General features: G+C 47.0%; 3 protein-coding genes across 4 annotated transcripts in view; 2 read left to right on the forward strand and 1 right to left on the reverse strand.

The window, feature by feature from the left end:
• Positions 1 to 51,861: 51,861 nt before the first annotated feature.
• On the forward strand, positions 51,862 to 82,695 carry LOC118794524 (somatostatin receptor type 5-like). Its single transcript, XM_036552782.1, has 4 exons — positions 51,862 to 51,928; positions 70,369 to 70,410; positions 70,552 to 70,599; positions 81,620 to 82,695. Exons 1-4 carry the CDS (start codon positions 51,862 to 51,864, stop codon positions 82,693 to 82,695), a joined length of 1,233 nt encoding a protein of 410 aa, XP_036408675.1.
• A 10,557-nt stretch (positions 82,696 to 93,252) lies between these two features.
• Positions 93,253 to 98,809, forward strand: LOC118795029 (somatostatin receptor type 2-like). Its single transcript, XM_036553369.1, has 2 exons — positions 93,253 to 93,836; positions 97,605 to 98,809. The coding sequence occupies exon 2, from the start codon at positions 97,659 to 97,661 to the stop codon at positions 98,781 to 98,783; it is 1,125 nt and encodes a 374-aa protein (XP_036409262.1). The 5' UTR covers positions 93,253 to 93,836; positions 97,605 to 97,658; the 3' UTR covers positions 98,784 to 98,809.
• Positions 98,810 to 109,991: 11,182 nt separating this feature from the next.
• LOC118794354 (ubiquitin carboxyl-terminal hydrolase 22) overlaps positions 109,992 to 144,179 on the reverse strand; it is a 39,224-nt gene continuing 5,036 nt past the window's right edge. For both annotated transcript variants that reach the window (XM_036552591.1, XM_036552590.1), the window contains 12 exons: positions 125,867 to 125,999; positions 120,610 to 120,723; positions 120,176 to 120,277; positions 118,500 to 118,666; positions 116,754 to 116,901; positions 116,401 to 116,506; positions 115,400 to 115,558; positions 113,928 to 114,054; positions 112,708 to 112,799; positions 111,241 to 111,303; positions 110,352 to 110,501; positions 109,992 to 110,260 (listed from right to left, as the gene is read on the reverse strand). In XM_036552591.1, coding sequence (XP_036408484.1) covers positions 110,218 to 110,260; positions 110,352 to 110,501; positions 111,241 to 111,303; positions 112,708 to 112,799; positions 113,928 to 114,054; positions 115,400 to 115,558; positions 116,401 to 116,506; positions 116,754 to 116,901; positions 118,500 to 118,666; positions 120,176 to 120,277; positions 120,610 to 120,723; positions 125,867 to 125,999 — 1,404 coding nt within the window. In that variant the 3' untranslated portion in view covers positions 109,992 to 110,217. The remainder of the gene's footprint in view (positions 110,261 to 110,351; positions 110,502 to 111,240; positions 111,304 to 112,707; positions 112,800 to 113,927; positions 114,055 to 115,399; positions 115,559 to 116,400; positions 116,507 to 116,753; positions 116,902 to 118,499; positions 118,667 to 120,175; positions 120,278 to 120,609; positions 120,724 to 125,866; positions 126,000 to 144,179) is intronic.

The following is a 144,179-nucleotide window of genomic DNA, read 5'->3' on the forward strand; positions in this document are numbered from 1 at the left end:
TCCGGATTAATCTGAGACCTTATTACAACAAAGTAATAAAGTCTCTTTAGATGACTCTGCAGTGACTTTATATTTGTATTTTTTAATGAATGAATGAATAAATAAATACAAAATGAATAATAAGTAAATGAATAGCACTTTTCTTTATGATGACACGGTGGTTTTGACTTAAAGCCCCACTTAGCCTTTTGAGCTGAATCAGTCCCCAGACTGCTTGAATTAGCCTAACTCACCTCCATCATCTCCACTATTTCTCCACCATTTCCCACTTAGCTTCTGACCCCTCTGTGACCTCCTGACCCCACATGAACCTACAGTGCCCGGGACAAACAAAAACACTCATAACTCATCAAAGGCAACGGAAGCGAGGTAGATAACTGCCTACGGCGAATGCACCAGGATCAATAAAATAATAATTCCACTGTATCTGATGACTGAGAGGAATAAGCAGGCAAGGATTTTTCCTGAGAACTGTGCCGTAGCGACGGAGGCCGCACTGCACTGAGCTGAATGCTGATGCCACAAACTGAACGCTAACCGACACAATATTCAGAATTCACTGACTGTTTCCATGTGGGACCTGGATATTTGTTTTAGTTTCAGTGCAATAAAAGACACTGTCAGAAATTGCATGGACTGCATTAATAAGGACAGTCGCTCTAAAGAAATTACCCCTGACACTCAGTCAAAACCACCAGCTCATCTTAAGGGAAAGTGTCACTCAATCAGAAAACAAAACAAACCTTTATCAGATTAATACAGCACTGCAATGTAATATAATTGCAATAATATTTTATTTACTATTCTGTACACACAGAAAAGAGGAGACAAAACAAGACAGATATGATTAAAGATCATATCCATGTACAAGGTGAGGGAAGGAACCCAAAAAAGGGCTTGGGATGATCAGGGAATTTTTTTTTTTTTTTGTGCAATTTTTGCTAGAATGAGCTGACGGTTTTGACAGCCAGCCAGGCCGTCAGAGGGTACAGTTACCATGAAATGGGAGCATAGAGATCACCCATCTGTGCAGCTACAAGTTCACAGAAGAGACTCCCGTGGAACTGGGTGGAACTGTATTGTGACAAAACAGAACCCGTGCACTTCTGGTCACGTGACCCGCTCCACAACCAATCCTGAACTCAGCATTTATTCATTAGTTCATAATCACAGGATTAATCTAGGTATAACTGGAGAGAAATGGCTGTTTGAAATATCTGTCTATATGAAACGAAATGCCAAAGTAAATGTTCATCTATATGTAACTTCATGCCAAGTGAATTATCCCTCTACTGTGCATGTAACTCATCCCCTGAATATGTAATCCCCATTGAGATGTAAATGTAATTTAATACCAGAGTGAAATATCTGGCCATGTGAAACTGAATGCCCTAGGAAATATCCATCTATATGTAATTTAATGCCAAATGAATCATCTCTCTGTATGTAACTTAACCCCTGAACTCATAATGTAATTTAATACCCAAGTAAAAGTATGTCTATATGTAATGGAACACCTAAGTAAATATTTACTGTTACTTAATACCCGCATGAATCATTCATCTATATGTAACTGAATGCCTAAGTGAGTTATTTATCTTTCTATATGCAACATAAGATCTGAGCGGAGTGTTTAGCTGTAAATGTAATCTAATAGTTTAATGCACTCGTTATCTCTGCCAGCTAGCTTGTACCTTGTCTGGCCAACCACTGAAACCTGGTCATGCAGCACTAGTAACATTGTAGACTCCTTATGGTTTTTGGCTTGTGGTGTACTCTGCCTCATTTGTAAGTCGCTTTGGATACAAGCGTCTGCCAAATGAGTAAATGTAAATGTAAATGTAATCAGAACAGCCTGTGGGCACCTACTGTAGATAGTCACTAGGTGGGGTAACACGGCAGTGAACTGAGGAGTCCTGACTTATATAAGCCCTACCTATGGACTAAGCCAAGGATGTCCCATGGCATACTGCCAGCTACAATGAGCTAATGGCTTAGCCCAGACAGAAACATGTGATGCCTGGGCTATCGGGCTCAGCCTGGGCTCACAATGAGTGCCTTTACTAGCTGAGCCACTCAGGACCCGTGTGTTTATGCATGTGTAACTTATCTCCTGAACACCTTATCTCCTGAACACCTTATCTACTGAACACCTCATCTGCCTGAACACAGAGTTTATGCATCAGCGCAAAGTTTACGTCTAGAATAACGATATCTATGTTTGCATAACAAATAAACACATGTTGGCTTATGCGTGTGAAACGGTCCCTTCATAAGCACTAGCCTCCCCGCACATGCACTGAAACTGAAATGTATTTTTACACGTCCAGTTAGGAAAAACACACCTAACCTGTCATGCAGTCAATCAATCAGAGCAACTCCTTGAATAAAAAAAACAAAAAAAAAACAAAAACAGACCAGTTCAGAGCTCCTTGGAGGTCTGGGAACAGGAAGCATATGGCCGGTCTTATTTTAGCCCAGCCTTTATAAGTAAGGAGTGAGGGACGAGGATTCGCAGCAGTGTCTCGTCGAAATAAACAGGGCCCTCGCAGATGTCTACCCCCTTGGACAATGGTTGCCGGGCAACGCTAGGGACCCCACGCTGAGCCTTGTGTTCAAACAGTTATGACTCATAAACTCTTATGTAAAGTGCTCATTGGAGGAGTCTTGTGCTCACTGGTAACAGAGTCTAAGGATCGCTCATGCACAGCGTCATCCATGTTGGACCCTACAGATAGGTGTGTGTGTGTGTGTGCGTGTGTTTTTTTTTAATCTGACGAGAGGTGAGGGAAACCATTTGCCATCTGCCCCCGCAGCCCAACCCTGTTAAATCTTACACACAATAAACAGATTTATCCAGGAATAATGGAGTCGTATTCGCATGTGCAAATGATGTACAGTATATGCTTTGTCGTGAATTTTTATCATCATCATCATCCAATCCAAAAGCCTTTGGGGTAACATTTTCGCACATCATCCTCATATAAGAGTGAACACGAGGAACCCTTCCTGAAGAAATTCACAAACTTTATTTTTAAATTCTCTCTTTGTTTTGAAAGGACTTGTCCTTTCCTTTATGATAACTTTGTGGCTTTGACTGAATCCCGGGGCTCTGAGTTCTGTGACTGCGAGCTCTCGTACCTGCCTTCATCCTCTCCCCTCTTCCAGGAATCGCACGTGCAGTACTGCCTGACCCTTCCTCGCTCTTACATTCTCAGGACGATTCATAATTCAGTTCTCGGAAAAACGAGAGAACAAACCGTATCAGCGGATGATCAGAAATATATGTCAGGCGGCAAGGTGAATCTGCCGGTGAGGGCCAGCCAGGGCAGGTGTGGGAGATAATGGCTGACAGTTATGTTAATTACTGGCACCACAGTTCTGTCGGTTTGAGTGGGGGCACTGATGATAAATAGCGGAGCCTGGGAACAGAGAGAGAGAGTTCATCCGCTTACAGTGCGTAGGAAAGGCAGCTGATAGTGAGTTCACTGATAATACTGTATATCCACGTGTTGGGGACCGTTCTACTCGTTTTGTAATTTCGGTCTTTATTTTTCAGTTTTGTTGGTGCGTTTCTGTAATCACAGAATCAGACCCTTCTGCTGTCTGTAACAAATGAGGACGCAGAGAAAAGGGGCTGCCTGAGTTACCTCACCTGTGGGCAGGAGGTGGTGTGTATGGCGGTGGAGGGAAAGTGGAACCAAGACAGAAGTGAAGACAGGTCAGCCCTGAGGGAGAGGAGACTTGTGGTTCCAGTGAGGAAACATTGTGAGATGCTTTTTCTTTTTTTTGGCAGAACTGAGACTGCCACGAGGAGCCCTAAAGCATCATCTTCTGTGTCTTTTGTGTCTGCATGTGTGTGTGTGTGTGGGGGGGGGGGGGAGGGGGGGGAGGGGGTCTGGGGTTCAAGTTGTGGAGGGTGTGGCCCCTGGGGCTAGCTTGCTACCAATGCTAAAGGTAGAAAGACTGTAGTAACTCAACTGCTGAGCTTGCAGTGTGTGTGTGTGTGTGTGTGTGTGTGTGCGTGTGCGTGTGCGTGTGCGTGTGCGTGTGTGCGCGCGCGCGCGTGTGTATGTGAAATACCTTTGAAGGGGGCATTGAGTGCTGGTATGAGTGTACAATGTTTTGCGGGTGTGTGCATGCGTGTATAGACACACTTTCCTGCAGCAGGGGGCTATTGTAGACATTTCATTTTATGTCATATTGACAAACATCTTATGGACAGCCTGACTGCTGATTGCTTTTATTGTTATAAGTGGAACGGATTAGCCAGAGAGGGTTTTGGTGAATGAAGCTTTGAGAGAGTACACACTGATGTGAGAATGCAGAAACTGATTACAACTCATAGTGAAATTGTCCTGTATTGTTATCACATTCTGCAATTCAGCAGCGACGTAACCATAACCACTATCCTTCCACTGGTAGAATGTGTAATGATTTTGCTTGTCAGACGCACTACACCAGTGATTGTGGTCATGCGGCAGCAGGGGTAAATATTGCTCGCTGCGATGACTGTGATTTCCTCCGAGTCATTTCCCCCTAAGAACGTTCTCAGAGTGCAAATAGCATGGCGCATTTTACTCTGACTCCCGCAAGAGTTCAACAGTGGCATGCAGTCCACGTGGCTCTGCCTGTTATTACTGAATCTTAAGCCTGGCATCTCCGATAAACACCCTCTGTAATCGGAGATTGCTTTCACTCTTTTCGACAAATAGTCATCGCAAATGACTACTCCCCGTTTTACCTCTATCCGGTTCCACCCGAAAAAGCTCTTCGCTTGCCGTAATATTCTTGAAGCTGTACAGCAATTTCTCTGCAGAGTGATACCATGATTTTCTTACATATAGTCAAAATCCACGAATTCGTTTCAAACAAGTATCCGCCGGGGTCAGGATACAACCACACAGTGTCCTGTGAATAAAAAGTTTGAGAAATAGGCTCCTGACTGATGTATTGAACAACAGGGTTCCCGAGACAAGCTGAGACGGACGCACAGTCACCACACTATCTGTCTGGGACGGTTGGCATGCTTTGGACTCTGAGGGGTTGATAGAGATGCAGGATTGCATCTTGATTCCCTCTGCATTGATCTCTCTGGTTGCCAGCTTCATGGATGAGCGCTCCCATCTTCACAGTCAGCCGGTCCTGATCAGTCTGATGAACATCACTGACAGCTTCCTGTTGGCACAGTGGTCACATGACCTACCCACCAGCATCTACTCACTGCAGGACCAATGAATTAACCATGCGGAGAGGGGGAATTTGATCTAATCCCTATGGATCTATCCACTTGACTTGGAGCCACCAAGCCAAGCATGTGTTACATTACATTACATTATGGTCATTTAGCAGACATTCTTACCCAAAGCACTCTTACCCAAATGTTATCCATTTTTACAGCTGGATATTTATTTAAAGTCCTGCTCCTTACCCCTATCCCACACTGCCACCCTTGTTGGTTATTTCTCATACATTACACAAGCTTGGTAATCACTGAAACCTATATAAAGAGCTGACATATCTTAAAAGAAAAGATACACCAGTTCAAAAATGGAAAAAAAAAAACATGAACAATCATTTCTGAAACTGAGGTCTGGAGGGTTGGTTGGGGGGTCGGGAACTTAAAAAGAGGAAAGAGGAAGATGAAGAAAAAGAAGGTAATTCTCAGGATGTATTTCTGTCATGGTATGTAGTATGTGAGGCAGTCACCAAAGCTCTGCCATAAAAGCAATCAATGCTACAGCATGCAACAGATTCCCCCCGGGACCAATGGATGTAGAGAGTAGCATTCAGAATTCAGGTCCTGACAGCTGGCATTTGAAACGTGAGTCTGTGGACTGAGGTCTGGAGGGGATGCGCAGAGCCTGTTTATTTCCAACTCGTTTACGTCCTGATTCCTCCCCTCCTCGCAGAACATCACATATAGATGGATTCGGTCCGAGCCTCTGTGTGTTCATATACGTCTCCTCTCTTCCCTCATACCGAGATCAGCCGGACAATTTAAGGTTTAAGGGGATTACATCTGAGCCCCCTTACGAGTGCCCGTCTCTCGTTTCTAAACCAATATCCAGCGTAACAGGCAAGCGGAATCTCACTTTCGACAACCTGCCCCAGGGGGCTGTCAATCAAAATGGTGGTTTTCGCATGCCACGGAGCGACCCTCGCTCGCTGTAATGAACTACATTGAGATGTACTGCTGAGTAGCGTACACCCCCGCTCCCTCCTCCTACACCCCGCTCCCTCCTCCTACACCCCCGCCCCCGCCCCCACCTCCTACACCCCCACCCCCTCCTCCTTCACCCCCGCCCCCACCTCCTACACCCCCGCCCCTCCTCCTTCACCCCCGCCCCCACCTCCTACACCCCCTCTCCCTCCTCCTTCACCCCCGCGCCCTCCTCCTTCACCCCCGCCCCTCCTCCTACACCCCTGTTAGACAGATACATTTTCCAGAAAATCATTTTAAAAAATATTTTTGGATACTTTCTAAAATATGAGATAGTAAACACTTTTTGGTCACTGCATGGACCAAATACAGAAAATATATATGTAAAAATATAAAAATTATGGAAAATAGTAAAAATAAAGAAAAACACTTATATGAGTAAGTGTGTCCAAGTTTTTGACTGGTACTGTATGCAAGCAGGGACAATTATTTCTCTCAATCAGCAGACTGATTTAACTGATTTAACTGAAATGACTGAATTACTGACTTACTGGGTTAATAGCTGATCACCATATAGCGGAGAAACAGGGGACTAGACATCAAGAACCCGTTGCTGAGGGAAGTGAATCCCTTGTGTAGTATAATATACATCACATGCACCTGATTATTTCCTCTAGCAGAAGCACAGTTGCTCTCAGGCACCTCAGGAATGGAAACAGAATTTAGAAAAGGTGCATCCTCTCGCTAAAGTCGCCTGCCAATGGGAACATTAGACAGGAGATGGGGCGCGCGGTTCGCCTCGTTCATTAGGGACGTCCACAGACACCTCCCGCCCCCCTTCCCTCCCTTTCAGCGGAGATCCGTTCGAGCAGGGAAAACAAATAAACACATAGGCTGCCGAGGGGATAATTATGTCATCCACGATGTTATTAGCGGCTTTGGGAGAAAATCCATTTAACTCGCAGCTGTGCCGTGACGGGCAGGATAAAAAAAAAAAAAAGATCTTGCCACACATCAAGAGCCACACTGTGGAGAGAGTGCTCCAACTGATGTCCACAGTGTTTTTGAGCTGAAATCGCTGCTAAACGATTAACAGCCTCACAATTGAAGCCGAGGCACTCAGTGGGCACAAAGGAACTATCCGGATGCATCTGTGCTGAAGAGGCCGCGCTAAAACGGTACAATAATGACAGGGTCATCGATGAGATTACCGTCTAATTTGATCACTCTGTGATAGAAAGCACAAATGACAATATTTCTGCACTATTCTCTGTGGTACAGTCTGGTAGCCTTACCACCAAATTTACCAATTTAACTCCCCCAAAAAGACTACAGGGTTTTCAGATATTACACCCAGGATAACTGGGTTCAAGAGCAAGCACTTGAAAATGCCTTTGACGTAACAGATTCTTGCTGCAGTCCAACGCAAGGCTTTCCCTGGGGTCCATTGTGAAATGCTGATGGACTTTTTCCAGATAACCTCTAATTAATTGAAATGAATTAGGTGTAACTGTTAGATACAAAGTGCCAGTGAAGTGACAGTTGTGCAGGACATGGCTGCCAGCCTTTCCCAGTGCGATCGGGTGCCTGCGAATCATCCTCCCACTGAAAGCCTGGTGGAAGGACGGCGAGCCAAAACCAGCAGGACAGCTGCTAATGACAGTCTGACGTGCCCGTTGCGGTCCGCAGCGCTACACTGATCTGTCGATGTAATGCTGACCTTCTTATCTATTGACTGGGACTTGAAAAGCACAACAAAGATTACAGTCCAAAAGCATCGGGTCATTTTTATCAGAGAGAGGAGAATATGCCGCTGCAGCACACCAGCAGAATCAATATTCCCTGCGGTGTGAGTGTGTGTCCTGTGCGACTCTGTGTGTGTGTGTGTGTGTGCCTTTATGTGCGTGTGTGTGTGACTGTGTGTGCGTGTGTGCCCACGTGTGTGCATGAGTGGATTTTATGTGGACGTGCATGTGTTTGTGTGCATGTGTATGTATATGTGCATTTACCTGTGCATGTTTGTGTTTATGTGTCTTTGTGTGTGTTCGAATGTGTTTGCATGTGCGCCTGTGTATGTGTGTGTATGTGTGTGTGTGTGTGTGTGTGCGCGTGCACGTGTGTGTGTGTGTGTGTGTGTGTGTGTGTGTATGTGTGCGCGTGCGCACGTGTGTGTGTGCGCACGTGTGTGTGTGTGTGTGTGTGTGTGCATGTATATGTGTGTGTGTGCATGTGTATGTGCGTGTGTGTGGGCATGTTCATATACAGACTCATTCAGTGGAGACAGTAAGTAGAGCCCTTCTGCTCAAGCTGTGTGTTCTGGGCTACAGAAAACACCGCACTGCAGGGTGTTACACAGGCCTCAAGCACTTAGCTTCAGACCTGGTTAGCTTTGCATTTCAGCAGTTTGGCACTCCAGTCTGCCGTCAACTTTTAATATATAGAACTCTATGTCACTCTCTCTCACACACACACACGCCTACACGCAACCCCTGCTGCTGGTGAAATTTCTATGCTTTTACCTCAGAACTGTGAGATGGTAAATAAAGGAGCAAAATCAGAAGGCACACACTTTGCTTGGAGTTTCATTTCTTTCATCTCCCAAAATATTTCCCTGATAATCTTTTGTGTGTCTCAGAGAGTATGCAGTTTGGTTGACTTTTGTAGGAATGCTTAGTGCCAACCCCCCCCAACCACCCACCCACACAACACCCCCACGTGTGCACACACCCACGCATGCACACACCCCCACATACACCACCACCCACCCACACACACACACACACACACACACACACACACACGCACACACACACACATATACACACACACACACAAACACCTCCTGCATCATCTATAATGATCAAACCTCCTACAAATAATCTGATGGAAAAAAACCTTGTGCTGGAAATACCCCCACTGTGTTTTGAGTTTCGAGAACAGTTTCATGTAATCCCCCATTTCGAAGTGGCAACAGCCGCGGAGAAACAAAACATAGGCGGTCACGAAAAGAGCTTACTATGGCAAACAAAAGCTTGCTAGGAGATAAGTTCCCCCTAATCCCCAGGCTGCTGGCTGTGGTTATCCCCCACTGGGAATGGTTGTGACACGGCGCTGTATATGTGTGTGTGTGTGTGTGTGTGTGTGTGTGTGTATGTCTATATATGTGTGTGTGTGTGTTGTTTACCCCTCCCCCAGGTCTCTGTGAAGCCTCTCACCTGAGTCAGAGAGCGAGTCTGAACGGCACTCCTCTGAAACAGCCTTCCTTGTGTCTGAGATCAAGACCACCCCTGCAACGTTCCTGTTGCATTGCTAAACTGTTGTGATAATGCTGTGTGTTGATTGTGGGGGGGGGGGGGGGGTCTACAGGTAGCTAATGACAAAGAGGTATCAGCTACATGGCCTTTTCGATGCAAACTGCATCGGTTTCCACCTGTGCCAGTGCAACAATTGACTCCACATTCCAGGACATTCCGGGAAACGCAGTGTGGCAGCACACCTCTGTCTGCACCCCTCACACACTGCGTACCTCACATTGGCCAAGTATGTTAGCACACACAAGGAATTTGGTTCTGGCCGTTGGTGTCTCTCAGCACTACAGATACAGGTATACAGATATACATACTAACACACCGCTATTTCAAGGGGACATAAATGGAACTAGTGAAGAATAAGTTCCATACTGACATGAAGAAGTATTATTTTACACAAAGAGTTATCAATACAAGGAATAGATTGCCAGGGCATGTAGTTGACACTGAGACCATTGCTGTGTTGAAGTCCAGACTTGATGCAGTTTTGGATTCTCTTTAATTGAAATGGCGAGTGTAGTTGGGCCCAATGGCCTGTTTTCGTCACAATATGTTCATATGTTCTTATGTTCAGCCTGGCCAAATAAACCTCAGCTTTCTCTAGTTTCCTGACAGAGTGGGACTATAGCAGTAAGGTTGCTCATGGTTACAGTCTAATTGACAAGTGTCAGTATTTTGAAGTGAGAGGTGATCAGGTGCCAGTTGATAGGATCTCCAAATCTCACAGGAAGGTCAGTCCCATCAACATGGTTTGGTCTTTGGAGACACTGTCCTTCTCCACCCATGGCAACGTATCACAGCTTACCCTCCTATGACTGTGCTACATCTCCTCAGAATGCCCCCCCCCACTCCCCACCCCAGTTGCACAGAGTGGGGTCGGAGACGCGGCGCTCATCAAATGCCGTCTGGCTCCTGGATGACAGTGCGTCGCCATCCTTCCTTTCACTTTCAACACCTGTCAATGGCCAACCCACCAGCGGCCTGAATGAATAACAGCAGAACCTTGTACCCCCCCACCCCCACCCACCCGGTCCCCTCCGTCTGCATTCAGCCTCGCCTCCTAATGAGGACCCGAGCTCCTCGGACTGCGGCGTGCTGTACGGACGGCCGCGGCCACAATGGGCCCCTTCGCCGCCTTCCGAAAGGAAACCGCCGGGTGAAAATGAAGGGCCCCTTTCACCGCCAACAACAATGCCGAAAACGCGCTCAGCTCCCTTTGATGTGTCCGAAAAGGACCCTGGCTGCATCACTGCCGCCGGCACGCACCCCGAGGTGGGGGGGGGGGGGGTGTCTGTCATTACGACAGGCGCATTTCAGCTCCCCCCAGACTCCTGCTTCATTTAATCCCAGAATTCAGTGGGAGCGCGGAGGGCGCCACATAATTGCAGACAGGGCAGCGGGATGCTCAATTCACCGGACCCCCGAGTCCAAAAATAGAAAGTTTTTTTTTTTCAGGTTGGATGCATAATGCACATGGTAAAAAAAATAAATTAATAAATAAAAACATGCCACAATTTTGGATTTCAGAAAACTAGCACTTTCGTCTGTGCTACATTGCTGCATCTGTGAGTTAACACCCTCTGATATGCTGCTGGCTGGGAGACAGGGGAATTTTGGAAATCTCTTAATGAACTGAGCAGACTGAAATCCTTTCCATTACAGATTTTATCCCGAGGCACTTAAAATGTGTCGCCCCTCTTGTTTCAATAGAAAAATGTTTTTTTTTTTTAATCCATACACACCCAATAAAAATGTACAATCAATACTAATTTGTGAGCAGTTGAAAAAAATGCATGCATTGGCAGGATTTGAAACTGTAGTGGGATTTGACGCAAACCACTGTGAATCACCAGCTGGGATGTGAGCATGAAGTGTAATATGAAGTGAATATTAACATGGCTCTGACAACCACAGCAACACATAAGAATATTTATAATTATTATATATTTATGGGTCACATCAACCTCTTTTCACTCTCTACCTTTGGCCAGAGCTTGGCTCTTTGCCTGCATAGGGAACAGAAAGCCTTGCACTGCATACTGCAAGAGCTGCAGCTGAACCCGTATGAACATGGTAGGGGAGCACAGGTAATCATGTTAAAAAAGAGAAGTTATCTTAGAGCACTGATTCTCAATCCTGCTCCTGGGGGCCCCCTGCTCTGCACGTTTTCCATCTTTCCCTGCTCTATCTACCTGACTGAACTCATCAGTGGCACTTTTGACTAGCTGAGCACACTTGATTTAATCACTAATTTCAATCAGGTGTGTTTGGAGTAAGGACAGATAGAAGATATGTAGGACAGGGGGGGCTCCAGGAGTAGGATTGAGAAACACTGTCTTAGAGAGACTGTAGATTGATGTTGTCTTAATGTTAGAGGTACTGGGATACATTGATGCTCCCTGAAAAAGAACAGATGGGGAGAGAGAGAAAAATTATGGTTTGAAATGGCAGCTGCAATGTGCCTGCCCTACGCTAAAGGAGGGTAAAAGTATTAAAAAAAAATTCCACAGACTCCTCAAAGTTTATTTTATACCACAACAGTCTTTTGCAATACAAACCGCAAAAATCACAATACTTTTATTTGTCACTTAACAATGAAATCTGCACTTCCGTTCATCTTAGTGGACCAGTAAACGTTTATGTGTACAGTCCATGATCTTACATGTCTGGAACAAAGGAGAGGTAAGAATCTTACAGATTATTCCTCAGGAGCCAATTAGCACCAACGTGTTCGCGTCTTTACCTTTTCGCAAGTAAAATTACCCAATCGTGAACAAACTCAGCCCTGGGATTATCCAATCACAGGATGGGACTGACTCTCCTTTTATCCAATCAGTGTGAACGGAATGATGAGGGCTGAGGGCTAGTGCTGGGAAGTGAGCTCTTGCTACTGACAGAAGCTATGCTAATAATAGCAAGCATGCTGCTATTGTTTCAACAGATTCCGGACCTTTTGGGGTCAGGGCTCACCTTGATGACATCACCTTTCATCACTGACAGTTGACAGTTTTATGCAGTCATTTTTTATGCTTTTTTCCCCTTAATGGAACCCATATTTAGGAATCACTGATTGTATACAGTAGGAGGCTCACCTCACCGTGGCAACCAACTTTTCACACAATTCAACCAGTGCACTACAGAAAAGTGGGTGCACAGTCATTGGCGGACTGGTGCCACTCCTCTGAAGTCACTTCCTGTCCCCACACCCAGTGAGCACAGATGGCAAACGACACAGGAATGGAGGAGGGGGATTTGATGTCCCCCAGTATAACTTCCTAATAATCGCCAGCTAAACCCAGCCCACTCCTGCTCTCCTGTGGCTCAACAATTTTGTTGATCTTTTGATCCTTCGTTTGGAATTTTGATCAGCGGTACCCGAGTTACAGGGTAACGGCGAGGATGGGAAGGTGAGGTTTCATTAGATCCCAGAACAGGCTGAGCTGTCTGTCACGTGTTATCCATGATTTCAAACAATCACGGCGTTCGCGCTATAGACAGCCAAGTGTCAGAGGCCTCACTCTCTCAATCACTGGATAAAACTATACAACAAATAAATACAGTCGCCTTAAGCACAACCCTGACAGTATAAAGAGACATATTATTGTGTGTATATTTTTGTGCAGGCATGGCTGATGAAGCCTAGAGAACTGGACACAGTGTTCTCTGGGTATTCTGCTGAATACACATGCCTCCCTCCGCTGGTGTCTGATTCAACAGCAGCAGCAAAACAAGCAGTTGATACAGACAGGATGTCAGAAATGTGAGATGGTTTCAGATGGGGGGGGTAGAGGTGAGGGGGGGCACATTAGGTGAGGGACATAGTTTCTCTCATTTTAGATGTAATTACTCCACGGAATGTCAGGCAAATTGATCATGCCAGCGTGGAGTAATCCTAATTGCGTGCCGAAGCTTGGATCTTTGCCGGGTCTGGTGGCGCACGCTCTTAATTGAATATGTTCTGAGTCTCTGAGGCAAAGCCTGGACGGGAGCTCAAGAGATGGACCTGGTCACACTGAAACCTCAGATTGCTCTCCTGAAGATTAGCATATCAATCCCAGGCTGTTATACAGCTTGTTTTCTGTCACATGGTCGGGGCTCATCAAGTGATGAGTGGAGAGTCGTGACTTTACCCAGTTCAGAAGAGGCAGGAGACCCAACCCCAGACCAGCACACCAGCACCAGGGACACGTTTACATGATGGAAATACATGCACGCACGTACACGCACGCACACATACACGAACACGCACACGCGCGCACACACACACACACACACACGCATGCACGCAGATACACACACACATACACAAACACGCATGCACGCACACACACACACACGTGCGCACACACACACACACACACATGCCACACGCGCGCATGCATCCACATCCACTTACCTGCTGCATGACCCTTTCCTCACCTGCACTCAGCACTGTCCAACAGAAATGGATAATAAAACATATTCAAAGCGAATAATAAAGCCTATTCAAACTAAACCGAAAAAATAATAATAGCTTAAAGCTATTTCTTTTATTTCAAGCATAATGTTATGACACAGCGGCTAATCAATATGCACTGCTCTGCATTGCCTAAACAATGCAGGCTTACAGCAGAGAGGGATTACGCGCTAGTGCGCTGGATCGTGATTGTCTGATCTGGATCATGAAATAAGCATTAATTACCGCGAGTGCTAATAACAGTTTTCAGCACATGCTAAGACAACACGCGCAGCGGCGATCGCTGGCTGCTTTCGGGGTCACGTTGCGAACCCTTACGCCGCCATAATTACAGCTTTTATGTCATGTTTAGAAACCAGATGAAATGACTATTAGAGGTTTCGCGATTTCGTTGTGACGGCAGGCGCGGTGATAATTACCGCTTTGAAGCTGTGAAGAGACAACACAGGCAGTGAAACGGTAGTCGCGGCATTCTTCCGTTCGCGCTGCTTACAGTTCTCATTATCTTTGAATCGTTTCGTCTGTATTATCGAACCGACCGGAATTCTCAAGCGTCATCTTTGATACGGGAACAGTGGAAACCTCTCTGAGTCAGACAAACCCTGACACCCTTAAATCAATTTGTCCTTTGAAATGCAATATTTGTTCCTTCTGTTCTTTTTTGTAATATGCTTACTGCCGCTTTCTTGTAGAATATATTTATCTGAGCTTTCCGAGCAAAATGAAAAAAGGCACATGAAATGAAATTATGTAAAAAGTAAAAAACAAGCAAGCCAAAAAAAAAAAAAACACAAAGAAAAGAAAGCATGAGGAGCAGGTGTATAAATAATAGAGGGGAGCTGCTTATCTCAGCTACAAGATTAGGAAATGGTACATTTACCACCAGCCATTAGACTAGCAATAGCCATGAATTACCATCCCAAAGCAGCCATCTTGCAGCAGAGGCTTCTCTCCAGAGCTTTCTTCTGTAGCCATTTTATGTTTTAAAGATTATGTATTCTTTTATTTCTTTAAAAAAAACACACACACACACAACTGCCTCCTCAGAGCAGGGAAGTAATGAGTCGCTTTGATCAGCATCAGAATGGGCTATCAGGAGTATCCGTTAAAAGCCAGCTCCTGTCTTTATGACAAGACGGCCTCTTTGCCATGATGGCAGAGGAACAGAGAAAAACAACAGGTGATGACTTCAAATAAATACATAAAAATATACATACATACATACATACATACCTTCTTTTTCACACAGCTAACATGCACAATTCACCCACAACTCACTCACTGCAGCAAACCAGCTTCCTATAACTGCATACTGGATTGCTGTGTTGTACTGGATAGCATGCTGCTGCTCATATTCTACTTTTGACAGTTTTTACTTACTCCTGTTATGTGCCCATTTTGGATACCTGCATCATATCACAACAGCTCTGAGCGCTTGCCAGTATCAGGAGTTGGTTGTACCCCACCTATGATCCAGTGTTAAATGTAGCAAGTTCATCTGTGCTGCTGTCGCTGTGCCAGAGGAGGTCAACCTTTTTTTGTGTCAAAAGTCCACGTGCAAGGAGTTCCACTTTGGCTACACGAGAGATGATCCACCCTGCTGTTTCTTAGTCACTTTCCATTTCTTATAACGTAATTGAATATTTTTCTGGTGACTTCGTGTTGTTTATCCCATTTGCCTGGCCAATCAGGGCGCAAGGTCTGTGATAGAATCAAAGTATTCCACAAAGTCTATCAACGTGATGGATCTGTGTCCTGATACTGGATGCTCATATTGGGAAAAAGCATGGATGCTGTGTTTCTGTAGCTGTGAAAGAGCAGTGGCTTTTATCACGGGCCTGTAAAATGTATAAATAATGTAATTCCACAGCCCAGAAATAATCCAGACAAAAACATTAGGTTCTAACACAGTTCAGAGACACTGTGTGTGTGCGCGCGTGTGTGTGTGTGTGTGTGTGTGTGTGTGTGTGTGTGTGTGTGTGTGTGTGTGTGTGTGTGTGTGTGTGTGTGTGTGTGTGTGTGTGTGTGAGCGTGTGTGTGTGACTGCGTGTGAGTGTACCGGGTGTCTGAGTGTGCTCCTGACAAGAGGGAAACGTGTGCTTCACTCAAAAAGCTGCCGAAATTGTTGAGAACACAAGCCGTCACAGTTAGATCAACTTGCCTTTCATCTGTGGGTTTCCTAAACACAACAGAGATGAAACAGAATTTGTGAACTGTGTGCTAACACAGCGGCACAGACCGAGTGAACATCGCCTCCAGCCATGTGACAACTTCTAGGCACAAGTCTGCAGCAAATGTTATGCTGACACAGAGGTCAGACTCATTATCTCAGGCCCTGTATGAGCGAAACAGCTTGACACCGCAAAACTGATTGCAACAAGCAACATGTTCCATACATAAAGTCACTTCAAATCATTTTGGATCACAGTCCAATTCCTGATAACTGAATGAACTCAGTGGTTCAACAGGAGGACCCTGGTTGAAAAAAAAAGGCAGCCTAACCTGGCAGAATTAAAAACAGTTGTGTCCCATCACTTATGACTCAGGTCAATACAGCAAATGGTATGGCTCAAATTTAAAACAAAGTCTGAGTTGTAGGAGCTGAAGGGCTTGGCCTGCAACTCAGACAAGTGTCTTAGCTGGCTGAACCACCTAGGAGCCCCCCGTTACTATAATGTAGTCATTTTACATTTATATATCAGCGGGGTACGGAAATCCATCTCCTTTTAATTCTTTGATTTAATTTTAGAAATGAAACCCTGGAACATATGAGTATGTTGCTCCTAATGTGGCTGATTTATTGTAGATGTGTAACGAGATCAGCCTTATTAGATGGTCAATTGCCTGTAAAGATTGTTAATTCAACAAGACAGAGCTGCAATGTTCCTGTGGAGTCTGGCCCTTAGGAAAATCCCAAATGCATAAACAGAAAGTCTGTTGTTTCTAACAAGACTGATTTATAGTAGATATGTAATAAGATGAGCCTTATTAAAAAGTCAATTGCTCTAAAAGAAAGACAATACAAACAGACAGTGTTGCAATGCTCTTCTGGAGTCTGGCCCCTAAGGAAAATATGCAATGTATAAACAGACAGCCTATTTTCTATGAGCCATTCCAATCACAAAAAGCACAGTTTTCTGGATGTCTCCTTCACTTGCCGTCATCCTGAAGAAGAGCAATTTGCAAAGCAAACATTTCATTGGGAGTGATAAACAGCAACCCATGTGCCTTTAAAGCACTGCAAACAAAGCCTGTCTTCTCTGTTTGGGGACGCAAAGCCGTGACGGAGACACAGAGCACATGGAGGCAACACCGCAGCGCCAATATCAGCTCCTCCACTCCCATCTGTCCCTGCGGCCCCAACTCACGTCAACATATTCCCATCTACATGTGAAGGACATCAATCCGAGGGAAATCAATCATTTCATAACAGAATGGGTTGCGTGCGTGCGTGCGTGCGTGCGTGTGCGCGTGCGTGCGTGCGCGTGTGTGCGCGTGTGTGTGTGTGTGTGTGTGTTTATGTGTGCGCATATGTGTGTGTGTGTTCGGCAGGGAGGGGGGAGGGGGGGGTGATATCTGTATGTTACTTATCAGTAACACCCATTTATCACTGTGGGAGGAGCAATGCGTTGGGTAAATGAGGTCAGACCTACAGCTCTCTGATCCTAGCCCCATGAGGAGAATTGCTGCAGTCCCAGCTGTGTTTGTGCCTCACTAGCTAAGCTCCAAAATCTGATTTAAAAAAAATGAAATTATTTTAACATATATTGCACATTACACTAAATAAATTGATCATTGGCAATAGCATATTTTTCATTTCATGCATGTACGTGATGTACGTTTGCTATATTACTGATATTAAATGCATTCTACACGCATGCAGCAATAACTGATACATTTAAAAGTGTGTGCCATGTACTTTCTAACATTTATTTTAGCATCTACTACTGCAATATATATCAAAACAATGACAAGACAATGGCCAGATAAGGTGCATCACTGAGATCCCTCAGTTCAGGCATTACCCTGTAATTCAGCACGCATTTGAAAACCAAAGTAAAAATTACTTAGTTTTAGAATCCAGTCATTTGTGGGAGGATGCTACATGGGGCGACAGTAAATATCCAGCTGTATAAATGGATAACATTGTAACTGTAAGTCGCTCTGGGTAAGAGCGTCTGCTAAATGGCAATAATACTCAATAGTACATGCTACAGCTGTGACCGGACTCCTCAGAGTCTCCTGATCCAGAGTTCTACTGCAGGTGATTGCCAGGAGCAGATGTCAGGTGACTTTCTTCCTCTTTCTTTCTCCATCTCTCTTTCTCTCTACCCCTCTCTCTCTTCCTCCATCTCTCTCTCTCCCTCTCCCCCTCTCTCTCTCTCTTTGGATAGTAGGGCCCTAGCTGGGGAACTGAGCTAAACTGGGGCATGAGCATGGCAGGTTGGATACCTCCTGGCCTACTTAAATCTACAGATTAATCCCCGATCACAGCAGCTAGGCTGTGGGAGATCCGGGGATACTGTCCACCGACAGCTTGACCCACGAGTGATGATCCAATTTTGACCTCAAAAGATGCTGAAAGCTGCGCTTTCAAAAAGCAGGATATGATTTTAAAAAGTTGTACTGACCTGGTTTAACCAGTACGGAGCCGCACTAGAAAATTGTTCAACCCCTCCCATTTCCAGATGACTGCAGTCCTGGTTCAAGTGCTCTTCCCTAAACATGTGAGTGTTTATTGGAGAAGAAGCAAGAATCAGGCTATGGGCCCTCTATGTCCAGCATTGGATGCTCGCGTGGTCATTAAGGGCCACAGTGTCTGCAGGGATAATCAGGCTTGGCGTTAAGGGCCACAGCGTCTGCAGGGATAATCAGGCTTGGCGTTAAGGGCCACAGCGTCTGCAGGGATAATCAGGCTTGGCGTTAAGGGCCACAGCGTCTGCAGGGATAATCAGGCTTGGCGTTAAGGGCCACAGTGTCTGCAGGGCCATTCAGCTGTGGTCCTGGAGGGCCACATTGTCTGCACACTTTCATTCTTGCCAGCGACTCAACCACCTCAGGCAACTGTCTTGATCCAGCCAACGTAGCTACTCTCCCCCAATGGACCAATTGGATCGTACCTCTCCCCAGGCCAGGAAATGTGTGGCTCTGGTCAAGGGAATCATTTCAGCACGAAACCTACATTCCACAGTCCCATCTTCACGCTGAGCTTGTGAAGAAATGAATCCGCTGAGTTTTCATCACCACAAGCTTAACAGGGACTCGTAAGGAACACAAAACTGTCTGTACTCCAGCAGCATTCTCCTCAAGAATCCCCTGGGGGCTTCTATTCTGAGACTCTGCCTGACGCTGAAACACAGACAGGGGGGTGGGGGGTGGGGGGGGCACCTCTGAGATCAAAGCCACTGGAAGACCTCCCAGCCTATGGCTTTATAACTGTGGTAATTGTGACAGCCGTGATTTATGGAGCGGAACACTCGCCACCTCGGGTGGGGGGGTCTGCTCCTGCCGATAACACTGCAACACACAGCGTACCCCAAAACAAGCTAATTTTCTCCCAAGCAGTAGATGAAGAGTCTTTTTTTTCCAGCACACAATACCAGACATCATTTATCCCTAAAAGCGTTTGACCCTCCATCAACCGTATGACCCAATGATCACTCACTACTTTTAATGATACACCTCTCACCCCCTCACCCCTCTACCAAATCCCAGCCTCACGACCGAATCAAGCTGCCTGGGGGACCAGGTAGACAGACTCTTTGAATCTTGATTGGTTGTTTTAACCACAGGCATTTTCCATTGATGCTGTATCTAATGGATTGGTTCTATAATGGATAAATAACTTATTCACCTGCAGCTATTTCAGCAGTGGCAGCAAGCAACAATGATGGGAGACCCAGGCTTCATGATGGGTGGAGTTATCACTCACTGTCAATCACTGATTCATATAAACCAATAGCAAGGCTTTGGTCTTGATAGCTGAGCCCTATGGTTAGTCAGTGCTTCAGGGATGATGTATGATAGCTCCACCCATGTTTGGGTTCATGAACTTTCACTCATTATTACATGACATTATTGTCATTTAGCAGACGCTCTTATCCAGAGCGACTTACCAGGTTATAATTTTCACGTTATCCACTTATACAGATGTGGAAGACCCCGGCTTCAGAAAGTAAAAGTCCTACCATGTATTTGTTCTAGCCATTCACGGAACAAGGTGATTTCACTAATTAGCTCCTCTACCTGGCTGAAGATTTGTGCTAATTAAATTCAGTTGATGTAGTGCATGGGTGGAACAAATACGTGGCAGGACTTTTACTTTCTGAAGCCGGGGTTTTCCACCTCTGAACTTATACAGCTGGATATTTACTGAGACAATTCTGGGTTAAGCACCTTGTCCAAGGGTACAGCAGCAGTGCCCCAACAGGGAATTGACCTTTGGCAACCGTTTGGTTATGAGCCCTGCACCTTACCAGCATGCTACACTGCCGCCCCTCTCGTGTTAAAAAAAGGTGGAAACAAGGACAGATAAGGACCTAATAACTGTGGAGCAGTGGTGTACTGCCCTCAATCACAGGTTCAGACATCACAGCCCGCTAACAGCTGACCAGCCATGCAATTACTTGCTACTCTTGCTGTGGGCATTTGGCTTCCTAGATTTATAGATGGACCCTGAGATATGCTCTGTGCCTCTTGGATGTAGCAAATTCAGTTCCCGACAAGAGTCAGAGAATCTGCTTCTTGGATCCAATCAACATAGTCTGTGTATATATAATAAATGCAAGAGCTCTTTCTTAATGGAATTATTTGGGCGTATTTGGATGATCAGAGAACCGGCCAGAAAAATCAGTTATGCTTGAACATGCAGCTGTGTTAAAGTTTATTGCAAATGTTTAATGAATCCAGTACTGAGTGTCTGCAAATTGCAGGTCTGCCAATGCTTCAGCAATGTGTAAACCCCCTGAAAGACTCAAAGAGCAATTACCCTCTTCGATTGAATGATCCACCCAATCGAGTAAGAGGAGAATCTGTGAGCTGGTCTAACATGCCAAACAAGAAACAGTTGACTGAATATTTGTCAGTATGCAGTGTCTGGTAAGTAAAGAACTTTGTGTCAATCTGAAAAATAAATCAATACATAAATATATAATATACTCTTTCCATGAGGTGATCTAAGTAAGACAGAAAGCTTGCCACTTTGTTATCTGAGCCCAGCTGAACAAATCCTTTCTTCTGCAGTTTCCTTATTTCTTTCTAAAATAGTGCTCTCCTTTTCTCTCCCAGGCAAAGCGAATCACCATGACAACGGTGAATGAAAATATTGCGCATCCCTGCACACGAGGCGATGCCTGCATTTGTGGATGTAAGAGGAGTCGGGAAGGTTGAACGTATCGCATTCAAATAAAACCATCAATTAATTCATAACACCTCTTTGCCAACAGTGCCTCCCCATCTGTGCTCTGAATACGATCTGAAGTCTTCTCCATCATTTCTCATGGCCTATGAGTGATACAGTACAGCTAAGAGCATATGGAAGAAAAAGACTGAACTGTGAGTAGGTTTCATGACTTCTTGCCAGTCACACCATCTTCGGGCACAAACTCCTAATCCTGACCCTGGTGGTGGGTACTACATGTGACCCAAACTCGAAGCTATGGTGGGGAGATGTACTCTGGAGCTGAGGTGGGGTTTTGGGGGTCGAGTTAAAACTGGTTCCAAAGTCAGGGCATTGGTGTTGAGCCCAAAATCCAGCAAACCAAAGTGACTGAACCCCACTGAGCAAACGCCTGCCCTGAAAAGTGTATAAATGGATAACTGTAACATGTAACATGTAAAGCTGTAACCTTTGTAAGTTGCTCTGGGTAAAAGCGTCTACTAAAAGACAATAATGTAATCTAATGAAAGGCAGCTGAGGAGAATTAGAGCATTATTAGTCACTGTGGAGACGATAATAAAGAGTGCCATGCCATGACTGTCATGTCTCTGATCCCAAATCTGAGCACAATGCAGAAAGAATGTAAACAGTAAGCAGCCAGTGATTAATTTTCCCAAAGTAATTACCAGGGGAGGGAAAATGCAGCAACACGTTCATCAGGGCCACGCGCCTCATCTGTGGAGGGCATTGTGATGCAAATGGACCCTCCCGAAAGCTTCGGCTCATTAACAAATCGTCGGCCATTTATCGCACTTTCAGCGGGAGGCGCAAAAGGTCAGGGGTCGCGCTGGGGCGCACACCGAGACCGCTTCCCGTCCTGCTCTGGGGATGACATTTAAAGAACAAAATCCGGCGTGAATTAAGAGACCGGCGTGATGAAATGGGCCGGCACAATCTCCCACAACCCCCCCCCCCCCCCCCCCCGAAATCCCGGCCAGCTCGCAGTCCCTGCAGGCCGTGTGGCGGGACGACCACATTGCTATGCTAATGCATGCAGAGTGTTAATACAGCGCAGAGGTGGCACGTCCTTCTCTTCTTCTCTTCAGCTCTTCAAATAATAGCAGAATTATCAAGTACGGGCTGAAGACTCCTCAGATCCCACCTCTAGCAGAGGAACAGGAGGATATTTAACGCACCATTTCTGATAAAATACGTACCGCCCTCAGACACATGCCTTTTTAACAACAGAATGTCTCTTCCTCTTCTAACAGGTTTCGTACCACTCGTGCTTTTGAAATATCTTTCAAAAAATTCAAATTACTCTAACAGAAATACCAACACCTGTCTTCTTCCTAATGGTGCAATATCCAAGCACTATCAGCTACCTTAAAGTTTCATCCATCCACTGAACACCAGAGAAGTTTTGATTTATTTAAAATAACCTGCATGGCATTAATGTGTGCTCCACTTGGACAGCAGTTAAAATCAGCATTGTGGTGAGAGGCTGGGGCGGACCACAGCATTATGTAGTTTTTGTTCACCTGAAATGAAGATTCGAACGGCTCCTGAAAGGTGAATTTAACCAGAGCCAACTGCAATGTACTGCTCTAATGGACCTTAAAATTTCTCCTGATCCGTTACTATTAGGCAGAGACTCAGTGATAGAATTTTGACCAAAACCAAGGGTCCTCACTCCAGTGCAAACTGTGTGGACTACAGGTGATTCAATGGTCAGCCCAGAAATGTGCCTGGTCTGCTCTGCAAGTTGGGCACAAGGTGAACAGATGTGGCTCAAGTCCATTATTTCCAATCCCATAATTTCCTGAAGACTCTGGGTCATCTGCAAACACCTGCTGAACCAATCAGACAGTTGGAGGGTGTGGCTTATCAACCATTTGAGCTTCAGTGTGCAGCGACCATCCTTGCAAGGGAGCAACAGCAGGCTGTTATAAAAAAAAATCCCTCTTTAGCACAGACACTCAAACAGACATGGGCTTTGGTCACGGTTCTGCCTCAGGGCACCACGTACATGGGCTATACTGTTCACAGACCACCACTCACAAGCCTGGACTAGCCCACCCTACTGATTATCCCGTGCCATGACACATCTGTCTGGAAAGAGTCACGCCATTAGACCCACTTTACTCACTTATAATTCACACAAGGCCTCTGACTGGTGACAGTTCTGTCAGTCACACAACTTTGGGAAAGGACGAGGAAGAAGGTCAGAAAGGGGCTTTTTAAAATTATTTCTTCTGAATGCACAGAGAATGGCTCTGAAAGGTCTTCTCTCATAACCACATCACAAGCAACTAATGCCCTGAAACTTAGACAATAAACATACTCTTTATGATATAGTGGGCCGAACCAAAATAACCCAAACCATTTCCAGGCGGAATAATTATGCTGTTTATCTCTATAAAGCAAAATGTATGGAAATATTTCTGATTTTTAGATGATATCAAACATATGAAGAGCTGACGGTGGTACACAATGGAAACAAACAGACAGAGAGAACGGCACACAGCTAAACAGCACTCCTCTCCTCCTTTAATGATCCTTTCTTATTCTTATTCTCCTTCCTCCTCCTCTCTTCCTCATTCTTGTTTACTTCCTCCCCCCTTCCTGCAGGAGAAGTGTATTTGAAGTGGCCAGCAAATAAACACCAAACAGAAAAAAAAAATACTCTTATTAATAATATCCTAATTATAATCTCACTCACCATCGATCGTGAATGGTTTATTACCTCTTACCCAGTCCTTAAGGATCATATTTATTAGTCATGCTTGTAAATTACCACAAAATACTTGATTAGCTGTTTGAGGTTGTAATTGGCTTAGACTCATTCAGCTGTGTGGATTTTCTTTGCACTCGTAACGAGCACTGTGATTGGTCTAGATGCTCAACGGATTTGTCTGCTCCAATCATAGGCTGAGGTTAGTACAAATAAGAAAAGATGCAAGGCTTGCTGTAAGTATGAGTATGCAAGTGACGAATAATTAAAGGAAAGCGAGGGATTTTGATTCGTTTTATTGAATTAACAAGTGTATTTAATAAACCAACAAAGCAATTCATTCATAATTAACAAAGCAAATTAATGAAGCTGAAAACAGTTCTAAATCTCTACGCTCTTTCCCATTCACAGGCATGTCTCTGAAGGCAATAATTTGGAGGAACATTACAACCATAATCACGTACATCGCAACAAAGATGTCTATCATTTCAGCATGATTTGGTTTTGATATACAATTATCAACTCTAAAGCTAAAATACGCTACACCTAAAACAAATGGAACATTGGCAAATGATTCAGTGTGAAATTAATTTCTGAAGCTTCATTTCCAGAGACCTGAGTGGTCTGTCCCTCTGGGAGTCATCAAGCAGAACAGCTTTTTATACAAATATTCTAGTGTACCAGCACTGGATATTTGTGCATTTGAGTTTTTAATTATGGATCAAAACAGATCAGTGATGCGGCCCCCGCGTAGCTCAGTGGTTAAGGCACTCGCCTTAACCACAAGCCGAGCTTCAAGGCCTGAGTTTGTTCCCAGCTCTGTCATCAGCAAACGATGACCAGGAGCCCACAGTGACAGAATAAATCAGCTTTGTTCAGTCTGGGTATGGGTGGGTAGGTTGGCCAGGCTCCCCTTGTCTAACAGCTCTTGAGCACCCAGCAATTAGTCATGCACCTGCGAATTGCTCGGATGACGTCAGTGCTCGGGGGCGGAGTGCCTATCCTCCAATGAACTCCGCTGTACTTGGCTGTGTGACTTGCAAGGCGGTTGGCTGTGTGTGAAGGATTTGTGGGATTTTATTAGACTGTCACTGAGCACAGATGATGTTGTGGTGAAATGAACTAATATAGAATTGCCAGTTCCAAAATAGGTTTGCATGAATACCATTAATAATAATAATAATAATAATAATAATAATAATAATAATATGGATGGTTCAGTGCATCCCTACATTTTTCCAATACATTGCACCTGTGCTTCAACAGAAGCAGAAAGGTTAACTCAGAGAGCTAGACTGGCTGACATTGGTTCACAGAGCACAGAGATAATCTGTGAAGAAAGGGTTATGGTTAGCTGGGGTAGGGGATCAGGGGTCCTTAGGAGGTCATCACCTTGGGCGGAGGTGCATGGGCAACTCAGGATGTTTACTGCTTCTGAGAAGTGCGAATGAGGTGTACAAATCTGTTCCCATGGAAACGGACCACGGAGGAGACCACGGCCCGCAGTCTGGCCCCTCCGAAATGTGGAGAGAGAGAGGTTTCGTGACAGCTCTGATCCCATGCGGGCACGTTAGATTCAGACCCCAACAGTCATGGCAGACTCCATTTGCCAGCAGCCCGGTGGCAGATTGATATTTGTTTCACTGCCGGGACTCAGTATGAAGCCAGCATTATGTATTTCTACCCATCACAGACACATTCATCGGGATCAGACAGCCCGTGTGCCTGGTGTCATGTTGCGCTCCGAACATGATTTGGGAGGTTTCTGAAAAGTCTCTGCTGCTGCCTACCTATTCCCAAAACTGCTGGGGTGGTGCAGCTCCTCCCAGCACTCCTCACATATGAAGTCGTCAGCTTTTGCAAGCCCCCCCCCCCCCCCCCCCCCCCCCCAGAGAAGGCCTGTGACAGAATCGTACTGCGCCCCAGTTCCAGAGGAGGGACCACTGTTCAAAGGATTGCTGACAGGCGGGGACCACTGATGAGCCTAAAAAATAAATCAAGCAAAAATAAAATAAAATAAAAACTGGTGCAAGGACATCGCGGGACCTATCAATCATCCTGACCCAGTTCTCTCGAGACCCGTGGGGCGGCATCTCCCCGAGGCTGAGGCATGGAAAAGTGGGCGGGATCTCTTTTCGGAGCTGCCGCTCTTATCTCCCGCCCCTCCCGTCTGAGGCTGTCCCCACGGAGCTCGCCCCGCCGAGTCCCAAATCTTCAGCCTCAGCGCACCGCTCCAAAACTCCAAAGGAGGGGGAAGGGGGTCCCGAGTCCCTGCTGCCTGTGAGGACCAGGTCGTGATGCGAAAATGACAAACAACCTTCCAAACAGAGGAGGGGCAGAGCACAGAGACAGATCAGAGCAAGGCTGAATGGAAGGTTGCATATGTGGTAGACATTTACCAGCAGCAGGAACCAGGGATGCTTCCTTTCCATGACAAGCTCTGGTGTTACTCAAGCACTCATATAAAGATGAAATATTAATAGATTATGGGCAGCATTATAGCATAATGGTAAGGAGCAGGGCTCGTAACTAAAAGGTTGCTGGTTTGTTTCCCCGCAGGGGTATGGCTGCTGTACCTTAGGCAAGGTGCTTAACCCAGGATTGCCTCAGTAAATACCCAGCTGTGTAAATGGATCACATGTGAAAACTGTAACCTGTGTAAGTTTCTCTGGATAAAATCATCTGATGAATGACAAGAATGTAACCTAAAAAGAAAAACAGACGTGTAATCGTTAACATCCCGTACACACACTTTATCACCTCACCCTGAAGAAAAATGCAGAATCAGAGAAAAGTAGCAGAGCTCTGTCCCAGATTGAATAGAGACTGCAGATATTAGAGCTGTATTCAGCTCACAGGCACAGACATACCGGGCTGCCGATTTCTCATGGTAGCCTCTTTATCTGAAAGTTCCTCATGTTTCATTTTCTGAACCTGAAAAACGTATAAACCGATTCACCTGCACAGACATTTCAGGGAAGCAGTTGTCAGGTGAAGAGGTACTTTGGGCAACAGAGACTTCTGCTTCAGCTTCTGCTATCCCCTCTCTCTGTCTCCCTGCACTAAAGTACATCCTTTTCTCAATACCTACATCCTCTCATCCCTCGTGACCCAGAAATCAATAACTAGTCACCGTGCAAAAGATAATCCCAGTTCTGTAGGAGAAAAAAAGAAGAAGCAAGACCTTCCGCTGACTGTTTCCTTCAGCAGAGTATGCGTATTTGTATCCTCATACAAAAGAGTTTTTCATGGACCTGCGACACAAGCCCCCCCACACACACGTGTCACTTCGCATGCTAAATACACATCTGTTCTAAAAAGGGAGAGGAGTCCTGCTGAACACCACATGGAACCGAAGATGTTTGTTTGAATAAAGATCTGAGATCAGTGCCTCCTCCTTTTTTCTATGTGTCTCTTTCTCCTCTCCTCAGTATGTTTCAATGAGGAATTGAGAAAGAGATGCGAGGACTTGTTTCAACAGCAATGGAGTGTACCCCCTCTCTTTCTCACTCAATCCCCCTCTCTGTCCTCACACTCAATATCTTACTCTCCCTCTCTGAATCACTCTCTTTCTCCATCTCTCTTACCCTTTCAACCATTCTCTCCTCATTCATTCCACACTCTCTCTTTCCCTCTCTCACAAACAATAAGTATGTGAGTGTGTGTGTGTGTGTGAGAGGGAGAGAGAGAGAGAGAGAGAAATATAGAGACAAACCTCCACTCAGACAGGTGTTTGGGCTTTTGTTACATCAAAACCAATTAGTGTTCCATTCTCAGAACTGCAGGCTTGGGACCGAAGTGGGCTAAGTTATATTTACCATGAACGAGTCTCATCCCTGGCATTTAACTTTGCCCCCGCTCGCTAATTAGAATTGCTGAGCAATCCCAGCTTCCACCTGTGCTCCAGCTGAGGTATTCATTCACCGTCTATGAGTGTCATGCGGGCATTGACTTTAAAGAGAATCACAAAAGTCGACACAAACTTCCTCATTCGGCATCACGTCTGCCGCAGACTTAGCCAGCCTAAATGATCAGCCTTGTTAAACTGACAGGAAACTACTCTAGAACTCTAAACTTGCCATTTTGCATTTACATCAAGGTCAGAATGTCCTGTTCACAGCCCGTACAGTAGTTTTTCGGGGCTTTAGCAATACTTTGCCCACCTGCAGGCTGTCCAATTTTCACAGCAGGGCCGACCCTAATGCCTCCACAGCCATGCAGAAAGCATTGCTGGTCTAAAAAAAAAAAAAATAAACACCGACCATTTCCAAAAAAAAAAAAAGAACCCTGGAAGACCTCTCACTTTGAATGATAATCTAAACAGGTCTATTTCCAAGGGCTTCGCTGGGAGGAGAGATCTGAAAATGTATCCCGGAAAAAAATAAATTAGAATCGAAAATGAGACGTTTCTGGAATCCTCTGGAGTTGCAGCCCTTTGCAAGAGGGGTGAATTATCAAGGCGGTGGCGGCGGACCCATTCCGGATTCATTCCTTCATCTCCGGCCCACTTCATTGGGCTTGCAGGTGGGTGCCAGAGAAGAGGCAGCCCCCCCCCCCCCCCCCCCTTTCCCCTCTGTCAGCGTGGAACCAAAGGATTCGCGGCTGATAATTAAGGCATCAAACAGGAAATCAATATCCCTCGCCTGAGGGTTTAGCCCTTAATTACTGTAACCGTAAACAAGGTGATAAAATGCCAAGCACTCCATGAAAACATCGACATCATCAGGGCTTCTCGGCTTATCTAATTACCCAGCATGCAACGGGACCAGAGGGAGAGGCCTTGCCGTGTGTGACGGTCTCAAGATTCTATGGGGACCTTCCATAGCAGTGTTACTTGTGTGGGGCCCGCATTCTTACTGCTGGAATAATTGAAGCAACATTTGTCTTTAATTTTGACTCACAATTAAATTTGTTTTTTTCTTCTTTTTCTTAATAAGTAGGGCCATCACCAAAATTGATCTCCGTAGTCATGAAACCGCCCAAACTGAGTTTCCATTGAAAAACAGCAACACTTGCATTTAATTGTGACTCAGAGTTAAGGATGAATCTTGATTGAATCCAGGCCTGTTCGATTTCAATAACCTTTGACAAAGACTGTTCTCCACATGGGATGTGATGATGAAATAAAAATAGCAATCTCTGCCAACTCCATAGCCCTCCCGCTTATTAACTTTTGCTATGCTGCGCGATTGCGTTTCTGCATGGTTGAATGGGCTGAATCTTTGAGAGCTGCATACCAGATAAGGGCGCCGATGCCGTCCGTAGACCGTACCGCAGTGTGGAGTGCACTTGTCTCGCGTGCCGGAAATCTGTTCCTGTAATTGCAGTGTAGTCAACACAATCACCGCAACCTGTCTTTCTGATGACAGCATGATGATGTGCTTCAATCCTGGGGCAATTGAGTTTGCCTGCTGTCTCCTCCCCTCCCCCACCCATCCACCCACCCCTTAGCAAACTTCCAATATTCTTATTATGGTTCCATAACAGTAACCATCATCGCACCGCTGCAAAGGCAAAGTGGATTGCTAGCCCACCGCTGGTTCTGAGAGGGGTGCTCCTAAGTACACTCTGACCCCTATTTTCAGTCTCACCACAATGGCAAGAATAAGGCTTTAGATTTTCAAGATTCAAAGCTTGTGTACTTGTATAGAGACTCTTGAGAGAGCTGTAATCATGCAATTCAAGGTGTGAGAAAACGCTCACGGCTGCAGCACTATTCCTGGGTGTCCGATAGTGGCGTGTAGGGCTAATTCCATCGCCATGGATGGTTAAAATCACACAAGAAATGAGGAAAAAAATGAGAAGGAGAGGGAGAGAATAACAGAGTAATGAAGAATGACAGTGAGGTAGAAGGAGTGAGAAACCGAGAGAGAGAGAGAGAGAGAGAGAGAGAGAGCAAGAAAAAAAGAAGGAAAAATGGAAAGGGAGGATAGAGATATTGAAAGGGGATAAAGGGAGAGGAAAGAGGGAAAAGTAGGGCAAAAACAGGGGAGATAATAACCAGCAAAGAAAACAATATTAAATGAGTTAAGGATTTCTCATTTTCATTTTTCTCATCTCATTTTTTGTCAAATAAAGCTTAGTGAGATCCCACAGTTAACAACACTAATGGACTCCTTCGCGATGATTGGCATGGTGTGCTATTTGGTCAGACTTTATGCTTGCTCTTTAATTCCTGAAATGTATTAATTTTGGTTTCATTACATTTTCTTAACTCAACATTATTCAGACTTTCTGGCAGTGTACTCTACCACTGCATCACACAGCTGACCTAGTAATTAGCTGTTTAGCACATCATGCCGGGGGAAGTGCACTCTTCAAAGGCTAATTCTGGAAAAAAATCAAATAAAATTCAGACACATATTCTGAAATGTCATAACATGTCAGTCTTATATAAACCATGAATTATAACTTAAAGTAAAAAAGAATTCTGTGAGGAGCTGAAGTGCGTGTTACAGTCTGCAGGGATCTGTTCACCGCCTGTTTCTCGTGCTCATGAATGCCAAACTGGGAACCATGCATACACATCTTCAGCTGGTGCACAGTGGGACGAGAGCTTCGGAGCCGCGTGGAGTGACACTCCTGAAGTAAACATGGTGGAAAAAACACAGATCCGTACATGAGTTAATTAGCAAACAGCACTACAGGAAGTACCCGTGGCCTGTGCTTGTTTTTACAGGATCAAGCCGAGGCAGTGATGCATCATCAAATATGAAACGGATGACAGAGAAAAAAGAATGAAAAGTGATGAGAGGAGACATGAGCAGCAATAATGTTATATGATAACAGTGATTTTATGCACACAAGAACACACACACACACGCGCGCGCGCGCGCACGCACGCACACACACACACACACACACGCACGCGCACACACATACACACACACACTCACACACGGACACACACACACACACACACATACACATACACACTCTCACACACACACACACACACACACACGCGCACACACACACACAACCACACAACGCATGCATGGATGCGCACACACAGACACACACACACACCTACACACACGCACAAGCTCGAATGCAAGCACTCACACACACACACACACACAATCTTTGATATTTCAACCCTGAAATTAAGTGGGTAGCCTCAGTGTGCTGTTCCTCTTTCTATAGCAACTGTTGCACAAAGCCGGCCTGCAAACAGCACACGGTAATGATCGATGGGCCGGATCCTTGTTGCTAAATTGACGAAAGCAGGTTATTATTTGTAAGTTTGGCAGATCGATATGGAGCAGAAAGCACAGAGCGAGGAGATCAATCCTGTGTCAGCACAGTCTTGCTAGGCTGTATGGATGTAAGCAGGGTTGGGCTTACTGAGGATGTGGAGTTCTCACATGCAGCCCGTCAACACTCTTTCTCTTCCCTTAACTATAAGGTCATCGGCTCGAATATCAGCCAAGTAGATATTTACAAAACATTCCTCCAGCAAAAGAAGTCGTCCTCGGAGAAACATTACCCTGCATAGACACTTCTGTAATATGGACTACAGTTGCATTGGAAGGACAGAATTTGAAAGGTAACTAACTGAGGAGATTAATGTAACTGCAAGCATTAATTAAGAGTGGTGATGTTTATCAGCCTAAAGAGCAGTATATCCATGTGGAGAGAATTAAGGTGTGTGGCTATATGATGGACCAAAACCAGCCACTATTCAATCAGAATATACATAAAAATCATGAATTAGCTACATGTATTTAACAAGAAAACAGTGAAACAAAAAAATTTTCATGGAATAACTAAATCCATAAAGATATGGGAAAATGGCTGCACGGACTGCTCTCTCTGTGCACTCACATAGTGCTTATTACAATAACCACATAACGTCTGCAATGTGCCATCAGGTACATGCACACACACACACAGACACACCATGTACATGCGCACACACACCATACACCTACAACACACACATACTGATGCAGGACATGGGTACTTCACAGTTAGATGGTTCCTTTTATTTCCTTTTCCTTTAGAGATTCTGTGTGTGCACGTGTGTGTGCATGTGTGTGTGTGTGTGTGTGTGTGTATGTGTGTGAGCGCGTGCGTGCGTGTGTGTGCATTGAGGCGAGGGGTGGAGTATTTAACCTTTTCCATCCCGGGCGATGCATTTTGAGCAAATGTAGAGCGTGAGATCTGTATTTCCAATGCAGAAATGTAAGACATAAGAGACAAGAGATATAGGTAAGAGTTAAATAATACAGCACACATATATTTCCGTCAATTTATCAACATATCTACATATCTAACTCATTGTATTAATAGCAGTTAACTGTTGCCCACAGGAGATGACACAGATTGAATTCCCCCTGCCAGAGAGAGTGAGTGATTCACCTAATTACCGGCGCAGCCCTGCAGATTTCTGTATCCGCCCTCCTAACCGCCTGTGCTCCCGCGACTCGTCCCCCGAGACCACAGCTTCCTTACCGCGCGTCAGCGTGCCCCGTCCAGGCGGATAAATGATGGGCACGCAGCTCTCTCCGAACCCCCGCCGACCACACAGCCATGGCTGCCGGAGCATTTCCCCATTCAACAGCTTTGCTTATCACCGAAAATCAAGCTTACATTACATGAATTTAGCAGATGCTCTTATCCAAAGCGACTTACCTCAATTACAGCTGTTTACAATGTTGGATATTTACTGAGGCAATTGTGGGTTGAGTACCTTGCCCAAGGGTACAACAGCAGTGCGCCTGTGGGGAATCGAACTGGCAACCTTAAAGTTATAAGTCCTGCTTCTTAACCACTATGCTACACTGCAGCCCCCACATTACATTACATTACATTACATTACATGCATTCATCAGATACTCTTATCCAGAGCGACTTCCATCACAACAGAATGTAAGTGTATCCATTCAAATTTAAACGAGCAACAGTGTCAGACCAGGTTAACAACACTCCCAAACCAGTCAGTGTGAGCATAACACTATTCAGACCCTACCACAAGCTAACCTATGCATTCTGACAAAAAGCCAAGTGCACTATGACGAAAGCCAAGTATATCTTCTGGTTGTCATTTTCATAAACACACTTTCAATTCTGTTGAATAAAAAAAATGATTTGGACAGTTTTTTTTTCTCAATCTCAAGTTCTTCTTAATCTTCCTGTTTTCTCAGAAAAAAACAGCACAGGGAACTGTGAAGCGCTGTGCCGACAACCTGAATGTAAATGACGACAAGCGAGATAGAGATTGATTGATTGAATTGACTCGGGGCCGCGTGTAACTGTCAACTCGGCAAGGCTTCTGTCCTCTCATTTTCCAGCTCAGAAAAGAACAGCCTGACCCGGACTGCAGTCTTTTCACTGAGAAACACAGGGAGCTGAGAGGGAAGAGCGAGAGCATTTTAACTCATCCAGCCCTACACACCAGCCCGACCCCTGCGCTCAGCAGCAACTGGTCGCCCCGCTCCTTGCATGGTCAAGGCAGGAGGTGCTCGTTCTGCCAGCTTATTTATTGTAGCAAGGCATGTATATGGTGTAAGGATACACCAGTGCCCACTTATGAATCAATGCGCTAACCTGATTACAAACCCAGATGCATGCTACAGTGACAACTTTATTCTGTATTTTGACCCAAGCCATTTGCTCTGACCTTTGACCTCCTGCAGCTAAATTAAAAAGCAGCTGCTGTCAAATGCACACTCACAGTGGAATGAGTAATTTGCAAAAGGGGTCTGTATTGACCTCAGGGTCATATTAAATGCACAGGTCTGAATACTTTGCTTGTCCAAGATCTTGCTGAGCATTGATGTGTGCCTCTGATTGGCTAGGGACCACATGTCAATCACCTGACAGCCGCTGGTTAATTAATGAGGCCCAGATAGCACTTAAAATTGAGGAAAACTGCATCATAAGATAGGATAAAGTTAAAAGCAATAATTAATATGCTCCACTCATCACCACCTTCAGTAACCCCGGTAACACACAGCACTGACACTCTCAGTGTCTCCTTTTTTTTGATTGGTGAAAGCAAAATAACCATCCCTCCTTTCTGAAAATCACCTCTAGAGGCTAAAGCCTCTTAAGGCCTCGGATTGATTCAGCCGACACGGCTCTCGGCCCCAGCGAGATGACACTGGGATCACAGTGTAGAAACCAACGCATCATCATCATAGTCATCATCATCCGCTTCTTTCATGGCATCAGATCCAGCGAGGCGAGGGGTCCGACACAGAGAGCCACGCCGCATCGATCCGAAAGCCGGCGCTGGCGGAGATGGGCTTTCGTTTTGCTTCAACAATCCCAAACTGTCCCCGCGGCCCCCTCTGTGTCACCTGCTATTGATCTCATAACAGACACACACACACGTGTGTATATTACATGCGACCACACATAGGACACACTTGCACACACACACAAATGCACACACAATGCACTGATATACACATACACACTCACGCATAAGGCATGCACACACAAACACATAAGCTCACACGCTCACACACACACGTACACTCTTTGATTTCACCTCAGTCTCATGGTAAAACATCTCAATGCCCTTTTGATAATAATACAGTTAGAAAGCCTGACATACCAACCCAAAACCTCAGTGAGAGGGTAAAAAAGCAACAGCATTTAATGATAGCCCTCATCCTTGAAAACCACCTTTAGACTAGGTAGAGGCAGCCATATCTGTTCCAGCCTGCATCATCTGGATTTGACCCTGCCTTTTCCAATGCATAGTCTGCTATGCTTTTCCTGAACATGTCCCCTCCCCTTTCCCCCACAAATATTTGAAAGGATAATCAACAGTTCATACATTATACATTTTCTTTTTTTCTGTGTGTGTCAACCCTCAGCAAGGAAACTAAATGGGCACGCTATTACACAAGGCAATTTTCCCTTATCTTACCATCCATTTAATTAGACCGATCCATAAAAGATCCAATTAGTCTTTACAACACTGTTGACATGTCTGGCTGACTCCATAAATCGCAAGCGGGTTTAAAACGAAACTGTCACATTCTCTGCCCGTTTGTGAAATCACAGTCCCTCGGCTTCAGTACCTCTCAGGGCACTAGTCCCCAGCTGCATAAGCGTACCAGCCTGTCAGCCAAACATTAGCCTTTCGCTAAAAAAAGTGGAACAGTCTGGAACTGAGTCATAAGGAAATGATTTAGTGTCCAATACTGAGGCAGATGTTGTGTAGGGGCTTGATTTGGCGTCAGAGCAAAACCAATCAATTTCAAGGGGCTTCAAAGGCATCGCCGCCCCCTTGAAATTGTACATCCCATCTTTGAGGACAAGTCACAGTCACCAACAAGTGACCTGATGAGCGTGCATGTGATTGGACAAGGCTGCGAAAGGTTGACCAATCAGGGGGAGCTTTCATTCATGATGAAACAGTTAGCCATTTCTTTATGTCCGGATTCCCAGCCTCACCACGTTACCTCAATCTCATCTAACAACACACACTCAAACACACACACCGTCATTTTATCCAGCTATGATGTTCCCTGCACCATATATCTGCTTCCACAGGGCCACATGGTCCCCCTCTGAGATGTGAGGTGAGTAAAATGAGAAGCATCTTTTCCATTTTCTGTCCACTGGGAAACCCATTTTTGTTGTTGTTTTTTTTCCCTATACAGAATGATGACAATATCATTTTAGAATACTTTGCTTAATTGGAAGGTACATGCAATCGCCTGAAGACAAGACCTGTAATTCACACAAACGCGTTAACAAATAATGTCAATAATATAGATGGTGATGGTGATGGTGATAATAAAAATGATACTATAATGGTCATAAGCCTTTGTCTCAGCTGTGACTATGAGAGCCACACAGCTAAACACAGGAAAGACAGCAGGGCACATCAAGACTCTGTGGCTATCAGAGTCATGATGCATAGCTGAGCACAGGGAAGTACCCGCATCAACACTGGGGCAGGGGGGCCGTGCTGGGATGTAATCGAATGCTGACCTCTGATTGGTGGCATCAGTAGGTGGATGGATGCCTGTAATTGGCAATTAGCATATGGGTCAAAGTTGTGCTTCCATCCCCGTCCTTTTTATTAGAGGTGTAATGCAGTTGGCGGGCGGTGGCAGGATGCTCTGATTAAATGCACACTCCTTCATCTCTCCGAGCACTTCAGAGGCACTACAGGTGGGGGAGGAGGGGGGGAGAAAGGTGTGTGCCGGGGGATGGGGGGTTGGGTTAGCTTTGATAACACAATATGGAGGGACAGGCTAACACATTCATTTATGACAGCCAGGAAAACAAATGCGGGGACAGCAATTCAGTGTAGAATACACACTTGACAACACTGGAACACCATTGGTCCTAACAGGGGCGGCAGTGTAGCATAGTGGTTAAGGAGCAGGACTCGTAACCGAAAGGTTGCCGGTTCAATCCCCGCTGGGACACTGCTGCTGTACCCTTGGGCAAGGTACTGAACCCACAGTTGCCTCAGTAAATATCCAGCTGTATAAATGGATAGCATTGTAAAGAACTGTAACCTATGTAAGTCGCTTTGGATAAAAGCGTCTGCTAAATGAATAAATGTAAATGTAAATGTAACAGGTATCACAGCGTATTGGGGTAGAAGGCGATACGAGCTGAATCTGAGCTCTGGAGGGAGCTTGCACAGGGTTCTATTTCAGCACACAACTAACCCCTGGATTCAATAAAAACCGCCATGTCGTCATCTTAGGGAAAGGTGCTACTCAGTCAAACAAATCTCAGACAACAAATCTCCAGATTAAAGCGGTTTATTATTATTAAGCAGTTATTTCTTCTTTTATTTTTTTTATTGAACAGCGCTCTTGATTAAAAGCAGGTTGCTTTGTGCTTGATTTCCCCCGAGAGCATTCCCTCGGCGTACTCAGTGGGTGGGTCGTTGTTTTAAGCCTGCAGCGTCAGGCTCTTTTGAGTTTTCAGGGAAAGCACTTACTACAGCGCTGTGGGGGGGAGCTGGGAACAGCCAAACCAAGCAAGTCGGGATAAAACATGGACTGCCATTACTGTCAAACAGTCAAATCCTGTATTAAAGACAAATATTAGTGTCAACTATTAAAGACAGGCCCTTAATCACCCCTTTCATCTTAGAGAGAAAGGGAAACATTGGTGCTGGCTCCGATCATAGCATTTAACATATTTAAGAAACAAAACCGAATGTTTCAAATAAAAAAAAAAAAATTAAATACTGCAATCTGCACTGCATTGATTCCGATCAAATAGTTCTGCTATCAGTCTCTGCCAGGAAACTGTCTTTGAAACCCCCATTTTAAGCTGTTTTGGAACATGAGAAGTGGCCTTTACTGATCAAAAGGCCTCCCCCAGGATTACTTCCAGTTCCGAGTCAAAAGCAATCACTCCCTCCTTCCCTTTTCAGGGATATTTCAGTCATGTCCATCAAGCTCTACCCTTCACATCATACCGCAGGATGATCTGCCACCAGAAGCTGACAGGCAAAACATTACTAACCCCGCCAGTGATTGGAGAATATGCCCTGACCATGAATGACTGGAGGTTCAACCTTTAAAGAACTCCCAGTAAAGATGGTACCCATCGCTTCTCTAAGGTCTGCTGGGGATTGTAAAAAGCCATTGTCTTTCTGTGTGACAAGCTCAGCATTAAAATCAACATTTATCTTAAACTTTGACTCAGTTTTGGTGAGTCAGGGACCAAACAAATGTGTTTGTACTGAGAACAAGTAACACTTGCATGTGACAGTAAGTCAGATTTAAGGACAGATGTTGATCGTACTCAGGGGTGGTTGTGGGTAGTGGCCAAGTGGTAGAATGGTGTCCTGTCCAGGGAAGGTGGCACCAGAGTGGGGGTAGTCCTTCACACCACTGAAACAGGGATGAGTCTGAAGTTAGGACCCCCCCCCCCCCCCGCCCCCAGGCTCGAATGGAGTGTCCACATGGTGTGTCACACTTCCGTGACCTGCTCCCTGGAAATTAAACCACATGGAGCTCAGAGACACGGAGATCCACCATTCCACCGAGATTAGCAGCCATTGGTGTGAATTTACTGCCCTCCACCAATGGGAAAGCCAGCAACCGAGGCGGTGTGCAACGTACTTCATCTCCGGAACTCCCGTTTGTCTTCTTGCCGGCCCTATCCGTGCTGCAAAGCAATTCTGTATCTCCCGTTTCACAGGCACTCTGTGACAGGAGAGACGGCGCTGCGTCTGTTCGATATTAATGCAGCCGCAGGTGTGAGAGACGGCGCTCGTTCAATATTAATGTCCTACAGTGCCTGCGTTACAGAGAGAGAGGAGCACTCCGCTCTGGCTGAGACTGGAGCCCCCAGTCCATTCTCATTCCCTATCTCTATCCCTCACTCCCCCTCTCCATCATTCACCCTCCCTCTCTCCACCTTGCTCACTATCCCTCACTCTCTCTCCCTCCCTCTCTCTCCATCTCTCTCGATATCCCTCACTCTCTCCCTCTTTCTCCTTTTGTCTCCCTCTCTCACTCTCTCTTTCGCTCCCACTTCTCCATCTCTCGCTCTCTCTCTCTCTCTCTCTCTCTCTCTCTCTCTCTCTCTATCTTCCTCCTCCTTTCCTCTCTCTCCCTCTTCCTCTCCCCCTCTCTTTCTCTCTCTGCCTCTGGGAGAGCCTGATAAAGCCTTGCCAGAGACGCTAGGCTATCTCCGTTCCACACAGCTGTCCGTGTGTCTGTCCTGAAGGGGAGGGGACCAACTAAAAGGACCCCTGGGCGGACGGAACAAGGGTGCCACATGCCCTCTGTCCGGAATCGGGCACAACAGATGTCCAAAGTGTTATCATCCCCATTACCATTGTCATCCGCCAGCTGTTGGCATGAGCACAGACAAGAGGCTTCTCCATGTCACAGTGAGACAGCTTTGAATCAAATGAGTCATAATTTTTGTCTTTATTATTTTTTTTCCTCTTTGAAATGCTGCTGAGGGGTTGTAGGACTTATTAGGCCTCACCTCCAACCTGTACCAGGCGTTAAAACCAATAGTGCCTAATCTCTCTGAGCAAGGGGTTAGTGGCTGGGGCGTGGCCTTGGGATGGGGGCGGGGGTAGGGCCCCAGCAGGGCAGCAAGGTGGTTCAGGGCCAGCCAGCCTCCGGGCATGGGGTGTTTATTCAGCCCTCCTATCTCTGTTTCATGTCACAATTGAGAGAGACAGCGGCCTGTGATTGGCCCTCTCAGTCACAGATTGAGCAGACCTGATATGTTCCTTCCTCACACACATTTTACACAGGCTCTGGCCTTGACGGTGTGTTGAATCTCTCTGCTGATCTGTACTTCCTGTGTGCAAGGGAGAAGACAGGGAATACAAGACAGGCCGTGGACCGCCGTGCGCGTGACTGAGTGACAATCAAACACAGCAATGTGATTTAGTCCTTGCGTCTTGGTCACTGAGGCCTTGGGTAAATGTTGGCCGTCGCATCAGTCCGACCCTGTTTGGAACAGCTGTTCTCTCTCTCCCTCTCTCTCCCCCTCTCCCCCCCCCCCCCCCTCTCCCTCACTCCTCCACTGGACAGGCGCAGTCTGCCCCAGAGTTCAGTGGGGTTATCTCCTGCCAAACAAACAGCGCACGCAGCGGCCTTGTTAATTTCACGAGCTCGGGTGCGAGAGCGGCGGAGGGAGAGCGCGTTTGGCTCTGCTGTCGGGCTCCATCTCCCAGCCTCCACATTGACGTCAGCCCTCGCTCGGCCCTTATTTACTTATCTGCTGCAGTCCTTTTACGGCATTCTTAAATTCTCTCGCTCTTCCGCGGCCCTGACGAAAAGAGCCACAAACAACCTGTCGGACGGAACAGAACATCAGGTACTGTGCCAGTCACTGATGTGACCCAAAAGTACCAAGAGGAAGCATAGGAGCATGTCTTTTTCTCTGTCTGTCTTGTCTTTCTTTCTCTCTCTCTGTCTCTCTAACATCTCTCTCTCTCTCTCTCTCTGTCTCCCTAACATCTCTCTCTCTCTCTCTTTCTCTCTCTCTGTCTCCCTAACATCTCTCTCTTTCTCTCTCTCTGTCTCTCTCTGTCTCCCTAACATCTCTCTCTCTCTCTCTCTCTCTCTGTCTCACTAATGTCTCTCTCTCTCTGTCTTACTAATGTCTCTCTCTCTCTCTCTCTCTCTCTCTCTCTCTCTGTCTCCCTAACATCTCTCTCTCTCTCTGTCTCACTAATGTCTTTCTCTCTCTCTCTCTCTCTCTGTCTCCCTAACATCTCTCTCCCTCTCTCTCTCTCTCTCTCTCTCTCTCTCTCTCTGTGTCTCACTAATGTCTCTCTCTGTCACCACACACCAGAAAGTGTGTTATTTTGCCCTTTTGCTCTGTGAAAGTGTGCCAGATAAGGTGGCAGAAGGCTGTCATCTTTATGGCCTTCACGGGCACAAGTAAACAGGCAGCGTCATGGTTACCACAACATTCATTGCTATGACAGTCCGCTTAGATAAAACTCCACCGAAACTTCCCCAGGGATCTGGGCACCGAGATCTCACCCTCACTCCAGTGCTCACCTCAGGAACTCCATAAATGCGGCGCGAACGATAACTACAAAAGCTGACAGATGACCTGTCAGTCAACGGTGGAAGGGCTGTTGGTCATGCCAGAGCCACAGCAACAAAAAGATGCCACATCGTCATGGAAACGGTGTTGACGATGCCCTTTCCCATCAGCAGCCGGTAATTAATCATGCCATCCACCTGGGTCTCGCCTCACAGGTCTGTAGTCACAGCAGAAATAAGCCATGCTGCTCCCTTCACAATCTTACATAATTAATTAAATTGGACCATCCCCTCACGGGAATGGTTTGCTCCATTTACAATCCAGGAAGTGTCCCGCAGTGCACACCGACGGTGGGTTCACGTTTTAATAAACCTTCCCACGATGCTTTGCTGCCTCTCCCGCCATGGCTGCCAAACTGCGGCTGTCGCCTGGGAACGCTCTTGTGGCGCACTCCGACGCAGGCAGAGGGAGCGGTGTCGGCAGCTTTTGATAGAGCTGTCACGGATCGGAGAACCGGTATGCCACTGAAGAAAAGAAGGGGGGAATTGCTTTACGCGTAGATGTGCAATCAGAAACGCTGTTTTTATAATTGAGCTCGCTGGGATGTTTCCGGTAAAGCGAGTAACACACTCTCGCTTCACCTGAATTATACCTCCAGGAACCCACAGGTGGTCCCGCATTCATCTCTTATGGAAAAAAGCTCGGTTTTAAGAGCAGACACCATACAGCACAGCTGGAGAAGCCAGAGGGGTCTTAATAAGGGAATCAGATGAAAAGCTAAACACATTTCCTGTTGTCTCCTTCCAGAAGCTTCTGCCTACATGCATTAATATTTCAATGACGAGAACAACCTGCCTCCCTGCTCAAAGCAGCGCTGTGGAGTTGAGCAACAGAGAAAAGTCAGCTCCGTTTAATATGCCAAACCACACAAGGAATAATTCACTGGCAAACTTCTCTTTCAGCAGTTCGGATCGGGCACCGTGAGACTTTCGGGGAAGGACAGAGGAACACAAGAGAAACTTGCAAGAGAAACGGGACGCCCGAATCCTTGTGGCCAGCATTGAGTTTGATCCTATCTGTTTTCTGGCATTTGAAAATGCATTAAAAAAGGAGTTTCAATAGACTCCAAGTCTTGCCGTTCAGCTCTTGCTATATTTAAATGCACATTGTGTCATAAGTGACACTCCTGAAAGAGGTGTAAAGACCATGCTCAGATGCAATCGAATTGACTCTTATTCTTGACTATATTACAGTATATCAATGCATACAAGATCCCACATTAAAGAGCATTGTGCAGGAAAACATCTGGTCTATTTTTAAGATGCTGTAGACTTCCTCCTCAATATGCCACAACCTGCAAACAGAAAACTGAGAATAATCATATCAATTCATTCCTTATTTTTACTATTATTATTTACATTGTAAGAAATGCACCTGTTTTTTCCCCACTTTGCAAGCATGTATCCATCCCTCAAATGCTGCAAAACACCTGCTTGATTGTGGGACCGGAAAGTGCGCGGTTGAATGGTGCGTGAGGTTTCACACCACTGAGCCGTGGGTCCCTCCACCTGGTGAAGGGGGACTCATCATTAGAACTGGCAGGAGTGTAAATCTTGACTGTGAATCGTACTGTATCGTGACTGAATCACACTGCATTGTGACTCATGTGCTCCAGTTCAATGGTATCGTATCTGTTGCCAATGATTCAACTTGACATGGTTCAGTACAGTATATATTAATACAATTAATCACACACAAAACTACAGTTTGTGGACAGACCTTGTCATCAGAAAACATGAGACTGACAGATATATTTCAGCAGTCTTGTGATCACGAGTCTACTTTAAATGTTTACAAAGGCACGCCAGACAACCTCTGTTTTTGTAACTTCAAATAGCACATGCATTCATATTTCAAATTTGAATTTAAATTAGGTCAACATTTTTAGTTGAATTTACATTATCATTGGTATTTGTACAATTATTAAAAAGGTTTATGGAAATTCAAAGCCCACACAAAGTACATCCATGCAACTCCCCCAGTCCCTAAATTCCTTATTATTCCTACACTATGCAAAACAAGTAAAACTGGAATATTCTGCACAGAATCAGATCCATTTTTCAGTACATCAGCTAATTTCCCCGGCAGGTGTGCTTATCCAGAGCAAATTACACGCCTTACATCTCTCCTAGTCACACAGCAGGATGTGCGTTTATGGAAGGAATGTAGATGAAGAACCTCGTTTAAGGGCTGTTGCGGTCAGGATTTGTCCCTACAGGCCTCAGGCTCCATTACCCACTTGTCCAGACTATCTATCAATCATAAGGGATGAAAGTATAAAGCATGTCCACCTGTCCATATTCCCAAAGGATTACAACGGATAGACAGGGATGATGTAGGACTCTGGTGATTCAGGACTCTCCTTGAATGCCAAGAAGACAAAGTTTATGTCTTTCAATCAGAAGGGTGCAAAAAGGATCGTCACACTAGGAGGGAAAGACCAGAGGATGGCTCGATCAAAGTAAAAAAAAAAAAAAAAGTAAACAGGGACGTCCAATTCTGCACCTCAAGCACTTCCACCCCCTAAGTATTCAGCAGCAGGCCAGGCCCTCAGTGCAGTAGCCTGGCTGAAAGCACCTAGCCATCAAACTGTCAGTGAAAGTGAGTAAGCATTTAGACTTGCCTCTGCTGGCTTCCTGCCCTCAGAATCACACTTTCCTGCTGTAATTTCCAGCATCAAAAACCCATTTTCACTGAAAATTTCCCCTAACGGCCCGGCTGGCTTACTCTGGCTTCTCAATGGAAAAACCTGGCAAAATTAATTTTGACCTTCAATGTTTTTTAAATTAAATATCACACATAATGAAATTCCAGCATATCATTTGTAATTCAGTAAAATGTGAGAATTGGCCAAAGGTCTGAATACTGTATATGGTTATTTATAACATTTACATTTACATTTATTCATTTGGCTTTATCCAAAGCAACTTACCAAGTGAGGTAGAGTTCAACACAAGTAAGAAATACATTCACGTAAGAGTATGTAAAAGTATATTCATGAGTATCTCTCTGTTTGAGTTTGTTGATACAGTGTACCAATTTTACTACCTCTGGGTCTTCAGCAAAATAGTTCCTTTAACAACGCTGTGGTGTAATTATTACCACCGCTTCACTTGTGACCGGTCCAACCCACTTTACCTGCAGATTGTGAAATCGTTGCAAGGGGATTCATTTAGGCGGCAGTGTAGCATAGTGATTAAGGAGCAGGACTTGTAACCGAAAGGTCGCTGGTTCTATCCCCGCTGGGACACTGCTGCTTAACCCACAGTTGCCTCAGTAAATATCCAGCTGTATAAATGGATAACATTGTAAAGAACTGTAACCTATGTAGGTCGCTTTGGATAAAAGTGTCTGCCAAATGAATAAATGTAAATATAAATTTAGTTGTGTTGCACTAACGAGTGTGCCATGACGAAGGTTACACACTTAGGCAAGGGATGGTGCGTTTCCACTGCGTTACTTCCGTGCAGCAGTGGTAGTCAAGGTGACTTACACTGCGTACATTTCTCACGCATACTCAGTTTACACAGCAGGTTATCTACTGGCGCAATTTAGCTGGAGTGCAGCTAGTGAGATCTGACCAATCACCCGTGGGTCTCAGTCACAAATTATTAGAAGAGCCTGCACACCCCGTTCAGAATATTATGTATTAATAAGTGTGGTATGTTTTTTTTAAACATAATAAACATTTAGTATGCGGATAGGATGTAGGTCATTTACAGTGAAGCGTGTTGATTATATACATAGAGAAAATTTAATATGCATATATTATTGATAATCATAAAATGCATCACATAACATATCAGAGAACAAAAATAGGTGCAGTAAAATTGACCCAACGATGCTCTTAAACTGTTTCTATAGTTACAGGCATAGACAAGTCCATAAAAGAAATCACATTACTGTTAAAGACCCCAGAGGGTGAATTCCAGCAATAGCTTGACTGGGAGAGACAGACCAGTAAATTAAAACAGAAAAATACAGAGTGACTATTGTCAGAGGAAAGCTTCCAAGCACATAACACGGTCAGGAATGGAACCACAGGCTTTGTGAACGCTTACGAAGCTAAAGCTAGAATTACAAATACAAATGTCATTCAGCGTAGGGGATATTTTGCTTAGAGACCAACTGGTTGTTTTCATGCAAACACTCACAATAAGAGTGGGCCTTTGGATGGTAGAACAAGGAATATAAAGGACAATACCTTGGGGCCTTACACAGAGGAGAAAAGGAGGTACCACTTGACATGCACGCACACACACACACACACACACACACACAAACACACACACACACACACACACACACAGACACACACGAATATATACACATACACACACACACATGCACACATGAATACATACACACACGCGCACACGTGAACACACACACACACACACACACATACATATGCATATTCAATCACACACACACATATACAGATATACACACATACACACACACCCAAACACACACACGCACCCACACACACACACATCCACACACAAACACACACATGTATGTGTGTATACACGTGCACTCACTCACACACATCCATAAAAGCTTTTCCAAGAATTCTGAGCACTCAGTACAGGCCTAGTAAATCCTCCTAGGTTTCAAGCACTGTCTGTAAATGAACTGCGGTGATAAGAAGCCGAGTGGACTGCCAATCCTGGCAGCTATCGCCCTTCACAGGAAGTGCATTCCAATCTTGCGCTTCCTTTCACTCACTCCGAGTATCAGACGCTACGGCCACTTTGCTGAAAGACAGCCAAGAGCACAGCGCCCCAAACCTTCGCCTAACCCTGCCCTCTGAAAGATATTAGCGCTTAAAGACCAGCTACGGTCTAAGCTCTCCTCTGATTCCCAGAAAACATGCTTAACATGCCCTGGAAAGCACTCTGGAACAAAGAAAAAAAAGAGCTGATAGCATTAAGGGATTGTTATTGTCTGTATGTCATTTTTCCCCTTAATGTTGGCTCTCTGATGCCGCGGAACAGAGCCGCACGGTGTCTGATGACAATCTCCGTAACCCTGTCACTCCTCCACCTCTTCAGCCCCACTCCGCCGCGCTCGAGGAGATAGGAAAAACATTGTCCGGGGAGAGAGGGGGCCATTTATCGCAGGCGCACAGACACGTGTCAGAGCCAGCCGGGCCGAGATTCACATCTCAATGTGTCCTTCTCACGTTTTCCCCCGGCTCTCAGACCTTTCCTGCCTGTCTACGGCGGGCCCCAGGGAGCCCCACAGGGTTTTAATGAGAAAAGACACACGCACACACACATACACACACAATACATAGACCAGGGGTCAAAGGTCAGGAATAATGACAGTGGAAAACCTGCCGGAGGAGCCCAGGGATGGATGAATGGGGGCCTGAACAGGACAATGGAGGGGTACAATACTTTGTTTCTGCTCACACAGTAAATCAGTTCAATTAAATGGCAGACACCTGCATACGGCCTTAGCTGTATTTGTAGACCATAAAGTCACAGTAGTTTCTTTATTACCTCCATGTGTATTGACAATAAAACCGTGAGCACACAAGCTCAGACAGGCATTCTGAGTGAATATGTACCTGTCCATCCTCCTAGATGGACAGGTACATATTCACAACTAGTAAACCAGCATCACACACACACACACACACACACACACACACACATGCATGCACATAAATACGCTAAAGCATAACATACATACAAACGCCGACAAACAAACCCACAGGCACACAATCAAGCATATGATATGCGCAAACGCACAAAATGCGAACACACACACAGACACATACACACACGCACACACACATATAGGTGTACGTACACACGCCACAGGACCGCTGATGAAATTCCCCTCCAGTGGGACACCCAGTGTCATCTGAAAGATAATGGGACACTCTCAGCGGTATTTGAAATAAAGGACTGATATGAGATAGCAGATTGCTGACTGTGAGTGGAATGATGGACTCCTTACTGCCATGCAAGGTAGGTAAGGCCTCCTTCATATCTGTTCTCACTGGCATCATGGCAATTGATATCATTCTAGATTGTATTTTCAATATCCAATAAGCAAAGAACACAGGAGTGTACCCTTGAAACCAGCGACAACATATGAAATAGAAAAGGAATTTATTTATACGCATTTCAAAATAGAAATTATACAGTATAATATAAGCTTTGCTGCTGTCATGAATGTTTCATAAATTGTAGGCACACATTAGGATATATGAGAAATATTTTTGTTGTCCTTGTATGAAATCCATATGTATGTATATATAGTTTGCATATGAATTTTTCAGAAAGTGAATCCGAACCATTCACTCTACAAGTCTCTTTATGAAATCTTTATGATTTATTCATAAATCGCACATGCCATACAAACATGTAGAGCATTTATATTTAATATTCTGCATGGGAGTGGAATACTGGGCTCAGATCACCGGCCGGTGTCTACACACTGCAAGAAAATAACCAGAGAGAGAGGCTGGGAGGATCTGAGCATGACTCTCACAAGAGTTGGGATACAATCTTAATAAAAACATATACATAATTCTCATCCAAACAGGCTTGGCCCGTGTCCACAGATGACCTCCTTTGATCCGTGCTTCTTAATGAAATTGAGCTCTCGCTCATCTCGTGTCCCGGTCTGATAGTTCTGAGAATTCTCCCCGAATGTAAAACGTTCCCGCAGCATATTTGTCCAGTTGATCGTCACACAAAAGCTCCAAATATTGCAATCCCAGACATTTTCGAGGCGTTTCGGGACACACAGCTCACTAGGAGATAGAGGTCCATTTGAACCAGCTCACCATGGGGTCGAGTCCCACTGGCCCAAACCAGGACAACAGACCAAGGTACATTGCCACACATTGTGGAGGACCCTAGAGAGGAAAACTCCCCAATCACAGCACTGCACAGCCCAAGCCCATGATGTCACAATCAGACTGCTGCTCCACTAACCAGGGCACTGGTGGACAATACTCTGACCATCTAATGATTGCCATTGGTGGCCTGCAGAAGAGGAGGCGGGGCTACTGTCCCTGGGATGTGTGGGTACTGAGGTTAGCCCCCTGAAGATAGAGGAAGCTGGCTCCTTTGACTTCTGCAATCAAACACTGTCTCTTATCTTTGACTCCCAAATAAAAGCATGTATTACTTTTTCCCTATCACACACAAGCACAGATTAGAGAGTTCAGCCAATTACCCAAATGAATGACAAAAGTGCATTGAAATTTAAAAAAAGAAAACATTTGCAATTGTTTGTGAGTCAACGTTAAGGACATAAGCTGATTGAATCAAAAGGTGAGCATCTGTTACAGGAAGCCACTTCACTGTTATTTTCAGTGTTGTTCTACCACTTCAGATACATAACCTCCCCTTAGTCATGATGCCTGCTGCATGTGAATGTACCCTATGCTGATTATGTGACTCTGAAGGACAGGACAGTGATATATATCTGTAATCATTTCAACAGTGTAACAGTCCTGAAGAGAGGTTTTCCTGGTCTCACTTTTGTGCGTGCACACACTGAATTATTCATAACATAATTCAGTCCTCTGTGTACAATAGCAGCTGACTCTACTCTTTGTCCTTCTACCAGATTAATTCTAATTCTTCCTTTCATTTTAGTTTTTCAGTGTATGTTTTTAATACAATGTTTTTGGTATAGAATAATAGCCAAGAAACATGGATTTGGGAGCATAAAATAGAGCTTTCCATCAAAGCAACATATGTATACAAAAAAGCCTTTGTCCTTCAAGTGTTCATGAGGTGAAACTGCAGATTGTATACTTTGCAATGCCATGCATCTACTGCCAGGCAACTTCCGTGCCCTAAAATGTCCTGACTTTCATCTTCAATTTCATTTGCAGAGAATGCAAGATTTATCACCAGATGGTAACATGACAACCAACCCTTTGTCGTCCCCTGTCACTGCCAACCCCTACATGTGAAGATGGCCAACACCCCCTGTGCCCTAAAAGAGAGCTCATTTCAAACCCTCTGTCATCTCCAGCAACTCTTCTGTGGAAACCGCTGGATTTTCGCTGATCTCAGGACGGTGCAGAGGAACACTACGCGGGGAACTTAATTGGCTTTGATTGGGCTAAGTTCCACTCTCTTCTGACTCAGAGGCAAACATGCAGTTTTTGTTCTCAAACTCTTTCCAAGTCTCAAAAACTTGCTCAAGTTTTTTTTTTTTTTTTTTTTGGGGGGGGGGGGGGGGGATGGGGTAAAGTGGGGGGGGGGGGGGGGTGACAAAAAATACCTTCAGAGAACACTTTGCTGCCAAAAGCAATGATGCTTCTTAACTGAATACAGACAAGTGAGAAAAGGCACGCTGAACTTGAACTTTTATTCACTGAAGAGATTTATATATGGCTGGTTCTTGATACATGACCATGCCGAGAGGAGTCACACCGGAACTATGCTTGGGAGCTGCATGTCCGCAGGCTAACTGTTCATTAAACAGCATCCATCAAAGACCTTTCAGAAGCAGGGCCCAAAATCCTGAAAACAGCTATACAGACCAATAGTCTCCAGACCAGTCGACTAGCGTCCACCAACTGTTACATTACAGTTACATTACAGTTTCTTAGCGGATGCTCTTAGACAGACAGTATCTGAAATAAAAGATGGAGGCAGTAGCTCTCAACTCTCTCCGCAGCTGCTCTCCCTCTGTTGTGATATTCATTTTGCAAACTGTGACACCCTCACTGTGGGGAAAATGGGTTTGGGGTAGGGAGGAAAGCACAGCAACTGAAGCTGTGGTTCAGTCCCCTACTGGTGAAATATTTAAATAAATCAATACATAACTAAATGTGTTCATTGTAGAGCATTTCTACAATTGTGTTCTGATGACTGAATGTACATTTTTAAAGTAATGAGAGTACTTTTTCCATAGAGAATCAGAAGAGACTTTTAAACAGGTCTCAAGTTTGAAACACTGAGTTTGACAGCTGGTTGGTGCTTGTCTAATGCAGTGTCTGTTTTTTTTTCCTGTTCTTTTGCAGGTGTTTTTCACAGGAAGCTTGTCAAATTGAGTAACAGCTCAAAGTTAATCAAAAACGACAAAAGGAAATGGAAAAGAAAGAGAGATCTGAAACTTTCAGAATTGCGTATACTCCAGGTGTTTTCACGCAGAGCAGCCGGAGAGAAAAACATAGGATAATTTAGTAGCAGCGCTAGAAGAGTTATTTTCCTAACCATAGGATGAATCCCAGGGCAGTAACGGAGCTGAAATGAGATGGTTACGACCCAGCACGCCTGCGGTAGTGTGGCAATCAGAGCACGCTGCTCTCCGCCTGTCTGTGATGAGGTCGTGAGGCATAAGTTTAGATCTTATGGGCTGCTTTCTGTGTTAGACTGGCCCTGCTGTGTGGCTGTGGTGGCGATGAAATGGTGTCCCAGGTGACACAATCAGGCTACTCTCCCACCTTGGAGACTGAATGACACAGTGCTTTGCATTGCTTTTCCCAAGGGGGTTAGCACACAGAGCTGTCATTTACAATAACAGCTGAAACCATCCCATAACCCGCACAAGAAAAAAAAGAGGCCTATATTTCCTCGTGGCTATGCTATACCACATACCATGCACTGCATGGAGCATACAATCATTGCTAACAGTAAACACAGAGAGACATCTCCGGCCCCTGCCTTTGCAATTACGTTCAAGAGGCTGAGCTTCATCTTTTTCAATGGGAAAATAACCCCCCTGAAAAAAAACCTGTCGGCCCTCAGAGACAGACGTCAAAATCAGGCGTGATGTATTCACTGCCCTGTTCCTGTCTGGCTTTCGTGTGTGTCTTTGTGCCAGGGCACCGGCTGGCAGGAAGATCCCCTTTGGATTTGGTACATAACACGAGCTGCCCGCAGAAGCGCTACTGCTGGAGCCAATCAATACAAGGCAAACCAGGGTAGGACTCCCGGAACAACAACTGCAGTGGGGTCCCATTCAGCTTTCTGTTGAGACAATCACTGGCATATGGGCCCCCGGCGTGGCATAGCGAGAAGGAGCAGGTCTCATAACTGAAAGGCTGCTGGTTCAATTCCTCCCTGGGGCATTGCTGCTGTACCACTGTGCAAGGTACTTAACCCAGAATTGCCTCAGTAAACATACAGGTGTATAAGTGGATAACACGTACATACTGCAACCTATGTAAATCACTCTAGATAAGAGTGTCTGTTAAATGACGATAATGTAATGAAATGTAATATGTTGGGATTCACCAAATCTTCCTTTCTATAAGACTAGGGGGTATTCACAGGCAAGGTACAGTAGATACTGTGTTTCTGTGGGAGATTCAAGACCCACTCATGGTCACATCAGTGAGGTAAGACTAGGGGGGTGTTAGTGCAGGCAAAGCTGCCTCTCATAAGCAATGGGGCTTCTGAATCTCACAAATGTCCCTGCTGGACATTACACAGTGCAGTCTGGGGATGTAACCAGAGATAATTTCCTTCTGGTTGTCTTGCCAGAGCTGGTCCTAACGATGCTGTTTCTAAGGAAACTGACCAACAGGTGCAGAAGGCTCCTGTCCCATGCCACTCAGACTTAAAGCCCACCTGGCGTGCCCTAACACCATACAGTGCCTTTCAGATAGGTGTGGCGTGGCCACTTTTAACCACTTTTCATTGACATGAGTGCGGGAATTATGCTACTTTCCGCCAAACCATTTTCAGACTGGTGATGATACCGCTGTGTGTGAAGCAGTGCTTATGTAAACCAATCAATCAACCAATGACATTACATTGCCTTCATTTAGCAGATGCTCTTATCCAGAGCAACTTCCAACACCAGAGAATCAGTCAATCACTCAGTCCCTCGACAATTCAGGCTTTGTGCTCCCTTGTCAGAAGCTCATCTGGCAGTGTTGTTATACAAAGACTACAGAAGAAAATGACATTGCTGTGACATGCTGAGGCTACAGTCCCAAACACGCTGGCCTCAACTGGCCGAGACGTGTTGTGCCCGACAGTTTCCAGGGCAACAGAGACGGGATGCTTTGTTTCTCCTTCTACTTTTTCAGAGCCGGTGCTCCAAGCGACGCCGCATGGACAGAGGGGAAAAGATTACTCATGTTGCACTCGTGTGGGCTGAAAAAAGGGCCAAGCCGCTCTCTCTCTCTCTCTCTCTCTCTCTCGCTGCTCCTGGAAGCCGGCCAGCGCAATCGCAGCGAAACCGGCGGCTGGAGGGACACTCGTCTCGGTCCCCGGTGTTTGAGTTCACGCCTGTAGAACAGGCGACGCTGCCAGCTGTGCAAACAGGAAGTCCTGAATAGTCAACAGAGCCCGAACGATGACGTCTGTTCCCGTGAGGCGGACGGCCGTGTCGGACCGCCACCCTCCCGGGGACAGCGACTGGGGTGGGAGGGGCGGCGGGGGGTGTTAGGGAGATCCAGGGTCATCAGGAGGGGTCAGCTCACAGGGGGAGTCCAAAGTCTTTGAGAGGCAGAGAGAGGACCAAAAAAAAGGTTTCAATTTATTCCGCGATAAAATATGGATAATGTGAAACTGACGGAAACTGGAAGCCTGCAGTGTTACGGAGAGCTGGGTGGCTGCAATCTGGGAGCTCTTTGGGGGATGGAGAGGGGGTGGAGAGGAGGTGGAGAGGGGGTGGAGAGGGGAGAGGAGGGGGAGAAAGGTCACGAAAACTGTGCTCCGTCGCTTCCTCACAGAGTAGCGGAGGGAGACGGGATGCAAATGCCACAGCCCCACGCTTCGCTCGTGATGTTGCATTACCATTTATCTAAAGAATTTATCTAAAGAAAAGGATCCATTTCTGAAGGTAGCTGAAGAGCAGGAAACCAGGGCATAGAGGGTGCAGTGGAGCACCACTGAGGGCTGATGAAAAGGCATCTTTTTATTTTCCTGCAAATACTGTTTTTTTCTTTTTTTTACAGTTCAGGATAAAGGACTAATAGCTTGGTAAAAAATGACAACATTAGGCTGCAATTACATTTACATTTATTCATTTTTTTACATTCAATTACCTGAACTTCCCTCAATTTGTGTAGATATGTGTTTTTTTTTTCCTGTTATTTTATACAAAAGCTTAAATGTGTGTAAAGCAGATGCGTGTTTACAGAATTGAAAACAGACTGAGAAATTTATTTTGATCCCCTCACAATACAAGTGTCAGACTTTTTTTTCCCCCTGAAATGGCCACTTCACAGACTGATAGCTGCTGGTAGCTGTCGTTATTGTGTTTTGCACTTGCAGTTTTGCTCTTTTTGTCAAAAACAGCACAGGTGTGCTTTTCTGTAATAGTGCCGGTCTCTGTTCAGTTCCATTTCCCGCAGCGCTCAGGACTTGTGATTTTGAAAAGCATGGGCATTGTCAGTGAAACATTCTCCTGCATCCACAGGGTGAAAACTAACTGTGACATTTGCTACGACAGCATGCCCTCCAGGGAGAGAATAACCATTAATATTAGAGAGACACAATGTTCCCAGCAATAACACTACTAACTTCTCTCTCTCTCTCTCCCACAAAATCACATGTGCGTACGCGCACACACACACACACACACACACACACACACACACACACACACACACAAGCTTACTCCCTGCAATGAGGGAGCAGAGTATGTGACCACAGGAACAATACTCTCTCAGCCTGCATTAGCATAAACAGGCCCCACAGGATTACTTCAACTGGCTCAGCAGGCCTTAGATTGCATTTGAAATCATCATCATCGTCATCATCATCATCAGTGTAAGTGCTACCATTACAATCAATTACAATCAGCTTGGAGATCCCCCTTATCAATGACTCAAGAGCCAATGTACAATTTATATGAGAAGGAATGTCGGGGGGGGGTGAGCTCACTCTCCAGTCATGCCACCCCAAAGGCTGTAAAGCATATTCTCAGCTCCTCTTTGCTCGGGTCTCAGTGTGCCAGGCGAGATCCCCACAGGGACGGTGGCAGCAGCAGCAACAGGTCAGGGAGAGAGGGGGAAGGAAGGGGCAGATATGGATGCAGGTTTCAGACCACAGACGTGTGGTTATGTTTCAGACCGGGTGTCTGTGCCGTGTAGACCGGGTTCACAGCTCACAGCTCTGTGCCCGGGACCCCAAGAGACACGAGGGATGATGCCATGTCATGACTCAGCTGTGTCCCAACGTGTCATGACACGTGCTACTGTACTGTTGCTAATGCACTGTTGTGCTAACATACTGTTACTATTTTTACCATCATGTTTACTGACATTTTTGTTTTACAGTTTGTGTTTCACTGCTTTCTTCTCTAATGATGGGTAAGGTCAAAGATAAAAAGAGCTTCTCTCTCTCACTTTCTCCTCAGATGGTTTAGGATGAGGTGTCAGGATAGCAACTTTTAGGATACATGAGAGGTGTCAGGATCCCCCCCTCTCACACACACACAATCTCCTCGCTCTCAATTTCCTCTCTCTCTCTCTCTCTCTCTCTCTCTCTCTCTCTCTCCTCTCACTTTCCCTCTGTCTCTCCCTATCTTCTCTCTCCATCTCTTCTCTCTCCTCTCACTTCCCTTCTCTCTCCCTCTATCTCCTCTCTCTTTCCATCTCCATTCTCTCTGTCTTTCCTCCCTATCTCTGTCTGTCTTCATTCCCTCTCTCTCTTTGTCCCTCTCTCCCTCTCTCTCTCTCTCTCTCTCTCTCTCACACACACACACACACACACACACACACACACACACTTAATGACACCATGACCGCACAGCCTGCCCTGTGCCCAGCTGCCTGACTGTGACCTGGCTTTGCTGGACATGTTGCCTCCCCTTCTGTAAGTGACACAAATAGTGATGTGGCGTGATAGGCAGTGTTCATTCAGGGCCCATGTGCCGAAAGCCATTCATGGCACCCGCTGCAAATGTACTAAAGGCTTATCAGAGCAGATAAGGGGTATTGCATGTTCCTTCATTTCCTCAGTGTGTAATTCCTTCGTTCCCGCATTGTTTTATTATCTCCCGGGATCATCATCACTATTTAGAGGGCTGATTTTCATTAAAAAAAAGATGACATGCAACCACAGTCTTACCCTGAGGTTATATGCAGCCCAGGGCATACAGACCTGCAAAAGGACCTGACTGTAATCCGACCGTTTGTGTCAGAAGCGCATGTATATCTACAGGAGAGATAAACACAGGTCCCATCCTGAGTTTTATCTGCAGCGCTGACGGGTGGGCTGCCCAGCCGCACAGTTATACTCCGTAAAGACAAAGGCGGCCCAAACCAAGTGCCTTATCTCCCTTTATACAGCTGCGTCCATCGAGAACAGTGCCACTCTAAATCTAAAGAAACGCAAATGCATCCATTCTATACTTCGCACTCGTGGTAAACACAGACATGCACGATGGAGAAACACCAGTCACACACTCACAGAATAGAGAGGATCCTTTTGTCACGTCACAATTTTTTTTACAATTGATTAAACATCAATAAAAGCATAGTTAACAGTAGAACTGTAGAAGGCAAAACTGCTTACTGGCATTGCTGTACATTTTATTTTTATTTTTGTTACACAGGAAACGGCTCCCAGTGCGTGGCTTTAGTTTCTTTGCTTTTATTGATTGATTACAAATAGCAAATAAACCCACAGCATTCGGAGCATACATCTTTGGCAGGTGGTCTCTGATCGCATAAATGGAGCCCTGCTGGTTGCAGTTGTGCATTTTCATAATGACTTCTGCTGAAACAAATAGGTGTTTACTTTCTCCTTGCGTAGATACACTGCTTTTCAAGAAGCACAGCACACCTCAATCATTTCATCCATCTGTTTTATGACTGTTTTGAAATTACGTTAAAAATCTGCTCTAGACATGAGCAAGCAGCAGGAGGGTGGTGAAGCTGGTAAAAGCAGAGCCCCGTCTCCTACAGCGACAGGTAAAAAGGGATAGGTTCCACCCATCCCAGACTGGATTAGGCTTCATCTAATCACCATCATCCCAATCAATGCTGCAAGACTCTGTGCTGCGTTCCTTTTAACCAACAACTATGCAATTTGGATGCGGATGGCTTGCCGTCGAGCTTAATTCCAGGTAAATCAGAAATGGACAGTTACAAAGCATACACAAAGGGAAAAGGAAAAGTAATTACCTTAGATGAATTAAAGATTAATGTGAAGAACGTCATTCCTAATGTAGCGCCAAAGGCCAAAGTCTGTTTGTCGTAGCACAACATCAATCCATAACAGAAGACTGGGTTAACTACAGGCAACTGCTTAAGTTCAATACTGAGCTGTGATGCAATGAAATTGTAAGTGTAAGTGCTGTTTCCTCCTTTTAAACAAACTTTTATGTTTTCTTATTACACCACAGAGGCCTTTTGTGGTTAATAATTCTGAGGTTGTCAAAAAACGACAGTTTAAAGCTAAAAAAGAAACAGCATGAATGACACGAAAGCATAAGTACTGTACAAACAATTTCATATTTTCTAGTTTCTCAGTTGCTTTCTTGACAAATTTCAGACTTGCAATATTTTATTTAAAACACATATTTATGAAAAATATATTTTTATGTTTTGTTACAGCGTCACTGAGTTTTTTATGTTCAAGTATTTCCAATCGCCTAATAGCCCACAGTCACCCAGTGACAAATCATACTCTCTCGCTGGCAAAAACTTCTTCCTAATGAAGAATCGTTTTTGATGCTTTTGAACAAAACCAAGACATGTGTGGCCAATGAATCGACTTGCAATTACGCAGGGCTGGTAATCAGTTAATGACAAATTAAGATAATTCAGGGAGTGCAATGGGATCTCTGCTGAACAGGTGGTTCCGGGAGCCGGAAGCTGTGTCTGCATCTGGCCACCGGAGGACTGAATTACTGGTTATAAAACCCTCTTTAGGAAAACACGGGCCCTATAGCTGTTGCAGCCCTGGGTAAGCGTGTCTCTGTGAGGGGGACCAAAGGAACCAGGGTAATTATAGATGGATTTGTATGAGAGTTAGCTGGGGAATTACTCCCTGTTTCCGCTGGCAGAAATAACAGGCCTCTCCACTCAGCTAACGGCATGGCAAATGAGAGCTTTTGTAGGGCCAGAAAACAGATGTCATGGGGGGGTTGGGGAGGGGGTTTGGGAATGGGGGCTTTGGATATCTCCAACTGAGATGCAATTACCTTTTCAATATCACAGAAATGGGATAGATCCATGACCCTGTTGCTTCCTGGCCTTTGCAACTCAGGGGAGCCGCATATGCCCAAAAGATTCCCAAATCAGCTGGCCTGCTGAACGTTCAGAGTTTCTGCCCTGTGGCAATGACTCAAGCCAGACACATTGTCCACTGTTCTCATAGTGCACTCCCTTTCCATAGGCCCTTACACTATTTCACAAGAACCACAAACACCTGCCGGTCCCGTCAGGAGCTTCATCATATGCCTCCCTCAGCACAAAGACAGCGCTTTACTCCCCGGAGTTAGGCAATCTGCACACAGAGGCTTACGTATGGTTGGCTACATCTGACAGAACTTCCTTCAGGGCGCGTTCTCAGGTTCTTTGAGAAGGCGCCGTACTTGCAGACTGCTAATGACACCGTGAGAAAAGAAATTCGGCGTGCATCATGGGAGCCCATCATCAGAGCTTTCAAAGAAGGAATCAATGGAAATGATAGCAAAAGCTGACAAAGCAGAAAGAGGTCGCAGTTTACAGCTCTGTAATGATGCGGTAAAAAAAAAGCGATTTACTTCAACTTCCTCCACACTGTGAGAATTTCTACACACAAATAGAGTGTTCAATAACAATGACATTGAAACAAAGAGGCATCAGCACTGTAAAATGCTAGCCAAAATGCCCCCTTGAGTACAGTGTGTGTTTTACTTATGATTTTACTTTTACTCACAATCTTCTGTCTGTAGGTAACTGCAACTTACACAACTTCTGTCAGGGCTCCCGCCCCCTAGCTGTTGTGTTTTTGTTTTTTTTCCTGTCCATGTGCTTTTGTTTTCCTTGTGTTCTAGCCCTGCCCCGCTCTCCGCCTTGTCTCCGCCCACCTGATTGTCTCCACCTGCCTGCCTGCACACCTGCCTCCCATCACCTAATCAGCCCAGCCCTATATCTACCCTGCCTGTCTGTGTTGTTTGCCAGATCGTTTCAGTGTTTCTGCCTGTCTCATTTCCTGCCTGTTTTTCCTGTTTGGATTTTTGCTGGTTTTTGCCTTGCCTGTTCTTCGACATCGGTTTTGCCTGCCCTCCTGTCCTGATTGCCTGATCTGCCTGCCTTCAAGGTTTGACCCTGCCTGTTTCTGTTTTTGATCCTTGTTTTTCCCCTTGGACTGCCTACCTGGTATTTTGACCCTGCCTGTTTTTGGACTGCCGGCTTGTTTGACGATTCTGCTAATAAACGCCTGGAATTGGAGCACTTGTGGTCCGCGTCTGAGTCCGTGCCTGAGTCCTGACAACTTCTACTTTTTTTTTTTTTTTTTTTATTCACTTTCTAAAAAACCCACCAATTATGAAAACGCTGTGCCCTTAATTGCATTATTTTGCTTCGGTTACTGTATTGCTACGCATTTGTTTTATCTGGTCGGTTATGACTCTTCCATTTAATACAGACTTTAACATAATGTGATTTCATACTCCACCAGCCATGAGTTTCCCTTCTTTATTACCGCTTAGGTGACATAAATGTAGAGAGGAATAGTATTATCTCTTTTTTTTAATCTATTTTTCAATTTGTTTTGATAATTATAATGAATTGAATTGACATAATTTAATATACAATACACACTCCCATAGTTTCTCAGGGGTTTGCTGTAGTATCATTCGCGAGAGGCTGATAGCAGTTGCCTAAACAGGTGGTGCATATCAACACAGACAGTGTTCCAGCTTATAAATAATAATCATATTTATCCCTCTGGAAGACTGTATAGTTCCTGCATGGGAGCAAACAAAGTCTGTTAACACAGGGTACATGAAGAAGACCCTAAAATGCAGGATGCAAGAAGAACAAAGGCTAATGTACCCATTAGCCTTTTATGACTGGGATGTACTGTATTTCCTTGCGTTGTGGTCAGTCACCATGTCTACATACATTTCCTCTGTGTTTTGGAAGATGAAAATACCCGTGACATTTTTTTAGTGACCTATCCTGTAACCTGAGCTGCGGCTACTTTCAGCGCTGTTCGAAAGGATATAAATAAGTAATATCGCATAAAAATGGATCTCTCTCACTGACATCTTCCCGGGCTTCTCCATGCTGTGACGGAGCAGCTGTGTGGTTCTATATCGGCACTCAGTACCCTCTTCCATCAGAGACCGCGTGCACCAGTATGGCTGCAAAGGGAAAGGAGTAGCAGCGTTCACAGCAGACGGAATGTAATTAGATCCGTGACCTTTACTGTTAACCCTGGACCTGCTTTAACACTGTAACTGTAACTAACATTAACACTGCAACTGTGGAGCCGTTGGAAGTAGCTGTCATTTGATGCCTAGTGTTTTGACATTACCGGATTTTGCAGATAGACGACAAATCAATTTAAGTGATGATGAAACTCTGGCCATCAAACAGTGGCTAAATCAACAGACAGACAGACAATACATTCATGGAAACATGCTGAAGTACATGTAGAGACATGCACTATGTACGTTTTACAAGGGCATATCCTGGTTAAGGTAAGGGTTAGAGTTAGAGAGTTAGAGTTATGTTAGCATTAGCATTAATGTTAGCGTTAGGGTTAGGGTTAAAGTTATCTCTGGGGATAGGCAGAGATTGGGGAGTGGTGTCCCTGACACATGCATAGATGGCATCAGCTACATTCGAGTGGAGAAAATTAGTTTTCTCAGCAACTACCACACTTCCAACTTTGATTCGAACACTCCACAAAATGAACTGCACTCCCTGCCACATCAAAGGCTGGCTCTTCATTAGCGCCCATTCAAGATTCCAACGGCCTGGACAACACACTCTGCAATGCCAATAAAGGTTGAAAATGCAGTGTCGTTGATGGCGGGCATCTCCAGCCTACCTCTCAATCATGCGCGTGCAGCGTGCTTCCTGTTGCAATTTGGGTTTGAATAATTCATGCACACATCCACGTGTGGTATTGCATATCATTTCTTAATGACCAGGGGTCCGCCATTCAAAGGAGCAGAACAAATACAAAAAGAAAGGAGCAAAACACCTTCCTTTCATGTATTGGTTATGTATTGTTGCGTAATAGGCGAACATTTTAGTTAGTTACGCACACACGCATGGACTCAGTGCCTTCGATTTCTTGCTTTAGAATATGAATCCGCGCACTCTGTGTCTTAATTTGTTTTGAGTACTTCACCCATTGAGCCTTGTTGAGTGTGCACACCATCATTTCACTTGCATCACATAATCTATACTTGAATAATTCATAACCACTCATTGAGTGAACACAAAAAATGGGGTAGCACAGTACCTTTGGACGCATTCAACACCCCTCAAACATCTTAAATTGCTGATTAACAATTTCTTTGAGATGAAATCAGCAACTGTGCCTCATTCAAGAGGAAACACATGGTCACGTTTTACTGTTCATGTGAACAGTATGTGCCTACTTTGATTCTCCAGTTTCCAATAGACCACCCAATACAGCATGTAACTTGTTACAAGTGTGGATGAAAGAAGACCACAAAAAGGTTTTCCCCAATTTTCTGATTCCAACATGAAAATGCAACCTCAAAAATGTTTTCCTTGGTGGAGTGCAATGACCTACATAATCATATGTCACCCCGAAAGCTTCATCTTCTTCGAAAACACAAACAAACCCCCCTGGTGGCTTCTCTTCTAAAGTCTTTTTTCATGCACACATTTTCACATAATGTACAAGATATTCTCAATGGTGTTCTATCAGGGAAGAGAGTCAAACAGTAAGCGGTATCTGAAAAGCACACTGCACACATGCACTGTTACCAAAAAAGACCTGGGTCTGATTCACTAAACTGAATCACACAGACAATCTTTATGAATATTATTAATAAAGATAACATAAGAGTTTTGCATAGAACAAATGCCAAAGGAGCTATCTTTTCCTATTTAAACTGTGTTCTGAAAACAGTTTCAGCAGAACAGCCTTTCAGTGGTTTGTTTCTGAGCTGTGATTGAGCGCTACATGTCTTGTGCTTAGACAGGCTAGTGGCTGCTCATTGGCCCTTTTCTGAACTGTCCTCCTGATATACACTGGCGTTAAAAGAGACTGCCATGTCTGCAGCTGTCTGCATGGACATATAGTACCAGTCAAAGGTCTGAACACAGCTGATTAATATAATGGGGAAACGTGCAAAGACATTTTGACCTGAAGAATTATGCTCAAACACTTGAAATTTGTTTCTTAGACAAATATAAAAAGTTGAAGTTGATGCCTATGAATTTATTCCCCCAAAAAAAACTATTGATGAACAATCTAAAATATATTTGTTTATAACACTTTTTTGTCATTGCATAATTCCATTTGTGTTATTTCACAAATTATTTTGATGTCTTTACTGTTATTCTAAAATAAAATAGCAAAAAGAAAGAAATAAAATAATAAAAAGAAGAAAGAAGAAAGAAAAGTGTGTCCAAACTTTTGACTTGTCGTGCATCTCTGATACTTCCACTCTCCTGCTCCTGTTAGTCTTTGTTATATTCTTTTGGGTCCTCTTTTGAAGAAGTCATTATGAAGTCAAGATGTATTATGTATATACTTCTGTCATTTCATACATGCAGTTAATATTTATATTGCATAATATATTTTAGAGCAGGTGGAATTCTATTCAATAAGTTGTGCACTGTACATCCTAATCAAAATAAGAGCCGCAGACACCCTCCAGAGAGAACCCCAGTATTCATGTGGGCACGGACACTGTGTCACTGAGGTCGCTGTGGTGCCGGAAAGGGCCACGCAGAAGCGGAGAGGGCAGCCTCTATGCTTACCTGCAGCTGGCCTCTGCCTGGTCAGTCCCCCCGGTGTGGAGGAGGAGGAGAGGAAGATCTGGGCGGGTCCCAGCACCACGGACAGCAGCCCCCCCCACCACACAGCCAAGCCACCTGCAGCCACTCAGCGATCAGACAGCCCGGGCTCTGAGAGCCTCAGTAAAAGCACTGCAAACCATGCCTCTCTGAGGGAGTAGGCTTTTTTGTTTTTTGTTTTTTTTTTTTTTTTGGCAGAAACACTGCACCTGGCAACCGATTTCTTATATTTGTCTGGGATGCGAGTAGGCCGAATCTCGCCTCCTTGTCTCTGTAAAACCAGCTGTCTGAACACACATTAAATTGCTGCCTTATTTCTGGTCTATTTTGGTAAAAATCATCAAGATTATGTTGTTCCTTTGGCTTTGTTTTTGTGCAGCTGTGTGGCGTAGCGGTAAGGAGCAGAGCTCGTAACCGAAAGACTGCTGGCTTGATTCACCACTGGGGCACTGCTGCTCTACCCTTGGGCAAGGTACTTAACCCACAATTGCCTCAGTAAATCCAGCTGTATAAATGGTTAAAACTGTAACCTATGTAAGTCGCTGTGGATAAGACCATCAGCTAAACAACAATAATGTAATGTAATACAGAATCAGCAAAAGGGCATGAGACACCCAGTGTGACCACATCTGGCGCTGTGTAACAGTCATGTCCACACTGAAAAATCCACAGCTATTTCCAGAACCTGACGTCCAGGCTCTGTTCGAGAGCGTGTTTATCGCACTGTCGTTCAGGAGGAATATATGACACATCATCTCATCAGAGCAGTGTGGACTGCCCCACTTTTCCTACCAAAAGCTCAGTAGGAATTGATGCCACTTCCATTCTTACCATTTCCAAAAATATTGACTGAATAATTAATGCATTCGTGTATAACATATTGACCATTGATTTGTGTGGTGCCTGCGCTATAGTCATTTTTACAATTCAAAAGACTCCAGTCAACAACAAATCACAAAAACCTGCCCACGGGGTCAGTATTCATTCAGGGAGTTACATTTGGTGACATGGAGCCCACAATCCAAATGGAAAAAGCTCATTTTGTCCACAATTCAACATCAAACCATGGCTGGATGGCCGCACATACCCCAGAACTCAAAGACAGGGGAGAACCTCGGCATGCGCGTGTGAAACCGCCCACGAACTACCTCTCATTCTGAGACAGGAGGGAGGCCTCTCTGTTTTCATCATTTCCCGTTTTAAAGCGATTAGGACGGAACAGAGATGGCTTCTGAGGAAAATGTCTCCCGTGCAGCCCACAGATCCTCTGCAATGTAGCACCATCCCTGCCAACAGCAGACAGGGCGGCGAGATAAAACGCAGAACATTAATGCATATTCCTGTCCTTGATTTCCATTCTAATTATTTTTATTTCCATAGCATGACATCGTTTGCATAATCGACACTGCTACTGTACACGTGGACGGCACTGAAACAAAGGGACACCAGACAGCGAACGGCGAACAGCGCACTTTTCAAGCTTGAACAACAGAAAACATCACATGGCCCTCAGCCGTTCAACGTTTCCCGGCTGACACAGGATTTAAGCAGAATATATGATAAAGCGTGCGTTCTTTTCCCTATGCGCATCGTTAAAGTTTGAAGACATCGTTTACCCTGAAACATGCAAGTGAAAAACAAAATGACAGAACATGTCTACAAGATTTTATGTAACTAGTTCACAACCGCAAGTCTTTTTTTGTCTGAAACTCATCCTTTAAATGTAGCACTCAACAGTTTAAGGCCAAACAAATGCATGAACCGTCATAAAAGTTCTGCTATAAAAACAAATACCGATAGAATCTCTCTGATTGAATTAGGGGGAGAAAAAACAGAGGAAGAATGACAGCTGGTGATTTCAAGAGATGTAAGAAGGACAGAAATATCTGCAGAACAAAGACAAGAATGTCTGCGGCGCGGTGCATCGCAAAGGTCCCTCATTTGAGGAAGCGGAGCTCTCCATTAGCTTTGAAATGATACACACCATGAGTCACCGTGCTTTTGGGGTGGGTGGTGGGGGGCGGGGTGGAGGGGGGGCTCGAGGCTGCCAAGAAAAAACGGCAGACAGGCAATGGACTCTTGCTGCTGTTTCTAAATCACCCCGAATTCCTGAAACACGTTTAGAGGAGTGTGAGGCGCATTGCGGCAGAGGCAGAGAGGAAATGGAGCTGTCAGAGCTAATGTGCGACCGGCCAGCGGGGGCTCCTGCATGCCAAGGGTTCCCCCCCCCTACCCCCCCTACCCCCCCCCAACGAAGCCACTGGCCCTGAGACACCCCCTGGTCCCCCGGCCCCCCCAGCTGTAATCTCCCAGAGCTTCTGATTACACTCAGATTCCAGCAAATGCTCCACATCTAAATCTCGCCCACACTTGTTTTGGAGATTTAGTGGATACGTATATAACCGTCCGACAATTTGTTTGGAGTCTAAGATCAGCTCAGCCCCCCCCCCCCCCCAAAAGGACAGATAACTGGGGTGTGGGGGGGCAGAACTGTTGAGTCAGGGGGGCAGAATAATATGGCTTTTCTGCCACAGGCTAAAGGCCTGCTGGCTTGGCAAACTGGCATCTCTAAAATGCCCAGTGTGTGTGCTGTGTAATGTTTGGTATCTCTGAATTCTCCAGTGTGTCTGCCTTGTATTAGTTTTGTCTGTGAATTCTCCAGCGCATGTGCCCTGTTCTGGTTTGGTATCTCTGAGCTCCCCAGTATATGTGACCTGTACTGGTTTGGTATCTCTGAATTCTCCAACATAAGTGCCCTCTGCTAGTTTGCTACCTCTGAATTCTCCAATAGTGGTTTGGCTTGTCACTGGCTCAGCATGACGACGTAAATCTGGGGTGTCCAACTCAGTGCCTTGAGGACCAGCACCCACGTTCGTCTTTTTCCAAACCCCTTAGTTAGCCTAATAATGAACTCAATTTAGAAATCTGAAGGGACTGAACAAAAACTTCTTGGCACAGGAAGGGCTGAGAACTCACATATGCCACAGCAGTGTATTTTGGGAAATTCATCAGGGTGAACGTGTACAGCTAATTAACTAATTGAGGCAATTAAGATGAGGAAATTGGGTGGAACAAAAACTAACGCACACACCCGCCCTGCAGATATTGAGTTTGACAGCCCTGTTGGAAGGGATAAGTGCTGATGATGTGACCCCCTGCCTTAAGCAACCATGCTATTTTATTTTGGATTGTTTTCATACAGGATGCTGTGTTTTCATACAGTCTCTGTCACAGATTGGTACAGACATAGAAACACACACACACACACAAACACACACATATATTATTTATAAATATGTACAGTACATGTAGGGATGCCAGATATGACAAGTTGCAGGTTCATGGGATATAGCTCATACCTTTACAGCATTTTACATATTTACATATATACACATATGAATTTGACTGAATAACCCATTCCCTTTGATGAGCTGCTTTGATTGAGCCCAGGGATAAATCTCAGGGCAAGGCAGAGTAAGCATAGCAATACAGGCTGAAGCCGTGCCTCATAGGGCCAAGAGGATTTAAATACCAGCTAATTCCTTCTGTACTCCACTCGAACGTGCGGAAGCTCTCAGACATTATCAGCACCTTGTTCTGCGTCTTCCTGCAAACATGCCCACAGCTAATAACCTTTATCATACCTGCAGTCAATCCATTAGCACATTCCACGTGAGGCTGAATGCAATTAGTGGGGATTTAATCAACTGTGCTTTGCACCGTGGGCGCGGATCTTCCCGAGACGGCATAATTGCCTGATTGTTATTCCACGTCAGCTTCATCTGCAAACTGCTGTTTGTTTTGCTGGTTAAAATCTTCCCTGAAACTGAAATTCCCCTCCAAATTCTTTTTTTTTTTTTTTTTTTGTCTTGTTTTTGATTCATTTGTTTTCACTCGCGGAAAAGCTGCCCAGAGCTCGTCTCGGCGCTCTGTCAGTCTGAGAGCCTGAGAGTTTTCCCCCATTTGCACACAAAGCTTGGCTTCACACAGCCAGACATCCGTCACTCGGGAAACAGAGGTGTATGACTCTTGAGGGGTGGGGGGGGATCTGAAGTCAGGTATGAATGATCACATCAGCAAGCCCTGCCATCTGTGACGTCATCGTGCGCCACTCTGTGAAGGAAGTTAATAGCAGAGGAAAAAAATGTCTGACTAACAAAAATAGCCCTTTTAACCGAACTCCCGGTGCTTAAAGGAGGTAGTGCATAGAGGGGTATAATAAACCTCTAATTCAACAATAACTGCATCCTGCTGCTTCTGTGACACCTGGCTGACAACCCTGCTCCCTCTCTGTACCGCGGGTCTGGAACAGGTGGAGCTTAATGACCCCCGCAACAAAAAAGAGAAGATATTATCAGAAAAATAGAGAACAGACAAACACTTCTGTCAAGTATTAGCTGGCGTTATCATAGAAATACGTCCTCGACATGTAAACACAGGAAACAAAGCACTCTGGTGCAGATGGTCGAGGAAAGACGAGAAGGGAAACCACTCGTCGGACAGATCCTGGCATCATTCACCCCAAAAATGGATCACCACTCTGCTCATAGAAAATGTTTGAAAAGGATGTATGGAAATCATATAGAATCCTTTAATAAACTTTCCTGTCAAATTCCTGCCACTCAGCTAGAGTCACTAAGTCCCTAATGATGATAGAGTGAAGCAGGGATTGAAGCTATCACGTGCTATGAATCACTGTCTCCTTCGACCCAATAAGAAGACTGGGCTCTCCACATGGGAACACTATGACTGGTTCATATCAACCACTTGATTGAGTCACTTACAGTATCAGATTGCTCTACTTATTTGACAGATCACAAACCCTCACTCTTATTACATTACATTTTTGCCATTTAGTAGGTGCTCTTATCCAGAACAATTTACTTAGGTTACAGTTTGTACATGCTATAAAGCTGAAAGTTTACTGGGGCAATGCTGGGTTAAGTACCTTGCCCAAGGGTACAGCAGCAGTGCCCCAGTGGGGAATCAAAACGGCAACCTTTTGGTTACAAGCCCCGCTCCTTACCACTATGCTACACTGCCGCTTACCCATACAATTCATGGCTCACTGCTGCTACTAGAGAATATGTAGAGCTCATTACATGTATAGCCTGCTCTCTGTCCATGAAGATACCCAAGTCCTGCATGAGGATAAATTAACAGGGTCAGCAGAGACCTCATCAGAATGCTCTAATAGTGTTTAATCTGTGCAAGCATTAGGAGAGCGACTGGTTTAAAGAGTATCTTGGTTTGGAATGGCCCTTTCCATCTCTCACATCCTCACTTCCCGCAAACCTTCACAAACGGAGTTTATCTGCCAGAAAAAAAGGAAATGAAATTCATACGTGAAATGTATAAAAACATAAGCCCCTCCCCCAACCCCTCGGCTCAGGAGGGGGTTTTCAAATGATAAGAGACTGGCCTCCGCTCTGAACTCGGAAAATCCTTCAAGTTCAAAATATTGACTCTGGCTTTGCTGGGAGTCTGGAGGAGAGGCAGGGGAGCTTGTTTGCACCCGAGCTCCAATTCTGCGCACAGCGACTTCAGTGACCAGCATCTTAAGTCCTGTGCACACTCTCTCAACACGGCCAACAAACGCAACAGCCGTGTACACATTCTGATATCCCTTATTTCATATCTGCTTCCCTACATCAGTCAATTTAACAAGTGCATATTAAACCAGCTCCCTAATTCAGTGACCTTGAGAGATTGAAGAGAATTGTTTGATCTCATGTCAGGTTGGAGAGTCAATCCCAGAAAAAAAAAAATAAAAAGATGAATTATTCTTCCCGTACACAACAGCTGCAGAGACCAATGAAGCCTAACAAGCTCAGGAGCACTGAGCGGTAACGCTTTCACAACTGAGCAGAGCGGGCCTAGATGAATCTGCTTGATCCGTTTCCAGAAAATAAAATTAATGTCTAACAAACAAAACAAAACAAAGAAGGGATGGGTGACAGTGAAATGAGGAAAGTCACTGGGGCCAGGAAACAGGGGAGAATTTGTGGTATTATCTGTCTTAGGGTTACGTGGCCTGGCTCTCTGCTCCAGGAGCCTGTGGCTGAATACATTAGACAGCTGGAGCAACCATCTGCAGAAACATCTGTACAGCTAGAGCAATACGGTGATAACAGTGCGCATTAACTCTGACCAAGAGCAAAACTATAGTTTGGTTATCACTGCTAATGCACCATAGTATACTTATTATACCGCTGAAGTAAAATTGCAGGCCATGTCATTTGTGATAATGACGACTGAATTAATATAAAATCTCTTTATTCCAAAACCTAATCTTCACTGGCAAGACTTTGGGTTTATTTTTCCCCAGAGCAACTGGAAATTAGAGCAATAATTTATAAGTATCTTTATGCAACACATTTCAAATCAAGTGGAAGAAATAGGCAGTGTTATGGGAACCTTTTTTTGCAGCAAGCCATATATTTGCAACAAATAAGTGCTACGAGAGTTAGAATTGAGTTTCATCTTACAGATTGCCAATAAAAACCACCATAATCATTAAATCACAGCATGAACATTGTGCTTGAGTAAGCTATTGATGGCTGCTTGTCCATTTATCCATGGCTGACATAATCAATGCCTTCAATTTAGATAACTAAAGAGGGACTACTTGTCTAGAAAACAGAAATAAGCAACCTAATAAAGTCCATGTAAAAGAGTGTTCTCATCCATTTTCTCCCTGGTCTGACACTTAAAATCAAGGAACATGCTTTGATTGGCCCCTGTTTTTAGCCGGTTTTCACAATTGCTATCAATTTCCAACCAATCAGACACAGCCATTTTTTTTCTATAATGGATCTTCTATATCTTTCAGGAAGCTGGCACAATAAAACATTCACGTTGCTGTTTTTTTATGATTTCGTCTGTTACTTCCATCCATACCACACGCTAGCCCAGGGAAGCATGATTTTATATCTGGATTCTTGTATCTACTGCATGGATACCTAACTGGTGTGGAAAAGTGGGGTTTGAGTTTATCAAGCAGCAGGGCTGATTTTGGAATAGGGGGGAACTTATACAAATGGAATGGGGTACACTTCAACCAATGAGGCACAGAGGTACCAGGGCAGCGTATGGGTGGAGCATCGGAGGAGTATTTAAACTAGGAAACTGGGCAGCTGAATATATAGGCTGCCCAGATGGTAGGTATCAGGGATACTCCTAACAACAGTGGTGTTATTTCTCTGGACTTAAGCGTTTTTATCATCTAACAACCTTACAGAGGAATGATAACATCAGACTCACCCATCAGCTTATCTCAATCAGTACCTTACTGCGTGTGTGAATGTCAGATATAGAGTCCCAGAAAGCTATTGACTGGGCGTGTAAAAGAAATAAATTAATCCAACAAGGGCCCATGTCAGACCAATTAAGATTTTTTTTCCCCTCAACGGGAAGAGAAATTTATTTATTTTCTTGCAGTTATTTTAGCAGTCCACATCACTTTTGTTTTTCATTTCTCAGTTAAACATCTCTCATCTTGCTTCATTAATTTGTGATTATTTTTCTCTGCAGTGAATGTGAATTGCATAGGCCTTTCCTGATAGGTGGAGAACCCTCCAAATGACAGATCCACTTAGAGACAGTGGTATGCCTGGCATCTGCAATGAAACGAGAAATATTCCTTTTTATATCTTTTAGAGGCATCTTCTGCCCATATGAGCTCATTTTCAGGGGCAAGCATTACTTTTTCCGGTGTACCAAGGACATACCGATTTACAGGGAATATGCATTTAATTCCTGCGTGTGGTACAGAAATGTACAGCATTTCAGGCATACCTCCTTCTCTCCACTAACTCTCTGTGTCCTTGTCGGTCTAACCTTCCAGTCTCTCCACACAGTGAGCTGCCATTTCAGACAGCATTACATTCTCTTATTGTTATATGTTATATCTTCATTCTCTTCCACGTACATCAATGTGTGAACCAGATCTGATGTAATGGAGTTTCTGAACGCAGTATGATATTGCCTTGGGGAGGCGATGTTGAAGTTCTTGCTGACCAGAGTATTCCTTTGCTGCCGCACCTTTTGAGTGTTCTGCTAAAGACAGCTAACATTTCCAATGCACCGGCACTAACCTTGCGTGCTGTGGTAGCACGCCTACAACAGCAGCATTGTCTAGATCTGTTTATGCAACAAGCTAAGTATGTAGTCAAGGAAGGAGATGAAGAAAGTACTTTTGGACATTTGAAAACGTTGATGTGCGATTTATCCTGTCAGCGTTAATGGCTCTCTCCACCCTCTCCACATCAGCTGCAGGGACACCTTTGAATTTTGGGGGGCACATTTGTGTTTGTCTAATGTTGATCGAAATGATCTGTAGTGTACACATGCAAGCACAGAGAGGGGTTAACATCCTACAGCATCCCAGAGGTCCAGTCCAGCCCCTTTGCCTGTTGCTTCCTGAATTTACTGTAAGAGCCATGGCGCTTACCGGAGAGTACAGCACACCTGCAGGTTTGTGATGCTGCCCTCAGTTTCCAAGGTCTCTTCTTGTAAACTGTATTAGACGCTTGGCCAGCCTTAACCCTGGGCCAAAAAAAGCAGCCGATTACTCATCCACTCCCTCAGCCTCCTCTGTCATGACAGTGACACTCAGCAGAGGCCTTTTTGATTTAATCAGGGGCTCCGGCGTCGTAGCCTGTACCACCTTCAGGCTGGGGAATACTTTCATTTCAAAACATGGATCTAGGACAGCCAAGCCTTTCCACACATTACATTACTTAATTTTACTATAGCTAATTTTGTCTTTCGGGAACCCTGCATATTTTCCCACTAAAGGAAATGGACATAAAGGATAAACAAGAGTCAGAATGCTCTTCCATTGATTTTATCTGTGACATAAACTCTGTGTCACCTGCTCTTTGATACTCTGCCCCTCCTCCCCACAGGTGTCAGCTCCAATGAGAATTACAGGGGAAGAGCCAGAACAGGTCAGGGTACCTTTTTCTTGAATTAACAATCATTCCAACAAGGGTCATGACTTTATGCTCATCTGCTCCTTTACTCTCTCTCCACCAGGGGGTGCTATAGTGGCCCACTCATTAAGCAACATGTTCCTGTGTTCTTTGCAGCCATGGTGCGCAACGTGATCATCACCATCATCCACACAAAGCTAAGATGTGAGGGATCCAGATACAGCACACAGCCCCTCTGAGGCTAGCTTCTTGGTTAAACGCTGACACAATAGCCACCCTCCATTTCTCCATTTCTCAACAGGGGTTATTCAATAAACACCTGTTCAGTTGATTCTTTTGTGTGTTGTATATATTCATGTGGGTGCAGGCTGTGGTGCAGGCCGAGTCATTTTCACGATAACTGTGAAAAATGAGAACAGCAGAAGAGGCATTACTTATATGGGTTGCGGTACATCTTTCAAATCAGTCCCAGAGGGAGACTGCTTTGAGCCCCTCACTCCATCCACTCCAGACTCTGGGGGCTTTCTCGTAACAACTATCCCACCCTGAAACACATACATGGAGATGGCTGATGTCAAATGAAGAGATACCTTTTCAAATTGAAAAGCAAAGTCAGACACTATTGAAGTATCAGTGAAGTATTTTGCTGGAGGAGGAGAAGATAAAAATTCAAATTGACTAAGTCTCCTCCAGCCATGATGGGAGGCTTTTGTGAGGACGTCCATATAAGAGCAAGAGCAATAATAATAATGTATGCTTTCCTAGCAGCACTTAGCTGGCAGATGCTCCGGGAGCAATTTACGATGGATAAAACACATTATATTGAATGCCATATGCTATATTATATTAAATGACATACACTGATGAGCCAAAACATTATGACCACTCACAGGTGAACCAAATAACGCTGATCATCTCCAAACAAGGGCACATGTCAAGGTCTGGGTAAATTAGATAGTAAGCAAACAATCAGTTCTCGTAGTCAATGTGTTGGATGCAGGAGAAATGGGCAGCAGTAAAGACCTGAGCGACTTTGACAAGGTCCAAATTGTTATGGCCAGATGACTGGGTCAGAGCATCTCGGAAACAGCAAGGCTTGTGGGGTGCTTCCGGTCAGCTGTGGTGAGTACCTACTGACAGTGGTCCGAAGAGGGACAAACCACAAACCAGCGACAGGGTGTTGGGCGCCCAAGGCTCATCGATGCGCGAGGGCAACGAAGGCTGTCCCGTCTGGTCCGAACCGACAGAAGGTCTACTGTGGCACAAGTCACAGAAAATTTTAATGATGGTTAAGGGAGGAATGTGTCACAACACACAGTGCATCGTACCTGGCTGCATAGCCGCAGACCGGTCAGAATGCCCATGATGACCCCTGTCCACCGTCAAAAGCGCCTACACTGGGCACGTGAGCGTCGGAACTGGACCTTGGAGTGATAGAAGAAGGTTGCCTGGTCCAATGAGTCCTGTTTTCTTTTAGATCATCTGGATGCTCGTGTACGTGTGCGCCTTTAACCTGGGGAACCAGGATGCATTGTGGGAAGATGGTGGATGGAGTGTGATGCTCTGGGCAATGCTCTGCTGGGAACCCCTGGGTCTGGCCATTCATGTGGACGTCAATTTGACAGGTGCCACCTACCTAAACATTGTTGCAGACTAGGTACACCCCTTCATGGCAATGGTATTCCCTGATGGCAGTGGCCTCTTTCATCAGGATAATGCGCCCTGCCACACTGCACACATTGTTCGGGAATGGTTTGCAGATCTCAGTCCGATTGAGCATCTGTGGGATGTGCTGGACCGACAAGGCCAATCCATGGCGGCTCCACCTCGCAACTTACAGGACTTGAAGGATCTGCTGCTAATGTTTTGGTGCCAGATACCACAGGACACCTTCAGGGGTCTTGTAGAGCCCATGCCTCAGCAGGTCGGCGCTGTTTTGGCGGCACACAGAGGAACAACAGCATATTAAGCAGGTGGTCATAATGTTTTGGCTCATCGGTGTACATTAAATGCCACAGCAGTACAATAAATTGGCAGTAAGGAAGGAAAATATACAACATTGAGAACACAGGCCATCAATTATCTTTAAAAGCAACACAAGTACATCATGCCTAAGTGAACACAGAGCCCAGCAGCAATCTATAAAAAACAACATTGCTTTAAATTATATAGCGTTTGTGTGGTCCCAAGCAATGGTCCATGTGAGAAATGTGAACTTACATCACGCAGCCATACACAACAACGAAATGAAAGTGCTCCATTGAACTGTATCACAATTCTTTTAATGCTGGAGTAAGCAGATTCAGCATAGTAGGCAGAGGAGCTGGCATAGGTCCATATGTCTGGTTCTGACTTGGACCACATGAGAAAAAGACTTGGCAACCACTTTACAGTGCTGTTCTTATCTCACAGCTTTCAAAGCTGTATGGATTCATCATAAACCTTATGGACATCAGAGAGTTTTAAATATCTATTCTGTTCACACACAGACACACACACACACACACACACACGCACACACACACACACACACACACACACACACACACACACACACAGACACACACACACACACACGCACACACGATAGAAATCATTGCAAACCACACTCAGAAAATTAATTTTCATTCGATTCAGGCAGACGGCTTATTTAGTGGCAAATATGCTGACATTGGTTCACGTTCTTTAGCCTTCATTACTTTGAGGCATTGCGGTTTGTCTGTTTATCAGTTACAAAGAATTCTTGTTCCTTCCAGAACTTTCCTTTTTAAGATATTCAGGTACACAACGTGCTGCCTTGACATTATCTTAGAGATGGGACAAACGGCTTTTAGGGTGGAAGTCCAGAATCAACAGCAGCATGCAAAGTTCAAGACTGAGGGTCTGGCAACACACCTTTTCCAGTGATACCTATTACTATTATTATTATTATCATCATTATTAGTATTAGTAGTACTAGTAGTAGTAGTGTTTTTAGTAGTAGCAGTAGTAGGAATAGTTCCAGTAGTAGTGGTGGGAGTGGTATTAATGGCAGAATAATTATATTATTAGCATACCTGCATAACGAATAATAATGATAATAATAACCCACAGAAGATATGACAGCACAGAAGCATGGGGCCTATGAGACAAAGCGCTTCAGAAAGCGTGTCCCGCACTCCATAAAGGCACCGATCCGACAGCAGACACAATGGAACAGATGCTTGCCGCCCGTCCCGGGGAAAAGTAGGCCCTCCACCGGTCGCCATTAATCACGGAGGCATTACCGCGTTTGAAAAGGTCAGGGTGATAAATAGACACAGCGACGGTGGGATCGCCGCCCCCAAACCCACATCGATTTCCCTTAATGATTCCCCGCCACTGTTTGAACAGGCCCCCGGGTCCTTCATACATGCCTGGTTTTGCACACAGCAGCAAATTATCCCCCGACAAAAAGCAGCGTTTATTGTTCTTTTTTTTTTTTTGTTTCGCGAGAACCGCTAACTGCGTGTTGCGCCATATATAACTACCCAAAGGCAAAGGGTACCTCAGCTAAAGCACAGCTTTACCAACTGCTCCAGAGATAAAACCCAGTGTATATCAGCAGCCCGAAAGGGCAGATTAAGACCGTTAGATTTGACAGAGAGATGATGCTTGGAGGAAAAAAAAAAAGCACCGCAGTGTACAACAAATGAACCAGAGCTGTAAGATCCGGAAGATAAGGATTAATGAACTTGCCGTGTGTGCAGAGAAAAAATAGACCCCCAGTTCCACTCGGTGACCTTGGTCTTGAAATCAGGTTTAATGGCCGAGCCGAAGTGCTGACCACAGAAACCTGCTGGTAACTTTTAAATAAGGGCACCGAATGAGAACACCTCTCCATCTCACCCCAACAAAGACCCCACCACAGAGCCCTCCCACAACCAACCACAGCATAGCATACTCTGAATAAACTTGAAGCAACATCTGCAGCAGTTTGTACATAAACAGTTTGTACATAAAATCGAAATAATGTTTAAAGCTATAAGGACCCTGCATATACAATTCTTGACTTTTATTTTTATTATTATTTTTTTTTTTGCTTTGTAGACAGCCCAGGTGGACTTGCTGCCAGTATGTTTGCCAAGGGGCATTGGCAGGCCATGACCCTTACTGCTATGGGCTAGAAAGAGGAAAGCTTAAGAGAACACCGCAGCAATGCTTACACATCCATAAACACTGCCCAGGCTTCAAGGAACAATCAATAAAACCACATTTGAATTCATTCTTTTCTGTGTTTACATGGTGACAGGTGTGAAAGACTCAAGCAAGCATCGATTGTACCAGTAGATAGGGGTCAGTTAAGGGAACGCAGACAGATCCTAAATCTGGCGGACACAGCGAAGACGCTGAATGACAGCATGGCAGTGTAGCAGGCATGAATATTTCGGTCTATAATACATCATGTTTGACAGGCTTTTGCAAGCTGTAAGACAATGTATTTTCTGCTTATAACAGTACCCCTTAGTCATGGAGAGATCTATCACAGCATTGAGCCATCCGACCGTTTCTTGAAAGTTCCACAGGCGCAACCTTTCAGAGCTCTCTCTAGACGAACAACCAACGTCAAAACTCCGCTCTTCAATCTCTCGCTTCTTCAGCGCCAATGTCTGCAGGAACATTGCGTCAAACGCCCAGCAAGTTTCGCACGAAAGGTGTCATCTACCCCGAAACATCAGACCCGCCTGACAGCCTGTCCCTCAGAACAGCTTAGCACCGCACCGTGACAGGGCTTGTCAGAGAGAAAAGTTTTCTTGAGGAAGTTCGTGTTCCGATAGCTGTGGACTATGAAGCTGTCCCATCTGGATATTTCCTAGGGCTAAGCAACGCTTTTAACCGCATCAGTTCATTTGGGGGTCCTCTAATCACAACCGAGCACTTCTAAGTCAAAATCAGAAACTAGGCCCGCTCAAGAGGAAAAAAGAAATCTTCGCCTTGATGCAATCTTTGACAATTTCTGTCATACTGTTTTTTTTTTTTTTTTGGAATTGGCAATCGTACAGTATTAAGCTTGTCTCTTCTCACTCCCTGTGTACCGATACAGGGCCGTCTGAATGAGGAGAGTTCAATCTTCTGATACACTCGGACGCAGCCAGCGGCCATGTTCAAAACCACAGCTCCCACAGGGAACCAAAGCGGGGAAGACCCATGCGGAAATGAACTATTGTAATATATTGAGAAATGTGTTGTTCAGCCCAAGAATATATTCCAAATGTGCTTGAAATATATTAATAGAAATCGTAAATACATCGCAATAAACCAAAATCTCCATAATTTACATATTTTATTGATTTACTGATTGAGCTAAATATATATAGGATAGATGAATTGCAATATACCAAAACAGCAGTAATTTACATTTAATTACATTGATTGATATATTCTATGTATATTTCTGTATGAGGATGCCGATTGGAGGACAGGTGAACCCCACTAATGTCTCTGAGGGATTTTTTTACAGGTGCCTCATGACACACTAGAGGGTGCCACGGTGAGGAGCCGGGGGAACCCTGGCTGACCTTCCCACCCCTATGCTCCGGTGGAATGAAGCCAACTTTTTTTTACTGCTACAGGCTACGGTTGTGAGTCCGGTCCACGAGGATCAGCCCGTGCTTCAGGCAAGTGCCATCACTGGGTGAGCTTCTCGGCAGCCTGCAGATTCTATCATACCTCTTCAAGGGACCAGCTTGACAGGGGAGCGCTGAACTGAACACTCTCCAGTTCCTTTTCAAAGGTATCTTGAAGTTCGTCGTTTCTCTTTGTGCTGAAGTGATATGAGGGATTCGAAGGAGGCAGACCTTCAAAGTCCTTCAAAGGCCGAACACCCGGGCCAAAGCCATCTTCTGGAGGGAGTGGTGCAAGGTGACACTAGCCAGGTGCTAATGTGTATTTTTGGGAGGAAATAAATTAAGAGAGGAAGCTGCATTCACTTCCAGACAGCACGATGCTGTCTGGCCTCCACCGCCTGACAGCTGGTTATGTGAAAGGGGACGGATTTTAAAATCTCTCATTTTTCAGGACTTCTGCAATGGGGCTTCAGCGTGAGTCATGCGCCGTCCAATCTGGCCGGAGAGGTAAAAATAACAGATGTGCGGCCGCATTTGATTTTGCCTGTAATATCCACAGCGCACGTTGACATAAATGGCAGATTTGAACTGTTGTTTTTTTTGCTGCTGTCTGTATATCCCACATGCCCTTTTAACGAGGCGTTTTTTATACTGTTAACGTTACATGTGAACTTTTGTTGAAATGATGTTGTGTGCATAAGCATCAGCCCACTGTCCACAGCCCCAAGGCAGAAGGTAGAGGCCCTGTGGGCCTTTGGGGGTGGAGGGGACACTTAAATTAGGGTGAATTTGCAACACAGTCTCTGACCATCCACAGAACATCTAACTGAGCCTGACCGGGTCACCATGGCCCTCCTACTTCCTGGTCCCATTTACCCATACGGGCCCCCATCTTATTAATAGCAACACAAAAAAAAAATGCTCCAGTAACTCCAGTAACACAACAGTCAGGAATACAGGATTCCTGTATAAGCCTAACTGTCCACTGGAAAAGAGGAGGAGCAGGACAGCTCAGATGTTGGTCATCCTGCAGGAGTCAGCTGGAGTCAGGTTAGGCCAAGGAGGTGAGAGGACGTGGGTGACACACACATCTGTGAGCGCCTTGATCCCTCATCCGCTCAGGCTTGCACCCCTTTCTTATTCCTGAACACACCGGTTCACAGAACATCATCCCCCTGAAATTTTCAGCCTGAGAAATACCTCCTAGCTTCTCAAGCTAAGGCTTTAATCAAATTGAAAATGTGCCCCGTATCCCCTGTAGCTAGTTTCAAACCCTTTCCAAAGGTGCAATCACCGCTGGATATTGTTTATTGTCGGTCAGTTCCATCCACTGCAGAGTGAGAGGCCCATTTGTGATTTGTTAGAGACGGGAGGGTCAAACGTTTTATTTCACCGGGATAAAAGTCCATCAGAAGCGACCACCGAAGTGAGACATGGTAAGATGTCGAGCGAGGCAGTCGAGACAGCGTGATGACTACCTAAGACATTCTCCCAAAGTACAGCAGCAGGTTTTTGCCAAAAATAACTCCCGCCATTCTCTGTCAGTGTAAGTGGCGTCAAAGAGTGTTACATTACATTATTGTCATATAGCCGATGCTCTTCTCCAGCGCGACTTACATAGGTTACAGTTTTTATATGTTACCCATTTATACAGCTGTATATTAACTGAGGCAATTTTTCTTGGGTTAAGTACCTTGCCCAAGGGTAGAGCAGCAGTGCCCCAGTGGGGAATTGAACCAGTGACCTTTCGTTTACAAGTCCTGCTCCTTACCACTATGTTACACTTCCACCCCATATACTCCATATATGTGTAACTATGCTGATATTCACCCCCACAAGGAGGACAGCAGCCTTCATAAGGGTTTATCCTGCACGTGGGGGTAACTGAGGTAGAATAACACACCTGCCAACCCCTTTAGAGGTCTGCCTTTTCTAAGCTGTGCAGATCTCACCTTCAACAACCTGCGTCAGAGTAAGTCACCATTATAAAAAGCCCTGAGATTCACAGGCACGTACAGCGAATGCAATCATCCAGGCTGTGCCTGCATTGCTCCAGCAAGCCAAAAATGTTTTGTTTTTTTTGTGTCCTCTCGGTGTCAGAGGAAAGTTGTGATATTGCTATTTGTTCTCCGCGTGACTCATCATCGGCAGATCTTGGACACACTCTCTGATCTCGGGCAGCGGCCAAACCGAGGCACAGAGCCACAGGCGGCAGAGGAACGTGCTAGAATCTCACGTTAAAATGAGGCCGCGGCACGCACAGCGGATACGGAGGAGAATCTCAGCGGGCGTGCGGCCACTGCTCAGCCGGCACGGGACAGACCGACAGAACGGATCAGCGGTGCTGATGCCATTCCACGACGGCACACGCTGTATCGCACATACCCCAAGGCAACTTTCTTAACACGGTTTGCGTTGAAAAAAAGGCAGAATATACAGCCTAGAATGAAGAGAAGAGAAGAGAAGTCACTGAATTTGCAGGGTTGAGGTCCCATTTGTGGCAGCTTGGAACAGTCTGTGCCGCGTACCTAAGTGATGACCTTTCAAGTTTACCTTTTAAACATAATATTCCATTTGTTGCATATTTTAAGGCAATTTCAGGCAGAAATAAGTGTTCCTGATCCAATCAAATAACGAAAGTGTGCGGACAGCAAGTTCCTGGAGAGCTCAGCACTGTCTCTTTACCTTACGTCCCATTTATCAAAGGCACCAAATAAATTGCGCAAATAAAGCCAACATTTATTTTTTCTTTTTCTTTGTCCCAGTGATAAGACTGCTGTGCAGTCCACCAGAGCCCATTCAAAGAGAGCAGCGGTTTCATTTTTAATGGTCCAGGCTGGGTCTGGACTTCCGTCACATCGTAATAGCCCCAGAGGGGAGTCTTCGCAGCAATGCTGTTATTTTTCCAGCTGAAACGTGTTGCCACAATGAGGCTACACTTTATTGTATATTGATATTCAGCCCCACCCCCCACCAGGCCAAACCTTAATAAAGCTGATTGGACTCTGCCTTCCCACATTATGCTGAGCAGCTGGGGGGGTCCTTCATACGGCTGCAATTACCGGCGTCAGCCCACCCTGTATATGAGAGAGGCCACGTGCACGAGGGTGGGGACCACGTGTCCGAAACATACGCTTAGTTTACCCCCCCCCCCCTTTCCCTTTTCTCTTTTTATCCACTCAGCCAGCTGTGAGAATATCTCGGCCACTCCTGCCTCTGACAGTGCATTTTAATTGAGTAAACGAAGTGAGTCCGCCACCCTCTTCAGCTCGGGTGTCGTATGGATGCTCTGAGTGATGCTGAGTGAACTTACTGACCCCCCCCCCCCCCCTCCTCCCTCCTCCACTCCACACAGGGCGAAAATTTGATGGACATAAATTAGAGGTGCCCCCCCCTCATTACTCGGCCATTTCCAAAGACACCACAGAAGAGCTCATCAAATTTAATGGTATGAACAATTAAATGAAGAATAAATGGTCACACCACAGATGTACCCATCAATTTTACAATTTTTTTTTCATATTCATAACCAGTGAATACCCATCTTATGTACTTTATGGAACACTTCATGATTTTTCTTTCTATAGAAAGGACCATACAGAGGGACCAAGAAAATCTGATTGTGATTTATGTGAAGCAAGCTGTCCCTCTGTCAAATCATCACAGGTGTCATCACATCAGAAAATGTATACAGGCATTTTATTCTTACCAAAGAACTTTGTAAGGATGTGAATTACCGCCTTGCTAGAGGCTTGGACGTGTTTCTGATTCCATACACTCGCTGTGAACACTCATCGTGTTTTCTTGCTTTTAATATATTTAATATATAGCAACCGAAGAAGTAAAAATGCAAGGATGATCAAGGAAAGTAACTGATATCTACTGGAACGCTTAATGGTAGAAAATCGTGTCATCTAACATGGCATACAAAAGAGTGGTGACAGTTTGATGCTTTCCTCCACTTCTGCTTCAACACTAATTCAACAGCACTTCTGAGCAACAAAAAAAGAAATTTAATTATGTCCCTCAAACTTCTTTTTTTGTTTGTGGCACAACCACCTGCATAAGGACCACCTGCATTATGACCACCTGCACCTGCATTACAGCAATGGTCTGCGGCAGCCACTGAAACTGTGTGCTTATATTTTGGATTTTCGTGGTTCAGTCTGTGTTACTTTTGTGTAAGAAGAACCATCTACAGTCTCTCCAGCAGCTTAATGGAGCCTGACGCCACAGCAAACTTAATCCGACAATAATTTAATTTTAATGGGTTGGCAAAACTTCTTCCAACTGCTTTATTTTATTGATATGTTAGACATACATTTTTAGAGAGACGAGCTACTTTGTCATCATCAGACCACGAGTGGGAGTCCGCCCAGTAGGAGGGGCCCAGCTGGCTTCCTCTTAGTGGGCGATGGTGGGTTTGTGTCAGTTAAGTCTCCTCAGTTGGCAGGCACGTGGATGGCACTCGGTTGTTGTCAGAAAGAGGTGCCCTGCTCCTCCGGTCAGCACAACCTTTCCTGTATGGCATCATGTTTCGGGCATTGCAGTCTGCTGTACTGGGGGCATGGTGGTGAACAGGGTGGCGCATGGTCAATTGGCAAAGGCAAAGCCATTGCATTTGTCTGCCCCATGGAAAAAATAGGGTTGTTTTCCAAAAAAACAAGCTTTTCGGGGGGCTTCATATCATTCCATTTTTCCCTCCAAACCCCCAGAGCTTCCCTGGCCCCTTCCAGTCCCCTCATTCTCCGTTTACTCCGCACCAGCCGGTTCCCGTTCACTTCCATCAGCCCCGGCCGTCCGAGCCAGGGCAAGACTTCCAGGAATCCACTGTTTTGATACAAGACATTCTCCGAATGGCCAGGCTGCTCCTTGATGAATGAAATAACACTGAAAAAAAGCCAGGCGTCATGGATTTACGATCTGTTTTCCTAGGTTCCAGCCGAGAGAGGGGTGCGGGTGGCCGAGGAATCGGGACCGAATGCCCACCTCCGCCCCCTCACCGCCAGCACCGCCATTCTGTAAACAGACGTGGGGAGGGCTTGTTAAAGAAGGGGAGTACTTCGAGGAGAAATTCTGCTTATGAAAACAAAAGAGCGGTGACAGACGAGGCCTGTCGACACCTCCGAGGCAGCATAAAACGCCGTTGCCGAGGCGTCGGAGCAGATTACAGCACGGTCCCCTTTCCGCGCTTCTCGGTGCTCGGTGTCAGGGAGATACAGAAGGCACCAGGAGTGCAAAAGGGGTGGTTCTGTTCACCTGGGAGGACACTGCATCTAGCTTTTGACAAAACAGCTTTGTCTGAAGGAGCAAAAATGTCTCCTTAACACACTCAGGGGAGATACTGCAAGTGTGCCATTTATGTGGTAGGACTAATTTTTTTTTCCCCTGGATGTGTTGGTTTTTTCTCAGATTTTTTTTTCCTTTTTTGTGTGTGTGTGTGTGTGTGTGTGTGTGTGTGTGTGTGTGTGTGTGTGTGTATCCTTGTAAAATGGGTTTGCTCCCTGTTGTTTGGAGAAAGAATTCCTGAGGCTGTGGAGAAGACGTGTGCGCTGTGTCTGGATGTACGAGGACGGAACTCACGCAGCCCAGCTGAATCCACCAGCATTCGGGTACATTTCCCTCCTCTCCGTCCGCAGTTCACTTCATCACAAGTGCAATGGAGGACATCATCACCGTGGAGACGGTTTCTAACGCGGCGTCCGTCACCGAGCCCGGCGACAGCCTCCAAGGCGAGTGGGCGGGTCCTCACCTACCTGCGTTCAGCACCGTGATGGCCGTCCTCTACCTGCTGGTTTGCGTGGCGGGACTGGGCGGGAACGCCCTGGTGATGGTCACCGTAGCGACGATGGACAAGATGGGGACAGCGGCCACCGTCTACATCTTCAACCTGGCCCTGGCGGACAGCCTGTTCATGGCGGGCCTCCCGTTCATCGCCGCGCGGAACCTGCAGGGCTACTGGGCCTTTGGCGACCTGGCCTGCAAGCTGGTCATGTCCCTCGACGGTGTCAACCAGTTCACCAGCGTCTTCTGCCTGACGGTCATGAGTGTGGACCGCTACATGGCGGTGGCCGACCCGCTCCGGTTCGCCAGGTGGCGCACCCCGCGGCAAGCCAAGGCAATCAGCGCGTGCATGTGGTGCCTCTCCCTGTTCCCTGTCCTCCCCCTGGCCCTGCACTTCTCCGCTGAGGACGGGCTGTGTTCGCTGGACACCGGCCGTGCTTCCTTCCACACCTGGTGGCCCGCCTTCCTCACGGCTGCCTTCATCCTGGGCTTCGCCCTGCCGTTCGTCGTCATGGTGTCCGCCTACGCGGCACTGGTGGCGGCCCTGCAGGCCCGTGGCGGTGAGGGGTGGAGCGCGGAGGACCACCGCGCGGAGCGGCAGGTGACCCGGATGGTGGTGGCGGTGGTGCTGGTGTTCGCCGCCTGCTGGCTGCCATTCTACGCGTACAACTTTTGCTCGCTGCGCGGGGACGACCCGGGCCCGGCGTTCGCGGCCGGCTTCGAGATCGCCGTCCTCCTCTCGTACTCCTGGAGCTGCGCAAACCCCGTCCTGTACGCCTGCCTCTCCGAAACCTTCAGGAGGCACTTCCACACCCTCCTGTGCTGCGGACGGGGCGCGCGGAGCGGACGCCGCCGCAGCAACAGCGACAGTTATGATCTGCAGGAGGACAGCGACGGGGAGACCAGCGACGGGGAGACCAGCGGCGTGTGACACAGCCGCTTTGACGGAAGCCGCGGCTTCCTTTTTTCTTTTTTTTCCTTTTCCCCTTTTCGCGCCTAACAGGCCATGCTGTCATGACAACAGAGCGAGTTTCTGTGCGTATGGATATTAATGGCACGGAACAGTTTTTCCTCGCAGCTCCTGTTTATCTGCAGCGCATGACATCTGTTCAGTCATTTGAGACGCGTTTGGAGCATCGGCGGCGGCGGCCGTCTCCGCTACACGGTTCTCCGTAGATGACTAACGACTCGTTTCACGCTGCTCCATGGTGGCGATTGTTGTCGTAATGTTGGTTTCCCGGCTCATTCCCTCTTCAGCTGTAAGCTCAGTCTTGCGGAGTGCTAGCCCACCTAGCCAACTTTTTTGCATGGCTCTGCACCCCCGACACTGATTTGGGACCAGTGTTACCAAACAGGTTAAAATGACACAGGGGCACAGCTGCGAGGAAAGAAGGTAATATCAATCGCGGCTGTGCAGCTGGGAACAGAACGTTCAGTGTAATTACGAAAATTCAGAGGCCCCACGCTAAGTGAGAGTGCGTTTTTCTTTTTGCGTAACCTGAAAATACCCTGTTATTAGTGGATTTCAAAGTGATAGCAGGTATTACATTTAAGTGTGAAAAAGAGAAATGCAGAACCTGACAGGCTATGCAGCAAACAATACTGACAGTATAGCAAAGACAAAATCAGCAGCTGCTCAGCAATGTGGTTGAATCATATGCCGTACTGGCGACGCGGCAATACTACGCACACAGTGACTTCTTCGAATTCTTGAAAACCTTGAAGGACTTGCTGCCAGCTATTGGGAACAGAAACACAGGGAGGTGGTCCCCCCCCCCCCCCCCCCCCCCAATACACACCCCCCCGCCTGGAGTTACTGCTGCAAGGAGGCACTGGGAAGACGCTGACTGCTGAGCTTTGGATACTATGCAGTTTAATTCAAACAAAAGAAACAGCACACAGAGGGAGCACTTCTTAATATGGGCATCGGATCTGTGCGTAAGTTTACACAAGCTCTGTTAGCTTTGAAATTCCTGTAATGCCTCATTCCCCTGCTTCAGAGTTATCTTAGAATGCCATGTTTACCGGATCACAGAACGCAGAGATCTCTTTCATGCGCTAATCCTGTGCAGTTTTTGAGATGTGAGCGATTAAAAAAAAAAAAAAATCATCTCAAGCTCTTGTGCATTTCAGTTCTTTCAGGATGTAAACTTGTTTTGCTGTCTAATGATTATCACACAATATATATTTTTTTTTTGATTTTTCATTTCTCAGTAAAGTATGAATAAAAGGAACAGTACTTTTATCTTTTAATATTTTCCTGTTTCACTGCTGTTTCTGATCTACCCTGGAGTGTGGAAAAAGATAACAGACATACAGTAAACAAAACTAAAAAATCCCAACATGACTTAACCACGTTGAACAAGACAAGTTGTGGTTTCTGCTTGCTGTTTTTTTTTCTCCCCCCTCTCCTCAAAGCAAATGGGGCGGGAAAGGAAACTCTGGACACAGCTCCGAGTGTCCGTGGTACGAGCCAAAGGCCTCCTGCAGGCTCTTTCAGCCGTCTCTGCACTCGGTCCCACTGCCTGGGGGTGGTCTGAACGGTCCGCGCTCTGCCAGCAAAGAGCCTAATTAGCCGTCGCTATGCGCGTAACCAGGGGATGGTTCCATGGCTCTTGGCCGCGCACATGCCATCTGCTACCCGGGCCTGAGCGGCCAGGCAGTGCCGCGGACACCTATCTGCCAAGAGGCTGCCAATAAATAAGGAGCCCCATTTTGTCTTGCTGGCCCTGGTGGCGTGGCGGGCAGCGAGTCTCAGCATGGAGACAGTGGGGCGGCAGTGTAGCGTAGTGGTTATGGAGCAGGACTTGTACCCGAAAGGTCACCAGTTTAATTCCCCACTGGGGCGCTGCTGCTGTACCCTTGGCCTAGATACTTAACCCACAATTGTCTCAGTAAATATCCAGCTGTACAAATGGATGACATTGTGAAAAGGTGTAACCTGTATAAGTCGCTCTGGGTAAGAGCATCGGCTAAATGCCAATAATGTATGGTAATGTAACGGGTGTGGCAGGGGAACGCCAATCAAGCGAGGATTCATGGGCAGGAAGTGACAGAAATGGCACAGTAAGGGATGGCATTTCTGATGCCATCCATCCATGCCAAAACGTCCGCTGAGGGGCTGTAATGAGGGCAAGAGTCACAGGGCGACTGAAACACCCGGCTACGGAGCATGCCCTTTATGAACCCCCCAGTTAGACCCTCTTACGTACTCCCCAACCGCCATTTTATAAATCTGTACTTTTCCTTCCCTTTCCTTTGCGCTCATTCTCCACCCAAATCTGCCCACTTTCATAAGGTTGTATTTTTGTGTTGCCCACTTCCATTAGGCAGCACGACTACAGCAGACTTCATATGTAACACATACTTTAAAAAAAAATCTCAAAATCCCTGTACTGCAGCAATCTCTTCTAACTACATCAAAGAGAGTCAAACTCCACTCTCATGCAGGGCATACATTTACATAAATGCATAGATTATATTATCCCTGTACAGTTTCACAGCTACATGGTTCTAGCTTTGGGGAAAACGGAGGGGATTAAAAATGTTCTTTTTGCAGAGTTCCTCAAATTGTTCAGTTTATGTAGTTTCCCGGGACTTTTGGAACTGAGCCTTGAAATCTGCTATGCCCTTTTAGCCCGTGGCTGCCCCTTGATCCTGGTTTGCGTTGTCATCCAAAGCCACATGCAAACAGCCAGAGCTGATTCACAGAGCCAAGCCAGGCTTTCCGGGGGAATCTCTGAGGCAAGCATATTATGCTGAGGGCTCAGAATGTGGCATGCGGTACGAGTCCCAGTAAAGGTCAGAGCTAAGCTCCAGCAGAACCAGCTACAGGGTGGAGCCCAGGGACTACAACCTGGTGATACTCGGGTTGGTCAGCGGAGCCAGAGATGCTCCTTATCTGAACAGACACCCTGCCCCTGTCTTCCTTCCGTCCTTCGTACTTCGGTGAGCTTATTGTTTGCTGACAGGAGGTTCGAGAGCTGTCTGCGTGCTTTGTGGGGCTATTGATGTTCTGTCCTTGACCATGGCCGTTCACTAACACTCATAGTGAGACAGCAGATCAGAGCACTTTCGGCTCCATCACTGGCAGAGACAGAGTAATTGGTGTTAAGCCCCCCAATCCCCCCGCCCCCCACGGCCCCAGGCTGAATATCTTTTGACTAAATAGAATATCTGGCATACAGCCTAGAGAATGTGACCTGATGAACCACCATTGTGCCCTTGAAACCCTCGGGGTACAGACATCCGTAGGGGTCAACCAGTGTAGAGAACCAATTCTCCAAAACTTTGTATCCCTGTGTCTCCTACTTCCTGTTTAAATCTACTCACGGCTGAAAAATATCTGCACAATTTAGCCCTCACATAGACATTTAGACATACATAGACCCTCTTCAGAAATTAAATTAACATGTTGAATGACACATAATATGATGATGATCAGCGGCCTTTAATATCTATGTTAAAAAATACTAAATTTAGAGAAAAAACTGATAAAAATGTTCTGAAGGAATATTACACAGAGAAGTGTTCTGCAGTGACAAGGGGAGTTATTTTAGCACTCTGTCCTTCAGTGTCATTTTAAGCATTTTTGGATGGTGAGTAGACCTCACACTGTCTGGGTACGCGCTGAAATTGAAAATACTGCTCATGGAAAATGAAGAATTGTGCCAGAAACCCCTAACTTCCCAGACTAACTTCCAGGAGGGGTATCTGGAAGAGCTCAGCTTTTAATCACTGCAACCCAATTACTTTTATTAGCTCGATCTTTACACTTTCTTTCTTTGCATATTTTTGTAAATGTTACTTCACATTTTCATAATAGTTTTATCCTACATCCAAGAGAAAAGTAAGAAACTATTTCCATATCAATATAGACACATTAATAACACAGACACACTATTTATATACACACACCCATATGGGAGGTGCAGCTGTTTCTCTTAATCAGACTAATGTAATCAGAGTAATTGGATGAAACAACAATAAGCAGTCCATACAGCCCTTCAGGACTGCCCTCGGATCAGCTGGTTATCCTCAGATATGAGCAGACGAGTTCCAGAAAGAGTGGATAGATCATGTATATTGGCTTGCTATGTCAGGGGGCTGTCTACAGGGGGCAGCAGTCACCTGGGCTGGATCTTGGGATCAATTATCGGATCACAAACCTGTTCATCATGTTCATCTTGATCCTACGGATCTTACAGCATCGCATTCACCCTAAAGGATGTGTTTGCTTTCCTGAAATATTGACAATATCGGTCCTGGAGATCGATGATCCTGGTTTTACAAACACCACTCAATCAGCTCCAGTTAAGCAATTAAGACCAGGGGTATGAGGAAGACTGCAAAACCCATGAAACCAGCACTAGAAAAGCAGATTCATTCCATTGCATCCATTTCCAGCTTGACAAATGTAACTGGACCATGTGTTGTGGTATAAGACCGTCCATGTCAAAAATCAAATCAAGAAGGAATTGAAAGAATGAAGCTGAAGTTGAAGATGAGCAAAACTGTGAGATAATTCTGAACAGCTTATTCAGTCAGTGAGTCCAGGGAGCAATGACGCCTAAGCTACATAACAGTAAATGGGTATCTGTTATGTATGCAAGTGCAAATGCACATAAACGCACACACACACACACACACACACTCAAGCACACATACAAGCACACACAGACACACACACACACACACACACACACACTCAAGCACACACAGACACACACACACACACACACACACACACACACACACACACACACACTCAAGCACACATACAAGCACACACACACACACACACACACACACACACACACACACACACACACTCAAGCACACACACACTCAAGCACACACAGACACACACACACACACACACACACACACACACACACACACACACACACACTCAAGCACACACAGACACACACACACACACACACACTCAAGCACACACAGACACACACACAGACACACACACTCAAGCACACACAGACGCACACACAGACACACACACTCAAGCACACACAGACACACACACACACACAGACACACACACACACACACACACACACACACACACACTCAAGCACACACAGACACACACACACACACACACACTCAAGCACACACAGACACACACACACACACACACACAGACACACACACACACAGACACACAGACACACACACACACACAGACACACACACATACACTCAAGCACACATACAAGCACATGTAGGCCATGTAAGCACAATCACACACAAGCACACACACACGCCACCTCTCTCCAGCAGCACTCCTGGTCGTCTCACCCATTGTTCCGCTTATGGCGCTGCTATAGCATTGTCTGTATGAAAAACAGCAGCATTTCTGATGAAAGTATTGATCAGCGGTGCGGACCTTGCCCCGGATCCGCGCCGCCCCGATCCTGCCATTTATCGAGCTGCTGGAACGGAGATAACAGCTCGTCACAGCCAGACCAACACCAGCGGTGCACGGAGTATGGATTTTATCCACCTCCAGGGGAGATCTGAGTCTGACATCTAAAACGGCACGACACACAAAGCACGCCGCGTCTGAAACGCCTTTCTCTACCCTGAAGTCTCTGTGTTCTCTCTTATTATTGATGGAACAGATATTGCCATAAAGTCCCAGCACGCATGGGTAACAGGGGTGAGAGAACGAGTGAGACTGTGGGGTGTGGGGTGGGCACCCCTTTGCTGAGAGGCTGCAAAGTAGCTTTTTGGGGTAGAAATTGTGCCATAGTCCATCCTGTGCTGGAGTGAGTGGCTTTATAAACAGAGGAACCTATATTACTACTCAGGTTTATGAAAAGGGCAACCAGAGGAAGGGAGGATATGTAGTCACAGAACATTACATTATTGTCACTTACAGGGTTACAGTATTAACCATTTATACACGTATAACCCATTTATCATGCCAGTTGTGGGTTAACTGCCTTGCCCAAGGGTACAACAGCAGGAAGCCAGCAGGGAATCAAACAAGCAATCTTTCGATTACTAGCCCTGCTCATCACCGCACTGCCACCCATCATCCTAACATATCTTAACACATATCTGCTCGTAAATAAGCGACAGAGTGTGAGATAAAGAGAGAGGGGTACACACAGACAAACATAAACACAGACCAAGTTACAGACAGACAGACAGACAGGCCGACAGTCAGACAAACTTCAAATAGATAGACAGGCAGACAGACGGGCCAACAGGCAGACAGGCCGACAGACAGACAGACAGGCCGACAGACAGACAGGCTGACAGACAGACAGGCAGACATGTATACCACAGCTGGACATCTTGTGACGCAAAGGCCACAAAGGGCCCTACTGTGACAGATGGAAGGTGTGAAATCAATCTCACGGACAAGCGCAAAACCACAATCAGAAGACCACTAAGGCATTTAGCAGATGCCACTTGTATTTAATTCAAGATATAATTACAAACACTGCCAAAATCCTAATGAGAATTACATTAAATATTCAGAAAATTAAAGATGGAACATTACATGTGTTAAAATGTTAGCCAAAAACTGCTAGGGGAAATCTTGGGGCTGTCTGAAGAGAAGCTGACATATTCAGGAAAACCAAAGTAGCTCATGCGTCACATATGTGTCACATATTAACCATTTGTGGTTAGCTGGGTTTATGTATGTGCATTTATGTATATCCTACAGCTGATGTTTCATTATTCAGACATGTTCACACTTTTGTATTATCCCGATAGACACATTGTAAGAAGTCCCTGTCAACTTGATAACCACTGGAGAAAAAAAAAAAAAAAAAGACTTACAAAGGGTTAACACAGTCCCCCAGACAGCCTTTGATACTGTGGATATTGATTTCTACAAAGCTGTATTGTTAGAAAATTAGATAACTAGGGCTTTGGCAGACCCAATATTTCGGGTCTCGTTTCAGTCACTCTACCTTTGCATTCACCTGACCTGAAGGAGTGCTGGGGTTTACTTTGAGTCAGTGAGACTGGGGCGCTCTGATCGATGTGTAGATTGCTCCGAGCCGACCCGCGTGAGGCCAAGCTGAAGGGAGCACGTTTGTGCAATGCGATGTTTGCAGTGTCTTGAGCAACATGGCAGACCTGCCGGCACGCTGGTCCTTCACCTCGGCCCCGGCAGCGTGTTGGTTCAGCCCGGCGTAGGTGAAGCGCTTACAAAGGTCGGGTAAGATAGCGACCTGGAGTTTCATAACCAGCCCCCCCCCCCCCCAAACTCTTCCCTCGCACTCATTCACACTGTGTTTCCCCCCTACCATTAAAGAGCAGAGATTATGTGATCACCCCTGTGTGAATGTGTGTGTGTGTGTGTGTGTGTGTGTGATCTGCAGAAATGAAAATAGCTTTGAACATATTTGCATGAATCCTGGTGAAAGGACTGCCTACGAGACAAGGAAGAAATGACAGGGCTTAGGTGTGGCGGAGGTATGCGTATAATTCAAAACAACAAACGGATATAAACACATGCATGTTGCCTTCTCAATGAGAGTGGCAGTTTGCATGTGTCATGTTGCAGTGGCTCACTCTTCCTTTGCAATCCGCTGACGTCAGACACATCGGCTTATGAAAATAAAGTATATGATAGCTTTGAGAGGAAATAAGGAATGTACTAGAAGGAGTAAAAAAAGTAGATTAATTTTTCTGTGTGTGTTTCTGTGTTTTTTTAATAAAAATAAATAAGTGAGTGTGCAATAGCAGTGGGCTTTCTCACCCGCATCTAGGACTGCTTTTCTATCTGTTTTCCATTAAAGACGACCATGAAAATGCAAAAAATATATTTTTTCATCTAATGTCACCTTTTCTCCTCACCTGCTTTTTCGTGACTCTGAATGGCATTTGGCCGCCACAGTGCCTTTTCATGTCATTGTGAGCTTCAACTTAAGCTTGCTTTCAGAGCTTTTTGGCACCGTACATCAAATGGGTTGCTATGTGTGGTACAAATTGTACATGTTGAACGCTGCGTCCAAAGCCTTCCAGATTCCACTGCCATGAGATGGCTTGGTGTACAGCTGCTGCCACTGGCAGGGATACCTGTCAATCACATGTACGGAGTGCTGACATGGGAGGCAGAAGGTGGGGCTCCTGAGTGTCACAGTTAGCAAAGCGTCTGTCTTGAGTGCAGGCTGAGTCCCAGGGCTTTGGCTCAAAAATCTCTGTGTCACTTACCAACAATGACTGGAAGCCACTGTGGCCATCCCACCTCGCTCTACCCTGGGATAGGGGAGGCCCCAAACACACTGTAATTTGTCAGACTATGTCCTTCAGTTGCTCGGATGACATCAGTGGAGTGCCACATGCCCTCCAGTTAGTACCTGGTGCACCCTGTGACCTGCAGTGCAAAAATAGCTATTGGCTATGTGCAAATGTGCATGAGATCTACATTCATCTCAGAGCTCCTGCTCAGCTGTAGACGTTGTCATGGTCAGGGTAAGATGAGCCTGATGTACAGCTGCTGAAACCAACAGGGGTTGCACTACTGGCAAAAGGTAATATAAAATACTAATAAGAAGCAGCGTGTAGAATTTTTTACAAGCTTTGGTAAAACAACTGGTGTAACTGAACGCACAAACATTGTCACAGAACCAGTGAACAGAGAGAAGATGGTCTCTGACTAATTAACAAATAAAAAATACCCTCTACACAGGCAAGAGTACAATCTCACAGCATGTTGAGTTGGTGCATATTTTCAGTGCTTGATAGGTGTGTGTGTATGTGTGTGTGTGCATGTGCATGTGTAATGAACATGAAAGGTCTGCACCTCCATAAATGAGATCCAAGCCAATGTACTTGTCTCTCAGCTCAATTATAATGGCCAGTTCAGCTAAAGGCAATTTGCCCCTAGCTCAATCAGCAACAGTGCTAGCTAATCCTGCTTCATAGAGCGATGTCACTGCTGACACCGCTCTACTACCTGCTACCCTACTGGCTTTACACTGGACTCACACAAGCTACTAATTTCAGCTCTCCTACACATGCATGTGTGTGTGTGTGTGTGTGTGTGTGTGTTCATTTCAATCATCCCTTATATCTTTACCTTTACTTCAACCAGAGAAAGGTCAACCGAGAGCCACCTGGGTGGAAGGTGGAGGGGGGCCATTAGGTGGCCAGGAGGAGAACGCTGGGACTCAGCTTGTTGATAGGCATCAGCTTGGAGCTGGCACTGTGCACATGAACTTCATATCATCTGGATGGGCTCATAATGGATTGACACAATTGGACTGGTGGATCCATGTCATGGGCAGGTTTTCCACAGAGGTGTCCTGAACAAAAAGTCTCAGAAATACGCAGAGTTGGTCATTTGTCCACAGGAGGAGAAAACCCTGGTGGCTGCCGAGCTGGCAGTCAGTTCTGTTGGTTGACAAGCAGCTGATCAATGCAGACTCTTAGGGCAATTTCATAAATACTTGTTTTGACTTTTTGATTCAAATTGAACCATTTTTCAGCTCCTCAGGGGCTATACTGTATGTCACATCTGGACAGTGACATAATCACACCAGGATGTTAATTAAAACAATCGAACCACCACACAGGGGAGGTCTACGGCAAACCTAAATTGAGAAGTAAAGTTCATAAGATAGCATCCTTTCATTTAGCCTAAACAAATCAGGCTGATGACTTGATGCTTTTGGCTGTAACACATGTCAAAATATGATGTAACCCAGAAACAGATACTGAAATGCCAATGAGTTGACCTACGTATGACAGCTCACCTTTATTTGATCATATAATCTAATCCTTTGATTGTTTTGCAGAAGAAGAAGAAAGCCCATTCAAAACGAATTACCCATCAATTAGCATATTTTCTTGCATTCATGACTATGTTGTCTTCTTGCACTTCGCATAAAATCCAGCTAAAATGCTTTTAAGTTTTCTCTGAGTTCAAATTAACATGATTTAATGTAACCCAGTGTCTTTGTTGTTATTGCTATTAATGCGTATAGTGTACAAGGGCACTGCGACGCTACATTAGACGTAATTAAGGAAAAGGGAGCCAGCCGCTGATGCGAGATCTTTGTTTAACCTGGCAATCTTGTTACATGAAAAGCAGCTATAAGCAAGGGAAATAAAAAGGCCAATTATCGGTTTAAAGTTAAGTTTCATGGCTGTAACTGACATTAGTTGTATAAATAACACCACTAAATTGCACTATCATTCTTGGAAAAGACAGCTTTCATATATGCCATGTTCGTCTGAAAAAAAAAAGGTGCCGGGATATTACAAGCAGACACACACAAAAAAAAAAAAACCAACGGAAAATAACGCATGTGTGCATTATTTAAACATTCATTTAAATGCGTTCCTCTCCTTTTTGTTTTTGTTTGTTGCTGTGTTTTTACATTCAGTGCCGTTTTAAAACGAGCACGCCAAACGCTCCGAGCGCATATCCGCGCAGATTTATTGGCGGCAGGTCTCTGAATTTCTTAACCAAACGCCACAGAGCGCACACGCACGCCGCTGAGCGTGGTGACAGGGGAGGAGACGGGAACAGCGCACCGGCAGCTCGATGTGCGCGCAGCGCTGGAAACCGCCGGCGAACAGTGGCCCCCTGAACGCGTCTGCGAGAGGAGTCCTGTCCACGGCATGACCTACTGCGCTGGACAAATCTGAGCGCTCCTTCGCTCCAGTCTCCCAGCCACGCTTGCGTTCTTCGCTGTCTTGACCACAGGCGCAAATACAGATTTATAGGCGACGATCCCTGCGCGTTCTTTATTTTACAGATGCACACACGTTGTTGCGTTTTTTTTAGTTAATTAGTTCTTGTTTTACGTTCTGATTAATGAAGTCACGGTCGAAAATGACGAAGACGCGAAGGAATTTTGGGGTGCATTTAATATCGGCAGCCTCGGGGAGCGCCGAATCCACCGATTCGCACTTGGCTACCACTGAATACAGACCGGTGCGCATTCGGTAATCAGGTGTCTGAGGAGTGAGCGGATTCTTACAGGTTTCCAGGCGCAAGGTTCAGTTCCTTTGGAATCTTCCTACCTCGTGGCCATGAAAATCGACGGAACTTTCTTTTTAACAGGTTTCTAATTTCAGGTAAGCAACTGCATTAATGACATTTACACTCATGTTTAAATGACCACTAAAATGCTATTACCAAAAACAGACCTCTTTTTACGTGATGGCACAACTATGTCTGAAAAGGATAAGTCAGTATTTTCGTTCTGAACGATATTGAAAATTAAGAAACACAAATGGCACCTTTGTGTTGGAAATGATTTTATAAACATCTGATCTTAGTGATTTTGTAAATACCTCTGTAGAGCGTCATTACTGGTAAAGTATTTCTGCAGATGCGTCTGTTCATTAGGGTGAACATGTTTGCGCCGGGCGTAGTGGAAAGAAGTAGGGCTCGATTGCCGGGTGGCTTCCTCAGTAGGGCACTGATGTTGTACCGTTGAGCATCGTACTTGACCAGCTTAAACTGCGTCAGGAAAATATCCAGCTAAGTCGGTCTGGATAAGAGCGTCTGATAAAAAACCTTAACGCATCCATCATATATTGCATACTGTTTTATCAATTTTCTATGCGCACGTACGATATGTGCACGGATTTCCCTCGCATTTCGAACTATAACATTCTACATGTAAAGACTGCTTTAACAGCAGGGAATTGTATTCTGTGTTATTTCATACATAATTAAGAATCTTTTATGAAAATAAAGTCAGTGCGCATCCTAACATTTTGACCCTCGAAGAAAGTCCAGTAGATGGCTCGCAACCTAATACTGGCTTCGAGGTCCCCTGTGAAGGATCCACTAACCATCCATGAAGAAATTTCCGCTAAAAATCTCCAATCGTATGTTGCTTTATATCTTAAAAAAACGTCGGCTTACAAATCCCTCTGGAGAAGCATGCAGTGTTATAGCGAAGAGGTAGGACATGGCCATAAGGTGAGTATTTGAAGCCATGGTGTGAAACAAAGGATTGATATTAACTTAAAATGACTACACTGTGACAGTAACGACCTTCTGCTGATCACATCTTATATACTCCACATGGAAAGTCTGCTCGAATTTCAGTTCTAAATAACTGTGAAATTAGTTCTGGAAACATTAACTAACGGAAAACCTTGGCATGCTTATCTTCTTTATCAAAACACATTTCATCTCTACAATTTCAATCACACGCGTTTTCCATATCATTTAGTTACACTGCAGTGTCATCGCTTTACTTCCATTAGAAAGCCGTACGTGTTTCTGCCCCCAGCGCTGGCACGCCACCATTTAGCAGGATGATAGAGGCTTCCCTGTGGGGTCTTACGTTTGATCCGACAAATAAACCAATGAAACAACGTTTGATACGCGGCTTGCTCTTAACAGAGTTAAGGCAGTGCACGTACACCGAGAGACGGGCGATTGTTAACACCTTCTTCCCAGATCCAGAACTTAAGTGGTTCTGTGGCGAAATGTGAAACTCATTTCCGAAATCAGGATGTTAGCCTACCTAACATCACTAATCAAACGACGATGCGCTGTTTCAGATGAGGTCCGTTCTATATCAGTTGCGCGTTTACAAGCTGCTCTCTCTCTCCCTCAAAGAGCAAGAGAGAGGTTTCACTTGAGGGTGTTTTTTTTCCCTCACTTGGTGTCCTCAACATTGATATATAATCGGACAGCATGACATCTGATACATCTGATACGGACATCTGATAAAAATGTTGGCTGAGAATACAATGCAGAAGGCTATTCGCTAAGGAATATATTTTTTCAATGTGCTGATATGGTAACACCGAGAGTACATCAGGAAAATCACATAAAACCAGTAATTAGTCGACCTATGTTATTTTTGTTTGATCCTGACATAAGATGAGATTACCGGGAACCCGATATACTTTGTATGATTCGATGTTTTCAAGGTGTCTGGTACCTGCAGAGTTTGATAGCTCATTCGACTAAAAAGTTCAGTTTCCGAAATGGAGTGAACGCATCGAGAAGTCAGTACACATAAATGTAATGGATACCACTGCTTATCAGCTTCCGCTTAGTTTATATGTATAACGGACGGCCCTCTCTTGTTATGCACTGCAACTGGTTGCCTGCTGAAACGTGTTGCACACGGGGCCGGACCGTACTCTCGGTCGACAACTGTTCTAATATGACCATGCGACGTGATGTCTCTTGTCGCTGAACTCTTCGAAAGGTGTTAAAACCACTAATAATGTAACTCCATATAATATTTACGTTGTCACGTGTCTGGAGTACTCTATACGTTTATATGTACGTTTATATTCCATGTTCGTATTCAGACATGCAAAGACGTGGCCTCAGAGTGAACACACCTGCAACGTCTTTTACCCTTTCCTTGCATCTTTCACTCGAAAACACGTCACTCCTCAAGGCTCTAATAATCGCGTTAGCCTGGAACTAATGAAAATGTATTTTAAGAAATAAATAAATAAACAGATAATTACAAAATAAACCTCATAATCGAATTAATATGATTACTCAAAGTTGCAGACTGTTAAAGCGCATTGCAGTTAGCAGTCCACGGTCATGCTTCAGTGGCTGGCAGACAGTGTGGGTATGCCATTTCAATGACTTAAAATGGATTAAATTAAACCCATTAAACCCTACCCATCCGTAACAGAAGCCCTGGCCAATAACGGTTCAATCTCTGTGTTAACGTTTTTGCCACCGGGAATGTGAAGGGACATTGTCCCCTGGGTTTATGACCTGTGAAATGCTGAGTTATTGCCCTGAGATGAAAGAATGAATTCCCTGGTGACCAGACCTTATGATGAGAGTAATTAGTCAAACTGAGTGTCACCATAAAGTACCAGAGGTGATTAGTTTTGATTTTTTTTCCCTACTTGCTCAGTGGCTTTGACTGTCACTCCTGCCCAATCTCCCCCTCCAGCCACCAACTGAAAATAAACTTCCCATCATGCATCAGCACACCGTCACCACTCATCCCCGAATCCAGCAGTCTGTACTATGATACACAGAATAGCAAATTTTCTGCCTCTTTTGGTGCATCATAAACAGAAACCCATTTACGATAATACTACGTAGTGTGACATCGTTGTGAGGGACTTGCTGCCAGAAGGTGAGAGGTTCAAATCCCACAACACTTCAGTGCTACCCTTCAGCAGGGGCACTTTGTTCGAATTGCCTCAGTCAACATGCAGCTGTGTGTAGCGGAAGCCGTGGAAGCAGCCCCTCGGTAAGGGGTAGCTGCCAAGGCTGCTAAATGCAGCTTCCCTGCTGGCTGAGGCACCAGAACAGGTTGTGCGGTTACATAAGCGCATACGTAAACACACCCATGGAGGAAGGCGCAAGCCAATCTGGCCCCACGTGCAATATCCATGCGTCCTGGCATGGTCGGGGACCGTCACGCCACGCTCCACGCTTGCAAAAATGCAACACCTCGCGAAACGCCAGCCGTTTCCATTCGATGCGGATCAATTAGGTCAACATCTGTCATCGGGAGAGGGGGAAGCCAACGCCGGGCAGCGGCAGTTTGAAAAGGCTGCTGGCAGGAGTACCCAGTCAGAACTCTGTGAGAGAGTGAAGCCAGGGACCGCCACAAATCACAGAGGACCAGGGAGACCTTTATAAATCTGGAAGATACTGTCCAAGCTGGCACGGCATGTTTTACAAAGCAGAGACGGAAGCCAAGATTTAAAAGTGTGAGGATCTGAAAAGCGTGTAATTCGGTTTTAAAAACATGTAATTCCGCAAAGCTGGCAGAGTGTTGGCACACGAATTAGGACGGCTCTGCAGCGCTGCCGTCTGTGTAATTTTCTGGCTTGTTCTGCCGCGTGACGTTCTGTTTACGTGACATTTTGTGACTCCTTTCCTAGGCGGCTCGTCACACTTCGAGGGCTTGTCGATATTTGAGATACAACCGGGACAACATGGACACCTGGATTTTCCCCTCGTCGCCCCCGAACCTGTCCGAGCCCCTCATGTACGACAGCTTCCTCCTGGGCAACGAGTCGGACGCTGCCAAGCGCGACAACCCCAACGGCACCGACCACAACTTCGACAAGACCAGCACGGTGGTCATCACCTTCATGTACTTCGTGGTGTGCGCGGTGGGTCTCTGTGGCAACACCCTGGTCATCTACGTCATCCTGCGCTACGCCAAAATGAAGACTGTCACCAACATCTACATCCTCAACCTGGCGGTGGCCGACGAGCTCTTCATGCTGGGCCTGCCCTTCATCGCCATCCAGCTGGCGCTGGTCCACTGGCCCTTCGGCCCCGTGCTCTGCCGGGTGGTCATGACCGTGGACTCCCTCAACCAGTTCACCAGCATCTTCTGCCTGACGGTCATGAGCATCGACCGCTACCTGGCCGTGGTCCACCCCATCAAGTCCACCAAGTGGAGGAAGCCGCGCATGGCCAAGACCATCAACCTGGCGGTCTGGGGCGTGTCCCTGCTGGTCAACCTGCCCATCGTGATCTACAGCGGCCTGATCACCAAGAACGACAGCTGCTTCTGCACCATCGTGTGGCCCGAGCCCCAGGAGGCCTATTACACGGCCTTCATGTTCTACACCTTCTTCCTGGGCTTCTTCCTGCCGCTCACGGTCATCTGCCTCTGCTACCTGCTCATCATCATCAAGGTGAAGTCGTCGGGGATCCGCGTGGGCTCGTCCAAGCGCAAGCGCTCGGAGCGCAAGGTGACGCGCATGGTGTCCATCGTGGTGGCCGTGTTCGTACTCTGCTGGCTGCCCTTCTACGTCTTCAACGTCACCTCGGTGACGGGCAGCATCAGCACCACGCCGGCGCTGAAGAGCACCTTCGACTTCGTGGTGGTGCTGGGCTACGCCAACAGCTGCGCCAACCCCATCCTCTACGCCTTCCTGTCGGAGAACTTCAAGAAGAGCTTCCAGAACGTTCTGTGCCTGAAGAAGGTGGGCGGACTGGACGAGATCGAGCGCAGCGACAGCCGGCAGGACAAGTCGCGCATGATGAACGACGCCACGGAGACGCAGAGCACCCTGCTCAATGGGGACCTGCAGACCAGCATATAAGGGGGTGTCTGACCCCCCCTGCCCCCCCCCCCCAAAACCCCCAGCCCTCCCCCATTTCAACACTAAGAGCAGCATCTGAGGATGAACAGTGGGGTGATCCAGGTCACACATTAGACCCTGCCCACAACCTCCCCTACTCCCCCCCAATCTAACACTAAGGACAGCATTTGAGGGGAACAGGGTCCCCATATTTGACAGATGTAGCCCATCACCACTCCACAGTAGTTGCAGAAGTTTGGCCGTGGTGTGACTGATACCCTTACCCCACCATGTCTAACCCCCCACCCCACCCCTCATCCGTGTGGGATATTCCTTCTTGTTCTCTCACCCATAGCACAGGGAACTCTTCTTTCAGCGGTAAGCCGTTTGGCTGGCTGGAGTCCCTGTCCCTCCGATTCAGAAGGATTAAATGCCTCAGAGCAGAACAAGGAGAACTGTAGGCCTCTGACCCTGACACAAGGGAGCACACCCCGTTTGGCAACCGGACCAGATGAACTGCTGTCCTTCTCTGTCCCCACTTCATCGCTGCCTACACAAAGCTTTTAGGGTGGGCGGGGGATTTTGGTCTGATAAACCTGAGACAAATGTTGTTCCTTTATAGAGATGAGTAATTTATTGACTGGGTTTACTCTGGGGGAATTCTGTGGAGAGATCTCCTGGCTCTGATCCATCCCCACTGTTGTTGCCGGTTCAGATCCTTCGCGATTGGGAGGGGTGGCAGGGTACTGCCTCCTTCCTTCCTCCAGACGTAATGGAGAATCCTCAACGGTGCCTCAAAAAAGATGACTGTGTCAGACAGACAAACCACCTTGCAAATATGGCTTGTGTAGTTCTTTCACGGCAACACACCATCACTGTTTTGTGCTTTCACTTAAGGTAAGGTCATTGGCAATGTAAAATATGCTGTCATTATATTCCCCATTCAGTGTAAGGTTGGTCAGTTTTTTGTTTTTTTTTTTTGGTTTGTTTTTTTAATTGCAAGTGCTTTTGGTTTTAGTCTGTGGCATAGACACTGGTGGAGGATCCCAGTCCTATGGACTGTAATCGCTAACGGTCTTTGCTTTTCACTCCTATCCTGAAGTGTTTCCTAGTAAGGCAGGTGGAGGTGATTACAGGTAATCATTTCCTTTCAGCGTAGTCATCAAGGAAGAGGGCCTGCTCTAACCAAGCCTTGGTACGATAATGAGCAAAAATTAGTTTTTTAGGTTTTCATTGAAAAATAGTCTTACCCACGTGCGTAGATTCCAAAATCAGATTGAATTTTTTTTGTATGTATGGAAGCATTGTATACATACGTTGTTAAGAAATGTTTTATGATGAGATCAGGAGAGTTGCTAGTGAGACACATTCTCTGTGTTCAATTTGTGTTGAGGTGAATGCTGGTCACCAGGAGTCAACCGCATGGGATTCTGGGAGGTGGAACACCAGTGTCCTTGTGTGTTCCTGCTCTACTGGTGCCCTGACTAGGAACTGCAGGAGGTGATGTGATATTACACACACACACAGGTCCAAAAAGGAGCTATACACTGCTAAGAGCAGACTGCTCTCTGACACTACACCTGTAACGCGTTCTTACTCTGAGTGTGTGTGTCTGTGTGTGTGTGTGTGTGTGTGTGTGTGTGTGTGTGTGTGTGTGTGTGTGTGTGTGTGTGTGTGTGTCTGTGTGTGTGTGTGTGTGTGTGTGTGTGTGTGTGTGTGTGTGTGTGTGTGCTTTTAGCCTTTGAGTTAAAACATAGCACACCATCCCTGGCAATGCTTAGAACTGGGGTTACAGTGTTTCATTTGAGCACAATTTGCATTCACAAGACAAAACTGTAACTAACAGTCCTTGGACAGTATTGCAACAGGCACTGACCAGATTGCTGCTAGTGTGTAAATGTATGTCCTTTTACAAACTCCTTTAATGTCCCGTTTGTATACTGGTGCAGTGCTGTATGCAGATTATTTCTCATTCTTTCACTTAGACTAGAGTGAACAGAGAACATAAACATTAAACGTTGAAATAGACATTATTTCTTCTACATTTTCTTTGTTCTTAATTTCAATCATTAACATTATGGGCAGTGTCTTTAAGCCGTAAATTCGTTTTGAATTTAACAGAGCGGTAAACATTCCTGCTAAAAAACCCTTTTTGCTCAGTATGCTAATTCTTCAGAAAGGAAGTACAAACGAGCTGTCACTGACATCCAGTGAGAGCAGATACTGGGACTAGGAGCCAAGAATTAAGTGTAAATGAGAGAGGAGGCAGCTGGGCAGGGAGCGAGCAGGTGGTGCGTTTAGCTAAGCAGGTCTAAATCCATAACGTTTTCGGGCTCTGTGCATCTGTACCCCTCTTCTCCCTGGTTCCCAGTGCGGGGGGGGGGGGGTTCCCTGTCACAGGTCAGTCCCTGTTTGGGACACCCCAGATCAGCGTAGGCTCTCAACTCGGGCTGGGGTCTCCTCTGTCCCCTGTGAAGTATTCTCATAAATTTGCGAAGGGCTAGAACATGCAACCCCCACAGGGTGCAAAGTTCCTACCAACCCCCCCTCCCCCCACCCCTCCCTCCAACACACACACACACACACACACACACACACACACACACACACGTATCCTTCATTCCTGTGGACCATGGCCGGGTCATTGTGTCGATGTGTTGTCGCACTGCAGAACATACCGCCTCGGTGTTGTTCCTGTGTCAATGACAGGACAGGAAGTGATCACAGGTTCATAGTGCCTTCATACACCAATGAGACCCTGTGTCCCAGGCGCAGGTGCATTGTGGGAGTTTGGTGAAGATAGACGATAGGGGACTAATCCGGACCCAACCCACAGCACCTCCTCCTCGGTCTGCATGATACCCCTCACAGATCCCCCCGTCGCCGTTTCCCTCCCTGTCTCGTGTGGTCAACACATACAACGCAATGTTTTGACTGTTGCGAAAGGCTATTTAGAATTCTGAGAGAAGTTCTATTACCTGTACATGCTGGTATGTTTTTTTTTATTTGTTTGTTAATTAATTTATGACTTCCAAACTGCTTTGATTTCAGAAACGCTGCCAAGTGAAGCTTCTCTAAAACGCAGGAAGTTACAGAAAATCGGAGGAGGGAATTTCCCTCGTATAGGTCACATTGTGATAGGCTCAGGGGTCATGACCTCTGGTATCTGTGGTAACACTGAACCCGGTATAGGGCTGTGAGACATTGAGTGAATCCATTAATGTCTGCTGTTATTTACTGGTAGTGTTCAAGGGCAGCACAACACAGATGTACAGATAGATTCTACAGCCATTGAGTCTAGAGATTCAGCAACACAAATTCCTGCAAAGTCCTGCAGAAAGTCACACCGGAGACGCTGGAGGGAACCGCGAAATCTGTCAATCTGTCATTTGATGTGTTTTTATATGCTATGTATGAAAAATTCCCTTTGCTGTAATTTCCCTGGCTGGGTCTTGGCCTCAGTCTGTGTGGTTCTGGTGTTTGATCCACGTGATTCTGATGAGTTTGACTGAATGAATGAGTGTATACTTATCTCTGATGTGACCTCACAGTCACCAGCATTTAGCTGTTAGTCCCTGAGGACAGAGCTATGCTGCTGGAGAAGAATGTGCTCTATTAGAGAGATTCAATATTAGATGTTTATTAGTTTTTGTAATATCAGGTACTTAAATAAATTTCACTGAATTCACGGAATTAAAAACTAACTGGAATTACTACAGTCATTTGTTTGAGTTGTAAAAGGGAAGGAGGCGAGTTTCTTTCACAAACAGAACCCACCGCACTGCAAAAGGCTAACCGCAGAAGCCTGTCAAGTCATCTCAGAGCGTTTTCGGTATTCAGCTCACAGCTCAATACCGACGAGGTCCACCATGTGACCAGTCACCTGACTAGACTCAGCACAGGTCCCGCTCTGGGGATAATTTCCCCTCGTTTTGGGAGCCAGTGGTGCGGAGGCCACAGCAGGAGCAGCAGCAGGCTGGAGCCATGGCATGTGAGGCTTTGGGCACCTGTAGTCCTGTCTGCACAGGGACCAGACCTGGGAAGCTGCTCTTTTTTTTGCGCTTCCTCTGTTTAACCTGCTTTATTGCTTTGTTTGTAACACTCAGCTGCCCGAGACACACAGTCCAAGAGCTGAGTGGAGAAGTGTAACGTATGACTGAGGACCTGGCTGCACAAGACACACACACACACACACACACACACAAATGCATCCACGCACAAACACACACACACACACACACACAAATGCATCCACGCACACACACACACACACACACACACACACACACAACATCCTTGAGAGATTTCTACTTCCCCTTACATGATTTCAATGTTACCGAAGTCAGGTGTCTAGTTTTTTTTCCCCCATTTAGGCCCCTATCTCTGTTTCCTGTGTTCTACATTTAAAGTGTAGCAGAATAAATTGATTTTAAAAATGAATTGTGTGCATAAAAGGGTTATCCTGAGACTCATAGAATATCATATTGAGTCTAGTGATTTATTCTCTAACATTATTGTTTCACATTGTAGTCACGGTGACACAGCATAAGGCAAAGAAGTTATTTGTGTCCCTCTAGTGGACAACTGTAGATTTTGCTTTTACCTTTATGAGACTAATTCAGTACATTTGCCTGGAACCAAAAAAGAACAGTACATTTGCATCTATGTTTCATTAGCAATACATGCTTTCTTTCTTTGAATAATGTACAGGTTAGGAAAATGCTTGCTTTAAAATTATGGGGTTTGATTTTTTTCATGTATGTAAATATCAGATGTTTTCTAGATTCATTTTTGTGATGTGTCATCTTGCATTGGAGGTAGAAATGTGCAAATTCAATCAATGTGGTGTATGAAAGATTTAGACCGGACTTATTTTCAAATGCATTAATTTCATTTAGACTGTAACCTTGATCCAGTGGTGATTTAAGCATGATGTGTAAAACTACATGCAGTTAAAAACAGGTGATACAGTAAACACAAAACCTTTGTGAAAGTATTGTAGCCATCTAGCCCCGGGCTACGTGACAAATGGCACAGCCAGTGGGTTAAAGTGTCTATCCCACAATGCACTGGGATTCTGCACGGGAAAGAATGTATGTGGCATGTAAATGCGCCTCTTTAAGAAACACTGTCCTGCCAAATGTGTCGCTTTTGTACATATGTGACATTACCACTAGAACTATATTATTATTATTATTATTTTAAAATATGTTGGCATTAAAAGACATTACATATTAAAGTGTATGGCCTCGTCATTCTCTGGATACAGTAAAGGGAAATGCCGGGGGCGTGGTTGGTTTGTGGGTGGCTTGCAGCCTGTCTGGTTCCAAAACACAGCTTCAAACAAAAAAAAAAAATAACGGGAGAATAAATATTCAGCATTTTGTGTATGATGATGCAGATATTTACCTTTTATTGCCTCTCCACAACCTGTTAATAAAGGCAGACACTATGACCGAATCTCCACACCATGGTCTTGAAGGCAGAAATTATGACCACATCTACACACTGTGGTCAAGAGGGCAGAAACTATGACCACATCTACACACTGTGGTCAAGAGGGCAGAAACTATGACCGAATCTCCACACCATAGTCTTGAGGGCAGAAACTATGACCGAATCTCCACACCATGGTCTTGAGGGAAGAAAGGCCCCAGATGAATGAAAGTTTTAAATTTTGTTGTCGCTGCATTGTCTGCTCGTCTCTCTCTCAGATTGCCTATGACAGGGTGAGTGCGGAAGCGCAAAAACACACACACCCTATCCTCTAGAGGGCGATGTGACAGGTAACATGGTCAGAGAGACCCAAAAGCCTGCAGAGGACCTACATCTCTGACACATGGAGTTCAGGGGCCACGTAAATTCACAAAACTTTGTACAGCTACACATTAAACTGAACTGCCACAGTCTAGACCACTCCTGGCTTCCCCATTCACTGATACCACACCAAGAAGCCATTCCAGACAAAATAGAGACACTCAAGAGTGGTCTTGAACATTTTCTTTGATTTCTTCAACTGATTTTGTCTGCAACTACAGGTCAGTGGAGACATGGAGACAAATGGCAACAGAGATACAAAAAATGAAGGGAAGCCCTGTGGATCTCTCAGGTACTTGGGAATATTGTGGAAGGAGGACCACAGACAACACAATCAGCTAACGTCATGCATGCGAGATTTGCTACACTAAGGAAATTGTGTATAACAGAGAGACATTTTTAACTGACAGAGGTAACAACTGTACCTTTAGCTATGTGTTGCCTTTGTTATGGTGAGTGGTTGTGTTATGAGCAGTTGTGTTTTGATGAGAGTAGTTGTCTTTTGATAAGTTGCATTATGGTGAGAACAGTTGTTTATGCACTATTTATATTCTACATTGTAATTTCAAATGCTCAGTAAGTCCCCATGAAAGGTACAAAATATCTGCCAGACAAATTAATAACAAGAATCTATTAATAAGAAATCAATCAGGGTACCTAGTTCTCCTTGTGCATCAGCATAAATATTTATATATTTTTAGACCTTGAAAATGTCATATTCCCTCCGCACATCCATAGAGCGTCCATTTACACATAATGTATTTTACCGCATTTTACAGTGATGGTTGATATTTCTAGTTAAAGTGAGCCGCGTGCAAACGATTTATGTGGTGAAACAGCGCCGCCTTGTGGCTCCTTTTGCCCACATGACAGAAACTGGAATCCCCCTCACTCCCAAGACCCTTGTCTATGACGGCAAGATGCGTAAAGATACACGTCGAATTCAACCACAGTTGCATCATACTGCTGCATTTATACACGGTGTTTATGCTTATCCGACATCTTGACAAAGTGACATCTTGCTGTTTTATATTCCTGGCACACTTCAGGAAACGCAGACATTTGAAACTTGCACGTTCTTGAGTCACAGATCACGACATTCACATGGTGGCAGCCAAGATCTGAGAGCGTTTCAACGTGGTGAGAACTCGTATGCTGTCAATACGACATAGTGTTCGTCTTGATTTAATTATGGTTTTCTAACCCAACACAATACAGCAATTTTGTTTTATAAGGCCAGTGTCGATCAAATTGCTTGAAGCTTTAAGTAAACTGTTAAATGAGCTGGTTAATGAGTTAAAATGTTATAATTCTCTGCATCTGACATTCCCCGGTAATTTTATTGCCGTCGTAGAACTACTGCATTAATCAACAAGATTAAAATAAATGAAACTTACACTTGCATACCAATTGAGCCATCACTCCCTCTACAACAGGCGGGCTTACAAGATAGATCACACCCTTGAGAACCGCAGTGGACGCTGTTTTTTTTTTTTTTTTGGCTGGCGAAAAGACATCCGGTCAACAGACAGAAAAAGCATTACGTAGATCTGCCGCTAGAGGGAGCTCTAGTCCTCAATGACAGCACCACACAGTCCACACCACCTGTCTTTACTCATTTCAGTTAGCCAGCTGGAACCACATTTGAGCACAAGGAAAACCCTGACAAACACACTCCTTCAAAACTCCTACCAATGGTAAGATGTGAAGGATTTCTCACCTGTCGCAGGTGCAGAGCTTTATCTTACCTCTGCTGAGCGTGGCTGATCACAGGTGGGCTCAATCCTCAGGTCACCTTCACTGTGGTTTTTAGATGGTATTCCTTTCTCTGATTGCTTGTGAGATGCCTGAGAGTTTGCGAGATGCCATTTGCCACAGTTAAAGGCTGTTAGTTCTGCAGAAGGCTATAAGTTCTTTTGCTAGAGACAAATCAGTAGAAGCAGCCTTCATGTGTGAAAGCATGTCCTCTTGCAGAAACAGAAACAGCAGCTTGACTCATGACTCTGCAATCAAGACAGTTCCCTGGGGATTAAGTGCTCTCCCAGTCTACTCACTGAACTCCGCCCCAACAAGTCACGTGACTGAGTAGACCCTCCCCTTAGGCACAGTGACACCACCAATTTTCTATTTATTGATCAGTCAGTCAGCTCTGAGTGCCTCCCATTCAGAGTTCCGTCTGAGCCGTTAATGACGGTAAGTGTTCTGATTGCCTGGCTTGTTATAAACATTCTGGAAGGGGCACTTTCTAAAACAACATCAATAGTCAGGATACAAATGCAGACAGCATCAGAACCTCCTTGACAAAGGACAGAAGGGACACAGGAGCTGAACGTCTGGTCATGAGGGAATATCTGTGGTTACAGGAATGAAGAGGTCCACCACTAAAAGTCAGACCCCCCCCCCCCCCACACAAACACACACACACACACACAAATGAACCCGTCTCTACAATAACCACGACTGAGTGATTCTGTCTTAGAACAGCAGACACAGGAAACCCAGAGAGCTCCCAGGTTACAATGCAGTTAGTCATTGTCTTCACACAGATGGAGTACCTCACACTGATCTGTCTTTTAGTTTGCAGTGCACTCACAAGAAGAAGCAGTATTTCTGCCTCAATATGGTGTTGCCCAAAAATAAAGTTACTGTTGGTACAGCCATTGCTATTTACAATGTATATGGGAAAAATAACCTGCGCTTGTGTCAGCAGGTCCTACTGAAACTACTGAGTTTGTTTTGCATGTGGTGGTACAATCAAAAAAAAAACAGGGTTAATCTAATCTGGGTTTCCAGATGTATGCTGCGACACTCAGGCGTTAAGAAACCTTCTGAGCAGAAGCAGAAAATACACTATTTTAATTGAGTTCCATGAGCTCTAACACTAATAGGTGTACACAACCTTCAACACTATAATGTGGAGAGGGCAAGAGGTCAGAGTTCAAAGGTTATTCAAGCTGGTTGACCCACTGGTCCAAAACGCTCACAAGCAGTGACAACTTCAGTTTGTTGTCAAACAGGAGTAAGGTGTGAATTTCGCTTTCAGCTGCTGCCACCAGGAGCTTCATGGCAGGACGCAGGATGGTGAAAAAGAGAGAGACAGACAGACAGAGGGAGTAAGAGACAGAGGGAGAATGAGGGAGAGACAGAGGGAGAGAGACAGAGAGAGAGAGAGACAGAGACAGGAGAAAAAACAGAGACAGAGTGAGTGAGAAAGAGGGGGAGCGAGAGAAAGGGAAAGAGAGAGCAAGTAGGAGGAACCACAGGACTCGTTCCGCTTCTGTTCTCTTCCTTTTTAATCACTGAACCAGAGGAAGCGTTCTCCTCCAAACATTTCCGCTGTCCCTCCATGTCCATAGGTGCTGTTCAATCCGCCATGACCCATGAAAAACATCCACGCCACCATTCACCAGTTTGATTTTTTCCCCCCATTTTTCTCCAGTTCAAGGTAATAAAAATAAATATCTGCAGCAGACTGAAGGATATATATATCTATATATATGTTTGTGTTTGTTTTCATAATTCTTACCAACTTCCCAAATACCCAGCGTTGGTGGCATCAAAGTGGTATAATAATCAATGTGATGACCCCCCCTTAGCCTTTTATGGCAATACATGGGAGAAGGAAAGAAAAATGTAGACTCAGGCCTCGATCTAATGCCAGGCCCCGATATATCACTGATTATGGCCAGGTGCCATCTAACCGCAGTGCGCTTTGTCCTTCAGGAAAGAATTTAAGCTAGGATACCATTTCCCAGTGCCTACCGAGATTCATGAGAAATGTGCGAGTGATGAAAAAACTAACCAAAAAAAAAAACCTGCTCAAATTCAGTGCGCAGACCCAAGGGGAAACGGGGACCACGGAGAGGCCGACTGCGGGCCGTAACCAGTGATATCTCGTCTTTAGATCCAGTCTAAACCGCCTGCTGAATGCGAGGGTACTGATGCAGTACAGCCCTGTATCGCCGCACTGCCGACGCAACAGAGAGAGCTCAGAGGAGTCACACATTGCCATAGCTAATACTGTTGGGTCAGAAAGAATGCAGCATACACCACATAACGACCCCCCTCCCCCTCCCCCTCCCCCCGGCACCATCCCCCTCCCGCCACGCCCCAAACTGAAGTATAAAAATCAGGTTCAAAGGACTATCCCGAAGAGTAGTCACAGACCTTGTGGGAATACTAGGAGAGTATCTGCTCAGACTGGTGTCCTGTCCCCTCATGCCTTACCGTAGACCCCAGGTCTGCCAGCTCCTCAAAGACATGCAGAGGGACGAGTATCATCGTGTCTCATCACCATCACCTTAAAATCTCAACCTCCAAGTCTTTGGTCTGGCTCGGCTGGGGTCTGAACCCATGACCCTCTGGTTTCAGAGGTGACATACCATCACTGAACCAACAGTAGGTACTACCGAAGCGAAGGGACCTTCCCTGATTGGGTTCTGAGAGTTTGATAAGGATAAGCTGCAGCTCTATGAGACATGTCCTGTACAAAGCACACGGGGGGAGAAAACAGGCACACCGTTCCAAAGATAACACACGCTCACTTAGTATCTCCACAATATGTCTATAGCTATTCTTTTAGACTGTTTTTTTTCCACGACCAAGTGAGCTAATGTAACCATCATCATAATACCAAAAACATCTTCACAATATTTAAGAAAAAAAATAATATTAATAATACGCCCAAAAACAACATCTGTACCAATGACAGCAAGGGACATGACAGCAAAAGGTATTCAACGAGTTTTAAAAAAATATATCTTCCCTGCCCGCAACCAAAACACGAAATGGGGGAGAGAGAGGTAACAGCTGCAGGAATGGGTCGCTTTGCGGTTCCGTGATGGTGCAGCCCGCAGACGCGGCTCTCACTGAAGGTCCGGCGCGTCCGTCTGTCCCCCGGCGTGGACTCGCATTCTTAAAAAACAGACGAACGCCAGATTCATACAGTACTCCACAACTAAAGTCACGGATCAGAAAGTCACGGATCAGAAAATTCTTTCAAAAGTTCTTGCACAGTTCACGATACCGTACTTCTGTGTGTGTGGTGTTTTTTTTCGTTTTTTTTTTTTTTTGCATTCAGACTTTCTGCATACGAAGAAGAAAAAAAAAACAAAACAAAACAAACATAATCAAAACAAAAAGAAGGGCTCTCCCCTCCCAGTGTGACTGTGTAAATGCTTGGTCAGTTTGGAACTAGAGCACCATGGGAAATCAAATCAGAGTAAAATACTGTAGTGAAAGCAGAGACGTGCCCGCTCTCCTGCTTCGCCACACGTCCCTCTGTCCGCCTGTCTGTCTGTCTGTCCAGCCGGGGCCCCCCCCCACCCCACCCGCGGGACTCCGCCCCCTCCAGCAGAGCCCCTCCTCCCCCCCCCCCCCGTCATCAAGTAGATACTGGTAGCTCAGTGCTGATTTTGCTTTTAGTTTGCATGATTAAATTTGTCATTTTCCATCTGAATTTCTCCTCATTTGGAAAAATGATCTTTAGTAAAGAGTTTCAGGTAGGTTTGTGTGTCGTGTTTCTCTTTCTTTTTTTTTTTTTAAACTCTGTGATAGTTTCTCTCTTCCTTTCTTTTTTGTTTTCTTCCTCTCTTCTCCCGTAGGCGGTGCGTCTCCCACGCAGCTCTCCCAGGTAAGGCTACTCGTATTCCAGGAACTGCTTGTGATAGAACAGCAGGTACCTGCAAGGGAACAGGAGAGGCGGGGTTAGAGCACAGGGCGGAGCGCGGCCTGGCCAATGGCGGCGTACAGGGGGAGGAGCCATCACCGCACCCTTCGCTGTCCAGCACGTCCTTGATGCTGGCTTTGGTGATGATGGCGTCGTCACATTTGAACCACTGGTCCTTGTGCTGGCGGATGAAGCTGGTGTAGTGGCCGCTCTCCAGGGTGCCCTGGTGGTTGACCACGGCGAACAGCGAGTACCTGGGGACACGGAGAGAGGGGAGCGACGTCAGGGGACACGCCTGCCCCTCCCAGGCGCTGAAATAATGGCGACTGCTCCGCCACCACCCCCCCATGCAGACAGCACTCCCCCCAGTGCTTTCTCCTGCTTCCCTGAGCTCAAATGAAGGGGAGACAGTGATCAGGCTGACTCTTCATCTGTGCTGGAGATGGCCTGATATCACATGTGGTTTACACTGAGTGCACTAATGCATGCTGATGTCACTGTCTACCCCGAGGGCAGGGCCACAAGCACCCTCACCTACAGCACACCTGTCCCGTCATTGCATTACATTATTGGCATTCAGCAGACGCTCTTATCCAGAGTAACTTACACAGACTACAGTTTTTTACAATGTTAATTATATAGCTCAATATTTACTGAGGCAAGTCTGGGTTAACTAGCTGGCCCAAGGGTACAGCAGCGGGGTGCCCCAGCAGGGAATTGAACTGGAAACCTTTTGGTTACGAGTCCTGCTCCTTAACCACTACGCTACACTGCCACCCCCGGCCGTCAGCCTGACTCCAGCCGGGATGACCGTCACTGCGTGTGTGTGTGTGCTGAGTGTGGGTACAGGAGGCCATCCAGGGGATACAAGCCAAACCCATCTAATTAACTGCATTTTAAATGAATTAGGGTTGAGATTACTGACACAACAAAGAGATTACAGAAGAGTTTCCCATGCTGAGTTCCTATCAGCACGGACTGAGGGATACTCACTTATTGTCGTTGTTTAAAGCGTCCACTGGCTGTGGGTACTGCCCGTTCATCCGGCTCTCTTTACTGCAGGGGTCACAGGGAGAGGGGGAGAGAGAGAGGTCAACGCTTCTGCGCAAGCGTAGGAACATACTCTCCTTAGTCACTATCCACCCTTAGCTACATCCTGAAAACAGTTTAGACATCAGATTATTTTTTAATCTACTGGTGCACAGCCTTCCCCACAGCCCGGTGTTTCTCCTTCCCTTCAGTACAAAAGGATGGGAGAGAGTTCATCCCTTCACAGAGACAGGCAGAAACTAAAGACAAGCCCACTCGATGGCTTCAGATAACCCCGCTCTCCGCAGAGGGTTGACTGACAGCTCCGTCTCTGCTAATCGATAGAAACGGCCTGACACAATCACTTTAACGAGCTGGCCTGACAGCTGGGGGCTTTTCGGGTATCGGACGGCTGATTGGCCGGTCAATACGCGGGCAAACAGCTGGTTGAGAGGGAATGGCGTCTGTGCATCAGGGTGGTGGTGTGCCTGTGCACACAGCTAGCCTGACAGGCCTAGCTGGTGGAATTGAGAGAAGTTCTTACCCTGAGCTTGTCCACATAATACCAAAGTGCATAAACAAGCAATCAAAAGCTAAGTGAACTATACTCTGGGAAAAAGCCTTTGTCAATTAAACAATTAATTTCACAACTGTAATGATGTGTTTATGAATACCGGTGTAGACAGCTGGCAATATGGAAACTGTGGACAAACAGCACTGATGTGCAGCAGTAACAGCGGGGTATCAGGGCTGGTGTAAAGTAACAGTGGGGTATCAGGGCTGGTGTAAAGTAACAGTGGGGTATCAGGGCTGGTGTAAAGTAACAGTGGGGTATCAGGGCTGGTGTAAAGTAACAGCGGGGTATCAGGGCTGGTGTAAAGTAACAGCAGGGTATCAGGGCTGGTGTAAAGTAACAGCGGGGTATCAGGGCTGGTGTAAAGTAACAGCGGGGTATCAGGGCTGGTATAAAGTAACAGTGGGGTATCAGGGTTGGTGTAAAGTAACAGTGGGGTATCAGGGCTAGTGTAAAGTAACAGCGGGGTATCAGGGCTGGTGTAAAGTAACAGTGGGGTATCAGGGTTGGTGTAAAGTAACAGTGGGGTATCAGGGCTGGTGTAAAGTAACAGTGGGGTATCAGGGCTGGTGTAAAGTAACAGTGGGGTATCAGGGCTGGTGTAAAGTAACAGTGGGGTATCAGGGCTGGTATAAAGTAAGAGCGGGGTATCAGGGTTGGTGTAAAGTAACAGTGGGGTATCAGGGCTGGTGTAAAGTAACAGCGGGGTATCAGGGCTGGTGTAAAGTAAAAGTGGGGTATCAGGGCTAGTGTAAAGTAACAGCGGGGTATCAGTGCTGGTGTAAAGTAACAGTGGGGTATCAGGGCTAGTGTAAAGTAAGAGCGGGGTATCAGTGCTGGTGTAGACTGCAGCTGACCTGGAGGCCATGAAGGGCGTCATGTCCAGTTCGAGAGGGAAGGAGACGTACGTAGTAATCTTCCTCCTCAGCTTAGCAGAGTGCTCAAACCGCTGTCAGGGAGCGAGGGAAGGAGAGAGGAGGAGAGAGGAGGAGGAAAGGAGGAGAGAAAAGAGGGAAGGACAGAGGAGGAGAGGAAGGAAGGAGAAAGGATGAAATGAGGGAAGGAGAGAGAGGAGGGGTAGAGGGGAGAGCCTGTTAGTTTATCAACCAGCACACTGACAGCAGCATAACTTCTTCAAGGCTGTAGGTCCTGACCTCTTCTGCTTCTTTTCTGTCCTGTATGCTGTCATAGTTTATCCCTGCTGAGGCTACTGAATCTCCCAGTGTCCCACTGCATGGCCCTCCCCTCCTCTTCCCCCCTCCCCATCCTCCATTAAGAAACAAGCTCTCCTAGAGCCCAGCCTTGGTACCGAGGGGCGACCCGGACTAGCATTCCCCCTGCCTCGTTGGATCAGAACCCCCAGGTAGAGATGAAGACCCATGGCATCCCAGAGCCCAACAGCAGCCATTCCTCCAGCTGCCTCCCAGTTTTTGGGCCTGGAGGAGAACTGACGGACACTCCCTTCACCAGCCTGCAAGTGTTTATATTCAGTTTGTTTCTTTTCCCGCTGTTTTCCAGGAGTCTCTCGACTGCCTTCCCCTGAGGTGAGGAAGTCTCTGAGCAGTATTTCCCACAGGCCCTGTGTTTCCTGCTTTCCCCGTCACCCTCCCCAGCACACTGGGACCATTCCCCTGTAAAGATGAGCTATGGCAAATAATGACTGCCTGACTTCTGATGCTCAAACCCCTCCCACACATACACTATTTAAATACTCATAACCCCGCCCTCATTCCGCCACAAAGAGGATTCCATGCTCATTCATAAAAAAACCACCAGAGGGGAGATCACTGCTGTGCTGTGGGTCTTTCCCCTTGTGTTCCTGCACTCTGCGACCGCCACACATCTGACCATCACTGGAACAACCAGGAATCAGACCCGGAGATTCAGACAACTTAGACAAACATCCAAAGCGCCCAAACGAGACAGAACCACAGCTCGGCGCTCAGTACAGAGAGGAGGTTCTGGGCGTGGGGTCAGAGGCCCGGCCCGGTGTTTTTGGGTAGGGTAACGAGAGAGCAGGGCCACAGCAGACTGCGGTGAAGGAGAGGCGCAGGGCGGGGCCGTCGAGGGTGCTCACTTTGAGATGAAAGCACGCCACGATGGGCAGCTTCTTCATCGTCAGCTGTTTGGTGGACTCCTGGTAACTATGGCAACCGCCGCATTTGATTTTGGCACTGCTTCCTAGATGCTCCGGCCGAGTAAACCTGTGGGAGAGAGGGAGGGAGAGAGAGGGAGAGAGGGAGAGGGAGAGAGAGAGGGAGAGAGGGAGAGGGAGAGAGAGAGGGAGAGAGGGAGAGGGAGAGAGAGAGGGAGAGAGGGAGGGAGAAGAGGGAGGGAGAGAGAGGGAGAGAGAGAGGGAGAGAGAGGGAGAGAGGGAGAGAAAGAAAGGAAGAGAGAAAGAGGGAGACAGAGAGGAAAAGAGAGGGAGAGAGGGAGAGAGGGAGAGTTTGAACTGAACTGAATTGAGAGAGTATCTCCAAAAAGCACATGCACGGCACAAAAATGCACATATACTGGGTACGACAGAAATACAGACAGTACACAGCGCTGCTTCTCTGAGAGCATCTCCTCTCTTTCAGCCTGATGTGGAGCGACAACCTACAGGGAGACACGAGGCACACTCAACAGGAGACAGAGAGAGGAGAGGAAGAAGGGAGCGTGGAGGGAGAGAGGGGGGATGAGCTCCATCTGCACCATCTATATCTCCACCATCTGTGTGGATGGATGGACGGATGGATGGAGAGAGGAGGAGGAAGAGAGGAACGGTGCCTTACTACAGTCAGTGTGGAGGGGTAGACAGAGAGAGGGGAAGAAAGAGAGAGAGAGGGAAGAGCAGCATCTTCATAAATGCACTTAATTCCACACTTGGTGGAATTAAGAGAGGTGAAAACAAACAGCTAGGTGGTGGTGTCTTTGTAAACAGACAGTTAGTATGGTGGAAAAGAGAGAGAGAGATAGACACCCAGAGGGTGCCGCCTTCATAAACAGCCTACGTGTGACGGAATGGAGAGAGATGGGGATACAGAGCCGGGGGACTGGGTCAGTAAGAAGTCAGTCAGTGCGGTGGAATGCAGACAGAGATATGGTAAACAGCTATGGGGAGGTATCTTCGTAAAAAGACAGTCAGTGTGGTGGAGTGCAGACAGAGATATGGTAAACAGCTATGGGGAGGTATCTTCGTAAAAAGACAGTCAGTGTGGTGGAGTGCAGACAGAGATATGGTAAACAGCTATGAGGAGGTATCTTCGTAAAAAGACAGTCAGTGTGGTGGAGTGCAGACAGAGATATGGTAAACAGCTATGGGGAGGTATCTTCGTAAAAAGACCGTCAGTGTGGTGGGATGGGGAGAGAGTGACAGACAGGTAGGGGGTGGTACCTTCGTAAACAGACGGTTAGCATGGGGGAATGGAGAGAGAGGGAGAGAGAGAGAGATACACAGCTATGGAGCGGTACATTCATAAACAGCCTAAATGTGGAATGGAGAGAGAGACTGAGTGGCGTGGCGGAGAGCAGAGTGGGAGACAGAGAGCTGGGGGGGGGGGGGGGTACCTTCGTAAACAGTCGGTTAACGTGGTGGCCCCTGATTGGTGGCTCTCCCCGTTGACCACGCTGCCGTCACTGCCCGGACTCAGGGGCCAGAAGGGTGTGGAGGACCCCGGCAGGTCCAGGCTGATGTCCCAGAACGGGTCTATCGTCGTCGACACACCGCTGGACAGAGGGGGGGAGAGGGGGTCTGAGAGACCGCTCTGTGTGTGTGTGTGTGTATGTGTGTGCGCGTGCGTGTGCATGTGCATCTACCATTACACTGCAACAGCAGAGCCGCATCTTTCAAAGCAATAAAAAACGTTCACAGACAACTAATGTACGTGAGAACACAACACAGGACTGTCTTTAAACTAAAGTAACAGAACAAAACCAAACCAAACCACATTCCTGACATTAAAAAGAAAGACCAGATTTGCTAGGGTGAGTCATTGAGCTGCAATACATTGCGTGTCCACAAGGTGGCATTAGTGATATCCACCATGCAGGTTGCAGCAGTGTGTAAAAGCAGAGGAAGAGCCCTGCTGGAGTGCAGGTCCCGGCAGCGGCAGGACGGCTTTCAGGGCTGCTGTGAGTCAGGGCGTCGCGCCCGAGCAGGCAAACGCCTCCCAGCGGCCCCCCAGGACCGTTCATTTTTAAACAGGCGGCGTGACACTCCTTCACTGCGAGGGACCGGGCCCAGACTGGGAAACGCGCTACTGGGTTAGGTGACGATTTTACTGAGGGAAGGAAAAAGAGGGAGAGAGAGAAGGAGAAGGATAGAGACAGAGGGAGAGAAAGAGAGAAAGAGAAAGAGAGGGGGCAACTCCTGGGGCAAAGGTGTGAACGCTGAACGCAGCCAGGCAGATTGTGAAAGCTCAGGCCTCAGGCTATGACCTTGGACTGACACACACACACACACACACACACACACACACACACACACACACACACACACACACACACACACACACACACACGTACACACGCATGCACGCATGCACACACACATACGCGCGCTTGCTTACTGGCACACTTGGCAGGTGACGTCAGACTGTAGGCCTCCAGTGAAGATTTGGTCAATGATGCAGTTGCAGTGGTTCGGGTTGTTGGCCTTCTTCCCGTTGTCGTCGCCTTGGTGACCATCAGCGTGAAGCGTGAAGAGCAAACGAGAGAAGGTGAACCATCAACCTCCAGAGGAGACAAACCTCAGACCTCTGAGGGGTCCAGCCCCTTTGCCCTAACACTTCTCCGTCCCACATACACGGATCATCCAATCAGACGAACCACCCGCCCATCACGGCACAGTAACAACGCCCAGCTACGGCATCTCCCTACTGTCAATCATCCTGGAACCGCCCGGGAAGCCCCGCCCCCACACCTTTGCAGTGGCGATGCAGGACGTCGAGCGCGGCGATGAGGAACTCGTGGGCGTCCTGCTGCTCGTAGCCGGCCAGGTGGCGCGCGTGCGTCCACACCAGGTGCAGCAGCCGGAACGGAATGTGGGGGGAGCGGTGGCCGGAGTAAAACTGCCCAGCAGGTACAGGGAGGAGAGAGACGGAGAGGGAGAGGAAGGGAGGGAGAGGGAGAGGGAGAGGAAAGGAGAGAGACGGAGAGGGAGAGGGAGAGGAAAGGAGGAAGAGGGGGAGAGAGAGAGAGAGGAAAGGAGGAAGAGGGAGAGAGAGGAAGGGAGAGGGAGGGAGGGAGAGAGGAAGGGAGAGGGAGGGAGGGAGAGGGAGAGGAAAGGAGGAAGAGGGAGAGGGAGAGAGAGGGAGGTAGGAAGGGAGAGAGGGAGGAAAGGAGGGAGAGGGAGAGAGAGAGAGAGAGGGAGGGAGAGGGAAAGAGAGAGAGAGAGAGAGAGAGGAAGGGAGAGGGAGGAAGGGAGAGGGAGGGAGGGAGAGGGAGAGGAAAGGAGGAAGAGGGAGAGGGAGAGGGAGAGGAAAGAAGGAAGAGGGAGAGGGAGAGAGAGAGAGAGAGGGAGAAGGAGAGGGAGGAGAGAGACGGAGAGGGAGAGGAAAGGAGGGAGAGGGAGAGGGGGAGGAAAGGAGGGAGAGGGAGAGAGAGAGAGAGGGAGGTAGGAAGGGAGAGAGGGAGAGAGAGGGAGGGAGTGGGGGAGAGGAGGAGGGAAGGGAGGGAGAGAGAGTGAGGGGGAGGATGAGAGAGGGATATAAAGAGAGATATATAGAGGGATAAAGAGAAGGAGAGCAGGCAGGACATGGAGAGGGAAGGAGGGAGGGGAGAGAGAGAAGGAGAGAGCAAGAGGAAGGGACAGACAGAGAGGGAGAGAGAAAGGGGGAGAGAGGGACAGAGAGAGAAAAAAGGGAGGGAAGGACAGAGTGATTGGAGGGAAACAGCCAGGGAGAAATGGACGCAGGGTGGAGAGAGAGCGAGGGAGACGAGGAGGAGCAGAGAGAAAAAAGGGATGAGAGAAAGGGAGGAAGTTTAGAAGAGAGAGAGGTAGAGGGCAAGTGAGGGAGAGAGAAGGAGAGAGAGGGAGAGAGAGGGGGAGAGGGGTGAGCTTCCTCTACCTTCATTAACATTCAGAGGCTTTAGCAGGCTCTCTTTTCCCAGAATGACCTTTACAATGAAGAGCTCCGCTCTCAGCACATTTCCAGCTGCTTCTTCTGCTACAGCCGATCGGGTCAATTAACCCCGTCTCAGGTCAGTGCCCTGGGACTAAAACCAACTACCTTCTGTTTACAGAACCTTCAGCGTGACCTCCCTCCATTCTGAGCCACATGACCCATTCCATGACTCTGGACTTTAACAGCACGACCGCAGTCTGGGCCGCTCTTCCCTCAGGTCTTGAGGGAGACAGCATAACTGATGGTTCTGGTAAGACAGTCGGGTGACAGAGAGAGACCCCAACAACCTGATCTCTGCCAGGCCCCATTCAGCGGCTGGCTGAACCGAGTCGGTCATGGGCTCTCTGAACTCACAGTTACATTCCATTTAATTTTAGACCCAGCTGAACACCACAAGGGTTCAATGTATCACAGACTGTTCTGGATGTGACAACAAGACAGCAGGACATTCTTCTCAGTTTTGCTGTGTGGCAGTTAAAGCCAGGTACCTCAGAAAAACAGGGCGAGTGTGAGCACACGCCGAGGTGTGGAACCGAACTCACCTCCTGAAAGAGCTGGGCCATCTCGCACACCAGGCAGGAGTTTGACTGCATCTCACACTTGTGTCGGTCGGAGAGGAAGAAGTCTCGAAGGAGGGGCGTGTGCGTGAGCGCCTGCACGATGCAGTTCATAAAGCACGTGTTCCCCAGGTTTATCAAGCCCCGCAGACCTGCAGGAGCACACCGGATCCAACCAGGTCCGACCGGATCCAGCCGGAAACAAGAGGGAAACAGAGGCACCGCATGTGAGTTAGGAGCATTAATGGATGGGGAATCAATGAACAAAAAAAAACATCATTTTAACCTTTAACCTCAACTCCAGCGCCATGGACACCTGCACTCATTCAGAGTCACAGTCCTGGGGTTCCCAATCCCCTAGAGCTGTGGCACTTTGAGACCTGGACTGAGTGGGACGACCGTGCAGATACGGGAGCCCTTTTTCGGGCTTGGCCCGGTATTCTGGAGCAGGCTGTCCCGACAGGTGAGGCCCAGCGTGGGTCTGGGTCTGGGCCAGGCCCGGCTCAGAGAGGAGCTTGGACGGATACGCAGGTCACAGCCAGGGGTTAAACGCGCAGACTGGACCGGCTCCACGGCGGTCACGTGTCTGTCTCACTCCGCCCTTTTTAAAGAGGGGAGCGGAGTGCTGCTCTGGGCCTGTCAGAGAGGGGCGTGGCAGCACCCCGGTCCCACCCAGCTGTCCCGTTCCCCTTTAGCACCTGAGCTTCAGGCATGAGAAACCCTGAAGCTCACACCTTCACTCACATATGCACACCTGTATATGTACATGCACACCCACATAGCCACACGCACAAAAATATGCACATGCAAATGCACACTTAAATGGACACACGCACACACACAGACAGATGCACACACACAGTCAATCCCTTCCTCTCTACATTAGGGGTGGGGTAAGAGGGTATCCCATGCAGATATGAGGTATGAGGTAGGAACTGCAGGGTATCCCATGCAGATATGAGGTATGAGGTATGAGGTATGAGGTATGAAGTAGGAGCTGACCCGGCTCCATCACCTCAGTGTCAGTACAGAGCAGCTGTTCAGTTGCACACTGCACGGCGGGCTGTGATATATGCATAAATACAGAACTCAAATCAACTGCGGGACAGGCGTGTCCGCGCCGCCGAATGGACAGGAACATCTGTTCCCTGCATGCAGGGGGGCCATCCTTCCTTGACACACCTCTAAATTATCAACGATCTGTCTACAGTGCTAGCATTCTGCCACCACCTCACCATTAACCGTAGATTTGACAACCATGTCAACGTTAGCCTTAGTACTCAAAGCTATGTCACCGTTTGCGTTCAAACTCAACACAGCTACGAAGTCACAATTAGTGTTATTATTTCAGACTGTTACGATGTCACAGTTAGCGTTAAAACTGCTACGATGTAAGAACAAAAAGCAGTTAACTGTGTGCCTGACCCCCACATTTTAGCACGCCATTATATTGCCACAGATTCCCCATTAGCTCACTGGGATGAAGACCCAGGGTCCTCACTAAGGGAACCAACCATAGGGGGCCTCATCTCACATCAGTACTACACAAGCATGGCAGTCAACAACCAGAGTGGCCTCTATGTTCATGAGATATATTCTCTTCTAGACCTGTAAGAGCAATGAGAGAAAGGAAAGGTTTTCTCAGAGATGCAGAGCGTTACCGATGGTGCAGTTGGTGGTGATCTTTCTGCGTTTGGGATTGTGCCGTAGCAACTCCAGTTCTCGCTTGGTCGGTTCCCATGTTGAATACTTCTCGCCCACACCTGGAGACAGACAGACAGCCAGGCAGACAGACAGAATGGTGAGTTAGGTGAGAACGCCAAAGGCCTGGTCTTTAAATGGCTTCCAGGCTGGCTCCTTGAGAGGAGAGAAAGTGCCAAACATTTACTCTGGTGCTACAAGGCAACAGCCTCAGTGTGGGCTTGATGTGGCCGACCAAACACTTTTCCCGGCTTTCATTTTCAACAACACGACTTTTTTTTTCCTAAAAAATATCCTTGGTGTCAAAGATAAGAAATGTCAAATGGAACTTGTGAGGTGAAGGGATGATTCGTTTTCAGCGAGGGGCCAGAGGTGTGCTTCAGCAACACGGTACCTTGCAATTTCCACGCTTTTCTCTGTTCTTCTTTGGCAATCTGTTCCATGTCTTTGTCGTATATGTAGTCTTGACACACAAAGCAATATATCCCGCCGTACAGCAAGTCTATGGCTGAGAGAGAGAGAGAGAGAGAGAGAGAGAGAGGGGTCACAGAGAGCAGACGGGTTTAGCCAGCATTAAGCGTGTTTCACACAGCTCTGAATTCTCCTTTCTTGCCACGTTCTTCCTGCAGTCAGCTTTATTGATCCTGCTGATCATATTGTTTATGTTCCTTCCTCTGTACAGCTGGGGGGCGGGTGGGTGGGGGTCAGATGATGATGATGATGATGATGTCACTGACTGGCATGGCACTCTCGCCTTCTGGCCTTTCTCTTCACATCCACCATATTCTCAAACTCCACGGCAACAATACCTGAGTTCTGTTGCCGTGACAACCTATTTATAGCCATAGCAGACCCTGCCTATCCCGACACCGAAGGCATCCCTTGGCTGTGTGGTCAGGAGCCTGGAGCCAGGAGCCAGCCCTGAGCCAGGAAAGAGTGTGTGTATGTGTGTGTGGTGTGTGTGTGTGAGAGAGGGTGAATATCTTAAGGTATGAGAGTAAGTGAATGAGAATGAATGAGGGAACTAAGGAGTGAGTGTGTGGTACACAAATGTGTGTAAGAGTCTGGTAATAAGTGTGTAAAAATGTGAAGTATAATTACGAAAAGACTACCAGTGTGTGGAGTGTCATTAAGAATGTAGTGTCTGTCAGGGAGGAGGTCTAAATGAATTTGTAATAGTGAGCCAATGAGTGCGGATATTAGGGAGCAAGCAGGAGTGTGTGTAAGTGTTTGAGAGACTGAGTGTGCATCCGTGTGTGTGCGCGCATGTGTGTGTGTGTGTAATGTATGTGAGACTGAGTGTGCATGTGTGTGCATGCGTGGTCGTGGTGTTGCTGGGGGGGGGGGGGGGGGGGTGACTGCGTGCGGGTATTTGAGAGTAAACTGGAGTGTGTGTGTGTGTGTGTGTGTGTGAGACTGTGCGTGTGTGCATGTGTATATGTGAGACTGTGTGTGTGTGTGTGTGTGTGTGTATGTGGTTGACTCGCGTGTACACGCCTGTGCATCTCCTTCGGCAGGGCCGGGAGAGGAGCCTGAGCAGACACCAGGCTGCTTTCTCTCTCTTCCCTTCATCTTAAGCACATGTCAGCTCTGGAAATGGCTTTAATTACAGACTGGCTTCTGAAAGTCCCAGTGGAACCACCCCATCCCTCCACACGCCCTTCCTTTAACTGCCGAGGTCAAGCGTCTCCCATTTACACTTTCAAACACGGTGTTCTGAGAATCCGAAAACGAGGTAAAAATAAAGAGCCCCTCTCTTCCAGCCTTGCATCTCCATTCGGCACTCAACATTACATTACCAGCATTTAGCAGACGCTCTTATCCAGAGCGACTAACATGGGTTAGTTATTTTCTTTTTTTTTTTGTTATGCATTTATACAGCTGGATATTTATTGGATATTGGGTTGTGGGTTAAGTACCTTGCCCGAGGGTACAACAGCAGTGCCCCAGCGGGGAATCGAACCCGAGTCCTGCTCCTTACTCCTACGCCACACTGCCGCCCACGTGCTACACATGTGCCACGCTTGCGCTGGCTGTGGTCAAACACACCCCTCTGTCTACAGCCTCTGTCTGTTCTTATGGTTTGGAGGATTGTCGTGCCAAGAACATTGGTGAAACTGGGCAGCCCTGTAAGTGGCTTGTGACCAGTGGGTGATGGGTTCGAATCCCGGCCCGCAGCTCCCAAGTTCTTGAACAGGGTGCGTCACCCGTGCCGTTCCAGTGGCAGCCCGGGTGCATTGTGGGTAATATCTGGAGTGCGAGTGGACACCCTGCGGAGTTAATGAATGATGGTGGCAACCCGGGAAAAGCTGAAACATACTGCCAGAAAGGGCCTTGGACTGCGTAACCATGGGAACCGGGCAGGGGAAAAATAATACACAACACTCAACCAACAAACGAACCAATCAGATGAAAATAAATGTAAAAAGTGTAAGTGAACCGAACAAAACCGAACGGGAAAAAAAAGAGGACGAAAATTAAGAAAAACGGCCTGCAGTAAGTATTAATTTGATTATGTCTGGTTTATTAAGCTAACGTTCCCCCCAGATCTAAGCCGTTTTCCCCACTGATTAGCGGCGGTTTCTGTGCAAATCCTTAACCTAATTAATAGTTTCACGTTCTGAGCTTGATAAGACTGACAGAGAGCTGCCACGAGGAGCAATTCCCAAAGAGAACCTCATCACCCACAGACCGATACCATTGTCCCTACTACTGCTGTGATTATGCTCATTATTAATGTGCCATTGTTAAGCATTAACAACCAATCGCTCCCCGCACAAAGATCCCACTAACGAGTGCATGTTAGTTATTCAAAAGGGGGACAGTCATTAAGTTAATGGGGAAATGCTAAAAAGAGACACTTGTTCTGGCTTAGATCTCCCCCCAACCCTTTCCCCCCACCACTGAAGGGAAGAAATCTTTGAGAAATTCACTGAATGTCCGATTCCTTGAGCCTTGCTGCGTGTGTGCATGTGTGCGTGCATGCACGCGTGTGTGCGTGCGTGTGTGCGCGTGTGTGTGTGTGTGTGTGTGTGTGTGTGTGTGTGTGTGTGTGTATGTGCCTGCATGCAGGTTTGAGTCTGTGTGCGGATATATGCAAGTGTGTGTGTTTAACTGTGAATGGGTGTGTGTATGTAAGTGTGTGTGCTTCAGCGTGAGTGTGTTTAAGGCTGCACTGTTAACGCGCTGATTTCTCCACGCTGGGCTCCTTTATGTCTGGAATACGCTCCATCCCCAGAGACAATGGAGGGCCCCCTTGGAGAGCATTTCCGCTGTCAGTCACTCCGTAATAAGGGGGTTACCATTATCACTGTTGTGCTGTAATCAGCCCAGCCCCCCTGATTAATACACAGGAGATAATTACACGCTAATCTCGGCCGTGTGCGGTCTGACTCCAAGCGTTCACCAAAGAGCTGATCTGACACACCCCATGTCAGCTCCTCAAACGGCTCCTTTCGGATACGGGGGGTGAGGGGGGTGCACAGCCGGGTCGCTGTGAGATTCTCACCCCTATTGCTACGAAATGTGTCACATCTCAGAGAGCAGGAGAGAGACTGGCTCGCGGATACACCTGTGCAGGTGTGCAAGTGTCTGTGGCATCAGGGCTAACTGAGCTGACAGAGGACCGTGCAGATCCAAAGGGAAAGCAGCCAGCGTTTAGGCAGCTGTAGCACCCTGAACACAGGTACATCAGTACCAACAATGTTCACTTCAACACAAAGCCATTCAGTGCGGCTGCTTGTGCCGCGCCTGTGCCTCGTGTTTGGAATGCCTGCGTCTCACCTAAACTGTGCCTCTTGTTTTTGGTGTTGCTGTGTCTTTCAAAGGCTGTGGAGTGTGTGTTACATGTGCATGTGTCTTACCTACGTTTGGCATGTGCTTTTGGTATGCCCGTGTCTTACCTAGGTTGTGGTGCTTGTTTTTGGCATGCCCGTGTCTTACCTAGATTGTGGCGCTTGTTTTTGGCGTGTGCGTGGCTTACCTAGGTTGTGGCGCTTGTTTTTGGCGTGTGCGTGGCTTATCTAGGGTGTGGCACTTGTTTTTGGTGTGCTCGTGGCTTATCTAGGTTGTGGTGCTTGTTTTTGACGTGCGCGTGACTTACCTAGATTGTGGCGCTTGTTTTTGGCGTGCTCGTGGCTTTAGATTGTGGTGCTTGTTTTTGACGTGCGCGTGGCTTTAGATTGTGGCGCTTGTTTTTGGCGTGCTCGTGGCTTACCTAGATTGTGGCGCTTGTTTTTGATGTGCTCGTGGCTTTAGATTGTGGCGCTTGTTTTTGGTGTGCTCGTGGCTTTAGATTGTGGCGCTTGTTTTTGGCGTGCTCGTGGCTTACCTAGATTGTGGCGCTTGTTTTTGGCGTGCTCGTGGCTTACCTAGATTGTGGCGCTTGTTTTTGATGTGCGCGTCCCTTACCTAGATTGTGGTGCTTGTTTTTGGCGTGCTCGTGGCTTTAGATTGTGGCGCTTGTTTTTGGTGTGCTCGTGGCTTTAGATTGTGGCGCTTGTTTTTGATGTGCGCGTGGCTTACCTAGATTGTGGCGCTTGTTTTTGGCGTGCTCGTGGCTTTAGATTGTGGCGCTTGTTTTTGGTGTGCTCGTGGCTTTAGATTGTGGTGCTTGTTTTTGGTGTGCTCGTGGCTTTAGATTGTGGCGCTTGTTTTTGATGTGCTCGTGGCTTACCTAGATTGTGGCGCTTGTTTTTGGCGTGTGCGTGGCTTACCTAGGTTGTGGTGCTTGTTTTTGGCGTGCTCGTGGCTTACCTAGATTGTGGCGCTTGTTTTTGGCGTGCTCGTGGCTTTAGATTGTGGCGCTTGTTTTTGGCGTGCTCGTGGCTTTAGATTGTGGTGCTTGTTTTTGGTGTGCTCGTGGCTTTAGATTGTGGCGCTTGTTTTTGATGTGCTCGTGGCTTACCTAGATTGTGGCGCTTGTTTTTGGCGTGTGCGTGGCTTACCTAGGTTGTGGTGCTTGTTTTTGACGTGCGCGTGGCTTACCTAGATTGTGGCGCTTGTTTTTGGCGTGCTCGTGGCTTACCTAGATTGTGGCGCTTGTTTTTGGCGTGCTCGTGGCTTACCTAGATTGTGGCGCTTGTTTTTGATGTGCTCGTGGCTTACCTAGATTGTGGCGCTTGTTTTTGATGTGCTCGTGGCTTTAGATTGTGGCGCTTGTTTTTGGCGTGCGCGTGGCTTACCTAGATTGTGGCGCTTGTTTTTGGCGTGCGCGTGGCTTACCTAGATTGTGGCGCTTGTTTTTGGCGTGCTCGTGGCTTACCTAGATTGTGGTGCTTGTTTTTGGCATGCCCGTGTCTTACCTAGATTGTGGCGCTTGTTTTTGGCGTGTGCGTGGCTTACCTAGGTTGTGGCGCTTGTTTTTGGCGTGTGCGTGGCTTATCTAGGGTGTGGTGCTTGTTTTTGGCATGCCCGTGTCTTACCTAGATTGTGGCGCTTGTTTTTGGTGTGCTCGTGGCTTTAGATTGTGGCGCTTGTTTTTGGCGTGCTCGTGGCTTTAGATTGTGGTGCTTGTTTTTGGCGTGCTCGTGGCTTTAGATTGTGGCGCTTGTTTTTGGCGTGCTCGTGGCTTACCTAGATTGTGGCGCTTGTTTTTGGCGTGCGCGTGGTTTTAGATTGTGGCGCTTGTTTTTGGCGTGCTCGTGGCTTACCTAGATTGTGGCGCTTGTTTTTGGCGTGCTCGTGGATGTGCTTCTTGGTGAAGCAGCCGAAGAAGACGCAGTACAGGCAGGAGTGAAGCCGGCTCAGGTGGGCTCCACACATATGACAGATACACGACTTGGCCTGCAGGGGGAGACAGAGAGGGCAGGGAGACATCAGAAAACGAGGCATTTAAAAAACAAGTAAGAGGGCAGAAAAATGAGTCCAGGAAGAAACAGATAGAGAGAGAGGCGGGTGATATCAGATCACCCATTAGCTCGGTTCAGCGAATCAATCCGCATCAATCTTCAGCTGTTGTTCTCTAATGCCCTAGGCAGGTAATCAGACAGGGTTCCCTGTTAAAGCCAGGTGGGATGGCAGACTAAAACAAAGATACCAGGCTTAGTTCTGTTCGCGTTCCTGGTAGCCTTGACTGCATCTAATCGCCCGGGTCCTATTGCGGTTCAGTTTTTGGTTAAATCCCAGCGGTCAGTCTCTAATTCTGCAGTGTCCTGGCGTGACTGGGAAGGCCCTGCTCCATGCTGTGGCTTTTCTGTGACCTGTTACATTAGCTCAGTGACAGCCTGAGTAATGTGAACGTCAGTGCTCTGATTTCTTTCGAGCTGCACGAATCACCCATTCCGGAAATCTCTCCCTCTCAGTCCATCCCTTCATTCTCCTGTGCTGCTGGACTCGTATCCCTTTACTCATCTCTCTCTCCTTCCCTTTCTTAATCGCTGTCCTCCTCACTCCCTCTCTCCCTCTCCATCTGTCCCTCCCTTACCTTCCTCTGTTGCTTACTCTCTTCTTTCTCTCTCCTTCACTTCCTCCATTCCTACTCTCCCTTTTTCTCTCTCCCTCCCTCCCTCTCTGTCTCTATCCCCAATCTTTCCCAGTCCTTCCCTACCCAATTCTCCCTTTCTGCGTCCTTCATCCCCTCCCTCCAGCTCTTCCGCCTTAGCTCTCCTTCCCTGTCTCTTTCCCCACTCTTCTTCTCTCCTTCCTTCCATCTCTCCCTCCCTAAATCTGTCCCCACTCTTTCCTTTGTCCTTCCCTCCTTCCCCCCCTCCTTCACTGTCTCTGTCCCTACTCTCTTTCTCTCTGTCCCCCCCCCCTTCACTGTCTCTGTCCCTACTCTCTTTCTCTGTCCCCCCCCTTCACTGTCTCTGTCCCTACTCTCTTTCTCTCTGTCCTCCCTCTCCTCCTTCACTGTCTGTCCCTACTCTCTTTCCTTTGTCCCCCCCCCCCCTTCACTGTCTCTGTCCCTCTCTTTCTCTCTGTCCCTCCCCCCCCCTTCACTGTCTCTGTCCCTACTCTCTTTCTCTCTGCCCCCCCCCCCTTCACTGTCTCTGTCCCTACTCTCTTTCTCTCTCCCCCCCCCCCCCCTTCACTGTCTCTGTCCCTACTCTCTTTCTCTCTGTCCTTCCCTCCTCCTCTCTCTGTTTAGATCCTCGGTGCCCCACAGGCAGGCTGTCACATGGCCCTCGGCGTTTCCTCCCTCTTCCTCCGCCCCCTCGCTGTAGCTCCGCCTTCACTTCCTGTTCCTGTGGGAGCACACCAGCAGACACCTGAGGGCGTCTCCAGCAAACTGTGGACAGCCTGAGGCTAACGTGGGTTTGGGTCACGGACCTGAAACTTGACGTTACCTCAAGAGGCCTGCTAGAGTGGGGGGGGGGGGGAGAGCGATGCAACACCTACTCGCCTTCAAATCGTCCCACTCTCCCCACCTTTACAGTGCGCATCTCTGAACTGGGTCAGCCTGTTTCAATTATAGCTGACCTACTGTGAGGGGAGCTAAACATTTTACGCAACACATTCGTTTCCCCTCCGTTGTTTTGCAGCGGGCCCCAGAGCCTCGGCCCAACTGTGGCGGGAGGCCGTACTCTCAGAGCCGCACACAGCAGCAGCAGCTGACACATGCAGTCTGGCTACGCTTCCCAGAAACGCCGATACCGGGAAACTCGCAGACGCCTCGCGGGGAGAGGGGGAGAGGGGAGGGTGAGAGAGAGAGAGAATCTCAGAGGGTTAGGGTTAGGAAGCACAAGGGCAAGAGCGAGCGAGGCAAACATTCCTGTGGAGGAATATGATACCGTGGCTGTGTGTGTGTGTGTGTGTGTGTGTGTGCCCGCGCGGGAGTGAGTGTCTGTGTGTGTGTGTACTCATGCATCTGTTTTTTCTCCTCTTAAAGCGAGATTAATCCTGGTGCCTGTGTGTGCGTGTCTGCGTGTGTGTGTATGCATACATGTCAGAGAGGCAGATGGATCCAGGCCTTGAAGAGCAGCTGTAGTGGCTGCTTCACTCAGCCACTGTACCCGCTGCAGCCAGACACTGGCTCTCGTTACTGCAGCAGGGTGCCCATCAGGCTGTAGCAAAGGATGAGCAGGGCACTGCTGCAGTGCACAGACTGGCTGCCTGGCAGGCCTTCGCACAGGCTGAAGGAGCCGGGTGCCTGGCAGGCCTTCGCACAGGCTGAAGGAGCCAGGTGCCTGGCAGGCCTTCACACAGGCTGAAGGAGCCGGGTGCCTGGCAGGCCTTCGCACAGGCTGAAGGAGCCGGGTGCCTGGCAGGCCTTCGCACAGGCTGAAGGAGCCAGGTGCCTGGCAGGCCTTCACACAGGCTGAAGAAACTGGGTACCTGGCAGGCCAAAGAACCAGCTGAAGGAACTGTGTACCCAGCAGGCCTTAGAAGAGACAAGGGAGACAGGATCTGCCATGAGTATAGATGAGAAACACTCTCTCACTAGGACTGAATTTTACACCAATCATAATAACGGCACATGGAGACAAGCAGTAACCATGGCAAGCACATCATGCACCAACAACTCAGGAACCCATCACTGTGAGCGCAGAGTTTCTCCCCGGCCAAAGCGAACAGGTGGGAAATATAACAGTGAATGAAAGGAGGCTGGCGGCCTGTACGCTGTAGCGGGAGAGCTCGTTTTCTGTTCTTCGCTGAAATCTCTCACCGTTTCCATCCTCCTCCTAATCCTCCTCTGGCTTTACGTTGGGGGAAGCGGGGTTCGAACGGCACTGAGAGATTTCGAGACCATCTGACAGCTGGAGAGCGAGCATTCGAGGACTTGCAGTTTTCACAACATCTATTTTTAAGCTGCAAATGTAGTCCTCCCACACAGAGCCGACCACTCAGCCAAAGTCTGGACTCAAGATGAGATCAGTCCACATCAGACGCGCTGTACTGGAACTTGCGTATTGAAACGGCACAGTAATATGGCCCTACTGTACTGATATTAGTGATCAGCACTTCAGGCTGCAATTCTGTCTGTCTGCTGTCCCACAACGGAGAACAACGGAGGAAAGATAGAGAGACAGGCTTCAGGCGAAAGAAGATACAGAGAGGGTTAAGACAGAAGGAGAGAAACAGAGATACAGGAGGAGGACAAAAGAGAAAGACATAAAGTCAGCAAAGGGACAGAGAAAGAGACCAGAGAGAAATTAATCGAGAGACAGAAAAAGACAAAGGAGAGAATGAGACAAAAAGAGAGAAACACACTGAGATCAAGAAGGAGGGGCAGAAAAACCGAAAGAGCGGGAGGGACAGAAACAGAGAAACAGAGAGAACAAGACAGAATGACGGGGAACGAGAGTGAGAGTGACAGAAAGAGAGAAACCGCGTGAACGAGTGAGAGACGGGGGGACAGAAACAGAGAGAAGGAGAGGGACACGGAGGGAGAGAAACAGGGAGGGAGAGAGAGAGAGAAAGCAAGAGTGCGAAAGAGGGATACGGAAACAGAGAGGAGAGGGATACAGAGAGAAACGGAGAAGGAGAGAGGGAGACAGAGAGAGAGCAAAACGGAGAGGGACAAAAGGAGAAACAGCGAGAGGAGAGGGGGAGACAGAAAGCGAGAGAAGGAGAGAGAGGGAGACAGAAAGCGAGAGATGAACAGACAGAAAACCGCAGTCAGCCTGCCCTGATCAAAGCTAGCAGGGGAGCCAGGCCTGTATGACTCAGCTGCTGGGATCTGCAAGCGCAGGCAGGCCGAGACCGACCCCATCCACCCCTGCCTTTCATTCCTCCACAGCTCCGTCACAGCGAGCCGTACCGAGGGGGACAGTGAACACACACTCAGAGGACCCCGGTTTCAGGGCCATCCCCCTGTAACCTCCCGCTGAGGGTCAGAGCCCAAGGCCTGCAGGCCCCGTTCCCAGGCGGGAAACTGCCGTTTTAACTACGATGAGCTGCATCAGTAATATCCTGCTGCAGAAACGGATGATGGGAAATCTGTGTAACATGCTCTGGATTACGGTGTCTGCTGCGCAAATGAATGATGCCTCACACAGCTCTGCTGGGGAACAGCGTTTCCGTCTCTCACTCACACACACACACACACACACACACACACACACACACTCACACACTCACATGCACACACGCACACACACAGACTCACACACACACACGCACACACGCACACACTCACACACTCACACAGCTCTGCCCCACGCCCACAGCCACACCGATGCCTCGTTGTCTGTCGAGACGCCATCAGGGCCACAGATGCATTCCCAAACCCAGACGCACATAATCAGGACCTGCTGTGGCCGCTGTACTGTGGGGATGACGCGGGCGTGATGAGTAAAAGCGCGATCATCACCCAGCCACCCAGCTCTGCAGAGAGAGCGCACCGCCGCAGCACAGAGCACCACTGTACAGAGCACACCGCCACAGAGCACACCGCAGCACAGAGCACCACTGTACAGAGCACACCTCGGCACAGAGCACACCTCCGCACAGAGCACCACTGTACAGAGCACACCGCCACAGAGCACACCGCAGCACAGAGCACCACTGTACAGAGCACACCGCCACAGAGCACACTGTCGCACAGAGCACCTCGCCAGCACAGAGCACACCTCGGCACAGAGCACACTGTCGCACAGAGCACCTCGCCAGCACAGAGCACACCTCGGCACAGAGCACACCTCCGCACAGAGCACACCTCCGCACAGAGCACACCTCCGCACAGAGCACACCTCCGCACAGAGCACACCTCGGCACAGAGCACACCGCAGCACAGAGCACACCGTCGCACAGAGCACACCGCAGCACAGAGCACACCTCCGCACAGAGCACACCGTCGCACAGAGCACACCTCCGCACAGAGCACACCGCAGCACAGAGCACACCGCAGCACAGAGCACACCGTCGCACAGAGCACACCGCAGCACAGAGCACACCGCAGCACAGAGCACACTGTGAGAGCCAGGAGGGAGCACAGGCAGAGCCGTGGGGCCGCGCACCGCCCCGACAGCGATGGCCGCTGCACTCGCACTGAGACCTGCAGATCCGCAGCTCTGTCAGTGCTACGCTCTCTCTGTCCTCCGGGTGTCGCCATCTCAGAGCTTCTCTCTGCTAACAGGTGCTTCTGGTGCTGTCCGCGCTGCCGCACCAGCCACAGAGGTTCTGACCAGCAACCCAACCCACCAGCAGAGCCGGGAAACCAACGGCTTTCCGCCATTCCGCTACAGGGGCTACGATACCACAGCACAGTGCTTTCGGACAGTGGTCAGAGGCCTGGTGATTTGCTGTCACGCTCAGGAGCATTCACCAAAGCTTTGCTTTCGTCCGGCCCCGCACACCCAGCCAAAGCTACGGAGCTGTCATTAAGAAGAGTCACGCTGCACACAGCGGATCAGGGGAGACAAACTGCGTTCGCACAGTAATACAGTGCAGAGGGAGTGAGAGACAGGGAGAGAGGAAGAGAGGGAATAAGAGAGAGATGAAGGGAAAGAGAGGGAGACAGAGAGAAGAGGACAGAGTTAGACAGGGTAAGAGAGAGATGGAGGGGAAGAGGGAGAGGACAGGAAGAAAAAACCCAAAAGAACAGAAAGTGAAACAGGGAGGGAAAGAAAAGAGGAGGAGAGGGGGGTGAAGGGGATAAATGAAATCCCTCCGCCTCACACCCCACACACACTCCTTGGTTTTGTGTGCGTAATGTGTGTGGCTTTCTGCAATGCGCCACCGCTGGAGCCCAAAGCGGGAGGCTATGCCAATACTGCGTCCATCATACGCCCCACGCGCGCTGCCATCGCCGGGATAAAAATCCATCCCCCCCCCCCCGAACTGCGCACTCAGCACTCCCGCCCCATGGCTTTAACACCCTATTAGACGGGGTATTGATTAGGCGCTGACCGGCCGGGAGAGCGATAAGGAGCGGGCGGCAGGTAGCTCTCACAGGATTACACACCCTTTTCCTCCATAAGTCAGCTTACTTACAGCGCGAGATGTAGCTGATGAGAGGACTGGCATCAAGGATCACAAATTAGCACTCCAATTTGTACATCACACGATTGCTACCGGGTGGAATTCAGACCCGACCATGTATGCTCCTTCTAACAAGGACCACATTGCTTTACGCTGTTGTCATTTAGCAGATGCACTTATCCAGACTTACATACTTAGTTTTAGGTTACAGTTTTTTACATGTTATCCATTTATACGGCTGGATATTCGCTGGGACAATCCTGGGCTAAGTACCTTGCCCAAGGGTACAGCAGCACTGGCCCAGTGGGAACTCGAACCAGCAACCTTTCAGTTACGAGCCCTGCTTCTTACCACTATGCCACACTACTGACCCCTAATATAGAATGCACCTAGGATATTACCATCCCAGGTCTTCTGCTGAGGTTTTGTGCTCTCCGGCTTTGATCCAATAAAGCGCACGTTACAGCATTAGAATTGTGAATTTGGGGTCAGGGCCTCGGCTATGCAGGTAATGACACGTTCACAGGCGAAGGATTCGCCTCCAGAGAATGGCAGCTGTGTTCCATCAGCAGGTCATTAGGCTGTGCAGTGGACACCCACGGAACCCGCAAGGGGGCGTTTCATCCGAACGGGGCCCTGGACGGCCGGTTCTCTGAAAGGCGAAGTCGAAAGCCGTCTCCACCCGCCAGCACGCTAAAGACCGCCACCGAAGGCTGCCGCTCACCGGGAACGCCGTCCTTGGTCTCTTAGAAACCGTCCTGGTGATTCCACACAAACGGCAGGCGGCCAATTCGCACGGCCGTGCTGCTCCTGCTTTTCCTCCTTACGCAGTCTTCATAAGGTAGTGCTCTCATATTCACCATTAAACTCCTTTCATCTTGCCATTCACCTCCTGCTGCATGTATTCATTCATATTAAAAGCCTGTCACATCCATTTGTTTAGCTTCAGTTACAATTATTATGCTATTCATTTGCAAGGCCACTTGCACAGTCGGAGTATTACTTCTCGGACATCTACAGAGCTGGACATTAACTGCACCCACTTAGGATGCAGCGTTAGTGCCCCACAACCCCCCTACCCCTTCCCCACTTCCACTGCCATCCTACTGGCATAGAAACGTTCCTGCTTTTGTAGTACTGAAAGCACAAACGGCCCCAATGTGGCACTGTCACTCTACTCTTCCTAATATTTCTGACCACTCCCAAGTGACTAAGACATTTTGACCAATACCACAAAATCCTGACATCCTAACCACTCCCACCTTTTTATGACATATTTACCACTCCCACAATATTATGACATCCTGGCCACTCCCATGATTTTATGACATCATGATCGCTCCCACCGTGCGACGTCATCATCACCCCTCCCGACGGATTATGACAACCTGACCACTCACACCACTCTACGTTATAGCTATCTTGTGGACCTACGTCATTTCGACTGAATTCACAGCCAACAGATGTGCAGCTGGGAACGTATGCGTTTGGCGGGGGCACCTCCCCCCAGCCCACGCCTCAAACGAAGGGTCCGATCTGACCCAAAACGACAGGCGCCTGACTGCGACTACACTTCAGCTGCACCGGCCCCCGGGGGGACAGGAAAAAAATTACATAAGGAGTGAGTCACAACGGCTTTTCACATTTAATAAGCATCCGTGCTGAAGAAACGGGAGAGAGGCGAATCGGAGCGACCGCTTTTCCCGGGCCCCGCTCGCGGGACCAGGCAGGGCGGGGCGGGGCAGGAGCTCGCTGACTCACGCTCCCGCCGTCACTCCGCAGGTGAGCATTCCCTCACCTGACCCACCCCACCCACCTTCCACACCCGACAATACCTTTTAATCCCTGCGTGCTGACACACAGACATGCCCCTGTCTTCCTAAGCCAATGGGGCGCAGGGATCCTGGCGGTTTTTCCACCCCAGTGAGCCACATGCATCTGCAGCTGTCACCGAGCGAGCGCCATTCCCGCCAATCACATGAGGGAAAGATCCCGTCCACGGCCCAGCGTCAGGACGAGGGCTGCGGCGCTAACGAGGTGACATCACACCAAAGCGTCCTCTACCAACACACAGAAGGAAGCAGGCTCCTCCCCACAATCTGCTCTCTACCAATAGCAACAGCTCTACTATTTAAAAAAAAAGCAGAGGATGCACAGCAGAGACAATTAGTGGGATCCTGAAAGCAAGCTGTGGCAATCTGGAAACGGCAAAGCCAGGCCAAGCAGAGATATTCTACGGTGCATCCAGCTTCTCCTCATACTTCCTTCCTTCCCAACCACAGGGTCACATGACCCACGGCACATTTTCCGCCTGCATCTGCGCCTACATGCAAGCCCTTCTACACCAGACTGCTGGATTATTCTTCCAACAGTTGAGCTGCCACATAATGAGATCTCCTATCCCAGCATGCATTGCAGCAATGCCAGCAGGAGTGGCAGAGGTGCTGGACAGACACACGTCTCAACCCAAATCTCTGGCGGGAGACTGGGGGTGGGCCGATCTGTCAGATGGCCGGGGTCCCAGCTGGGCACTCACCGCCTTATGCGAGCACATGCGCGCGCACACACACGCACAAACACATACACACACACATACACACACACGCGCGCGCACGCACACACGCACACACACACGCGCGCGCGCACGCACACACACACACGCGCGCGCGCGCGCATGCACGCACACACACACACACACGGACAGACACACGCACACACACGCACTGGCCTCCCAGACAAAGGCGCGGCCTGTCACACACCTGCACCTGCAGTGCTTTGGCACAGGGCAGCAGACGGCCAGAAGGTTGGCACAGCGGGAACATCTCCTCTGCCTGGCCTGTGCCATAAGGGCCCAGCAGTGCTGACAGACACGTCACAGGCCAGAAAAAGGACTCAAACTGTGGGTCAGGGTCAATGGCCAATCACTCTCTCACACGCCAGGGATCAGCACCGAGCCAGCACTGACCACAGTCTCTCACAGAAGCCAGGGATCAGCATTGAGCCAGCACTGAACCACAGTCTCTCACAGATGCCAAAGATCAGCACTGAGCCATACTGACCAGTCCCTCACAGAAACCAGAGAACAGTTCAGAGCCAGCACCGACCATGCAGTCTCTCACAGAAGCCAGGGATCAGCACTGAGCCAGCACTGAACCACAGTCTCTCACAGAAGCCAGAGATCAGCACTGAGCCAGCACTGAACCACAGTCTCTCACAGATGCCAAAGATCAGCACTGAGCCAGCACTGAACCACAGTCTCTCACAGATGCCAGAGATCAGCTCTGAGCCAGTACTGACCACAGTCTCTCACAGAAGCCAGAGATCAGCACTATGCCAGCACTGACCACTGTCTCTCACAGATGCCAAAGATCAGCACTGAGCCAGCACTGACCACAGTCTCTCAGAAAACACACACACTGTCACGAAAGCCACAGCTCACAATGACTCAACTGGGACAAGGAAGAGGGAAATGGGTGTGGGACGGGAGAAAGGCAAACTGAAGAAGGGGGATGAAGACCCAGAAAGAGAGATAGAGGGCGAGGAGGAGGAGGAGGAATAAAAGCAGGAGACAGCGGGGGGGGGGGCATGAGGAAACAGGACAGGATGGAGGTGAGGAGGAGAAGAGCTCATTCGTCGAGAATGCTGACAGTTAAAAGAATGCACTGAAACCAATGAGATCAGCTTCTACCTGCGAAGCGAGGTCAGGATGCAGAGACCGAAACAAAAGAGAGAGCAGAGCAGAGAGATGCAGACAGAAACAGGGAAACAGGGAGATTCTGAAAGAGAAGAACGGAGGACAGAGCGAATGGGAAAAAACAATGATAATTAAACGGGGGAAGAGAGTTGTTCTGCAGTCATGTTCTCTCCTATTGAGCTACCTGAGCCCTGTGCTTTTGTATCCGAGTGTGTGTGCATGTGCGTGTGAGAGTGTCAGTGCGTGCGTACGCGTGCGTGTGTGTGTGCGTGTGAGTGTGTGTGTGTGTGTGCGTGCGTGTGTGTGCGTGTGAGTGTGTGTGTGTGTGTGCGCGTGTGCGAGTGTGTGTGTGTGCGTGCGTGTGTGTACGCACACTTGGTATGGTTCCTTTTCCTCTTACTCCTTTCCTGTCTCTCTCCACTTAGATTTTAACAGCATTCCATCCTTCTCTCTGCAGTTCTGACACATTCACTCTTACACACACCTGTCCTTCGTCAAACATGTGAGGGTGTCAGGAGTCAGACTGCAGTTCATCTGTATACAACTGCATTATTTACAATAACACAAAAAATGGGACAAGCTATGTGCTAATATTGCCAGACACCGTTTATCTGACAGAGTATTAGTTTTACTCTATTACATATATAAATGATTTTTTTTCTTTTTACTGAGTTATTACACAAACATGCCAACACACACATACACACATATACATTAATTGCCTGCTTACTACATCGTTACATTGCTTTTAAACTCAAAATGAGGTTGTTTTGGGGAACCAGTCCCTTTGTGTGAAAGTATTATTGGTACAATGCAGTATTCACAGATGGCCCCATTGAGGGATGTCTAGAATGGGAATGACCAGTATCTCCTGTCCTCATGTGGATAAGCCCACACGCACACACATGCACACGCACGCACACGCACCGTAAGAGCCAAACCTGGCTGAAGATTAGAGGTGCAGAGAGTAAAACACTTCCTTGTGCTTCTTCCCTTTTCTGGCTAAAGCAAAACCGGGGGCGCTATAAAGGGAACTCTTCTCCTGCAAGTACGGAAGCCCTATTCATCCATCAGATTCAAGCAAAGCCAAATCCGCCCTCCCACAATGCAACAGCTCTGCCACCAGTCAACTGTCAACAGAGACCCCGTAGCTCTCACCTTCAAATTACACTCACGGTCAAATTATCTTGTGCTTTGCTCTCAGGAGCACACTGCGCTTGCGGTCAATTAATTAAAAAAAGGGGAAATACCAGTTCATAGTAGAGTAGCTTGGGAGATGTTTTCATTCATAAATGCAAAGCAACCAGAGGAAACAAATGTCACTGCTGCTTTTGAAGGAACAGATACAATATCAGCTTAGATTACTGACAGCAACAAGTGCCAACAGCTATACTGAAATTTGTTTGTGGTATGTTTGGTCCTCTTTAAAAAAAAAAAAAGAAAAAGAAAAATACTGATAAAAAAATGCCAATCCAATAAAAACTGTTTTCTTTATCAGGTTTTCCCTGAAGATATTAGAAAACAATTTCATTGTCAGTTATGCAACAGCATCAGTTCTCATGTGACCCTCCTGTGTTAACAGCCGGGGTAGTCACCCAGGCGCGTAACACCACAGCGCGGCGGTTTGAAAACAGGAAAAAGCCCCGTGGAATTACACTGATTAATTATCCGATCGTTTAGCAGTCATTAGCGCGGCCCTCGAACGGAGGAGCTCTGTGTTTGGCTTTCTCCGGCCCTCCGCTGGCGCGGGGGTTTCTCGGGCCTCGCTCAATTTGCTTTAATCGTTCTCTCCACAGGACCAGCGCTGCCTCACCGGTGCAAACCGGCCGTTCGGAGGCAATTAATGGACCTCAGGACTCGAGTGCTAATGGAAGCGGTGGCTAGAGCACTAGACCCCTGGACCCCCCGGACCCCCTGGACCCCTGGCCTGGGAGCCACAAGGTCGACTTTGAGGGAGGGAAACCGAGGTGTCGCCTTTTAGAAAAAAACCTTCCCCGTCTCCTTCCAGCCAAAGCACAGCTGTACTAACAGGACACTGGAGACAGAAGGTGGCATCTTTGTGGGCATTCGGAAGGCATCTTGGACAGCACTCAGTGTTATGCGAGGGAGAGTGCCCACTTACTGTGAATTTTACATCAACCGCATTTTAAAACGTGGGCAATCGGATTAGAGGAGGAAATGAGAGAGCTCTGAAAGAATGCTCTGCCCTGCGGCTGCCCTGAAGGCAACCCTGCTTCTTCAGCAAGGAGAGCCGTCTCCCTGAACCTACAGGGTCGGCCGGGCAGGGTCAAACAGAGCCGGCCGCGAAGCAGCAGGCCAACCCGACTGTCCAACTCAGCGGGTGGCAGCGGGTGATTCGGCCAGTCGGGGCCGGGCGTGGTGGGGCTCGGCAAGCAGGACTGGCGGGGAGGGGGGGGGGTTAGTAAGGCTACATCAGGACCTCCCACCTGCACCTTGACCCATTACCGCTCCTGTCCCTGAGCTCTCACAGTGCAGAGCAACTGCGCAGACAGGACAGCGGGCTGCGCAGCACATGCGCCACCGCTGCCGTGACAGGTGCGTGACCTCAGCTGCACCTGGGACGCAGGTGAAGACCACCTGGGCAACACCTGAGCAAAGCATGCGCTCAGGAGTGCTGTTAAGCCACTCTGGCCCGAATAAAGCTAAAAAGCAAAAATACGCTATAAAAAATTAATAACTGACAAAAGAATGCTCGTCACTGTCCCGGTGTCACCTCCTGAATCGACACGCAGGCACTCGTGCTCCGTGTCTGATAGCGAGATTCTCAATTCCACTCACAGCCACCTCTCCTCCGTCTCAGGCTACGCCGTTCATAAATATGAATAATTCTCCCGTTATTACATTGCTTGGCAATTCCGAGGAGGATGTACGCGTATGTGTGACGTCCCAGAAACAGCCTGCAATTCGCTCCCCTTCTATATTACACAAATCCTCCGTAAAAAAAAAAAAAAAACGCCTAGGAATTGATTTTGTAAAACGGAGATGAAAATGACTTTTCAGGGAGAGGGAGAGGGAGAGGGGGAGGGGGAGGGGGAGAGGCAGAAGAGTGATCTGAATACCTAGCCGGTCTCAGGAAGCCAGCTCATTTTTTTCCCCCCGATTTTAATGACAAAACAGCTCAATGCCCCAGCGCCCGTTTCTAAATGTCGCCAATATTCCAATCACTATGTCTGTGCCACAGCTCCCAAGGTCAAAACTGAATCATTTTTTTGTTTTTATTGTTGAAAATAAAAGAGGCAGCTGGACTAAAAGGAGAGATGTGCTGTATTAAATCTTACTTCTCTACACTGACGCAAAGCAACACCTCACTCCATCGCATTCCTGCTGAGTCATTTCATTTCGTTCTGTTGGACAGTGGTGGGCGAGTTCAACCTGCGTCTCGTCAAAGTTCCTATCCAAAAAATGCACACCTCTCCCAGGCCAAGAACTTAACTGCTCATAAAGAGGCACCAGGCTCCAAGACCTCAACTCCTTCACAAGTAAGCAGAAGGTTATGAGCTGTACACCATCATTTACACAATGAAAGTTCTCCACCCACTGCTGTTTAGAAATTACCCTCTATGCAAGGAGAGGTCCAGACCCCCTGCTGTCTCTCCATAAACACACAGATACACACAGACTGACAGACATACAAAGATCCAGAACTCTAACCCAGTCCTCAACAAACCCAATTCCTAAAGGCAAAAAAAAGCCATATTTTACCTTAAGATTTACCTCATTGCTATTACGGCTATTAACAACTCCATCCAGAAACCAAACTGTTCCACCTCAGACCAGCCACACACAGATGCTTGCGTTAATAACGACAGCAGACACACACATACCAAAGGAGAACTGCTCTATGTGAAATCTGTATGAAACATCACTCTCCTGACGGAGGATGCAGTCAGCTCAGGGTTAGCTCCGATCAGCTGCCAATCAGAACACTGACAGCGTCAACATCTCCAGAGACAGAACTCTCCCTGTGTGCCCCACGGAACGGACAAGCCGGTCGATACACAAACGACAGATACGCACAGATCTGGGTGTACGTGCTGCGGGTCAGAGTGTGAAGGATGAAGTAAGTCTTCGGCAGAGCTCCCGGCCCGTGTGAGGTCTCAGCCGTGCTGCTGGAGGGCACAGATACAGGTGCCTTCCTTTTACTCCGCGTTACAAATCGTTTACTTCACCCAGTCTGACTGATCCGATGCAGTCAGCTCAGAGCCGGCACAAGAGATCCGCTGACCTGTACATCATCTGGCTGGGCTGACGATGGGGTGACAGTGATCAGATCGCCACATGTATACAATATAAACAGTGGATTAGCAGAGTACCACGGCTGACTATTTAAATACCACCCAAATGCCCTCCCCCCCACCCCAGGTCCAGACCGAAGAAGCGAACAGGCTCCTCGTGTCTCTCTGCCATGAGCATCCAGTAAGCGGCACCTGAGCACAGACACAGAGTAACAAAACAGCTCCATCAACAGCGCCATGGCGACGGGCGTTTCCTCCCAGGCCCGGGGGAGCAGCCGAGCGAGCCAGCGTGACGGATCAGACCCCAAAGCCACGGCGGGGGGCGAGGGACGGGGGGACGGGGGGGCAGGGGGGCGGCCCGCTCCGACACCAGGCCATCTGCCACAGGAGGAGGCGAGGTCTCCGCGGAAACCGTCAGGCAGGCCCATTCCGGAGGGAGACATGGGAGAGGACTCCACATGACAGCACGGGCCCCCCCCGTCAGCCATCGCTCTGTTCTGCCTGAAACAAAACCCTGCCATGACAGTATTAACACTGCTGTCTGACACAGGACACTCATACACACACGCTCACACACACCCTCATACACACGCACATGCACGCACACACACACACGCACACGCACGCACACGCACGCACACACGCGCACACACACACGCACACACACACGCACACACGCACGCACACACGCACACACACAAAAACAGCAACATTCTGAATAGCTTGTAATGGTATAAACATTCAAACAAACATCATTCACCTAAATCTCCCCCAAAAATGTACTGAGCACAAAAAAGATTATATTAATGTCACACCACGCCTTGCTGCAAGAAGTACAAAGAAGGGAAACAAAACTGGTTCTGGGAATCAAATACATCAGTAATGAAGAAAGACTAAAAATATGTCATGTCAGAAAATATTAATCACTTTTGGGAAATTTGATACTTGATTGAAACTTTTTTAAAGAATTTTTTAAAGAAATCACTTAAGTGGACTATAGAAACTATTTCAAGCTTATCTGAGCACAGGTGGTAATGAACAAAGGTCAAACTGTACTCTCACACAGGAAATACTATTCATTTCTGCTACAGCTTACCAGGAACTATGCTGGACAATTAGCATGGTTCAAGACCTGGATTGACAGTATAAGACCTCTAGAACACTTTCGTCATTTAATATTTGATGTTCTCATTTAGAGTTTCACTCAAAGGATTCAATATCATCATTCTTAAGATAATATGAGTCTCCACAGCTCAGCATTGCGATTCAAGGAAATTTTACCACATGACTGTCAGGGTCGGTTTGCGCGGAAGGAACTGAACTCACAATCACAAGGCCAGAGCTCTGATTCTTCTCACGCTCCAATCCCTACGCTGTATTCAGTATTTCACCTGAAATGCTTCAGTAACCATCAGGGAGTGTGAAATGGGAGATGTGCCACAAGGCGTTAAAAACAAAAAAAAGTGCTTCTGGGTCCAATTTTCACCAGACAACAAGAACAAAAAGAAAAAAGAAAAAAAAACGTGAGGGCAGCATCTGAAGCTGCAGTGCCTGGGGCCTGCAGCGTGGAGCTCCACAACTCGCATGAGATCATCTGCACTACCGACACGCACCACCCCAGAGCGTCAGTGAGCACGGCAGCCGGCCCCTCACAGGCATGCTGTTCCGCGCCACAAGAGTCGGCCGATTTCCGGTCAAACAGAGATAGGAGGGGGCCCATTTTACCTGGAGCAAAACAATAAGCTGCCGACGGACACTGCCTCTACAGCTGTGCTAGACCGAGATTAGGCGCTGGCTAGCGGTGTCCCATTTGTGCAACTTTTTCATTCCACTGCATCAGACACACTGTGTAAGGCGCTCTGGATAAGAGCATCCGCTAAATGACATTAATGTGATGTAATGTAGTGTAGAGTAATGTGCCATAAATAGGCCTACACAGTAAAAGCCAAATCTCCGCCCACACTGCAATGCAGCCTGCACAGTCACACCTCCACCTATGAACTGCTCTACCTGCACAGCACAACATGGATGGTACCTGTCCCTCCACCTGAGATCACCTTCACCTGACGTTATCCGAACTGAGACTGAACAGCCATTGGCCACCGAACAAAGAGGATACGCCAGTTTCTGCTGGAATGCCTTTGTGCACACACACCCACGTACGGCCCTATAGGCAGCGCCGAGCCGATGTGCGAGATGGGGGGGGCCAAGGACGCTCCGCCGAGGATGCCGCAGATGTGTGACATGTAGCTGCCTTGGCCATCCTCAGGTAGGAGCTGTGTCTGTTTGAATGTGTCACCCCTGCAGGTGATACACACAGCTGCATACCAAGGTGAGACCCTGGAGAGCAGCATTCCCGCCCTCAGTACCCCAATCGCCCAGCCCCTGCTACGCGTTTCAGTCCAGCTGTAATCTCTAAGCTCTGTGTTTTCTCTAGCTTCTCGCATCCGCAGTAGCGGGTGCAACGGTGCATGTTAGCCGTATGCATGTTTGAACACCTACAGACACCATATGCGTGCTACAAGCACAGAAGAGACCAAGATGAGAGCTTCCGAGCTCTGTTAACTGACTGCAAGGAAATGAAGTGAACGAAATCGTTTTTTTTTCTTTTGGATAACTTGTGAATATAAGCTGTACTTCTGGGGAAATACTGCAGACAAATATTTCATTTGTTGCATTTTTAATACCTCTCGGTTTATGAAAGAATGAGAGAAGCAAGCTATGCAAGCCTCCCTGGACACGGGCATCAGCCAAGTCAATAAATAATAGAACAACAAAGGTTCTGCATTATAGAAAATTGCTTACAGCCAAATGGACAACCAAGGCTCAGTACCTCAGTACTTAAGGAGGTTCAGCTTATGGAAGCGCTAGACAAACAGGAGTCAGGAGATACGGCTTTCTTATAGCTTTGATAGCTTTGCCTATTCCACATAATAGCAGTTCAGGTTACAACAGAGCAGAGCTGCAAGAACATTTCTCAGAGCCACTAGCACTTAGAACGCCATTTAGAATGTCACTTTCAAGCTCATCAAATAATCTGAAGTGCGCTTCTGTTTCTGAAGTGTCGTTTTCTAACGAAATAACATGGCGAAAGTTCACTGCGGTCCCTCCTAGGGGTAACCACCTTCTGGTGACACTGGTCCAGGACAGTGGTGAGAGCGGGACACTCACCAGTGAGCCAGACCCAATACTGGAGGGCTGCGAGTTTGAATCCTTGAGAAAGGTGCTTTATCTTGAACACTCCTGGTCAATTTCAGCTGTATGGTTTCATGCAAGAAACTGGCAGTGAGGAGTCCACTAAGGCCATTAGAAAAGCAACTGACAGTACGACACACACACACCAACAACTTACATAAACCCTGAAGAGAAAAAACCAAATGCTTAAATAACCAGCGTGTGGCTAGATCTGAAACAATGGGCAGCTGACTACAATACAAGTCACGACTGTTGCAGCATCTTAAAAATGTCACTGACTTCCCAACTAGGGGAAGGGAGAAGAATTACTGGTGAGGACTCACACCACAAACAATTACTGCAATAGAGAGCATTATTTTGTTCTGTCTCTTCTGTCTGCCTCCATCTTTAAATTTCTCAGTGCGTGGCTCCTCCATCCTTCCCTGACCTTAGAATTACAGGTCCTTGTAATGCTAGGCACATTACATTACAGTCATTTACCAGACACGCTTATCCACAGCAGCTTACACTTACTGAGGCAATTCTGGGTTAGGTACCTTGCCCAAGGGTACAGCAGCAGTGCCCCAGAGGTGAGAATCAAACCAGCAACCTTTCGGTTACAAGCCCTGCTCCTTACCACTATGCTACACTGCCGTCCCCTTCACTAATCTTCCAGCTGAATCAGAATTATTCAGTGTAAGCCCAACCTCTTTATTACGATTAAAAGTACCTTGTATGTGTAGTGCACCCCGGTACTGTAATGCAATGCCATCTGACTCAAGCTAGAAGGAAACGGCCGCATGTACGATCACTGCAAGTCAAACACGGGTTCAGAACAACTGTAAGTTTACGGTTAGGTTTGGTCTAGCCCAGGTCTACACCAGCGGGGTGGGGCAGGTTGAATAGCAGTGTGCCCTGCCCGCCTCTCTTGTCTGGTCACTCTTTACACCGGATTTGGGATTGGGGGGGGGGGGGGGG

This window comes from Megalops cyprinoides, chromosome 19 (genome assembly GCF_013368585.1).
Source record: "Megalops cyprinoides isolate fMegCyp1 chromosome 19, fMegCyp1.pri, whole genome shotgun sequence".
NCBI lineage: Eukaryota > Metazoa > Chordata > Actinopteri > Elopiformes > Megalopidae > Megalops > Megalops cyprinoides.

Excerpts from the sequence above, each read along its gene's own strand:
- LOC118794524 (XM_036552782.1), top strand. The coding sequence starts at position 51,862 with ATGACGTCTGTTCCCGTGAGGCGGACGGCCGTGTCGGACCGCCACCCT. Across the intron at positions 51,929-70,368 it reads TCCCGGGGACAGCGACTGGG|GTGTCAGCTCCAATGAGAAT; the intron begins GTGGGAGGGGCG and ends TCCTCCCCACAG. Across the intron at positions 70,600-81,619 it reads CATCCACACAAAGCTAAGAT|TTCACTTCATCACAAGTGCA; the intron begins GTGAGGGATCCA and ends CTCCGTCCGCAG.
- LOC118795029 (XM_036553369.1), top strand. The coding sequence starts at position 97,659 with ATGGACACCTGGATTTTCCCCTCGTCGCCCCCGAACCTGTCCGAGCCC.